Here is a 144,179-nt window from a genome sequence, read left to right as displayed (position 1 = left end):
ATACTATTTGTAAACGTACTCTTGTGGTTATAGATTACTGGGGTTTAGAATTTTGTGTTTAAATCCTCATTCTGTCACTTGTCAATCATGTGATGTTGGGCAAATCACTTAATTTCTCTGACTCAATATACTTGTCTGTGATTGGGAGAATATGGTGTCTATTTACTGGATTGTGATGAGGATTTTTTTTTAGCTTTTGTTTTTTTGTGGTAAGAACATTTAACATGAGATTGACTCTCAACAAATTTTTAAGTGTACAATACCTTATTGTTGACTATAGGTACAATAACGCACAGCAGGTCTAGAGAGTTTATTGGAAATGGGGAGTTACTAATCAAAGGGCATAAAGTTTCAGCTAAGTATGATGAAGGTTTAATGAGATAATGTATTATATTATATCATTAAACCTTCATTTATTATATCATGTTTTGACATCTTAAAAAACAATTCTGGCTGAGGAGCAACTGCCCCTCCCTGGGCCAATGCTTAGAAATGGCAAAAGACTTAGCCAGGAGCATGTTTCTGATGGGCAAACTCACCAATCAACAGCCATACCTCCTCTATCTGACCCGTACATTTCAGGAGGCAATATTCCTCTGCCTTAATCATCTCAGGACCAGGTACCAGACAACTAGGGACCATCCCTAAGGCTTAAAGCCTGCTAAAATTATTCAAACTAGCCAATCCTAACTATTTATCCTGCCCTTTCTTGCCTTTCCTGTGGAAACTCCGATAAAGGCTCTTCCCTAAACCTATCACTTGCTCTTACTTCTGCTTCTTGATCAAAACCTGCTGTTCCTCCTGTGGCCCTGCATGGTGAGCCATGCCTCTTGTTTCTAGGAAAACTGTGAATGACACTGAATTTTTCTTTCAGTGGCATTGATCTCTCCATATCATCACCAGGTCATCTTTATAAATTAAGACCCGGGAACAAAAGATACATGTAAGATACTTAACACAGTACTCAATATATTAATAACGATTAGGGATGTAATATATGAAATAACTTTAGAAAATTCCAGGGCCGGCCCTGTGGCTTAGTGGTTAAGTGTGCGCGCTCCGCTGCTGGCAGCCCGGGTTCGGATCCCGGGCGCGCACCGATGCACCGCTTCTCTGGCCATGCTGAGGCCGTGTCCCACATGCAGCAAGTAGAAGGATGTGCAGCTATGACATACAACTATCTACCGGGGCTTTGGGGGAAAAAATAAATAAATAAGATTATTTAAAAAAAAGAAAATTCCAAAGACTCTAACTCGAAATTTACCTGTTTTCAAAATAATAGCTGAACTTATATTGAAATCATTTTATATTTTTCCCATGATAAATTTTCTTTAGCTGCTTTTCAGGTAGAATTATAAACTGTGAATTGATATCCTGACCCCTAAAAACCTAACATTGAGTATTTAAATGTTCCTTATGCTCATATATTGCTGTACAGTTTTAAAATATTCCCAATTACATTAGCTCAGTTTGACCTCATAACACTCTGGTGAAATGTCAGGGCAGTATTACTCACCCAATTTATAGACGACAAAACTCGGCTGAAAAGTACCTATGGCTAGAAAGTGGGAGAGAGAGAATTAGAAGCTATGTTCCCATTCTGTTTTCTTCACTATTACTCATTAGAGGGATAATGAGAACTTTCTTTCCTACTCTACCTATAAAAATTCTAACTATTCCTATAAAATTTTCTATTCAGAGCTTAGATTGGTGATTACCAGAGGGGAAGGTGAGAGGGTGGAGGGCAAAAAAGGTGACAGGGCACATGTGTACGGTGATGGATGGTAATTAGTCTTTGGGTGCTGAACATGATGTAATCTACACAGAAATCGAAACATAATGATGTACACCTGAAATTTATATAATGTTATAAACCAGTGTTACCTCGATTAAAAAAAAATTCTATCTATTCCAGGTCAACTTCAAATGTTATCTCATTATCAGATTCTCCTTCGAGGTCCCCAATTCAGCAGAGACGTCTCTCCTGAACTCCTATACTTGTTGGTTATGTATGTTTATACCCCTTACGACGTTGGGTGGTTGATATATATGAATCTCTGTGTTGACAAGTGCTTGGGGGAAGTGCTGGAGGGAAAGAAGCAAGACTCCTCTCCCATCAGGCCTCTATGTGCTGTTCACCCAGCACCTAGCACAGTGTAGGTATCCAGTGAGTACGTATTGAATGATTAAATGAGGGAGTGCATGTGCAATGGAGTATGGCACTTCAATTCTAAGCATAACAGTGTAAAAAGTAAGTTCCAAGAAAGAAGTAGCCCAGAAATGTGTATATGAAAATCTGGGAGATCTCTTAATATGAGTCAATGGCCTGTGGTAAGGAATGAAAGCTGGCCCAGGATGGGACCAAGCCAGCAAGAGGGCCAGTCAAGGTGGGGGCATCTCTGGGAGCTGTCAAATATGAAGACTGCTGCAATCAATAAGTGGGCAAAGGCTTTGGTGGTAAAAACAGGATGCCCAACACAGTGCAGGCAGAGAAGTATCCAGAACCAACACCATGCTGAGGATTTAGTTCCGAGGCTAGAGTGACATTCAAAGGAGCAAACCCACCTTCACAAGAACCCTCCCAGAGACCAATGTTATCATCATGTTCTAATCATATAATTCATATGAGGTTGAGGTTGGAGAGTGCCTAAATTCCTCTTTATTTTCAACAATGTCTTGCTCTAATTAGAATCTCATTTGAATAAATAAATGAATGAATGATGGGAAAACTATTTGGCGACAACTACCATTGTTTAAGAAAAGGAACTTTAATAGAATTAATTGGAGGCTGGGTGTTATGAAGCCTTAACAGTAGGAAAAAGAGTTCATGAACCACATGTCTGCAATGCTAGCTACAGTGAATTAACATCTCCACAGATGACTTGTTAGAAGTAGAAAAAGAAACAAGTCTCTAATGGAAAAATTAGACATGAGGCTCCATATGAAAATTTATGATGAATTTTAAGTGTGTCTGGATTCAGGCAATAATCCTACACATAGGAATTCAAACTAAGGAAATCATTTTATAAAGATGGATATTAACAGTAGCATTTTTATAATAACAAAAGTAATTGAATAATCTAAATACTCAAAAATAGGGATTTGTTACCTACATTATAATATATGCAAATAACTAAATATGATGCAGCAAAATAATTCTATTTTAGAAGTATATTTTACTGAGGGAGATGATCAACATTTATTTTAGGGTGACAGAAAGATTATAATATTATATAACACATATGTATAAATATGAATAAAAACTGTCTCAAAGAATCTACACTAATGTAATCAGTGGTTATCTCTGATTTGTAGATTTATGAATAATTTTTTTTCTTTTTTTAATCTGTATTTTCTAATCCTTCTACAATGAACACACCGTACTTACATATTAAAAAAATGACAAAGTTAAAAAAAAACAACAGTGTGCTTAGATTGGGTTATGTTGTAGGATTCAAGATGAGATACACTTTTTGTTTCCAGGATTCATAAAGCAAAGCAATATTAAAAATCAACCTTTAAAGATAATGTAAAAACATAGACTAATTTGGGTTAAATATTTAGTGACTCAAATGCAATACTCATTAGCATTACAGTGTTAGGACTTGAATTAGAAATGAAATTTTATTTAATGAATCTGACTTTTCTTCTCTACTCATACATATTTAGATACAATAAAGGGTTATATCCGAAACAAATGCATGGGGTGGAGGGAAGCAATGTAAAAAGGAATAGAGAATACTTAAATCCTTATGGGAAAATAAAAAACATATTTCTGTTCAGGGTTCAGGAATGCTATCAGTCAAAATATGAAGGGATTGGAATTGACATTTTCTCAACGTGTGCACCACGAGCTCAATATTTTATAAACATTGCCTTATTTAATTCTTATAACAACTTTGCGAGGTGGATATTTTTCTTCCTTTGTTACAGAGGAGAATGAAGCTCAGAGAGGTCAATTAACCTGAGAAAGATCACATAGATGATGAATGGCAAAACCAACAAACAGACCTGTATCTAATTCCAAGCCTCCTGATCGTTTTGCTATGCCTCCACGTGTAACCGATTTTCTCATTGGAACCCTATTAAAATTGGATTTTACGTTTCTGAACAAGAGATATAAATTGATATAAATAACCCAAAATATCACTAATTAACTATAAATTAGATATCAGTATATCGTATCATATAAAGCTCTCTTATTTACATAGAACCCACTGTTAATTTGAATATAATTTTACTTGAATTATATATGACCCAGGTCACATCTTTTCTTAATATGTTCAAATTTATAGTATTATATCCCATTATACAAAGTCTTTATTTGTGCTTTACTCAAAGGCTATACTAACAAAGATGTAACATTAGAAATTAAGAACACAAGAAAGGCAGCAATTCAGGTATTATTTCTATGTTTCTGGCAAAATTATTTTTAACATAAAGCCTCAGGCACACACATGATATTAGCAAATGACTTTTTTCTCCTGAGGTATTTGCATTTCCTCTGAAACAACAAAAATGTTTGGTTTGGTTACAACATAAATTAGGAAAAATATATCCTACTTTGTATTCAGAAACTAAAATGACATAGGTGTGTGCTGTGTTACTTGTAATATACTTATAGTTAAAAAGATCTCTCTTAAATTAAAGGTAAGGCCTCTGGTCAGTGAGAGATAATAAAATCCAGTAAATAAACTTGGGGTACATGGTCGTGTTTGTGGCATTTATAGAAGCTGAACTTCAGCCTTGGCAGGTAGGATTTTGTCCCAGAGGTACAGGAGCAACACAAGAAGGGGGATCTACCTGTACCTAGGATTCAGTCAAAAGGAATCAGTGTTCCCATGTTTCTCACTGGGTGAGTGAATGACCACCTAGACCACTATTGCCAGCACTGCTGGTTAAAGTGACTAGTAAGAACCATAGCCCAGAACTAACAGAATCTCTGAAGCCCATAAATATGCAATTTTCAAAAGCTAAAAACTCCCCAGGTTATCCTTAGGTCTCTAAAGTTTGATAACACTGCTCTGATCCTCTGAGAATAGCATTCTTTCTGAAGAAGCGAAGGAAAATGTTCTGTCCAAGATTGCAGCAAACTTAATAATCAAAATTCCCAAGAAAATTCTGTTTCAATGTTTTGGACTTTGGGGAAAGGGCTCTGACACGTTTATCTGGATATATGCTGTATTTGCTATCCTCTGATGCGTTCAAGAGCCTTAGAGCCCTGTCTGGCCTAGGAGCCAAACAGATCTCAAAACCACAACCTCAAAAATTCCTCTGTCTCAATTTCAGGTCCCACAAGTCCCTATTTAAAATTACAATCCTAAGTAGAACATCATGTTTTGCTTTTATAATTCTCAAAGATTTTTATGGACTGGATGAATGGTACAAGTTGTGATGATCAAGTTAAAATCCTGTTTCCATACCCACATCCACCTACCCACCGCTGGGGGAAAAGATAAGTTAAATAGAACTTTTTGTATCATTGATGACTTTTAAGCTGATGGCTCTTGCTCAAATCATTCTGGGAACTTGTTTCAGAATGGATTTAGAGTCAATTTATCAGATGCAGGTGAAAAAAATCTCATCATTGTATAGATATGGGGCATGTAAATTTATACAACTGCTTTTTTTTTTTCTTTCTTCCCTTTTTTGGCTTACTCATTCAAAAAATATTTATTGGACAACTCCTGTGTGCCTGTCACTGGGTAATCCCTTCCTCTTTGCCCTTTCAGGCTTCCTAAGCCTTACTGTGAGGGCCAGGACTTAGAAGCCCCAGAGAGAGAACCTTCTGGGTAGCCTGGGTTGGGCTGCTGGGAGAAAGTCTGTCAGTGAGCAGGTGACTGAGGCTAATTCCTCTGAGTGTTGCTTGCATCCCAGCTGCACGCTGATGCAGATCACAGAGCACCACACGGAGAAATCATCTGAAGTTTTTATCCTGCAGTGAGCTCTCCTAGGCACCCCACATATGAACCTGTGATTGCAGACTATATCGACTGGGAGATAAGATGTACATTACAAGGTCGTTATTTGCTTTAGAAGGATTCATCACGAGGGCTTTACAATTTTTTTTTAATCTATTTACTTTTTGGATTGGTGAGGTATGCACATGGCACAAAAATCAAAAGACACAAGGGAGGTTTATAGTGAAGACGGAGTTTTTTGTCCTTGTTCTCCAGCTATCCAGAGCTCCTCCCAGAAAGCAACCACAGGTATCATTTTCTTGTGTATCCTTCAGAGATATTCTATGAGTATGTATGCAAGTTTTCTATTTGGATTTCCTTTTCTTCCTTCCTTTCTTCCTTCTTTCTTTTCGGAAATGGTACCATTCTGCACTTCCTAATATATCTTGGAGAGCTTTCCTTCCTACTACATAGAGAGCTGCTTTGTTCATTCTGACTGTTGAAAAGACTAGCGTTAAGTGTGGAGACTAAGGACCAAACCCCCTGGAATCAAATCCCAATTCCATCACTTATTAGCTCTGAAACTTTGGGCAAACTACATAACTTCTCTATTCTTCAGTTTCTTCTCAGGCATGTTATAATAATCAAGCAATCTAATGTATAAACAAAGCATTAGAGTCATCCCTGGCACCCAATAAGTGCTCAAAAAGATATTTATTGTCATTATTTATTAGTATGCATTCCTATGTATAGAAGTACCACAATTTATTTAATCAATTCCCCCTTGATAGATATTTTGGTTATTTGTAATCTTTAAATATTACATACAGTGTTTAAGAACTATATTTACAAGGCTCTTCAAATAAGTACCTCGGGACACAAATTACATGAGCAGACAGGGATAGGGAATGAGAAACAAAATACTAATAATTTACATTTGTGTAGCACATCTTGACATAATGTTTACTTGCATTATCTCTTTTGAAACTTAAAACAACACAGCGAGTCCCTTTACTTCTCTCCATCTTCCCCACCACCACCCTTCTCAAATACTAACAGTACATACCCAACCCATAACACTGAAGATAGCACATCGTAGATGTAAAATAAAGTGTATCGAATGACTGAAAAAATGAATGAAGATGAGATAATATATATAAATAAGGAAGCAGAGAGCAGAAAGAGGTAAACTTAATTACTCAGCTCTCATGGTTGGGAAGTGCTGAAGCCAGCTGTCAAGTCTGTACCTTCTAACACCAACTGGTGTTCTCCCAGCAATACTTGACTGCCTGTCTAAACGACTGGTGTGCAGAGCCACTAGCAGTGGAAGATCAACAGAAGAGAAGGTAACCCTTTCCTCTTACCCCGTTATTGTCGAGACCAATGAGACAATAATATTCCCTTTACACAATTTCCTTCAAAAGAAACTTTTCCATGAATAAGTCTATATTTGTGTGTCTATTACAAGGAGAACTCTTTTATAATTCAGAAAACTGCTTCAAATTTAAACAACTTGATTATGTTTTCTTCAGCATCTTTGGAAGGGAAATTCTAATATGTGACACTATATTGAGGGAAGAACAGTTAATGAAAAGAAATTTCTATTTAAAATATGAAACATGGTTGTCAAGGTAATTTCTGAATAGTTGGATTTGCAGAACTTGTTATTCACATTTTTTTAAAAAAAACTTACAGAACTCAAGGACCAGCAAGTGTATCTTCCAACAGTTACTTAAGATATCATCAGAGGAGCCTGTGGAATTGCCAAAGCATAAACAACAGCACAGCCTGAATAACTATGGTGGGAAGGCAGTATTGCTGATGATTTACTGCCTCATCTCCAGGTTCAAATGGGATTGCCTACACCCGCTCACTGCCTGGCAGCTCTGCACTGTTCTACACACAGCGGTGATGGGCGACGTGGAAATTCTTCATGGTTTAGCCTCTCCAGGGAAACCTGTTAAATACTCCTCTCAAAAGATTTCACTGAGGTCAACTTACTCTGTACTCCAGCATTTCTCAGAGTGCGACCTATGGACCACCTATATTAGAATCACCTAGAGTAGTTCTTTAAAAGAGAGAGCCCTGGTCCCTACCCCAGACCTACTGAAATCAAAATATCAGAAGGTGGAACCTGGGAATTTGGGTTTTAATTAGTAGCCTGAGTGGTTGCTATCCACGCAAAAATTTGAGAACCACAGCTCACTGATTTAGCCAAATTACTCCCCAAGTGTTATAAGTTATAAATGGATCCACTTTTCCAGGAAAAGCTTTGAACTTCATCAACACTACAACGTGATCTCTAAATCTCAGAAAATTACAGGAAGTTGCTATTGCCTAGCAGACTTCTGTGTTCTTCATTAAAGTAATTTGTGGTCTAATTTTAGTTCCCAGAAGACCAGAGCATAAAAGCCAGAACCAGTCTTAAAAGAGAAATTAATTGGTTGCATTGTTATCTTTCTCAACAGAGGGCAAAGTGCATATTAAGTGGAATAGAACACTAATGGCCACGCAGAGGCAAAGTAGCAATCAAGGTTAGTGTTTATAATAGATATAGGAATTGTGTTGATAGATATTTAAAATATACGTTATGCAAATTCTGAATTTATTTGCAAGGCAGTAGATAAGGGGAACAAGATATAATGGGTCATAAAAGATAAACACCTATGAGCTTCCTGCATGCCTCTCCATAATCACCTGCTCTCCTTGTATTTCTCTCCAGGGCCTTTAGTATCAGCTGTCTGGTAAACTAAGAATAATAAATATTTTTAATTAACTAACACAAATATCCACAATGCTTTAGAACAAGAAAGATATAAATGTACTAAGTAGAGCTCATTTCTGGACTGCTGGGAGATTACAGTAAAGTGGGTATAGATGACAGGAACACTTTCAGGCATACACAAAGCCGAGACTTGAAAACTTGTCTTCTTCAAGCCAGGTCAGTACTCAGCCACTGTTTTCACACACCAAAAATCAGGTTTCTCCTCTACTTTTAGGCACCTTGAGTCAGCTAGAGACTGATGATTGAACTGCGTCTGTGCTTGTTTAGGAGCAGAAGTTTTCAAATGTATTTTATCAGCAGAATTTATTTTTCAAATAAAAATGTAGGCATAATTCCAATTTAGTAAACGTTTAAAGGAGGAGTTGCAGAGGGTGAAGAAGGGCAGGCTCTGGGCTCCCCGACCGGCCCCACCTCTCATCTGCAGTAGTCCACGAGACACAGCTCAGGAGCCCAGCAGTTCTGAGAACACACTCACGAAAACCAGGACTGTAGAGCCTTCACAGAAGCGCACAACTTCCAGCCACGTGGGTAGTTTAACTGTGAACCCGTGCACTGCCAGCACCAGCTTTTGGCGCCACACCCTGGTGCAACAGCAAGAGACACTTCTGTGGCTAGGATATAGACTCGATTTTAACTTTGATGTATTCCATTTCAAACTTCATAGAAAGTGATTCCCATTTATAAGATACATCCATGGAAGTAAGACTAGGAGGAAGATAAACAATATGTTAACAGAGATAGAACATTTTAAAATGAAAAATGAAATAATCGTTTTCAATGAGATACTATCTCAAACATTTTGGGTTGTTGTAGGATAAATTTCAAACTTCTTAGCTGGGCATTTGAGCTAGCCACCACCAGTGCAACAAATGTTTCTGCAAACACGTCTCTAGACGAGCACTGTCCCTGAAACCTGCCCCAGTGACGGTGGTCTCCTCATTGTTGTCTAAACACATGTGCGTTCCTGCCTCTCAACTTGGTTCATACCCTTCCCCTCCTTTTCTCCCTATTTAAATTCTATTCATGTTTCAATGTCCAGTCCAAGCTTCCTTCCTCCATGAAGCATTTTCCTTGCTCTTTGGGACACAGCAAATTCTTCCCCTTTGAAATTGTAGCAGTGACTTTCTGTACCAATTATCTGGCAAATTGGCCTTGCAATATCTCCAGTGTTGTTATTTACCTTTAACTGTCTCCTCAAGAGCCAAGAGTGTATATTACCTTCGACCCATCATCCATAACTTAGTTCTACGTTCATAATGTGTGTATAGAACGTGTTTGTCCAAAGATATGCAGTAAGAAGATCAGGCCCTGATGTCAGACTGATCTGGATGGAGTTTAGTCCTAACTCTGTAATTCAGTTTTCTTATTTGTAAAATGGTGACAACAATACATTCTTCCTAGGATTAAATGAAATGTGAAATACTATGTGCAAATTTATAGTGCAATCCCTGGCACAAAGAAGGAATTCAATAAATCATAACTATTATTTATCATCATCATCATCATCATTGTGTCATTACAAGGTCCTTCAGATCAGAGATGATCTGCATCTATGATGTACCCTCATTATTTATTCAACAAATATTTATTATGGTGCCTGTTGCATGCCAGGCACTGGAGACACTGTGGTAAACATGGCAAGTTAGTTCTTGCCCTCATTGTACTTACAGTCTAGTGAGAATTGGGTGTCATCACAGGAACCAAATCTTAAACCCTCAGGGCAAGAAAGCATCTATAATAACTTTTAAGTAAAATACATTATATTGTCTCATAAATTCATTTGTCTACATAGAAGTAAAAAAAAAAATCCCATCTTAACATATCCACTAATCATAGTTGAATTCTCTATTTTACATCTGATATGATTTGATGTTTTTGCTGTACATCTGATGTTCATTGCCTAAGATACAAATGCTCTGCTGGAATAGCAGGAAGGAAGATGATTGAGGAACCTGAATCCTCTCTTTACACACACACAACTCCACTTTTGGGTTTATGGACTATGCACAATATTGTAATGGTGCCTGGGGTATCAGATCAGCTGACCCCACCATGAAACTAGATGGCTTCCTTCCCTCTCATTTCTAGAAACTCTACTTCACCACTTCTTTCTCCAAAGCAGGCTCTTGGACTCTGTTAACAGCTGTTGCTGAAGTATCTTCTTCCCATCAGCTGAGTAAACATTTAAAATAATACTAATTGAAAAAAAGGCTGGCATGTGCACACATCATCTCTTAGTTTAACTAGTTCTTAGAACTCTGACCTATAAATTTAGCAGGTCATTTTTCCACAGCACCTGTTAAAAATGCTTCTTTGGTAAATGACTCAGCTGGTGGCTTAATATTTTCCATATTAAAAAAATGTTGCCGATGGACTGGTATATGACCTTCTGCACATCCATGAAGGGTCAATCATGAGAGTGAAATGACTATCACTAGGAAAGAAATAGCAGTTATAGCATAGGAATAGGATAAAGAAGAGGAATGCTTTATGTTGCCCCTTGCATTTGAAAAAGAACCTTGCTTTCAGCTAGTTTATTATTTATATATTATATGATGTGATAAATTGATCTTCCTTAATGACATGCTTAGAGGGATAATAGATGGCTGTGGATTTGGCTTGGTGCTGTTTTGTTTTGGTTTTGTCTAGCTAATTATGGTATTCAAGCACATTTGGAACCTGGAACAGGAAAGTAGGGGAAGAGAGTGGCAGGCATTTTACTGGCAAAGCTGAAAAGATTTTGCTGGAAGAGAGAAGAGATATATGATAGCTTCTATCAAGAGTGGAATCCTGGAGAAAGAAAGAGATATTAAAAGAGGATTTTAAAGAAGTTTTGCTGTGTGCTGCTGTGTGATTGAACTCGTCTCTCTGTCAGTGTTCTCCACGGATAATTTTAGAGTTGTATTTGTGTGTGTGAGAGAAGCAGACTACAAGATGAGTGCTGAGTGAGAAAGAGCCTTACTAAGCAGTTTGAGAATGAAATTGCTGGAAAAAGGGATCATATCATTCCTCCAGTTAATTTTTCTTCAGTGTAAAGAACACCTGAGAACCTAATAAAAAATCATACAGAACACCTTATGGTGTTCAAGCCAATTCCTTAAATAGTTGTTTAATATTTATATAGCTCAGATAAGCCACCTTAATTTAAGGACATATTATCAAGCAACAGCTCAGTATTCATGATTTTATTGGATTTAAATTTTTTTCTATATAATGCATGTCTATTGTCAAAATTTCAAAATTTCGTAAATATATACAGTTAAAAGTCCCCCAAGGGTAACCGGTAACCTATGTTAGAAATTTAGTGTTAGGTTACCTACATTTTTTCTACATATTTATCATTAATCTCTTTAGTCAATGCTACCTCCGTACTTGCTACAATGACTTTACCATTATCACCTAATACTGCACACTTTTTACCTTGGTCATTTTACATCTTTTGTGCCTAATTTTCTAGAAATTTTCTAGAACCAGGGTTTGTCGGTTCAGATCCTGGCTGCAGACCCACTCACCAGTCATCAAGCCATGCTGAGGTGGTGTCCCACATAAAGAACTAGAAGGACCTACAACTAGGATATACAACTATGTACTGGGGCTTTGGGGAGAAAAAAGAAAAAGGAAGATTGGCAACAGATGTCAGCTCAGCACCAATCTTCCTCATAAAAAAAAGTAACTATTAATAGGATAGGGTTCCTAAATAATTTAAAAAATTATTTTACATTTATATTATTATTAGGTGCTTAATTCTTAGGGTTATTTTTCAGAGAAAATTTTAAATTTCCATTTGGTTTTCCCCCAAAAACCCAATATTTCTGAAACCCCTCCTCAGACTATTTCTTCATTGCCAGTTTTGTGTTTTGTAAGAATGTAAACCCACTTCACTATTAATCTTAGCAAAATGAAATTAGAATTATTTGCCCTTTTGTACTCCAAATTGCAGATTGAATGCAATAAGTTATAAAAGCATAGTTTTAGTCCTTCTGTGTTACTGTTCCCTATATGACATAAATAATTGAGACAACAATATTCACGTTTAAAATATTTTAGGCCTCATACTTATTGGGAAAAAATTAATACCAAATTCTGACTTATAATGAAAGGAAGAAAAGTAAAATAAAAAGGAGAATCTTAGAAGTCAGGAGGAGAGAGGAATTATGTTATTATCCTTTTCATTTTCAAAATGACCTTCTAAGAGGAGGATATCTTCTCTCCCTGGAACAGCTCCTCAAACGCTTCCTTCTGCATCACGTCTGTGGTCAATCATTTATCCAGGCTGTGGATGAATGAAGCCTCCTCTGTTCCCTGCTTCCCACCTTTGGTCTCTCCCTATATCCTGATCAGTACAAAAGCCTGCAGCCAAATAATAAAAAGATTCGACTATGACGACATCGTGCCCTCTCACTGAGTTTAGGCGATTCCTTATTGCTGTTTGCACACATTCAGATAACCTACCCAGACAACAGGGATTCAATCTCTTTCCATTCCCATGTGTTACTTTCAATTCAATCAAAGGAATGTTTGGCTCTCTTTTTCTTTCTCTCTCTTTATTTCCTTCACTATGATTTTTCATGTTATTCTTTATATACAGAATCATTTCCTCCTTTATATCATTTGTCAGTCTTTCTATTCCATTCAAACTCAAAATTGCACAAACATATCTATATTTCTTCAGGAAGTCTATCATGAATAACTTAGCTAAGTTAAAGATGAGCATATACTGTATAGTTCCTAAGCTCCACTCATGTAAGACATGCCCCACTTACCACCTGGGTAATGCTTTATTCATTCACTCACTGATTTATGAAATATTTATTGATCTTACTTTACCTCAAAAACTAGGGACACAAGTTTATAGCAACATGATTAAAACCATGGGCTTGGGTTTGAATCCTAACTCTGCCATTCATTAAATATGTGACTGACTCTGGCAAGTTATTTAACCTTCTATGTCTCAGTTTCCTCATCTGTAAAATGGGCATAATAATAGTAGTTCCCAAGGGTTGCTGTGAGGATTAAATAAAATAATCTATGTAAAACATGATCTATGTGAAATCCATGGTAAAATGCTTTATCTCAGTGACTGGCCCATGTCAGCCATTTTTCATGATCTAGAGATCACATTGCATTGGTCACCATGAACTGGACATAATATTATTTCAATTTTTATGCTCAGGATTAACTTTATCTTTCAGAGAAGGGCAACCAACTGGGCCCCGCTTGCTTCTCTGACTGAGTCTGAGAAGTCATCAAGCCAGGGGAAATAGGCCCACACTTCTGATGTAACAGAAGCATGTCCTTCGAAGAAGCAGGCCCCATTCTGATGCAAAGAACCCCATGCCTAGGGACTGGGGTCAGGCTGGGATAGGGAGCTCTACAGCAGCTGAGAGGGTCCCACCACAGTCACCAGAAGGCTCTCATGTACGCAGAGCTTGCTTTCACCAGTGATATGTTCAGAACCAACTCAACTCCTCAGGCACGCAGTGGAAACTCAAGGGGCCTACCAGCATTTAAAAGCCATCGTTATCATGGCTCTCAATGCCCCTCATAGTGTCCCAACAGAAAATGCCTGTCTGTTGCAATGCCCTGGCTTGGGACCAGTGGAAGAAGAGTGAGAGTGAAGAATTGGGCAGACCTTTCCTCTTTTCTTTTTTATCCATAAGACCCCTGCCTACATATATCTGTGTGATGAGTTAGAAAGGATTTTTGATAAGCTCTTTTCCCCTATGTCTTCTAGGCTAGTTCAGAGCACCCATTTGTACAGTATGAATTGATTTTTAAAAATCAATTTTTCATACAATTAAAATACCTATTGTACAAAGCAAGTTGTGACAATGTTTCAAACAAACCCTCTAAAAGGAAGGAAACATGAATAAAGTATGAACTTTAGTTAATAACAATGTATCGTCATTGGTTCACTAGTTGTGACTGTCATAATGCTAACATAAGATGTTAACAATAGGGGAAACTAGATGTAGGGTATGTGAGAATTCTCTTACTATTTTCACAACTTTTCTATAAATTTAAAAGTATTCTAAAATTAGACATTTGTTTAAAAAACAACAAAAAATACATTGGTGCAGCCCTATTCTCAAATTCTGTTCTTTTTTGTTTAATTATTGGCTACAGAGAATTCTGTTGTTGCCCAAAGTGAGACTCAAAGTTTTATTTTCATTTTAAAAAGTCAACTATTCTTTCATAGTCAACTGAATGCGGGGAAGGGAAGCAAGCCAACCACCTGCAGGCCCAGCCAGTCCAAGTTCAAAGAAAAATAAACTTACGGGAAATAATTAAATAGAAGCAAAAGATTACATAGTTCAACACTGGATTCCCGTCCACTCAGTAAAAAAGAAAAATAATATGAATATCTGTCATTAAGTGATGTTTCTAATAAATTATGGTACATAAACATAGTAGGATATAATGTGCCCTTTTGAAATAAAAGGAGGACTATAGGAATTCTGACAATTCCTAATGATGTAGTGGTTGGTGGAAATAGCAAAATATAGGAGAGTTTATATTCAAAAAACACAAAAATATAAAGAAAAGTGTGTACACATTGCAGGCATCCTGGAAGAGTGAGATATGTTATTTACATGTTCATTGAAATATCAGGGAAGATCAATTGTATTTAATAAAAACAAATGATATCACTAAGAGAACAGATTCTCTCAGTGAATCTGTTAAGTTAAAAAAGAAACAAATGAGCATGTCCTTCTTTCCATACCTTCTAAACCCAAATGTGTTGATCTAACAGCCCGATTCCTGGACTGGCAAGACCTCAGCCTCTCTTCCCCTTTCCGAGGTTCCTGTTGGTCTGGTACAGATGACTTGGAAGGGGCTTTTAGGGGAGACAGGGAGGGAGTTGTCTGTGCCTCGGAAGGGCATCTCCCATGTCATTTAGCTCCAGAATTACTTTTGTTTTCCACTCCATTTATTTTGCGTTAGTTAGTTTTGGGATCACTGTCCTCCACTAAACTAAGTGGCCTCAAGTGGAGGGGGCCGCAATACTGCTCCACGCTGTTCTTGCCTTTATAATTTTGATCTGTGCAGGTCAAAATTTAGTCACCCGCACTGTTGTGCAGAAATGTAACTTTTTTTTTTGGTCTATAACTGAACTTTACTCAAGAGCTTCCATTTCTGCACGGTTGTGAACTTACAATCTTACAGTCAATCTACTTTCATTAAAGACACACACACAGAGAAAATTTCATGTTCTAAATCCAAAAATGTAAGTGATTGGGTCTTGCAATCGAAAATCAGGCTTTCAAAACCACTGTTTATACTGAGTTATTTTAAAATCCATTTAAAAGTCAATTGATTCCTTTGCCTCTCCATGTCCCTTTGTCTCCTTTCTTTGGAGTAATAAGTCATGGATATTCTGCCTAAGTTTTAATGGCAAGAGGGCTTCAGTTTAAAAGATATTACAAAAGGAAAAATGCATTAAATGATATTTCAAAATATTAGAACCAACTCAACTCCTCAGGCATGCAGTGGAAATACACCTCAATACACCCCCATAATCTTCCTTCCAAGTTTCAGTTCTCTTCTCTTCATTTCTGGGATGAAAGGGCTTAAAGAAGAACATGTAAACCTTTCTACCAAGAACAAGTTTCTCCCCACTCCCCCAGGACAGTACAGCCTATGTCAACACTACGAAAAACAATTATTTTCTTCAAGACAATATAATTTGCATAATTTCAATTCTACCCTCCATAAAAGCAAGTTTTAACTTTTGCAGAGTAATTTATACAGTGAAGTACTCAGATCTCAAACTTTTCTATTCTAGAAAGGTGTTTTTACCATATATTCATGTAACTAAAAGTGTTAGGGTAAGGGGTAGATTCTGAGCACAGAACGATGGTCTATAAAGTCAAGTCAAGTCTCCCACCTTTATTATTAGACAACTTTTTGGTTTAATGATCTGAAATTATGTGGGATTTTGGGGGGTTTGGTGGGTTTGGTTTGTTTGTTTGTGCATTCTCCATCACAAGGCTATTTTTTCTAAATGGTTGGAATATTCCAGAATGTTCTTCACCAAGAGTGCAACATAAAAGGTGACATAAAGAAGAACAAAAAAAGCCCTGGAAATAATAACAGGGGGAAAAAAATGTGAAACAACATTACAGAAAAGGCACTGAGTGTGACTGGAGGCTTGGCTTACATTCAGAATTGCTGAGTACACTTTGAAAGAAAGTAGAAGTGTAAGTTCTTAGATAACACTGGCTAGATGTCTATCAGAGAAGAAATTCTTAAAACTATTTAGAGTACAATGACTTCCAGTTTATCCCTTTTGCTACATATTTGAGTTATGGAATCCTATAACAAGATATTCCCCTAAAAGTACAAACAGGATTTGTTGAGATTACTATGTCCAAACATTCAGCGTTCTTCTAAAATTTTATTTTAATTTGACCAAGATCCCTTTCTTCCTTTTTAACAAAATCAGAAACCAAAAAAAAAAAAAAAAAAAAAATTGTGATTATTTCCATCCTCAAAAAAGTCTGAGCCTCAATTTTTAATTTTTTCCACTTTACCAACTCAACCCCACACTACATTATCCATTTAAAAATATTCAACATAAACATGTTCCTATTTGAATGATACTTTACTAGTAGAGAACTGAGTACATGACTGAGATATGTCAAGCGAAAGAAGAGCTTTTGAGTAAAATAAGTGATAATTACCCAACTTCTCAACTGTGTTCTGTAACACAAGATATAACAGACTCAGATAAAGGAATGTGAGCTGTTCTTTAGGCCTCAGAGGAAGTAAATGTATTTTAACTGATGTTCTCTCCACAGTATCATTCTTATTTAAATATATTATTATTTAAAAGATAAATGCTGGGCTGGCCCCGTGGCTTAGTGGTTAAGTGTGCGCGCCCCGCTGCTGGCGGCCTGGGTTCGGATCCCGGGCGGGCACCGATGCACCGCTTCTCCGGCCATGCTGAGGCCGCGTCCCACATGCAGCAACTAGAAGGATGTGCAACTATGACATACAACTATCTACTGGGACTTTGGGGAAAAAAAGGAGGAGGATTGGCAATAGATGTTAGCTCAGAGAAGGTCTTCCTCAGCAAAAAGAGGAGGATTAGCATGGATGTTAGCTCAGGGCTGATCTTCCTCACAAAAAAAAGATAAATGCTGAAATACAAGTATAGGAGATGTCCATTTTGAGGTTGGCAAAGAGCTTTTTCATTCTTGCTTTTCCTTCTATTTAAAGCTCCCTTCCTCCCTCTCACTTTATCTCCTCTATTTAGGGACGCCATGCCACCTCAGAGCTCCTACTTCCATCACACGGTGGTAATATGGATAAAGACAAAACCTGGCTCATCACCCAAATTGTACAGGTGAGAAAGACATTTGGAATCCATCCGACATAGGTGACCCACAACTTAAGAATGAAAGAGACTCAGTTGCTAACTGCCTCTCTTCTGTCTTCCCTCTATTATTCATGGGAAAGATCCCACAGCCTCCCATGGCATTCTAGTCTCTGATCACTTCCGTAGGCAAGAAATACTTAGCATCTACCCTAAATTTCTCCCCTTGTCATGCATGATTATGTCCTCTAAATATGCCTTTAGTGGATATAGGTAACTGCTCAGTTCTTCCTTTGAGAATTTGTTGCAGTATACCACAGCAGACTGCTTACTAACCATGAGAAGAAATGATTCTTCAAATTACATGGAGACTACTATTTGTTATCCCATCAATACTCTTCTTCTCTTATCAAACTTAGAACATCATTTTTAAGTTTTATTTTAATGTCTGTTTGTCAATAAGATATACTTCTTTGGCTCTTCCTGAATAATTACTCAAAATTTCATAACTCAATTGTGAAGTCTAGAGTTATATAGAGTATTCTAATAAATTTACATGCAACATTCTAATAAAGTTTTTTCCTGATGAATATACAGTATTTAATATGATGATGGTAACACTAATTCATAATTTATGTTGTGTCAGGGTGTGGGCTATGTGCCGCCTGACACATTAAAGGTGCTTAACACAAGGTTGTTAAGAAAAAAAATGAATCAACTAATGTGATTCACATATTATTCCCAAGTTCATAAATTATCAATGAATGATTCCATGTTCGATAATAATTTTTAAGCCACATCATTTTTGTTAACAATGTTCAATAGTGCCATCTATGATAAGATGGTAGTTTTGTGTAGTAGTTAAGCACGGAGGAGAAGGGTTCTGCCAGTGTTCTGCCCAGGTAAGAATCCCAGTGCTATCACTCAGTGTATGTGTGACTGTGCAAGGTCTGAAAAGTCCCATTCACAAAACCTGCACCATTGATTTGCTGTCAAAAGCAAATGAGGGCACACTTGTAAATCCCTCTTAGCATGGTCACTGTCAAACGGTAAGCTTTCAGTAAATGTTGGCATGGTGGTATGGACTGAATGTTTGTGTCCCCCCAAAATTCATATGTTAAAATCATAGCTCCAATATGATGGTATTAGAAGGTAGGGCCTTTGTGAGGTAATTAGGTCATAAGGATGGAGCCCTCACGAATGGGATTAGTGCTCCTACGAAAGGGACTTCAGAGAGTCCTCTAGTCCCTCTTCCACTACATGAGGACACAGTAAGTGGGCTCTCACCAGACACCACATCTGCCAGCATCTTGATCTTGGACTTCCTAGCCTTGAGAACTATGAGAAATAAATTTCTGTCGTTTATAAGCCAGCCAATCTACTGTATTCTGTTCTTGCAGCCTGAACTGACTAAGACACATATGGTGGTGGTGGCAGGATATCAATTTTCTGATTATTCAACTAACCAAGAGGAGAAGAACCACCCTTTCAGAGGTTAGACTCTAGACAATGTTGCCTGAGTGAATGAGAATGCATCCTCACCAAGGGGCTACTGTTATTCTTCTGACCTCCCTCCCCCTTGTTCTCACTTGCTCTTGGCTTCTAGGAACTCCACGAGAGAAATCGCTTTATACCTGCTGTTCCCTGATTTCCTTTCCATTCCTGTTCAGCTGAGGCTGCCTTCTCCATTACTCCAAACACATGGTCACCCTGAACTCTGGTCTTTCTGTCCCACTATCCTGGAAAACCTCCACCCACGCTCTCTACATCTGCTTTCTCTTCCTTTATTGCAAGACTGCAGGGTGCTATTGGAAAAAAACACGCAATAGCATAGATTCTGCCTCTAGATTTTTGTGTCTTCTCATCTTACCTGGGCCCGCTGGGCCTCCCAGCAATTCTTTCACGTGCCTCAGTCAGCATTCTCTCCAATTCTTCACAGCAGCTTTTCCAACCACCTACTATTCTTTTCCATGTCCCTGACGTTTCTCTAACACTCTCCTTCTCAACAGATAACTTTGGTTTTACTCACACATACACACACATTGGGACCACCAAATTGAAATTCTTGGTTAAAGCAGATGCACACAGTTTGTCATTTGAGAGAATGTCTGCCTGAACACAGATATAAAACAGTTTTTCCATGCACTGGGGCGCTCTGGGTTGCTTTAGTGGTGGTGGGCAGTATCTATTTCAGAATTATGGGGGGACGGCCTCCAGTTCGCTCCTTGCTCTTCCTGTGCTGCTGCCGGAGCATCCACCAAGATGGATCCTCCATCCAGGGAGGGCTCCTGGACCTAGAGAGTCAGTACACCTTGCAGCAGATGTAACCATTAGACAGGGAGGCCTAGCTCTAAAAGGAAAAAGAAACAATCCGCTATCCATTTTAGAATGCCTTTTTTGGTCATATTCATCTGCTCCAATTCCCTGTACCTCATCTCTGTGCCAATCAGAAAGCACCTACCTCTTGCCAATTTTGTTATTTTGTTTCTTCCAGCACACTGGATCAGCTAATATCGCAAGCTCTCCCGTCTGCGAGCCGTCTATAGCTTCACCATTAGAGGCCTGCCCAGGGCCAAGCAGCTGCAGGAGCCTCTTTAACAGCTCACAATATTGACTGGCCTGGGCAGCAGCTTACTTTGGAAGCACTAACCCAAAAGCGCTAGCTGGTGTTTCATCTGGTTCCCTGACATCTGGACTTCTGTCTTGCTGACCGTGTTCCCAGAGGCAAGCAGCTGCTGGGCAGGGCCCATGGTCGTGGTTGCTGAGCTGGGCCAAGACCTTCACCCCCTGACAACAAAGGCCTCTCGGGAGCAGCCAGCAGCAGTACTGGAGCTGGGGAGGGAAGGAATGTTCTGCTAATGAATGCCAGGCAAATGAAAATCTTTGATAATCATTTTATTGAGTTTCTTAGTTTCAACTAACACATTTATTTCTTTGCTGCTGATAAGGGGGGGGTTGTTTTGCTCAAAATCCCCAAATCGTCTGAAAGATTTGAACCATTGTTCAGTGGTCACTTGCCTGGACTACTGCGATATCTCCTACCCAGATTCCCTGCTACTTTCCTTGCATCCACTTTCTACAGACTGGTATGTTCAAAAGGCAGATCTATTGAAGCCATTCAGCTGCTTAAAGTTTTCTAATGGCTTCCATCATGCCTAAATTAAAATTCAAATTTCTTATCCTGATTTACAAGGACCTACCAATCTGTCCAAGCTCATTTCCTACCATTCCTCTTCACCCACTGTGTGCCAGGCACACTGCTCTCCCTGATCCTGAGCATGCCGCGTTCATTCCTGGCTTAGGACTTTTAAGCTTGGTGTCCTGTCTGTCTGGAATGCCCAGAAGAATTTTCCCAGTTAAACTTTCCTAACGTTATTGAAAACTAATTGGTGGATGTAAATAGAATTAGAGAAAGCAAATGTTTATTTAGCCACCTTTCTGGTAGATATACACAAGCACAGAGCTTCCTGTCTCTCTTAGAACATATTAATAATATACCCACGGTTGCCATTCATCTCTCTAAGAAACAATAGTACCTATACCCCAGATATCTAGTTTGGTAGGTCAAATCCCATCCACCTCTCTAGATCTTATAAGATGGATTATTTAACACCCAAAGAACTTGATCCTAGCCTTTAAGGTAAAGGCTAAGTCGCTGTAAGAATGAGCCCCAAATACACAATGGCTTAAATAAGTGTTTATTTCTCTGTTCTGTAATAGTCCAGGGCAGCCTAGTGAGCAAAGTCTGCTCTACAAGGACATTCCTCAACTTAGATTCCCTCCATATTGATGCTCTGCTGATCCCTCAGGCTCATTCCTCCCTCCTCTACATAGTCAGACTAGCTCATAGCCACATCTAAAGTCTAGTTCACAGACAGAAGAAGGAGGGAAAGTAACTTCCTTTTAAATAAGTGAGGTGGAAGTTACACTCATCACTTCTGATCACTTTCCACAGTGGTATTAACTTTATGGCCACACCTAGCTACAAGGGGGCTGGGAAACATAGTCTCTAACTGGGCATCCATGTCCAATTAAGAATGGAAGATCAGATTACAGGGGTGGCTAGCAGTCACCCATACTCATGTAGTCAATGCTCCACATGATGAGTAAATGATTCATTGGCACACACGATAACACTCTTCTCTCTCACTCAATACTGATCTAATTGAGAAACGCAAGAAAGGAATAACAGAGACCAAAATACCTTTATTACTTATAGAGGTCAGGTTGGAGGATACGGCTTTATGTCTGTGAGCCCTGGGAGCTTGTTAATGCTGAATCTCAGAATGCGGAAGACATAACAAAGTTCAAGGCAGTGTGGACCAGGGCAAGTCTTCCTGTGTGGTGGGGAAGAGTGTGCCATTGCAGGAACAGGAGAATGTATGCTCTCTGCAGCAGACTGCTCCTAAAAGGAAGGCTATCTACAGTTCAGCCAAGGATTCTAATGCTAAGTTATTGGAACAAAATTTACTAAATATAGCATTAGTTCCACCTCTGCTGCGGTGGAGTGAGTGGAGTGGAGACAGCCTGGCACGCATTTCCTCCCGAGAGCAAGAAGGAGGAAATCACACATCTGACTGCAATCAACCAAACTTGATATCAGTACGTTTCTAAAATCCCCAATTCTTCACCTGCCCCCCATTCAGTCTAAAGCAAATCCCTCCACCAATCCTTCATGCTGTATCTCCACTCGTACTAATTTCTGTGACATCAATTTTGCCCTCTTGCTTATCTTTAAGATTTTTTTCTCTGTTGATCTTCCCTCTACAAAATCATGTACTCATATCTTTCCCATCTTCAAGAAAAACTTTTGGCCCTGAACTCTCCTTTAGCTAGAGTATAATCTCTGCTCTTACCTTCATAAACAAGTCTCTTGAAAGAATCAGCTGAATTTACTTAATTCTCTGTTTATTCCTGAATCCATTGAAATATGATTTCTGTCACTACCACTAACTGAAACTGTGCTTACTAATTTCCAAATTCAGTGGATGTTAGTCAGTTTATCTCACTTGACCCTTCACAGTGATGAATATTCTTGATCACTGTGTATATACATATATATATATACATATATATATATATATATATATATATATATATATATATATATAGTGGTAACATTGCTTTATAACATTATATAAATTTCAGGTGTACATCATTATATTTCAATTCCTGCATAGATTACACCATGTTCACCACCCAAAGACTAATTACAATCCATCACCACACATATGTGCCTAATCATCCCTTTCACCCTCCTCCCTTCCCCTGTCCCCTTTGGTAACCACCAATCCAATCTCTGTCTCTATGTGATTGTTTGTTGTTGTTCTTATCTTCTACTTATGAATGAGATCATACTGTATTTGACCTCCTCCCTCTGACTTATTTCACTTAGCATAATACCCTCCAGGTCCACCCATGTTATCACAGATGGCTGGATTTCATTGTTTCTTATGGCTGAGTAGTATTCCATTGTTTATATATACCACATCTTCTTTATCAGTTCATCCCTTGATGGGCACTCAGGTTGCTTCCAAGTCTTGGCCATTGTGAATAAGGCTGCAATGAACATAGGGGTGCATGTGTCTTTACACATTCATGTTTCCATATTCTTTGGATAAATACCCAGCAATGGAATAGCTGGATTGTATGGTAGTTCTAGTCTTTATTTTGGAGAAATCTCCATACTGTTTTCCATAGTGGCTGCACCAGTTTGCACTCCCACCAGCAGTGTATGAGAGTTCCCTTCTCTCTAATACTTGTTGTTTCCTGTCTTGTTAATTATAGCCATTCTGACGGGAGTGAGGTGACATCTCATTGTAGTTTTGATTTGCATTTCCCTGATAGTTAATGATGTTGAACAGCTTTTCATGTGTCTGGTGGCCATCTGTAGATCTTCTTTGGAGAAATGTCTGTTCAGGTCTTTTGCCCATTTTTTAATTGGGTTGTTAGTTTTTTTGTTGTTGAGATGTATGAGTTCTTTATATATTTTAGAGATTAAACCCTTATCAGATATATGGTTTGCAAATATCTTCTCCCAATTGGTAGGTGGTCTTTTCATTTTGATGATGGTTTCCTTTGCTGTGGGGAAGGTTTTTAGTTTGATGTAGTCCCATTTGTTTATTTTTTCTATTGTTTCCCTTGCCTGGTCAGACACGGTACTTGAAAATCGTTGCTAAGATCAATGTCGACGAGAGTACTGCCTATGTTTTCTTCTAGAATTTTCATGGTTTTAGGTCTTACATTCAGGTCTTTAAGCCATTTTGAGTTAATTTTTGTGTATGGTGTAAGATAACGGTCTACTTTCATTCTTTTGCATGTGGCTGTCCAGTTTTCCCAACACCATTTGTTGAAGAGACTTTCCTTTCTTCATTGTATGTTCTTGGCTCCCTTGTGGAAAATTAGCTGTCCATAGATGTGTGGGTTTATTTCTAGGGTCTCAATTCTCTTCCATTGATCTGCGTGTCTGTTTTTGTGCCAGTACCATGTTTTTTTGGTTACTATAGCTTTGTAGTATATTTTGAAATCAGGGAGGGTGATACCTCCAACTTTGTTCTTTTTTCTCAGCATTCCTTTGACTATTCAGGGTCTTCTGCCATTCTATATAAATTTTAGGATTCTTTGTTCTATTTCTATGAAAAATGTTGTTGAAACTTTGATAGGAATGGCATTGAATCTATAGATTGCTTTAGGAAGTACGGACATTTTAACTATGTTAATTCTTCAATTCCAAGAGCACGGAATATCTTTCCATTTCTTTGTGTCTTCTTCATTTTCTTTCAACAATATTTTATAGTTTTCAGTGTACAGATCTTTCACCTCTTTGGTTAAGTTTATTCCTGGGTATTTTATTCTTTTTGTTGCAATTGTAAATGGGATTGTATTCTTAATTTCTCTTTCTGCTATCTTGTTGTTAGTGTATAGAAATGCAACTGATTTTTGTACGTTGACTTTGCATCCTGCAACTTTACCGTATTCATTTATTACTTCTAAAAGTTTTTTGGTGGATTCTTTAGGGTTTTCTATATATAAAATCATGTCATCTGCAAATAGTGCGAGTTTCACTTCTTCCTTTCCAATTTGGATCCCTTTTATTTCTTTTTCTTGCCTGATTGCTCTGGCTAGGACTTCCAATACTATGTTAAATAGGAGTGGTGAGAGTGGGCATCCTTATCTTGTTCCTCTTCTTAGAGGGATAGCCTCCAGCTTTTCACCATTGAAGATGATATTAGCTGTGGGTTTGTCATATATGGACTTTATTATGTTGAGGTACTTTCCTTCTATACCCATTTTATTCAGAGTCTTTATCATAAATGGATGCTGTATCTTGTCAAATGCTTTCTCTGCATCTATTGAGATGATCACATGATTTTTACTGTTCATTTTGTTAATGTGGTCTATCACATTTATTGATTTGCAGAGGTTGAACTATCCCTGCATCCCTGGAATAAATCCCACTTGATCACGGTGCATGATCTTTTTAACGTATTGTTGTATTTGATTTGCTAGTATTTTGTTGAGGACTTTTGCATCGACATTCATCAGTGATATTGGCCTGTAATTTTCTGTTTTTTTGTTGTCCTGGTCTGGTTTTGGTATCAGGGTAATGTCAGCTTCATAGAATGAGTTAGGAAGCTTCCCTTCCTCTTCAGTTTTTTGGAAGAGTTTGAGAAGGATAGGTATTAAGTCTTCTTTGAATGTTTGGTAGAATTCACCAGAGAAGCTGTCTGGTCCTGGACTTTTATTTTGGGGAAGGTTTTTGATTACTGTTTTGATCTCCTTACTGGTGATTGGTCTATTCAGATTCTCTACTTCTTCTTGATTCAGATTTGGAATGTTGTATGATTCTAAGAATTTACCCATTTCTTCTAGATTATCCAATTTGTTGGCATATAGCTTTTCATAGTATTCTTTTATTATCTTTTGTATTTCTGAGGAGTCTGTTATAATTTCTCCTCTTTCATTTCTGATTTTATTTATTTGAGCCTTCTCTCTTTTTTTCTTGGTGAGTCTATCTAAAAGTTTGTCAATTTTGTTTACCTTTTCAAAGAACCAGCTCTTGGTTTCATTGATTTTTTTTCTATTGTTTTTTCAATCTCTATTTCATTTATTTCTGCTCTGATTTTTATTATTTCCCTCCTTCTAGTGATTTTGGGCTTTGCTTGTTCTTCTTCCCCCAGTTCCTTTAGGTACAAAGTTAGATTGTTTATTTGAGATTTTCCTTGTTTTTTGAGATAGGCCTGTATTGCTATAAAATTCCCTCTTAGAACTGCTTTTGCTGTATCCCATAAATTCTGGCATGTCATAGTTTCATTTTCATTTGTCTGCAGGTATTTTTTGATTTCTCCTTTGATTTCTTCATTGACCCAATTGTTGTTCAATAGCATTTTGTTTAATCTCCACATATTTGTGGCTTTTCTGATTTTCCTCCTACAGTTGATTTCCAGTTTCAAACCTTCGGACTACAGTATATTTTTTGAAAGTCTATCCTCCGTGAGGTTTCCATGACAACCCTCTCTGTTTCTTTTTATTTCCTTAAAAATTGTCTTTGTCTTCTCTACTCTATAAATATTGGTATTCCTCTGGAATTCATCCTTGATCCTCTCTTTCCCCATTATACACACTCTTCTTGGATAAACATCTAAATCTAAATCACCAACATACTAAATTACAAATATCAATTACCATGATTCCCAAATTATGTAGATCTTTCTCCTGAGCACCATACCTATATATCCAACTACCTACTAGATATCGTCACATGGATGACCCCAAATTCAGCACGTTCAAAGCTGAATTCATCAACTCCCACCTCAAACCTGAACATTAACATCCCCCAGCCACCCTGGTCAAGAACTTGGGAACCATTTCCCTTTTTTTTAGGTGGGGAAGATCAGCCCTGAGCTAACATCCACGCTAATCTTCCTCTTTTTTTTTGCTGAGGAAGACCGGCTCTGAGCTAACATGTATTGCCAATCCTCCTCCTTTTTTTTTTTTTCCCCAAGGCCCCAGTAGATAATTGTGTGTCATAGTTGCACATCTTTCTAGTTGCTGTATGTGGGATGTGGCTTCAGCATGGCCGGAGAAGCAGTGCGTCGGTGCACATCTGGGATCTGAACCCGGGCTGCCAGTAGCGGAGCATGTGCACTTAACTGCTAAGCCACGGGGCCAGCCCCCATCTCCCATTTTTTACACTTCTTCAAATCTCTTATTCAATTCTATTTAAAATTTACACTCAAACCAATCCCTTCTTCATCTTTGCCATCGCTACCTTGTAGGTCCAGACCTCTTACATGTCCACCTCTACTACTGCTTTGGCCTCTAGTCTTTCTATTCCGGCAGGCATAAGGATCTTTCACACCACTTCCAGAGTGATTGCTCTAAAATATGACTTAAATCCTAAATATTAGTCAAAAATCATAAATCAATTGCTGTTTCCAATAATTTTTGTCTCTAGTACCTCTAGCTGCATTTTGTAGCAAAATCCAACATTTTGAGAATTTGCCTTCTCTGCTCCTGTGTTGATGAGGACTCCTGGAGAAAAATCATGCAATGTGTGGAGTGACTTCCTTAGTCACTGGTATTCCTCATATTGTTATTTCTTAGTATGGACTGACTCAGCTTAGTCTTTATTCTCTGCTCCCTCCTCACCTTTTACCCACAACATCCACTGGGAATCTTTAACACTTTCTTTAGAATCCTGACACAATCACCTCTCACCTCACCCTTGGCAGGTAACATGGCCTCCTTCAGAGGAAGAGAGAGGATGTCTGCCCAAACGGAGATTTTTATTTTAGAATAGTTAATGCTAACATATACTTGATGAGATAAATTAGGCAGCAAGACCTCTGTCTAAATCTCTATGAGATCGTGAAATATCATCAGTACAGAGAACACTTTATCTTCACAATAAAGTCTAAACTCCTTCACATGACATAGAAGGTCCTTCACAATTTTGTTCCTGCCTCTGTTTCTGGCTATCCCTGAGTATTCTCCATCTGCAACCTACCAAACTGCATCCTTCACATGAAATACTTGGAGGAGCCTTTGCATAGACTCCTTGCTTAGTCAAATTTAGATAATGGAGTGACACTTTTGAAGTATACAGAACTTTACTTAATTTTAGATCAATGTGATTATCATGGTCTATCATATAAACAAAGGTGCCAAAATGGTATTCAGTGCTACATATTATTCCCTTCAGCAACAATGCTCCATTCCCCATAGAACTACATACATACCCAATATCCCAGACTCAGAAAAAGCTGGGGAAAACTTCAAAGGAGTTACTATTTAACTATAGTCTAACTATAACTATATTCTAAAGCAAGGCATTAAATACTAAATTCATTGCTTCCCAGTTTTCTTCTGCATTTACTCTGAGATGTCAAACATGAAGAAGGCTGGTCCCATGCTCCACGTTAGTTCTAGAAGAAGAAAAAAGTTGTACACTGACTTGAAATGAAATCTGACTAAAACAGTATTAATTGCATTATATGGGGAGATATAAAAATAATATTAAGTATCATTGCTATAGAATGCATATTTTATTATAAGCACAACTAGCACAAGTTAAAAAAATGGCTCTGGGGCCGGTCCCGTACCATAGTGGTTAAGTTCGGCATGCTCCACTTCAGCAGCCTGGGTTCGTGGGTTCGGATCCCAGGCATGGACCTACACTACTCATCAGCCATGCTGTGGTGGAGACCCACATACAAAGTAGAGAAAGACTGGCACAGATGTTAGCTCAGGGCTAATCTTCCTCAAGCAAAAAAAGAGGAAGATTGGCAACAGATGTTTACTCAGGGCAAATCTTCCTCAGGAAAAAAAAAAGGCTCTGAAATGACACTTAGGATCTTACATATAAAAATCTGAGAAAGAGCTTTTGGACCATTTTCCTAGCATGTTTTTGCCACACACACAAAAAAATAGCATTTCCAGTGTTACGATACATATAAAACTTATTAGCATCCCCTCATTACTTGTCTGTCTCCTCTAACTGACTGCACATCCCTTGAAGGCAAAGAGTTATCTCTGTATTTCTAGGGTAGAACAGTCTAAGCCCCACTAATGAATAATAATGAAAGCTCATAGAGCTTCCAGGGTCAAGGTTATGAGTACTTAATCATGTAATTAGTACTTCAAAAGGCATGGGAAACTGTGTCACATGTTGAATCTTACAGTCTAAGTGATTAATAAAATGTGACAAGAATACTTTATACTCATATCTCAGTTATGAGATATGCTCAGTTATGAGCAAAGTTCCTTTGCTTCTGTGTGAAATTTACTATTTTTTGCTTTGTATTTTCCTTTTCCTCCCTTTCTGCTTGTCATTCTTCCTCCACATAGCTGTTCCTATTAAGAAAATAAATTACAGCTATGTTTAAATGTTTATTGAATAAAGTTGAGTTTTCCTGGACTAAATATTAATAGTGTATTTACATTAACAACTTTTTCACAGAACAAAAATCTTTCTGGATTGCTTTCACTTCTGAGGGCTTTATTAATTTGACAATGTTAATTAAAAGGCATTTAACATAAAATATAGTAAGTAAATTTTTTTCAAAAAGCATATAGTTTATACATAAGATACTACCACTGTCTTCTGCTCTCTCCATTTTTCACCTTAAAGAAATAGAAAATTTTGTGTGAGGCAGCAACTGGCTTTATAATTGAATTCCCAAGTTCTATTTATCTTTTTTGGTTAAATATAAGGTATAATCTGCTGGAAATTCAGTAATTCAAGAAATTAAGAGTCATTTTTGGTATTTATGTTTAGATTAAATAGTAAAACGTACTTTATGTACGTTTATGTACCTTAAATAAGTAAAACTGTGAGGGTTATCTACAATGGAAATATCATTGTGAACCAAGAGTTGCTGTTGCCACATGTACACACAAAATTGGATTTTACCTATTGTTAAAAAATTTAGTTATATATAAATGTACATACAAATTTTTATGCAAAAAATCTATATTCTATTGCCAGATTTATACAGATCTGTGCACTACTTTATAATGTCAAGAATTAGAGGTATGTGTTTTAGAGTTTCAGATGTATTCTAAAATTTATTTCAGGTATAGTAACATAACATTTCTTTTCCTTTTGTCTTGCTAATGAAATATAAGAATTGCTAAGCATCATCATAAGCCTACCTTGAACATGAGTGGCTGCAGCAACTCCAGTAGGTAGTATGCACATTAGTCTTCTAATGGTCTTTCACTGAAAACATGGAGGTGATCAGATAAGCAAAGTGACTTTCTACTTAATGATCAGTGTCACCAGAAAGAAATTACTGAATCATTCATTCATTTAACAAATGCTTATTAAATATCTAACATACACTAGGCTGGGTGACGAGAGCTAGGAATCCAGCAGTGGGTGAACCATACAGTCTCTTGCACTCCTGAAGTTTACAATCTAGCTGATATGAAGACTTTTATGAAGAAATTATAAGCGAGTGTATGAAAGAAGGATGTCCATGGGGCTATGGACACATAAAACCTAGTCTGATAGGTTAACAATTAAAAATTCGTTTATGTTTGAGGTTTAATTTTCCCAACATCATATTATTCAAATGATAATACTTCTAGAGTGAATGTTGGCTAAACACTCTATGCTTTGCGGGAAGTGAAGAAGCCCTCCCCCAAATACCCTCCCTGATGGTGTTCTGAATAAAGGCTATAGTCAGGGGCACAACTAAATGTCATTCAACAGGAAAAAATCTATTGAGTGCCTACTGAGTGCTAGAGAATAAGACAAACACGTCTTGGCCGTTGGAAAGCTTCCAGCCTAGGAAGAAGATGGCTGTTGAAGAATAACAAAACATGATGAGTGTTTCAAGAGGGGAAGCTGAGGAAAGATATAAAAAAGCTAAGCCAGTCAGCCATTGGCTGAAGGTTTCCAAGAGATTTGCAGATAAGTCAACAGCTCTGACTTTGGCATCTTTAGGGTTCTGTGAGGATCTCAATTTCGCTGCTCTTTGTCTCATATAGAGTGTGTCCTTTCCTGTGATTTTTGTATTAAAATGCCCCTCAACACATGCACACACATCTCAGTGTTGAGTGTAATGCCTATGACTTGGTAACTCAGGTAAGATCAGTTCTAAGAATAAAGGAAAAAGACTGTTTTACCCTTGGTGCTATTTTTCTTAAACTTGTCTTTTCTCCCTTCTTACTATTGAAGTAACAAAACTCTGAAAGCAAAAATTAGGATGTAGGCCTAGGGCAGAGGAGTCAAAGAAGCCTCTTTGCTTTCTTTTCATCTAGGCTTTAGGCCAACAGCACAAAAGGAGTCCTTGTAGAATTCCATGACTCAGCCTTGCTCACTAGGGCTCTGGTTTAGTGCCAGAGACCTATTGTAAAGAATGTGTGTGTTTGCTTAGACTTTTCCACTGATCCCCGAGGAATCAGAAGATGGCTGATTTATTTTTCAGGGACTTGAGGGGTCTCAACAAAGCCTCTTTATCAGAGGTCTATCTAACGGAAAAAAAGAAGACAACAATATATTGCTTTCTCTAGGAAATGTACTCAAATACTTGAAATATTTTTGTTGCTCTTTAAGTGTAGAACTCCACATTCACATCCTTTATACCACTTTAGGGAGGAGAATGCACTGGTAAAGATCATAGGATATTGATTAAGCTGCTTTTTTTCTAGGGTCAAAGTTTTCCAAGGGGATGCAGGTCACCACAGGCCTCTCTCCTCTCTCTTGCTTCCAACCAGCTCACCAGCAGGACAGGGCAAGGCAGTGTTGGGGGCACAGAGGCACTGCCTTCTCCCCCTTCTCCCTCTTCCTAAGTTTGGAGCAGAGCCTAGGCCACGTGTTTGGCTCTCTCCATTTCCGTTAGTGCCCACTGGAGTCTTAGGGATGCCTTCGGAGCATTAAAAATGAGAGAGCAATCCCAGGAGCCTGTTTTAGCCTGAGGCTATTTAGGTCTAACAAGCTCAAGAAAAAGAAGCCTTTCGCGTGTTCAGCCCAGTTTACTAGAGCTCAGTACTGTGGCTTGAAGCCAAATTCCCAAGTAATAAAATTTTTTACTGTTGTTGTTTGGTTATTTTTGCCCTTGAATTTTGCTATATGAGAATATACCTCTCAGAAGTATCAGGGAGGAGATAATTAGTAGAGGCAAGTTCAGGGATATCATTGGTACTCTTTGGCAAAACACCATTAAATAGTACCCCAATCCTACTCCAATTTAACAATGTAAGCATGAAAGATTGATTTAAAGGTAAAAATGCTATTTCTGTTTGCAGAATATATTTTACTGATAAAATATGTCAGTAAAGGCCTTGACAGCTGAGTATACAGAGCAATAAGGTATTTATAAACCAGCCCATGGAGTTCAACAAAATCTTGACAGTGAACTCAAGACCGCCCAAGCTGAACAAAGGATACCCACGCTACTTCTACACCTGTTCATGAGCCACTCCATCTGTCTTGCTAGGTTTGGAATTAAAGAACTATTAAACATTGAGATGCAAATGATTTGAATACTGGTAATAAAATCTCTCTACTCTGAGTCACATTGCAGCCATGTGGTTGAAATTGTGCAATGAATAGAACTACTAATTGCAGTCATATACCATGCTAGAGTTTCCAAAAGTAAATGCTAAAGATCTCCCGTTGCACACGTTTAGAAATAGATCTCTGTTTCTAGCAAGAGCGTCGTGTAAATTCTGGCTTTTGTGTACTGAGTCTCAAGGATCTCCACCTATACGGTTCCATCTGGTGCTCCAGCACCCCTGCGGGAGGGCGGGAAGCCATGGCTGCTCCCTTAGTTGAGTCACTATGCTCATCTTGCTGCTCTTCTGCATCAGGCAGTTTGCACACATCATCTGGAAATGCATATTAAATTTTATAGTAATTTGAAAATGAAGCAAACATATTAGTTTTATAATATAGACCATAAAAAATAAAGATGGAACAATGTGGAACTTGAGGCTATGATTCTCAATGAGGATAAGGGGGAAGTTGTTGTGTTTATTCCAAAAGGGTATGGATTTGAGACAGCTGATAAAAATTGCTCCGCTCCTTTTTCCTAGATGATCCCATCCACTGCCGTGGCTTTACCAACCATTAAAATACTGGTGCCTTCTAAATGTTACTTCTCTAGGCTGGATTTCTCTCCCATCTTCTGACTGCTATGTTCATTTGCTTGCTGAATAACTCTTTGGGAATAAATGCCAGCTTGATTCATATTGTCTTAAGGCATGAATGGGGCTGGTCTTGCAAGCCGAGCTGCTTCTGCAGCATCTGCAGACAAGCAGGCTAAAGAAGGCGATTTACACAGGCAGCCAAAGCAGAGGGCCTTATCAAACCTGAGGTGCTAAAACCGCTTTACTCTATTCTTTATAACACGTTTTCTCGATTTGTGACAAGTAACATTATTTGTTCAAATTACTTTTGTTCTTTAACAGTCCCCCAAAATCAGTTAGACAAACAAACCACAGGCTAAAAACAAAAGACTTCAAATAAGCATAATTTACTAGTGAGTTGATCCACACCAGATGTCTATCTAGATATTACCAAAACATGACATGAGGTTATCTGGTGTTATGCTAACATGTAAATGCTCAAAAAATAATTTTAAAGCAATTTTCCAAAGCAAATAGGGTAACTGATAGTTTACAACTGAAATAATGATCATCCCTTCATTTTTAGGAAATTGGTGTTTCAAAAAATTAATCAGCAGAAAAGCTGAACGTGGAAACAGGGACTCCTGCTTAAAATAAATAAGACAAGAAATCATATACATCTTTCTACGAGGCTTTAGCAATCATTAAAATCCTTATTCTAGCCAGAAATGTATGAATGCATAACTCCTGCTGACTTCAATAGACAATACCTTTGTGTAAACTCAGCTGAAACATTTACACTCGGGAGGTATGTTTTCCAAGGTTATTTCAGAGAATATTTGCACAATGAAGTTTTTCTTTAGTATTTGTCTAAGCTTGCCTTTAGTTCTCATTTGATTTAACTATATATCCTATAATAGCAAACATTACTTCACCAGGGGGAACATTTTTCTATTTGTCTGAGAATATGAGTGTTTTATAAGTGAATGTTTTAAGTCTTAAAAACACAGGGAAACTTTATTCTTTGTCTCATTTGATTTTTTCTTTTTTGTGTTTTGAGGTTAAAACTGAACACCTGGAAAGCAATATTACTGGTTTCATATTTTTCCACTTATATATTTTATTTGAAAACACCCATATGAAAACTTGGCTGAAAAAATATGAAAGAAGATTCACTCTAAGAAGCAAAATGGCTTTGAGCCCAACAAAAATCTTATTCAGACAGAGTGAGAAAACAGCAACACCAGCACAAAACTGACGTTGTTTCCCATTAAATGGATAGTGTTTAAAACAAAAAAGTGCTCCTGGCTGCTTTAATTTCATAGAACAATGGATTTCACGTTACCCTTTCCAAAGAGGTTATCAATTCATCAAACATTATATCACCAAAAACCAATGCTACTGAGATAAGCTATATATAGAATTTAGTTACGAAAAGAGAAAATTCATTAAAATGCCTTGCATCCTCAAATGTATACAAATACATTCCAAGTATCTATCTAATAAATTAGTAACCACCACGTGGTATCCTAAGATCATAGTAAATACCCAGGCACTTAAATAAAAATGTAATTTCATCACCTTTTTTAAAACTTATGCTAAAATTGAGTATGTCAGTGATTCCACTTGATTTTGTTTTTCCATTAGGACCATAGTTTCTCCATATCATTGTAAATATTTGTTGCTTAAAATTTATTTCGATTGAGTAAATTGTTTAGAATGCTGGTTTCTTTTCACCTGCCTGCCTCGTGGATTGGTAAGAAGAACGAGAGCTCTTCAGCACTCCTGCCCTGTCAGCACCTCTAGGCAGAGATTCCTTAGAAGAGACACTCCAGCCTCTCCATCTGATCCTGGGGAGACACCTGCGGGCCCAGCTGTCTTCACTTGAGGCTGAGCAATGGAGACCCCAGGTAATCTCCTCCCACCTATTTACATTTGTAGAATAAAGTTGACACCTTAAATTGCAAATACACAAACATCAAAACCAATTACATTTTTATTTTATAAAGTTGAAAAAGATAGAAAGCACTAAGGAGATTTTTTTAAATCACTCATAAATCCAACACCCAAAAGAAAGCATTTTGGTGTATTTTTATGCAGACTTATCTTCAGTATATATTTCTTACACAGTAGGTCTTCATTTTTTGTCACGATAAGAATGCCTAGCACAAAGAGAATATCATATAAGTTCAGTATTAAGTGAAAAATTAGAAGTGAGCCAAAATAAAAAATAATATGAAACAGACTAAAATACTGGGGGAGGGTAGAGGGGATGGAATCAGAAGATTTTCACATGACCTATATCATGCTGAAGGCAGTGGGAGTAATTAAGGAAGATGCTCCTCCCAATAAAAGAACCTCGTAATTGTTTAGTAGTTTACCTGTAATACCAGGAAGGAAATCACTCTTTAGGGCAGTCTGTAGCCTGTTGCGCTAACATGAAACTAACATAAGGAAGAATCTTGGATTACTCATACCAAAGTGTAATGCAGCCCAAGGAATAATGCTCAATGCATTCTTTCTGTGTGATCACAGGACCAATTTTGTTGTTGTTTTAACCTGAGGAATGGCTCATGTAATTTTGTAAATGTAATTGTAAATAGACGTAATTTTGAAATAGATCCCTTATTTATGGGTTGGCGAATATAAAAAAGTTAAATTTATAAACTGGGGATGTGAGGAGGAATTATGAACAACTGTCTTTACTCTAGAAAAATTCTCTTTATTAAATAGATTTTAAAAACTTATTCTAAATTGGAGATTCTTACTGGTTAGAAGGGAATGCTATTTCTTCAATTTACTTATAAGGTAATAAAGATACCAAAACAGGAGTCTAGATCCATAATAAACCTAACTTCCATTCACATACATAAAATGTGAAAAGGAGATTGGTCAGATTTTTTTGTGCAAACCAAGAAAAAATATTTAACCGTAGTATTTCTTTTTAAATGTTAGTTTTGTTATACATAGCAGTATTAGTTCCTGTAATTATTGATTCTTACCTAATTCAAGCCATATTTCCCTTTATTTTACCAATTTTTTATAGGACTGTTTTTCCAAAGAACACAGAGGAATTAACGAGTATCACAGTAAATGTGTTCATATGATTTCTTGGTACTTAACTCTTAATATAATAGATATTACTAAAATGTACGTAAAATGCCCCTTTAAGTCATTTTCTTCAACATATTAAAATATTGTCCCATTTTAATTGATCATTAAGTGGTAACGTTTCCTAAGAATAAAGCTTTCAAATTATTTTCTTTCTAGCATATTTCTTATAAATTCTTAACAAATATCTAACTAAATCAGTCAATATTTTATTTAAAGAAACTCTTTGAAAAAGTAAATTGCTTTATAAATACAAGGAACCTTTTTTTATAACAGTTTTTATCACATTCCCCAGCCAGAATAATCACTATGGGACAAACTGTATATCTGATTTTCTTAGATGCTCAAACTCATTTGTCCAACACCTTAATGGATGGTTTTCTCAGTGCCAAGTAGCCTATAATTCTGATGTGAAGTTTCTTTCCTATTAGTTTCTTTTTTAAATAAATCAAACACTGTTGTTTATGTACATATACCCTCTCCAGGGAGACTACAACCCTCTTGAATGTCGGGACTGTGTCTCTCATGTTTACAGGCTCTGCACCTTTCAGTGGCTGACACAGTTCAGGCACTCAGAAAATGTCTTACAAATGAACGAATGAGCCAGTTTTATGTAAGTGCTCCATGCTCCTGTTAGTGTTTCAGGACAAAACAAGAAATGATTCTTTTTATTTCTCTATGTCCAATTTCTTCATCTTCATTATCAAATTTTATTGGGGAGCTGTATTAGATTCCTAGGGCTGCCATAACAAATTACCACAAACTGGGTGGCTTAAAAACAACAGAAATTTATTCTCTCACAGTTTTAGAGGCCAGAAGTCTGAGCTCAAGGTGTAGGCTGGGCCATGCTCCTTCTGAAAACTGTAGGAGACAATCCTTCCCTGCCTCTTCCAGCTTCTGGTGGCTCTGGAGTTCCTTGGCTTACAGATACAGCACTTGAATCTCTGCCTCTGACTTCACATGCCCTCCTTCTCCTCTCTCGCTGTATTTCCCTCTTCTAAGGACATGTGTCATTTGATTTAGGGCTCATCCAGTTAATCTAGGATGATCTCATCTCAAGATCCTTAACTTAATTACATCTTCAAAGATCTTTTTCTCCAAATAAGCGCACAGTGACAGGTTTGGGGCAGATAGATCTTTTGGGGCCTCTATTCAACTCACTGCAATAGCTAATTGTATGGATTTCTGTCTATTGAATATTTTATCAAATATCCTTAAAGATAGGCACAAATATTTGTACTAGTTAGTATAAATATTAAGCTGATATAAAAAAGACACCCAAAAACATAGTGGCTTAAATAAGGTAGAGATTTATTTCTCTCTCATCTAACAGGCTGGCCAGTCTAGGCTGGTAGAACAGCCCTGCTCCATTAGGTCATTAAGGGTGCCTGGCACCACTGTTCTCTGCCACGTCAGCATCTCAGTCCAGGAAGGGAAAAGAAAGTGGAGAAAAGAAAGTGAGAAAACTGGATAGCCACATGCAAAAAAATGAAAGTAGACCCTTACCTTACACCATGCACAAAAATTAACTCCAAATGGATTAAAGACTTGAATGTAAGACCTGAAACTATGAAACTTCTAGAAGAAAACATAGGCAGTACGCTCTTCCACATCGGTCTTAGCAACATCTTTTCAAACACCACATCTGACAGGGCAAGAGAAACAATAGAAAAAATAAACAAATGGGACTACATCAAACTAAAAAGCTTCTGCACAGCAAAGGAAACCATCAACAAAACGAAAAGACAACCTAACATTTGGGAGAAGATATTTGCAAACCATATATCTGATAAGGGCTTAATCTCCAAAATATATAAAGAACTCATGCATCTCAACAACAAAAAAACTACCAACCCAATTAAAAAATGGGCAAAAGACCTGAACAGACATTTCTCCAAAGAAGATATACAGATGGCCAACAGACACATGAAAAGATGTTCAAAATCACTAACTATCAGGGAAATGCAAATTAAAACTACAATGAGATATCACCTCACGCCCGTCAGAATGGCTATAATTAACAAGACAGGAAACAATATGTGTTGGAGAGGATGTGGAGAAAAGGGAACTCTCATACACTGCTGGTGGGAGTGCAAACTGGTGCAGCCACTATGGAAAACAGTATGGAGATTCCTCAAAAAATCAAGGATAGAACTACCATATGATCCAGCTATTCCACTGTTGGGTATTTATCCAAAGAACTTGAAAACACCAATTTGCAAAGGTACATGCACCCCTGTGTTCATTGCAGCGTTATTCACAATAGCCAAGACTTGGAAGCAACCTAAGTGCCCATCAAGGGACGAATGGATAAAGAAGATGTGGTATATATACACAATGGAATACTACTCAGCCATAAGAAACGATGAAATCCAGGCATTTGTGACAACATGGATGGACATTGAGGGTATAATGCAAAGTGAAATAAGTCAGAGGGAGAAGGTCAAATACCGTATGATTTCCTTCATTAAGTAGTAGATAATAACAACAATAAACAAACACATAGGGACAGAGATTGGATTGGTGGTTACCAGAGGGGAAGGGGGGAGGGAGGAGGGTGAAAGGGATAATTTGGTACATGTGTGTGGTGATGGGTTGTAATTAGTATTTTGGTGGTGAACATGATGTAGTCCATGCAGAAATAGAAGTACAATGATGTACACCTGAAATTTTTACAATGTTATAAACCAATAAAAAAAAAAAAAAAGAGTAGTTAATAGAATGGAAATCAGTACACAGTATGTAGTTAACTCAAATTAGCAAGGTATTAAAAAAGTTATGAAATAAAATAACTAATTTTTATAAAAAATATTGTTTGGATAATTATAGCAGAGAAATTAGAAAAATAAAGTTTAAAATGTTAAAAAAAAAAAAAAGGGTGCCTGGCACCACTGTTCTCTGCCATGTCAGCATCTCAGTCCAGGAAGGGAAAAGAAAGTGGAGAGCAAGGCACTTCTTTTTAAGCAAGTGAGGTTGGAGTTGCACACATCACTTTTACACTGCTATTCCACTGGTGAGAACTTATTTATGTGGCTACCTCTAGTTACAAGTGAGACCAGGCAATAGCTTCTCCAGATGGGTAGCCGTGTAACAAGCTATAACTCTACTACTATGGAAGATGGAGGAATGGAGTGAGGGAGAACTAATAGTATATGACAACTTTTTAAAACTTTAACACTCCTAATTACACATTTTTTAAATTAAATAGATCATTGGTGGTATCAACACAAGTTATGCATCTAATTACAGCATTCGTCATCTTCATTCATAGCCTGGAAAATAAATAATAACTTTACTGATATTTTAAATTCCTAATTGTGTTTGGCATTAATTACCTTAAGAAATTATTTTTCTACAGTTCAGAAGTCATTGTTAGACACTGTTATGATTAGTCATCGTTATTTTCTTATAACTATTTTTAAAACTCTATTATAAAACATAAAACATATCTGTCTTCAGTAATTCATCCTTTGATTTCTATGAAGAAGTGTTTATCTTGACTTCTTGCCCTCCACCACTTTACTCCTCCACATGGTGGTGGAATGAATTACTTGGGAGGTGAGTGACAGCCAACGGCTTAGGTAAATGTGTCTGCCCTACAGATTCAAACGTTCCCTCAGGTGGGCTGTTCAAAGGACTAGACTGACAACAGGTTGTTATTACCTGACTCTTACTCTCAGAGACATTCTCCATCAACTCGATCAGTAATAGAGTTGAAGATTTGATCTTCGTTTTCCTGACTCCTGTGCATCTCTCAATGAGTGCAGAACTTAGGTGGTAAGGAGGAGTAATTTATTAACCCCCTATAACCCCAATAGTGACTAAATGTATTATGAAGCTTTTGTTTCCCAGATGATTTGTGAGCATAAAAGAGTGAATCAGAAAAGTTCCTGAAAGACTGCAGCTAAAGACTATGTTTAATGTTGTCAAAAAAAAGGAGGGTAACAAGGGAGAGATTTGTTTTCATTTTAGACCCAATCTGAAAGTTACTCTTCTAGTCAAAAGGAGCAAAATATAAGACCTACCTTACCTCCACCCCACTCCATAATTTCCTCCCACTCCACCTCCACCCTCTCACACCAAGGGGCAGACATAGAGCCTGTAGTCCAGTGCAAGAGACACAGAGGTTAATGGGCTGCAAAAACAAAGAGAAGCTGATAAGTTATAAGTATTTAGCAAGAAGGATTGAAGACAGCACCTCCTTAGAAATGCTATTGGCAGAGACTATATTGATGGAAAAATTCAAAAATTGCAAAAAGATTAAAAAAAGGTTTGTACAAGATGCTGACCATTTCAACAGCCCTGCAAGAGGAAAGAACACAAAACACATGAAGAGAGTCAGCAGAACCTAGATATCTAAAGAAAAAAAACACTGGAAGAGAGAGAGAACAGAACAGACACGGTTCCTTAGTCATACTTGGCTAAGGGCTCAGTTGTTAGAAGGAGAAACTGGAAGTTAAAATCAAAACTTCACGGGGCCGGCCCGGTGGCGCAGGCGGTTAAGTGCGCGCGCTCCACTGCGGCGGCCTGAGGTTCGCTGGTTCGGATCCCGGGCGCGCACCGAAGTACTGCTTGGTAAGCCATGCTGTGGCGGCGTCCCATATAAAGTGGAGGAAGATAGGCACCGATGTTAGCCCAGGGCCGTCTTCCTCAGCAAAAAAAAAAAAAAAAAGAGGAGGATTGGCGGATGTTAGCTCAGGGCTGATCTCCTCACAAAAAAAAAAAAAAAATCAAAACTTCACTGTATGTTATTATGGGTTCAATATAATTAGGATCAAGTTACTCATATATACTTTTCTTTCCATTTTGTGGCTTCGGTCAGTCTCAATTTATCCTTCAAGTTCTAACTATAAAGTCCTATGTATTGAGGGATCTCCTACAGTTATTAAGAGTACACTGAGCCTGGAAAGACCACAAATGATATTTGCGGCCAAGGTTCCGATACTCAGAGTGGGCACAGTGGGTTAACAGCACCCCTAGATGGTGCTTCCTTAGGAAACCTTGATCCTACCTGAGTGGGCTTCGTGTCACACATTTTTGAGGTGTGACTGCTGAAAGACCACGGCTGCGTCATCTCTCTTTCTTTAGCTGCAAAAGCCTGACCCACAACACCGGCAAGAAAGCGAACTGAAACTTTGTGTGATTTGTTGGAACCTATTTTTGATTTTGGTAGCATAAAATTCTTTGAATACATAAATATTATAGTATTTCATTTATATTATGGAACATAATTTTAACATCCTGAGATTCCTTCTGTTTCCCTTATTCCCTGTATTCAATCATTCCAAGTAATCTTGATTATGCCTCTAGACATTCTCAAGTCTATCTCATCTTTCCATAAATGGATTTGAGGCCCATTTACTTTGTCTCTTGGACATGTGAAATAATCTACCAAGTGGTTTCCCCCGTCCCCGATTCTCCTCATAGCTCACAGTAAACTTTCTAAATCCAGATCTGATTTTTTCTTTCTCAAGCTATAAAAATTCCAGGTACTCTCAATCGACCACAGGATAAAATCTAGCTCTAAAGAAGTGGTTCTGAAAGTGTGGTCCCAAGACCAGCTGCATCAGCATCACTAGGGAATTTATTAGAAATGCAAATTCTTGCATGGGCCCAGCCATCTGTGCTTTTAAAAGACCTCCAGGGGATTCTGATGCATGCTCAAGTTTGAAAGCCACTGCTAGAGAATGGCACTTGGCTACGCTACCTGCCTCACTTCCCCCAGGCTCACGTGTGTACTCTGTGCATCTGCCCTCAGGTCTTGTCACCACTTCCCAAGCATATCTTGCCCTTTCACACTTCTGTGCTTTGGCACTTCCTGTTTCCAAAATGCTGTTCTACACATCCACTGTCTTGTCATCTCCTACGAAGCACCTTAAATCCTTTTGGAATGAGCAGGATATAAATAAGTGTGTACTCATCCTTTAACACAAAGCTCAAATATCACCTTTGCTGCAAAACTTTCTCTGACTCCCAGACAAATTTAGTTGTTCCTTCCTGTGCTGTCATTGTGTATAACATGCCATGCTACAGTTGTGCATGCCTCTCACACTGGAAGATGGATCCTTGAAGGCAGAGTCTCACTCTCAATGTGTCCTTTAAAATGCTGGGATCATAGATGTTCCCAAGAAGTAATTATTGAGTAAGATCTCATTTGGTGGTTTACCAAACAAGCCGGTCTACTCCCACTGTGCTTTTTTTCTTTTTTTAAACTCTTTTCTTTTAACTGAAGATGAATTCTCTTCCTGGGAAGAGTCTCCTCTTCCTCTTCTTCAACTGAGAGCACAAATTTGAGAGGAAAAGACATGAAGAGATGAGGTTAAAGAGTATCGGCCAGTCACTTTATGCTTGGAGATAGCAGAATATGCAGTTCCTCCCTGACTTATACCTAATAAAAGAAACAAATACTCTTGATATCAATCCAAATTCAACTTTTTTAAATGTTCCCTAATCACATATTTTCTTTCAGTCAATTTATGAGAATTGTTGAAAAGCCATACGTACTGAATAAGTGTTGGGAAACATACACTTCTGTGTATGTATAGCTAAAAAAGAATGGATGTGTTCTGTGGAAATAATCAATATCAGTCTCTGATCATATTTTCTATACTGTGAAATAGGGCTCACTGGCAGTAGGATAGTCTGAATTTTCCTTCTTCTCACTTTCTAAACAAAAATTTAAAGGGGATTTTTGATTCTCATTTTTCTCCCTGGTATCTTACATGGTGGTAATTGATGCAGTGGCTAGACTGAGCACCGCCTTGTGCGTGTCAACTTGTATAGTAACAGAATTATAATACCTGCAAGGTTTGGCACTTTCATCCACTATCATGAATGAACAAGAGTTTTCTAACTGAACCCTGAGATACTATTTTCCACAGAATTAAAACTACTTGAAATTAGAAACACAAATCTTCTGACTATCCTGAACTGGAAGTTATACCTCTAGAGTCAGCCTGTAATTTTCCATTTTTTTTACTGTGAGTACTAATTAACTAAACAATTACTTAGTTGATATGGGTAGGTGCTTCCCCTTTTCCACTAATCCTTACCTGCCATCTCCGTTAAGACCCACTTCCGGGCCAGATATGTAGAGAAGAGCAGTGAAAGAGGAGAGGGCAGCTGGAGAGATTCCTCAGGAAGATGTGTACTTGGTAAAGGATGGACAGGTGTGTAAGCTTAATGATGGCAGATCAAGGCTGGATGAGATTACAGCATTTCCCGCCACAACAGTAATGCTGGACAGAGAGAGTTGTAGAAGACTGGTTATAGTCACAATTAGCTCAGGGTATTAAGGAAGCCTTCAGTTCAAAGTGTCTAGTTAAATACAACCCAGGAACAGAACTAAGAGCACTATTTGGAAATGGCCACCCCATTAGGAATCATTTCCTTTGCCCTTGCCATCCCAAACCTCTTGGCACTACTCTGATGCACCCACCACACATGCTTTCTAATAGAGTTATTGTTCTTTTTTCACAATTACACTATATTTCCTGAAGTCAGGAAATGCCTTTAATTCATCTTTATATTCTCAAGGGAGTCTAGCAAAGTATATATCCTCAATAGGCTTTTGTTGAACAAATAAATTAAATATACATATTCAGAAAGAATTAGTTGCTAACACTAAAATAGCAACTTCATTCAGGGTCCTGATATACTTATTTAAGTTGTGTACTTTAAGCAAGTCTGAAAAGAGAAGGTCCTTGTCTTCTGTAAAGGGCTCCAAAAGGTTGTTCAAAGTATTGGCCACGCTTGCTGGAGGGCCAACTGAAGAACAGCCCTGCTGCCCTGATACCACCATTCGACGCAGTACTTACACCTGCATGTCCTTCGGCTGCAGGAGGCGTCGTTGAAGGATGCCCAGCATGTGTGTTTATTTGGCCCAGAATTTCAGGAAGAATTCAAGGCTTCTAGAACCCTATTATAGAAAAAGTCAGATTCTAATTTTGATCCCAGAACCCTAAAATCTCCCCTCAAATATACCAATCAAAGATGTAAATAGGAGGCAAAGAAAAGCAGACATCAAAGGCCACCAAACCCAGAAGAAAAAGAGACTCCTGATTGTGCATGAGAAACAATTTACATGAATCACAATAAATCACAGCAAACTAATTTTAACTGTTAGCTTCAATATCCACATACAAAAATGTATTTATCATTATGAATGTACTTAAATTTAAGTGAAGATAATATTGTACAGTACATGGAAATCCATAGTTACAAAATAATCTAGAGTTTGCAGAGTAATTTACCATTGAATTCATTTTTAATAGCATATTCCTATTTTGCACTTAAATGTGATTAGTTAACAATGTTTGAAGGGATTCCCTCTTCTACCCCATTCCCAGTCCTCACAGATACTAAAGTAAGGTATCCAAATGACAGGCACACTGGAAAGTTTATAACAAGAAGCCTGGGAAAATGTACCCATTGTATGAGGGACACCTGAGAGCTGAGAAGATAAATCAGTCCTTTTTTTTGTGATCAGGGAAGTTCATGGAAATCATGCCCCAGGCTATCAGAGAAAAAAACTATCTGTATCTCCCCAAACACATTCAAATAAACCCTCAAATGACAGACTCCACTACAATTAGAAATAAGCACTGGCAAATTTGCATTCATTTCCACATCTTTCCTTTGAACTTCAGAGGAAGCACTGTCTCCTCTGCATCTAATCCTTTCCCTAGATCTTAATCCCATGCCCTCTCATCTCCTCCAGAACCTGGCTTCAATTTATTTTCTTCCTTCTGTTCTGTAACTCTTTTCACTCCCCAGGCTTATTATCTCAATTTATAAACACATGGTGACATCGCAGTATCCCCATCTTCCTCACTCTGCATTACCTTCTAGCTGTCACCCTTTCTTTCCCTCCTTTCTGTTCAGGATCATCAAAAAAGCTACTAAAACTCATTCTTTTATACTCACCGTTCGTTCGCTCTCAACTTCTGCAATTTTGCTTTTCACTGAAAGTACTTTTCCTAAGGCCCTAGTGGCTACTTTTAAAACAGATTTTGAAGGGACACTTATTGGTCCTTCTCTCACCTTGAACCCTTTGCTACATTGGGCACTGTTGACCAACCCTTCTTTCTTAACATTCTCTCTTCCTTCAACTTCTAGTATAAGTTTCTCTTGATCTCCTCATAATCCCTGAACTTACTTTGAATTTGAAATCTGGTTGCATCACTTTCTCTGTGTGGCCCTGGGTAAGTTATGTGAACTTAGGTGTTAATTGTACTCAACTCATCAGCCTCTGACCTGTCCAGCTGTGTTGGTCAGGGTACCAGCAGGCAACAGAAGCCATAGTAAAGATAGCCTAGTCAAGGGAGTATCACAAGGGATGATGAAACATCAGGGAACCATTACCAGAGCCTGGAAAGAGCTAAAAACTTGGTGAAGGGGCCACTCAACAGGAAATTTGGTCATGGAGGAATTCAGTCACTGACAAAAACAGTGAAGCTGAGTTGGGAAGAGACAAATACCCTGACCACCTCTCACTCCTACTATCCTCTAGTCTTCTGGTGCATCTCATTGGTCAAACCTAACAGGAAACCCAGAGCACAATTGAGGCTGGGTGATGCAAACTCTAGAGGTCAACCTCCTGAGATGCACAGCAAGGCAGGGAAGACTAGATAATGAACCCTGAGGGAGGACCAGCAGAGAATAGGCAGCACATGAGCACACTACCTACAATCTCCTTCAGTCACTTAAAAAATACTTAGTGTGCCAGGGACTATTCTAGGGAATACAGGGGATCACAAGACAGAAAAGACCATTTTCATGGTGCTTTCATTCTCCCTAGAGAAGACACATAGTAAAGCAGTACCCATAGAAGACAACTTCAGATGGTGGTTGCAAGAAAGAAAAGGAGCACATGACTCTAACACAGAAAGGGCAGTCCTTTAGATGAGCACAATCAGAGCAGTCCTCTCTGACGTGATAGTAGAGCTTAAAGTGAATAATAAAAAGAAATAATAAGAAAGCTTTCTAAGGGCTTTGTTAGTGCTGTTGAGTCGATTCCTATTCCTGGCCACCCTGTGTACAGCAGAGCAGAACCCTGCCTGGTCTTTTTGCGCCACCCTCTCCCCTTCCAGTGCTACGTAAGATAAGGCTCCCCTCCCTGCTGTTCATAGGGTTTTCATGGCCAATTTTTTCAGAAGTGAGTGGCCAGGTCCTTCTTCCTAGTCTGTCTAGTCTGGAAGCTCCACTGAAACCTGTCCACCATGGGTGACCCTGCTGGTATTTGAAATACCAGTGGCATAGCTCTCAGCATTATAGCAACATGCAGCTGCCATAGCATCACAACCGACAGACCTGTGGTGTGGTTGCCTGACAGGGAAATGAACCCATGATGGTGAGAGCACCGAATCTTAAGCACTAGGCCACCAGGGCTGGTGTTCTAAGGACTAGGGGAAGAGTGTTTAAACAAGTGAGATCAGCTAGGGCAGAGTGCAAACATCCTGAGGTGGAAACCAGTTTGGCTTATCCAAGGGAGAGACAGGAGGCCAGTGCGGCTGGAGGGAGGGTGGCAGGAGATGAGGTAGGAATAGTAGGCAGAGGCTAGATCATAAAGGGCTTTGCAGGCCAGACAATGAGTTGGGTGTTTTTGCTAAGGCAACGGAAAGATTTTAGGCTGGGGGTTGGAGGTTGGAGTGTTTGTAGGTTAAGACATAACTAAAATATACCTTTCACAATTCTGTGAAAAATAAATTGTAGTGGGACAAGAATGGAAATGTCCCAGTATAGTTTGCTTTGCCCCTCCCAAAGCTCCGTGCTCAAGAGAGCTGGTGGTGTTTTGCATAGGGGTGGCACTGTTGGGATCACGATGGGCACCTGACACAAGAATCGCTCAACCAAAGGCTGGCTGGAAGCCCATAAAGTGGTTTACAGCTAAAGGCTCTTGCAACTGGATTGTACTCCTCTGAAATGTGGATTAGAAGATAAGAAGAGGATTAATTAGCAGTCAGTACTACGAGAACACAACAAAGAGGTAGAGAGAACAGAGATACAATGGAAAAGAAAGAAATGAATAGCTTCTTTTTAGAGGTGACTTGGTTCCTAACAGCTACTGATACAGCCATATAAATAATCCTGCTTTCAGTCTTTTATATTAGGAGGTCTCTGGGTCTCTCTTTCTTGGGTGCAAAATACTCTAATGAGCACACTGGTGTTCCCAAGTTCTCATTCTTCTTCTCTTCTCATTCACATCAGTCAGAAGTGACAAAGATCTGCTCTGGTAACAAATCAAACCCTCAAATCTCAGCTACTTAAAACAACCAAGGTTTACTTCTCACTTTAAATATCCATGATGAGGTGGATGGGACTCTATTCTGAATCATCTTTCCTCCAAGACCAAGACTAACAGAGCACATACTCTCTGGAACATTGTTGATTGCCATAGCAAAGAGAAAAAGCGTTCTGGAAGGTCTTGCATCAGCAATTAAACGCTATGCTCACAATCCATGGGCAGAATGTGTCACGTAGCTCATCCCAACCACAAGGAGGCCGGGAAATGCAAGCCTACCATGTACCTGAAAGAGAACAGGGAGTATTTGGCACACCCACCACAACTCACTCACCCATAACCATGGCTTTAACAGGTGCCTATATACCAGTTAAATGTCAAAATATCTAGGAGAGATGCTCCATTTTCACTCCTTAACTGTATTTCCAACCACCTGCTGGAATGTCACAAGAGGATCTTATAGGCATTTCAAGTCTCACGCACCAAGACTGAACCCTTCATCTTTCCCACAAACTTTCTGTATTCGTTTTCTTGGCCAGTGGCCCCATTATCTATCCAGTACTTCAAATAAGAAACCCAGGGGTTATCTTTGCCTCCTTCTCCCTCGCTTCCAACACCCAATCAGTCACCAAGCCTATAGATGCCTCCCTCTAATCTAGCCTCCCCCCCCACCCACTAACTCCAGGACTGTTATCCTACTTTAGCTCCTCACAGATTCTTGCCCAGACAATTCTGTTAGCCTCCTGTCTGGTTTTCCTGCCTCATATCTTCCCCTATAAATTGTGATCATTTATTCATTAAACATTTAAAGAGTGCTTACTGTTTCTTAGATTAAATAACTAATAGGCCCACCTTGAAGAAACTCCGTCTAAAGAGGGAGATAGTGATGTAAACAAAAAATTTCAACAGAATGGACAAATGTGATAACAGCTATGTAGAAAGTAGAGCAAGAACGGAAAGGAAACATCAAATTGGGTGTGGTAGGTCCTATCAAATTGGATAGGAAGGTAGTGTTGGAAGCTTCTAGAGAGGAAGTAAAACTTCACCTAATTGAGGGGTAGTAGGAGCTGCTCCTCCTTGTGAACCACAGGAATTAGAAAAGGAGCTGAAGGAAGCAGCAAGCGCCTGACGCCTTTGAGTGTCTTGACCTGACTCAGCCAAACCACGGTGGGTGGAGAGGAATGGCGGGAAGCAGCAAGCGAGCACCTGATCAGTAAGGCCCCAAGTGGCCCCGTCAGTCATTTGGCAGGTAAGCAGGTGAGCGGGTGAAGGTCACCCGCTGACGTAAGACACTCACAAGGAAGAGCAAGTCTATGGGGAACGATGCTCTTAATTACGGTTACCTTCACGTAGTTGACCACTGACTCCAGCATCTTACTTTATTATTTTATTTAATCCTCGCAACAATTTTATGAGGTAAAGCTGTACTATGATCTTCGCTTTGCAATTTAAAAGCAAACACTGAGATTCAGGGATTAATGACATGAGCACAGTTACTAAATCTGTTTTGCACCAGAGCTCAAGTTGGTATCTATCCACCACGCTATGCTAAGTTTGAGGTGCCACAGGAACTCCACCGGGATGTGTCCACAGGCCGGAGCGCAAGGAAAGAGAGGCAAAGAGACACAGACTTGGGGGTCATCAGCATATGGGGGACACGGTAGGGTCAAATCTATGGGCTTGGATGAGATAGCTCAGCGAACTCTAAAAAGGAAGAAGAAAAGAGGACCTGGGGAACACTAACCTTATAGTAGCAAAAAGAGGAAAAGAAACTAGCAAGTTTGAAAAGTAGCCATCTCATAGTGCGAATCCTTAAGAAACGTCCTTTTGCGAATCTTTTCGGTAAGTCCCTGGTCCAAGTGTCTAGCACTCTACAAAGGGCCCCTGGGGTCAGACGGGGCGTTCTATCAAGGGTGGGCCTTTGTACTTAAGTTCTGCAGCTCCTTATGGACCAAGTGATAACCTGAAACCCGCATGGAGACGCCACTACCAGGAGAGGTAAACAATTAGCAAATCCTCCTCAAAGCAGATCAAGAACTCTTCTTCCTTGAGCGTCGCCGAAGGAGCCGTGGATGTGGGCGCCCCGAGAGGCTCCCGCTCTGGTCAGAGCTTACCACAGAAACGACAACGGGTATTCGGCGAGGATCCAGGCAGCTTGCGCACTGGGACTGAGCCCGAGGGCTGCAGCGCGCGCCCTGACACGCAGGCAGACGCGCGCCCGCTTGGGGAGGCAGGGAGCACGCGGGCGCCCCGCCCGTCACCCGACTCTCCACCTCGCCGCAGCCCCCGCCCTCTCCGGCGGCCGCCTGCCCGCGGCGCCTTCTCCCCTCCCCGCCGCTCCCTCCGGCAGCCCCCGAGCCCGGCCTGCTGCAGCGGCGGCCGGCTGCCGGCTCTCCACCCCCGCGGCCCCGCGGCGCCGTGCGTCACGGGGGGCGGGGCCAGGATGCAGCTCGCGGCGGGCCCCGCCCCCGGCCGAAAAGGGGCGGGCTCGGCCGGTGCGGGGTCCGGAGTTTTCTCACTCTCCGCCGGGCCGTCCGTCCGCCGCCGAGTCCTCGCCCTTTCTCCCGGGCCCCCTCCTGCCCCTGAGCGGACGCGGGGAGTCGAGGCCGGGCGTGCGGGGCGCCATGCAGGGCCGCCGCCTGCCGGGCGCCGCGGCGGAGGGGCTGGCCGGCTGAGGCCCGCGCCGGCCGCGGCATGTGGAGCCCCGGCGGGAGCCTGCTCCAGGCGCTCCCGCGGCTCCTGCAGCTCGCCGCCCTCCCGGGCCGCGCCGAGCCGCCGGCCCGCTGGGCCCTGCCGAGGGCGGCGGGCGGGGACGACCGGGCGGGCCGCCTCCCCCGCGGGGGCGGGGCGGGCGCGGCGGCGGCGGCGGCGGCGGCGGCGGCCTCGGGCGCGCTGCTCGGCGCCTATCTGGAGCGCCAGGGTCCGCCCGCGGCCTCGGAGCTGCCGGCGCCGGGCGGGGCCTCGGCGGGCGGCCCCGGGAGCGGCGGCGGCGGGGCGGTGGTCGGCGTGGCGGAGGGGAGAAGCTGGCGCTGCTGCTGCCTCGGCAGCACCTGTTGGTGCCGGAGCCTCGTGCTGGTGTGCGTGCTGGCCGCGCTGTGCTTCGCCTCCCTGGCCCTGGTCCGCCGCTACCTGCAGCACCTCCTGCTCTGGGTGGAGAGCCTCGACTCGCTGCTCGGGGTCCTGCTCTTCATAGTGGGCTTCATCGTGGTCTCGTTCCCCTGCGGCTGGGGCTACATCGTGCTCAACGTGGCCGCCGGCTACCTGTACGGCTTCGTGCTGGGCATGGGACTGATGGTGGTGGGCGTCCTCATCGGCACCTTCATCGCCCATGTGGTCTGCAAGCGGCTGCTCACGGCCTGGGTGGCCGCCAGGATCCAGGGCAGCGAGAAGCTGAGCGCCGTGATTCGCGTCGTGGAGGGAGGAAGCGGCCTGAAAGTGGTGGCGCTGGCCAGACTGACCCCCATCCCTTTCGGGCTTCAGAATGCAGTGTTCTCGGTAAGTGGTGTCCCGCCGGCCCAGCCCGCTCCAAGTCTGTTTTTGAGCGATCTTGTGACGGCCCTGAGAGGGCGCTCCGTCAGATCAGCGCCCCCAGAGAAGTGACATTGACAACAGCAGTTACAGCTGCTTTCCGTCGTCCCCTGCGAAATCGCACACAAATAAAGCAAATCTAAGTCGGGCCCCCATAGGAGATCTGGTAGAGAGAGAACTATTCGTTTTTGACATGTGAGTTTGATTAAAAATGAAGAGTTCTTTTAACTCTGAGGAGAGATGAATGGAAAGGTCCATTTTAAACATTTGTTATCTGATTTCTGTAGCAGCTTTGCCAACAGTCGGGGAGTAACGGCTTCACGTTTCTGGCTTTTTCTCTCGCCTGCCTAAATGCAGCCAGGGTTTTGACTTAAGTTTTTAACGCCATGGGGCTATAGGAAGTGTTTGGGTGAACAGCGGAGGGAGTAGCTGTAGACTACTTTGGAGTTTCCTAAAATTTGTAGTAGACCTTTTCTTCTTCAAGTAATTTGCTTTAATGCATTGTAAAGGGGGAAATCCTTTAGGATTTCCCTTTAGGGGGAATTTATCTGTCTTTGGAGGAACTTCATTTTGAAATTATTAGGTAGTGAATAAAACAAAATATGACAGATAACCTTTTGCCCAGTGAGCATATATCTTTCTTCTTTCTACACACCTCTAGACTTTTCTGCCTTTGTATCCTTATGTTCTGGTCATCCAACTTAGGTTTCTCTAGCTAGTGTGCGTCTTTGTGAAACACTGCTGGCAGGGACACCATCCTGTTTGAAGAAAGGAATGGGTCTTTAGAAACTTAGTGACTTTGGAACACGTTATTAACTTTCTCTGGCCTTGCTGTCCTTTTTTCTAAGGTGAAGGGGTTGTACTAGATTACTGGGTTCCCCAAATTCAACAATTCTACAAAGAGGTCATATAGAGATTCCCAGGAACTCAACTCTTCAGCTAGATTTCAAGAAAACGGTGTTTAGAAGTAAAGGAATATAGCATTCACAACCATAGGAATTAATGCATTTTAGATTTTATCTATTTATTTTTTCCCTGAAAGCCCCAGTAGATAGTTGTATGTCATAGCTGCACATCCTTCTAGTTGCTTTATGTGGGACGGGGCCTCAGCATTGCTGGAGAATTGATGCGTTTTAAATTGTTAGTGATTCTGACATACTGTTTTGTTTAAAAAGTAAATTATTGGTAGTCTCTAGAAACTTTCTCGTTTTGTATTAAGAATAATTCTAACCACCTTACCTCTTTGTGATGAAATTAAGATACTTTTGTTTTTTCATCTTTTCTTTTTAAATGCCTTTTGCAATCTCATGTTAATTCTAACCGACAGCAGCAGTGACTGTAGAATGGTGTTTGGTGGAGGCATGGAAGTAGATAAGAGGATTTCTGTAGAGATCAAGTTGGGTGTTTACAGTAGTTGGGTATAGTCACAGCCTTAAATTTTTCCCTTTTCACAACCTCCTATAGTATGAGACATAAATGTGAGCTTTGACCCAACCTTGGGTAATAATCGATCAAGTGTCCTAAGATTTGAAAGAGTTGGCACTAAGAACCTGAATAGTTTCATTTTGTTAGTTTGCTTTCTCATCTAGCATAGCTTGTATTCTTGTGCCTTTTCTTGTATACCTACTATGTGCCTACTATCCTAGGCTCTTTCCACCTTCTGTTTCTAATCTTTCAACCAGCTCTGCAGAACGTGATTGTACATACGCTGTAGACTGTTGTCTAATAGTTAGCAGCACAGGGCTGGTGCTCTGGAGCCCTGCTGTCTGCTTAGAATCTGTTAACCTTGGTCAAATTGCTTATCCTCTCTGTGGTTCAGCTTCTGACTTGTAAAATGGGGAAGGTAGTGGTACCTACATCATAGGATTATTGAGAAGATTAGATAAGAAAATATATGCAATAGAGCCTGGTTTAACAGACACTCACATGTTGGCTTTTGTTGCCATTACTGTTGTTACCTAAGGTCACCTGGGTAGTAAATAAATGGTGGAGTTAGACTTTGCGTTAGGGTCTGACAGTAGGGTCTCAATCCATGGCTCTATTTCTTCAGTGTAGATTTATTACCCAATGTAGTCCTGGGTGTATAATAAAGACTCATTGTATATTTATTAATTAAAAGTAAGATTTTTCTGGGCCAGCCCGGTGGCGTAGTGGTTAAGTTCACGTGCTCCGCTGCGACGGCCTGGGGTTCGCAGGTTTGGATACCAGACGCAGACAGATGCACTGCCTTCAAGCCATGCTGTGGCGGCGTCCCATATAACACAGAGGAACATGGATACGGATGTTAGCGCAGGGCCAGTCTTCCTCAGCAAAAAGAGGAGGATTGGCATCGGATGTTAGCTCAGGGCTGATGTTCCTCCCTCCCAAAAAAAGTAAGGTTTTTCTTTTGATAATGTCTCTTTAACATATTAAATATGTGAATAAGAAGTTATATTTTGTACTTGGAAATAATTTAAGGTAATTATGTAGTTGAAGCTTGACAAGGGGCAGCTCTCAGTTTGGCATTGTGCGGTCAAGAGAAAAGAAGGAAAAAAAGAAAAAGGGCCTCTTGAAATAAGTATTATTGGCACAAGTTTACTGAGGGAGAAATGGCGGCTCACCTGTCCAGGAACTCGTTTCAGGGTCACCCACCTAGCAAGTGGCAGAGCTGAGGTTTGAACCCAGGCTTGGCGGATCTGGTGTATCATACTGTAAAATTCTTACTCAAAGCCATAAGCAGGGTGGGTTGAGAAGCCGTTGAATATAGTCTATTATTAGATCTAGTTCATTTCTATTGTTCTGAATTATTTGCTCACAGAAGTAACCTTTTCAACCAAAGCAGTTTACTGAATTTACCCAGGCTATGTGATTGCACAGGAAGCTCAGTTTAGGTTGATGTTGGTTTTGTTCTGACTTGCCCTTCTGCCTTCTGAACTTCATTCTGCCTCCTCTCTCACCCCCGCCCCTCTGGCTGCCCACGGCTGCACCCCTTTCCAGGCATATTTCTCTTGTTTTCCTCTTCTCTTCCTATCTTTTAAATTATGTTGTTTTCTTCCCGCCTACTGCAGTTAAAAGTAACTTTCTCAATGCCTGTGATTAAAGAAATTTATGTGGGCTTACCTCAGAGAGGAAGTGAGAGGTACGAGTTATGAGACGCATGGGCTTTGGAAGTGGACAGTCCTTGACTAGCGCGTGCCATATGGCCTTCTCCAGGTTTCCTCATCCACAAAGTGGAGTCGAGTTATGAGGGTTAAATAAGCTAATGCAGTGAGGGCATTAAATATTGTGCCTGGCACATAGTTGTCAATAATTGTTAGTTATTATTATTATCAGTGGTGGAGGTAGTAGTATTTACATTTTAAGGCAGGAGCTGATGGTAAAAGGTGAATATATGGAAGAAGGAAAGGGCCTTTCTCTTGCTTCTTATCTGTTCTTGGGATACGCACGCTGACCCTCCGCTTTTGGAACTCTTGAAATAGAAAATAAGTATGTAACACTGTATAGTATCAATTCTTAGATCACAAGAAATATAATTTCTCAAGTACATATTTAAATTTTTTCCTCTTTTAAAAATGCACCCGTTGTTTCTGCTGGCACATAGTTAAAGCTTTTATTTATTTATTTTTCAATGTTTTTAATGTAATCTTGTATCTGTAGGTATTACTGCCCTCTAAGACAGATTTCTAAACATGTAATTTGTGTGTGTTTCTAAGTACTGTTCTTATTTGGACACATATCCAGGATGACCATTGTTGCTTTCTTGCATCAGTCAGGATAGACTAAACTATGCTGCAGTAACAACCCCCAGATCTCAGTGGGTTAAAAAGCAAAGACTTGTTTGTCCAGTTGACTCAGGTCCTGGTTCAGCTTGGTTTGAGAAAGGGGCAGGGAGTCTCTACTTTGTGTCCTTTTTCTTTGGGATCCAGGCTGACAGAGCCACCCTCTTGCACTTGGTTACTGTGACACGGTGAATTACAAACTGGCTTTTTTTTTTTTTAAAGATTTTTATTTATTTATTTTTTCCCCTCAAAGCCTCAGTAGATAGTTGTATGTCATAGCTGCACATCCTTCTAGTTGCTGTATGTGGGACGCGGCCTCAGCATGGCCGGAGAAGCGGTGCGTCGGTGCGCGCCCGGGATCCGAACCCCGGGCCGCCAGCAGCGGATCGCGCGCACTTAACCGCTAAGCCACGGGGCCGGCCCCAAACTGGCTTTTAATGATTCCACGTAGAAGTAATCTCACTTTGTATTGGCCTGAACAAGTTACACGGCCACAGCTGCCTTCAGAGGGGCGATGCGTGCCAGGAAGGGAAGAGAAATGGAGTGTTTGGTAGTGGTCTCCATGACTCTGGCTCTTGACCTCCTCTCTCTCAGCCCCCACGTCTAATCACTGCCGTAAATCCTATGGATTCTGCCTCCTGAATGTTTCAGTCCCGCCTACTTCCACTACCCTGGTTCAGGCGTCTCAGCCTCCTACCTGGTCTCCTTGTCTCTGGGCCAAGGCTTTCCAATCTTTTCTCTGTCCAGCAAGATCTTTCTAAAATGCAGATCTGATCTTGGTACTGCCCTGCAGGAAACGCTCAAGCGGGTTTTCTTTTCCCCTTAGGATAAATTCCACAACCTCAGAGCTTACCTCTATAGCCTCCCCCTTGCCATTCCAGAATTCCTAAGTGCTCTTTGATGTGTTGATTTAGTTAATCTTCAGCACTCTAAGAGGTAGACATGATATTTCTGATTCAAACATAGCAGTAAATCTTGTCTGTAGCCTTAAAACTTCAGACTTAACTTTTTATCGATTGCTGGAAAACAAAACTGGTTCTTTAAGAAAGGACTGTTGATACAGGTGTAGAAGAGGATGGAATCCTAAAATAGTAAAGCTATCTGGAAGAAACTTGTTGATAAAGTTGAAAACTGCCATTCGCAAGAATAACATCCTATTCTGTATTTAGTAATCATTAAAATATGCTTATAAGGTCTGCTCTAAGATGCCCCCTTGAACACATCTGGACTTATACAGTTTGAAGTTACTTTCCATGAAATCAACTTTAATCCAAAAAATATTACATGATAATCAGATAACAGTATTCATCCCGGTGCTTGCAACTTCCAAAGGGGTTTGATTCTGTTGTTCTTCTACAGGCGATCCTGAAAATCATTCTCTTTTCATTTTGGTCATAGAAAAACTTAAAAAGTCAAAGACTCTGGTAGGTTTCTTCTCTTAAACAATTCCACATGGGAAATTTTGTTTCCATCATTGTTAAATCTTTGAAACCTAAAATAAAAACATAAAGCATAGCATGAAAGATCCTCTTATTCATATGTTGTATACCACTTGACAGTCTGCAGAGCAAATTTACATACATGACGTCCTTAATCATCACAGTCCTTTGAGGAGGTATCAGTGGCTAAGAGGCCGAGTTTATAGAGGACAAACCTCACACACTTGAAATCAGACTCAGTTCTAACGTTTTCTGTGACATCTTGAGCTAGTGTGAGCCATACTTTCTGTTGTAAAATGTGTTTAATGATACCTGCTGCGTAGCTATGATAAAATAGTTTGCTTGTTATTTACTATTTCCTTCTGTTCATCCTCTGCATTCTAAAATGAGGATGGTGAAACGCAGATTTTTTTTTTGTAATTTAACAAATATTTATATTGCACTTAGTAAGTGCCAGGCACTGTTCTAACCTGCACACATTGCTTATTTAATGCCCTAATCCTGATCCTCCTCTTACAGCTAAGGCAGTTGAGGCAGAGAGTGGTGACGTAACTAGCCTAGGAGCACACAGTGGTAAATGGTCGAGTCGTGAACTTCCTCCGGGTTCTGTTGTTGGTCGGAGAAGGGCTGGGCTTCTCAGAGCTCTCCTAGTTCCAGTGTCAGAGCACTTGCCCTACAGCAAGTGCATCGCATGGCAGACCTCGTGGATGGTCTCCCGTGTGTCAGGCACTGAGCAGGGTTCTCCAGGGCTGAAGTAGGCATCATCCCAGGACATTAGAGCAGGATCAGCAGACCATGGCCTTTGGGCCGGGCCCACTGTCTGATTTGTATGGCACATAAACTAAAAATTGTTTTTCCTTTTTTTTTTTTTTTTTGTGAGGAAAATCAGCCCTGAGCTAACATCCATGCCCATCTTCCTCCACTTTATATGGGACGCCGCCACAGCATGGCTTGCCAAATGGTGCATCAGTGCGCGCCCGGGATCTGAACCTGCGAACCCCGGGCCACCACAGCGGAGTGCGTGCACTTAACTGCTTGTGTCACTGGGCTGGCCCCTGTTTTTGCATTTTTAAATGATTGGAAAAAATACCAAAACAAGAATATTTCATGCATGTGAGAATTACCTGAAATTCAAATTTCAGTGTCTGTAAATGGTGTTATATGCTCATTCATGCGTGTACTGTTGTGCTTTCTTTTAAGCTAAATCAGCAGAATTGACTAGTTGTGATAGAGACCCTACCGCCTGCAAAGCCTAAAATATTTCTTACCTGGTACTTTAGAGAAAAAGTTTGCATTAGAGCTACAGCAGTCAGTGTAATAAAATTGCCACCAAGCCAGAGCCCCTGCGACTAGAGGAAGAGGCCCTTAAGTTCTCACATGTATCTTATTTACCTTTGTATTTTAACAAAATTCTTTTTTTTCCTAAACAAAAGCAATATATGGGTACTGTGATAAAATGCAAATAAAATAGAAATAAATAAATTGAAAAGTGCAAGGCCTTACCTATCACCCTGGCTCACTTCTCAGTGGAACCACTTTAAAGAATTACATGTTACCAAACTGTTAATTACTTTGGCTATTTTTATGAACCCACAGTAGGTTAGAAACAGTAACAAAAAGACTTTTTGTTTGTTTTGGGAGGGGCAGGGACCTTTGAAACTGGTTTACTGATTAAAATAATGACAGCAAAAGATGATTAAAGATGAACTAGAAGCAAATATAACTGTAATGACTTTTCCTAGTTTGCATTGAGTAATCAAGATAAGTTACTTTCAGTAATTTAGTTCACAATCAAACTGAAATTTATTAAATAAAAGTTTTTGGGTGGGACTGGCCACAGATAAGGTAAAGTCTTAGCCTCCTGTTCTCTGTGGGGACTTTTAGTTCTGTCTCAGCTCCTGCGTGACTTTGGTGAAGTTATTTAATGATCTGGCCACCAATTTTCTTATTTGTAAAATGAGAGGTTAGACGAGGTCTTGGAGTTTGCTCTTAAGAAGACAAATGTTCTAAGCAACAGTGTAACATTACCTTTTATTTTTTAACAGTTTAGTGAGAGTATGTTTTATTAAAAATATTTGTTTTCTCATCTTCTTAAATTGTTATTCTGTGTTATAGATACAGCGAGAAACTCAGATATAGATGATGGGTGGTAATACTTGTCACTGTGCCAGTGTGTCTAATGATTATTTCTTCTTAAAGTCAAGTATGCTGGTTTGCCATCGGTGGTCCAGTTCAGATGGAATAAAGATGAAGATGCAGTGTGTGTTTTGAAGGAGCTTCAAGTCTGATTCTGAAGGGTCAGATACAATGACCAAGTTGACAAATGTGATGCCACCTCAGCCGTATCCTTAGATCTCACAGTACCACTGAGGACAGCTGGCTTTTACTCCTAGAAACTGTTTCCCGTTTGTGCGTCTTCAATTATCTCATCAGCCTCCGTGATTTTTGTGTGTCATATATGGGCTTACAATTCACAAATCTGTATCTCTAGCCTATTGTGTCGTAATAACACATGCAGTATGCAGTATGTCTTATTACCCCTTCCTAGATAAAAAACAACTTCTTTAAAATCAGAGAGGTCTTATTAAAACTTACTTTAACAGTACTTTTTCTGTCTACAAAATAAGTTTATTGTAAAAACTTTGAAAAGTATAGCAAATAAAAGAAGAAAACAATTAACATTTTAGTGTTTATTTTTCTAGTCTTTGCATTTATTAATGCATGTGCTTTTCTTATATAACTTGTGAGTAAATGTTATAAATTATTTTTGTGACCTTTTACTGAATGTAATGAACATCTTTGTCATTAAATATACTGAAAAATGACTTAAAATGACCACATGGTCATCTTTATCCTTGTGTAGAGCTAGGCCTCATGTACAGAAGCATTTGATAAATTTTTGCTGAGTGAATAAAAATATAAACCCATAGTTTGTCATAACTGTAAAGAAGATCTTTTTAACTTATGTTCCGGAAATTATATGCAATAAGGTGTTTTTTTTTTTTTTCTGGGGAGAAGGTTCAGTGAGTATGTATATTAATCAGATTCTCAATGGATCAGTGACACCCAAAATATTTAGGAACCATTAAAAGCAGTTCCTCGTTTAGGGACATGGAACAAATGAAAAAGTCTGTATATATGAAGATGGCTTCTGCATTGTGGGCAAACTTATTGATCTAACTGTCTCTGTCAGTAGAAGTCTTTACACTGAAGCCCTCTCCAGCCGTTAGAGTGAGGTCTCGCAGAGCCCCTGCCTTGCTTTTTTTTGCAGTAGCAAGACTTTTCCCAGTACTTTCAGGGTTGCTGCCAAACCAGAGGGTCTTAGCTTTGACTCAGGTTGACTTCAGAAGTTACTAGAAGTGCTTTTAGTATTCATTTAATATTCACTCAACAAGTAACTAATAGGTACCTACTCTGTGCCCACTGCTGTTCTAGATGCCAACGATATAGCAGTGAATAAAGCCAAGTCCGTCCCAGATCCCTCCAGGTCCTTGCAGTCCAGTGGAGGAAGAGCATTCTAGATACGTCAGGGTATATATTTTAGTGATCGTAAAGTCATTTCTACTTATAATGTTATTTCTCTGTGTGGGAGGGGGAGAGGGAAGGTGTTCTCCATTTCTGAGCAGTGGATTACAAATGAATTTTGCATCCTAGCCTGTTTATAAACTGGTGACTATTATAAGTCTCCACATTTATAAACAAAACAATTTTAATGTTGATGCATTCAGTATCCAATCAACATTTATTTAGCACCTAATATATAGTAGGCGTTGTGCCAAAGACTAGAGACACAATGAAGAACAAGACGGATAGGTCCCTTCCTTCACAGAATTTATAGTCTGGGGAAGGGGTGAAGGGCAAACAGATTGGTGAAATCTTCAGTTACTCTCTAGCATGAAGGGAACAGGTGGGTGTAGTGCTCTGTCAGAGAACTTGAAAGCAGTTGTTAATGCAAAGTTGGGAGATGGGGCAAGGTCTCCTAGAGAAATTGATGACTAGTAGAGAAAGACAGTTTAGGACTTTTGCTCAAGTAAGAGGAGTAGGAGGAAGGGTGTGAGTGTCCTTGCCAGAAGGAACAATGTACAAAGGCCCAGGTGGAAAAGAGAGCGAGGAGTTCTAAGAATAAGAGAATTCTGATGTGGCTGGGACATAGTGTGATGTGAAGCATGAGTTGGTCATGCCAGGTCGTGAAGCACTTTGCATGCTGAAGAACGTAAACCTCATTCTGATGACGGTAGGAAAGAGATTAAGCAGGATTAAATTTGCGTTTTCAAAAGATTTCTGCAGATTTTAGCATAGGTGGTGAGTGGGGGTAGGGCTGGGTGTCTGGACTAGACGGGGGAGACTGATTAGGAATAGGAACAGACGGTGGGTAGATTTCTTAGAATCGACAAGACAGGGTGGATGATTGGATGTGGGAATGAGGGAGGGTTGAGCTATGTGGCTGACTGCTGAGATGTCTAGCTAGCGCAACTGAGATTGGGAACACAGAAGGGTATTTGGGGGAGGGAAGGGAGGGGAATAGGCTGTTAAAGTTTTTCCTAAACCAGTTTTAGAAATTTCATATTTCTGGAAGTGAAAACTAGTTGCCATCTGTTAACTTCTTCTCCCTTCTATCCAGCTCTTTCTGAAATATTGATAGTATTTTGAGGATATACGTAATAAAATACATAATTTATCAATAAATAGTAATTAGATGAAAAGATTAAACTGTTCATTTTAATTTCTTGTGACCATTCCTTTCTTAAAAACTACTGTAGAGGTTCATGATTTTTTTCTATATAATATTACTTAAATACATTTTTAATTGGAATTTACTTTAGTAGTAACTTTGTCAATAAACAGCATCCCTATTATATAAACCAAGAAACACACCTACACAGGAAGGTATAATTTGCCAAGACTAATATTAGATTCACAGAGCTATGGATGCAATTTGAGTTCTTCTGAACACGGATAGGTCACTTTTATGTTCTTCATTCGAACCATGTCAAGATATTCTACGTAAAAACAAAGTTTCTCAGGGGCTTACGTTAAAGCTGGTAACGCTGTTGTGTCAACAGCTGTAACTGAGAAAGTGGAGGAGCTGGAGGCCGGGTTACTGGGGAGCTGTGCTCGGTTCTGTCTGAGAGGACGGCGGGCCCCAGGTTCAGTGAGCATCTGAATGATCTGTCTAAAGAGAGGTTCTCCTGTTGTCAGCTCCCAAAATGCCGTGTTCAGAGGTGAATCAGCTCTTGCTTTTCAGAATTATGGTTTTTCTTGTTTTTGTTTTTTTCAGGTGGGCACTTCTTTGTTTTCAGGATCTGTTTGGTATATGGTAAAGTAATGCTCTACATTAATCCCTCCTGGCCCAGGCAAGTGAATTACATCTCCAAGTAAATCACAGTACCTTTGGGAATAAGAATGTATATGCTTTCATGGTGCTTCTAGAGTTTTGAAAGCATGAGAGGATGGTAATCAGGTAGCATTCACCATCCCCGAAACTCTCATTGAAAAATCGCAGTGTTTCTGATCCTAGAAATTAACCAGCAGGATAACATTGACAAGCTAGGTTGAGATTTCTAGGAGTTCTGTGGAGTAGGAGAGCAATCCTGAGCCAAGACCCCAGGGTATTGTAGGCAGGAATTCCAGTGGGAATATTCTGGGCTCACACATAATGTCTTTTTAGAAAGTAGGACAAGAAGACAGATTATTTTTAAATGGGTGGGTAAAGGCTTATTGGAAAGAGAAGTTTGGATGGGTCTCTTTGTAGGAACAAGTATTCTGAGTTAATTATGTTTGTCAAATACTGGAGCTAGATGCAGATTCTGAGTAGGATCTTAGAATAATTTGGAACCTGTTTGTTTTGAATCAACTTAATAATAGTTGAAAAACTGTGTGTTTGTGTATGTTACTATGTTGCTTAATTGGTCAAATTATTTGACACTCCAGCAAAATTGTTTATAGTCGTTAGCTGAACTGAGTTTTTTGCTTTCTTTAGATACACAGCTTTTCAGACAGAACTATATATAAAGAATAATACTTGCTTTTTCCATAGGATGAGATTTGGTTATGAAAGATTTGATAAACTTTGATTTATGCTTTGGACAAAGGTCTTGTTAAAGAGTTGAGTGGCAGAGTTGTTTCAGGTTTATGAGTTGTGGTCTTAATATGGCCCTGTGGATATTATCAGTATCATCTGTGAGTGTCAATTATGTGTTCTGTTTACAGAAACTTCATTACATTTAAAGACTATGGACTGAAGCTGTGCATTCAGACATTTTGGAACTTAAACATTTATTTAAAAGATAACTTCCATAATATGTAATGTTTTATTATTAACTGCAATATAATAATTTTTATGATTCATTTTTGTTGTATTTACTTATTTTATACCTTTGACATACTTATTCCAAAAAAAGTTCTCCATTTCTGTTAAGTGCTCCAGGCTGACGTAGGAACCTTCCTAAAACTTAGCCCTATTCATATCTTTCCTTGGCTAGAGTCCCCAGTGCTCTTCTTCTGCTAAGTACAGACTCGTTCCCTTTCCCTCAAGGCCCCTAACAAGTATCACCCCCAACTACTTGTCCTGTCGTTATTTTACAGGATTCTCCTGCTGTGCTCTATAAACAACGCGAACAGGACTGCCAGCCTCACTAATACATCCTGTACTTGCCCTGCCCCATTGTCTTTGTGCTCTTCCTAGCATGCCTGACCTTCCTCATCCCACCTCTCTCTGCCTGCCAAACCCATATGTAGCTTTCAGAGTCCATTTCAAATCCTCTTTTGAAGGCCCAAGGTTGCCCTTTGGCCCCCATCTCTGCAGCTGTTTTAATCCCTATTTACTCTTCAGTGCTCTGCACGTAGTCCTTCTCAGGGCTCCCTTTCTGCCTGTTTCTGAGGTGGTTGGTGTGTACTTGTCAGTGTATAAATCCTTTGAGGTAGGAGTTGTGTCTTACTTTCTCTCTCTTGCAGGCACCTACGGAGCATCTTGCATGGGGCAGTCGTTGAGTCAGTAATTGTTGAGGTGAATTGTTAATAGCCAGCACTGCAGTATTCTTTCCAAACCAGCAGTGGTGCATCTCCAATTAATCATCTATGAGTAGAGATGAATATAGCTTTATTGAAAGTATGATTTACATGACTATTAGATTAGATCATAGTTAAAGAGTAACTGTATGTTACTCTATTAAAATACCAGATCTTAAAATTAGTTAAAAACAGTTTAGTAAAGTGGCCAATGGCTTTCTTACATGCTAGTAATTCCTTGATGGAGCTATAGAAAAGTTATTCTCAAAATTAATAGCAGTGGCAACAATAACAATAACACAGAATGCCTAGAAATAAATGAATAACAAATGCATGATATAGATGAATAAAACTACCAAACTTTAGTAAGAGATGTCAAAGATTTTGAGTAATTATAGAAACATTTCTAGATGACAATTGTGACTATTGTGCACATTTCACCTCTATCTAGATTAATTTATAAATTTACCTTAATCTCAATATAAAATCTAATGTAAGATTTTTTTTTTCTTTTTGAATAACAGATCCTAAAATTTATCTGTAAGAATGAATAAGTAAGAGTACTTATGGCAGTTTTAAAAAGAAGAGTAATGAGGTTTGAAGGATGGGAAATTCTTTATCAGATACTAACTGATAGTCTTTACAACAGTTTGGTTTCAATACAAGATTTCAGATATTGATGGACAGTATTAGAGCCCCAAATGGACCCTTTTATATACAATTACTTTATCTATAATAAAGTAAGCATCACAAGTCACTGGAGAAGTTATTGATTATTCAATAAGTAACACTAGGAAAATTGTCTACTGGGGAAGGGGAGGAGTAAGGCTATATCCTCACCCTCAATCCTAATAAATTCCAGAAGGAATAAGTGCTAAATGTTAAAAAGGAAAATATAATCAGAAAAGAAATATAGGTGAAAACTAATAATGGGATCTAAAAAGACTTTCTAAAGCTAAACGAAATAGAAAAATCAAGGAAAAGATCGATAATATTTCATTATATAAAAATTTAGGAACATTTGTATGTCAAAACATAAAATTAAAAGATAAGGGACACTTTAGAGAAAAATATTTTCCAAATATAATAGACAAAAGGTTACCCTTACTATATAAAGAGCTCTTCTGAATAAATAAAAACTTAACATTCCAATAAATTAATGGGCAAATCTGAACAAATAAAGCCATAAAGAAATACAAATAGAAAAGTAAATGTTTAAAACTAATATCAATATAAATTAAAATAGTATAGGTTAAACTGATGAAACATCATTTTAACCTTTATCAAACTAAGATTGAAATTTGATAATTAAAGTTGGTAAGAGTATGATGAAATGGATACACTTATGCATTACTTAATGATAGGTGTGTAAATCAGTGTGAGCTTTTTGGGAAAACAAACAGTTTTTACTGTTTGGTTCAGTAATTCCACTCCTAGTGATCTATTCTAAAATAATGGAGATACATAATACATAATAGTCATTTCTTGCTGTGCAACAGATCACTCCAGAAGGGAGTGACTTAACCAGTAAAGATTTATTATCCCTCAGTTTCTGTGGGTCGGGAATTCCAGTGTAGCATAGCTGGGTGCCTCTGACTCGGCTTCTCTCACAGCCCTGCAGTCCAGATGTTGGCCAGGGCTGCAGTGCTCTGAAGGCTTGACTGGGAGAGAATGTGCTCCTGTGCGCACTCAGCGTGGCTGTTGGCGGCCTCGGCTCTTCGCCAGCTGTGGGGTGAAGACATCAGTTCCTCGCCGCATGACCCTCTCCGTAGAGCTGCTTACAACTTGACAGCTTGCCTGTTTGCGAGAGACATGGAGCGCTATTCTTTCTGTAACCTAATCTTGCAAGTAACATCTCCTCACTTTTGTTGTAGTCTGTTTGCCAGACGTAAGCACTAGATCCCCTTTTCTCTAGGGGAAAGGATCACACAAGGGCATGAGGATCAGCAGATGAGTTTTTTTGGAATATTTTAGACACTGCCTCCCACACAGATTAATATACAGAGGTTCTCATCATAGTTTTTATTTTTTAATTTATAATAGAAAAAAATACATAATCACATATATACAAAGAAACAAATAAGGAAGCAATTTAAATGTTCCACAGCAGAAGAAGGGTTAAATTGTGCTACATCCACATAGTGGTAGTATAATTGTATAATAATGGTAATTTCTACCTTTTTTGAGTGTCAGTCATGTGCTAGGCATTTGCTAGATGTTGTATAAATATTTGTGATCCCAAAAACCATGTAAGGTGGTGGTTATTATCCTCATTTTACAGATGAAAAAAGAGATGCTCAGAGACGAAGTAGCTCATTGAATTCTGAGCACCGGAATGTCGTTATAGGGTTATCCAGCTTCAAAGCCCAGTGACCACACTGCCATTTAAGTATGCTTATGAAGAATATTTAGTGACACGAGGAAGACCTACAAAAAGATCACTTTTTACAAAGTGATCCACATGTGCACATTTTATTTACATCGAAGGAAAAAAGTCACAAATGATGTCTTTCATTGGTAGAATAATAGAATATTAAAAATTTTAAAAACTTTTATTTCATTCTAAATCTTTTACATTTTCCATGTGTTCTCTTTATAATCATTTTTAAAAATCAGTATGCTTTGTAAAATATTTCAGCTCCCTGTACTCCCAAGGAAAAACACACAGTACACACAGTTTTATGTGAAATTGAAATTTTACTTGGTAATGAATCATTCCCTTTAATCTGCTCTTCTAGATCACTGATCTCTCCTTACCCAACTATCTGATGGCATCTTCAGTTGGACTGCTTCCTACCCAGCTCCTGAATTCTTACTTGGGTACCACCCTGCGGACAATGGAAGATGTCATTGCAGAACAGAGTGTTAGTGGATATTTTGTTTTTTGTTTACAGGTGAGTTTTAGGCCAAAGGTTGTCTTTTTGTATGGCATTACTCATTTAAACCTAACAAGTGTCACTGAAAATAATTTAAGAGTATTTTTCCTTTGTATGTCTTTTCTTATTATTTCAATTATACTTCATATTTTGACAACATTTACATTTTTAATTGTGTGGATATATTGAAGTGTATAGAACTGAATTGGCACTTATGAAAATTCTCTTAAACAAAAAAGGGAATGACAAAAATAGAGTTCTTTTTGCAGTGATTATTTTCAAAGTCATCACTAAATCAAATACTCTGAGTTAAGGTGAAGTGTTGGTAATACTACGTTTCTGAAGATAATTTTAGTGAGATTTGGTGGGCTTGAGTTTTTATCTTAGTTACTTTATCTTCAAATTATTGAACTCTTCTATTGGTATCTTTTAAGGGTATTATACTGGCAATGTAAATTGTTTTCTATTACCATTTGATTTAGAACAAAATACTTTTTCAGAAAGTGTTGTTTCACAAAAAGTATCTAAAGTATTCCATTACAAATCCAAATAAGATTTGTGCAATGGATTACTATTACCATGCAAATTGTAATCTAGTTTGGGGTACATACAATTCCATATAAGAGGTTGATAAAAGAGGAAAATCCTGCCACGTAGGCAAATTTATTTACTGCATGCAGGAAGAGTTAAAAATTCATTTCTTTAATTGTGATACATTTCATTCCTGAGATTTACCAAAATATAAAATCACTGTAATTTTTGACGATTTAGTAAGATGACGATGATGATAGCTAACCTTTATTGAGTGCTTTATGTGTGATATTAAGCTCATTTAATCAGTACCGAAACCCTAGGAGGTACATACTTTTATTATCTCAAGCCAATTGGGTACATATCTTTCCAACTCTGTGTCCAGGGACTTCAACACTGGTAGCTTGAAATTGATCGTGGTGTGGTGAGTATTTGTGCCATGGAAAACGGCAAGTGCTCCAAATCAGGGCTCCCACCTCTCATCTCCAAGAACTACTTGATCACCACACCAGTGGATAGTAATTTGTCTAAAGTCACAGCTGCAAGGTGTAGAACCAGGATTTGAACCAAGGCAGTTGGCTCTAGAGACCATGCTCATAACCACTAGACTGTAGTCTACTGAGCAGACTTTAACTTACTGATCCCTTGCTAGTTTTAATTTATACTGTTTTTGAATGTATGGTATCATATTTCTTTTTCTTTTTTTTTTAATTTTTTGTTTATTGCAGTAACACTGGTTTATAACATTGTAAAAATTTCAGGTGTACATCATTGTACTTCTATTTCTGCATAGATTACATCATCTTCACCACCCAAATACTAATTACAACCCATCACCACACACATGTACCGAATTATCCCTTTCACATATTTCAAATTTATTGTTAGTGGCATTATTCTCAAGTTTTTGCAGTACTGTATTGTATTAAGAATACTATGATAAGTATAGCCAGAGTTAATTTTCTTTGTGCTTATGCAGTACAAGTTTAGTAAAGTAAACCCAGGAATATTTACTTGAACTATAAATAAAACTTGTCAATAAAAGGGCTCACTTTAAGAAAAATTTTTTAATACTTTTGATATTTGGGAGTCAATTTTTATTTTTCTTGACTATTTTATCTTCAGAACTCTATTTTTTTAGATAACCTGAATCTAGGTTTAGAGTTTTTATTATAGTTGGCTTATTGTTATTAATGTAGTATGCTAATCACATATTAAACTTTCTATGTATTGTATCTGCATAATAATTTATGTTTATAATTATCCCTAAGTATTATAAGATTGTGACATACACTGCATTTGTCAGATAGTTTTTTTAGTATAAATTTAAGCATATTTTATGTTTTTCTAGTTTCCTGAAAATGAGTAATCCATTTGAAACATCTTTTTTTCATACATTGTGTTTGAGTAATTAGAATTCATCATATTAGTAGCTTTCATAAGATTTTCAGTATTTGATATATTTCTATGCATCTTATTAATTACTCAACTATAATCGAGAGTTACAATAGAACAAAATAGTTCATGGATTAGTCAGTGTTGCTTCTAGAAAGGTAGGGTCTTCTTTTTTTCCAATGATTTGTTACCCTTTTGTTTGAGCTGACAAATTTAAGCTTAGGATACAAGACAAGGGAAAAAAGGCAAATATTTCTCAGCCCAGGCATTTATGAAAACAACAACCACAACAAAAAAAAGCAAAGGCATATTTATGCCTCAGTTTGATTGATGGATGTTATTTATAGCTCAGTTTATTTCAGAAAGTATTTAATTCAGTTTACAAAAGATATATGGGAGAATAAAAAGAGGGGAAAGAAGGTATCTTAAAGGGGAAAATTAGCATAGGAAAAAGGATGAAGCTTAGGTTAAAGTTAGTAGAGTAAGCGTGTTGATGACGTTCCTCACATTTACTAGAAATGAGCCACAGATTTGCCTCTGAGCGTTATAGCCACCGACAAAGAACCCATAGTGTCCGTAAAATTAAAACAATACAAAACAGATGTGCAGAGGAAGGCACAACTATTTCTTGTATAGAAATCCAACTTAGATGCTGTGGTCTGTCAATTCAGTTACTCTCTTCCATGCCCTGTATTTTTCTGTGTACCCACCAGCCAAAACCCCTGTCCTGGGTAAGTCCAACTTTTGATCTGCTCTGCACTTGTTCTTTTGGGATAGTCATACACTCAAATATTTAATTCATGGTTACAAACCTCCAGCTGGCTTCTCAACACTGCCCCATATTCTAACTGTTTCCTTTGTCTTCTACTCCCCCATTTTCCTCAATGACTCCTTCAAACTTACCTTTACTCGCCTTGCAATTTTGACTCCTTCCTCTCCTTCCCTCTTCATTCTCAACAGAATGCTTAACAGAAAACTCAGAACCCTTCACATTGGAAACCCCTCAATTTCCATCTAAGAAATCTGCTAACCCTCTTGTGTTCCGCTCATACTCTCATCCTGCTTTCCCGTTGATAGTGGAAGAGGTGCCTTTTTGTATAAGGCTCGTCCTTCTACTTGTGTTTGATTCTTTCGTTTTAATAAGGAAACTTTTAAAACAGTTGTCTTTTTCTTTTCTTTTACGCTTCACTGGGCTGAGAGAGAGGGCATGTTGGGAAGAGTTAGTAAAAATTGCCAGGCCCTGGGTTCCAGAAAGTGCTTCTAAAAGCCCATGTAAAGGTGTAGCCAGTTCACGCTTGCTGGGAACCAGAAAAAGTTTTTCACTGGGTCTAAACTCACCTTCTGTGGCCTTGCCACATCCTTCCCTCAAACTCTCATCACTAACGTTGTCTAAAATCAGATGCGCTTTCCATTTCTTGTCTAATTTGACCTCTTAGCAACCTAAGACTCTGTGACCATGCCTTTTTAAAACACGTTCTTCCCTTAGCTTCTTTGATGCCACTATCTTGAATTTTTTTTCCCCCTGCCTGGCTCATTTTATCAGCACTTCCTCCTCTTTTCACCCCTAAATTGGTGGTGTTCCTCAAGATTCTAGCCTAAGCTTTCTACTCTCGCTGTCTCCTTGGCAAATGCAGTTGCTGTGGTGGCTGCTCTTGTGCCCGTGTCAGGGCCCCAGTACACATCTTCAGCTCAGCCTGTTTCCATAGCGTTAGACACAGTCACTGAACAGCTTTGGATACCTAACAGGCCCCTCAAATTCAGCATGTCTTAAACAGAACTTAGCATCTCATCCACGCCCTCCCCCAGTTAGTTCTCTAACATTTTTCCCATCTCCTTACATGGTATCACCATCCACTGATAAGTATCAAACTTAGAGTTTTCAATAAGTTAATTTTGTTTTTTTAAGAGCTCACGTGTTAGAGAACAAACACAAGATTTAAAGGCCCACCTTTAAAATACCTAATTTGCTTAGAATTGTATTGAGTAAGGGGTACTCACTTAATGGTGCTCGCGTGCACAAGTTCTGAGTTCCCCCATCTGCCCCACCTACCTCACCCTTAGGATGCTCTGCCTCTATCCTTCCCCCACCACCCTCAATACATGCATTCAGAATACTCTTCCCACAAAGCTGTTAAAATTATGAATAGGCTAATTAAAATAGTGTTATATTTTAGGGTCACTATGGTTAGAGCAGCCTTTGGAAACTTGCTGGGACATTAAACACCTGCTCTAACCTTGTTTCACTGAGAATATTTGCTCCCGACTCTGAAGAACTGATTTACAAATGCACCTTGGAATGAATACCATTCAGCAGATGTGGACTGCTAGACATTCTTTTGAATTGTATGTAGAATATTAAAGCACAGAGGACAACAGCTTCCTGTTGGACAGTGGGAGAAGCCCACGTGGGTTAAGGGACTGACCTGAGCTCACGTCACTAGTGAGGAGCTAAACCAAGACGGGAACCTGACTTTCAGTTTGGTGCTTTTTCTGATATTCCTTTGACTGGCGTTTTTTCCCTCACCATCCTATTTTCCTCTGTTTCTCCCTAAGTACGGACAATTTCATGTTCACAATCTTGTTAATTTCTTTTGAAGTTTATTGGCATGTCATTTTGTTAAAGTGGTTCTTTGACCGCATCAGGTAGTTCATTTGCAAATGGTAGTGCTTTTCCCTAAGTGGTCTTAGAAATACCTGTGGACATTTATAGTTGTGCAGAGATAAAATACTACATTAATTAATTAATGGTTAATTGCATTAATTGTGGTAAAGTTTAGCTAGCTGTTACCTCTATTGTAGACATTTTTTTATTCCTTGAAGGAAGCTTCTTGGTACAAAGAGACAAGTTTGACTTGTATCAAACAAACATCATTTATATGGACTAAAAGGGATATATGTTTGCCTTTTGTGTTAATCTGTTATCACATAATGGTTACCTATAGATTTTGGCCCTCCACTCCCTGTAGAAACAGCCAAGGAAAGAATAAATGACAACTGTGTGTAAACTATTTAAAAATTTTACCTGACCGTATTTGAGAAGCATCCTATTTGAACCATTTCTAAGCCAAATATTTATTGGATTTATTTCTCCCTTTTCTCTTTGTGAAATATTGTTAACTGTAATGTTTTATTTTTATTCACAGATTATTATAAGTATAGGCCTCATGTTTTATGTAGTTCATCGAGCTCAAGTGGAATTGAATGCAGCTATTGTAGCTTGCGAAATGGAACTGAAAACCTCTCTGGTTAAAGGCAATCAACCAAATACCAGTGGCTCTTCATTCTACCACAAGAGGACCCTAACGTTTTCTGGAGGTGGAATCAATATTGTATAATTCTAACAAAATGTGTGATTCTCAAGAGACAAGTGTTCTGTCTGAGGTCTAGCAGTCACCTCACTAGTGGACAGAGACAAGTTCTAATTGTATTACGGCACAAACAAAACTGACTAGTTTTTCAATTGCACAGTTTTTTTAAGGCAAGAATCATTTTCTGGACATGTAAGTGCAAATGTAGATGCAATTTTGGCTGCACCTATTTATCCTTTATTATGCCCGTAATGGCCTATAGGTTTGCACTTTAGTGTTTTTTAATTGTTTTCTCTCTGGGTACTTATGAACAGAGAAATAACCCAAATATTTTTCTGCCTAATGTCTTTATTTATAAAGTCCATGGATAGTTGCATTTTTCCTACTTATAAAGATGAGTAAAAGTATGCAATTTTAAATATATAATATTATTGGATGTTCTTTGCTTTGGTGGTCTTTCCAGAAGGGATAAATAGTGTTTTTTGTTTTGTTTTATTTTTTTAAGTGGGACCACTTTGCTTCCCTTTTCCTTGCTAATTAGAAAATAGACATTAACTTTTGGTTGAATGTATTTTTGCAAGTGTCTCATTGTTGCAGGACCCTTGACACCTATTCACACAAGCTTAAATCCTACATTGTGGGACTGAAGTGCTCTTAAGATACCTTTTTATTTTCACTGTGTAATGTGCAAAGCAAAAGGGAATTATTTAATGAGTAGTGGCTCAAATTAGAACTTGCGTTCTAATTCCATTACACTAGCTTGACCCTTGTTAGATCTTTCATCAAAGGGCTGTCCCATTGCAATCTTACTAAAACATTTTATTAAACTTTTTTTTCTTTTTATATTCATAATTAGGCTTTTAAATAAAAATGTTATTCCTTTAAAATGGTGGGCTTACCATCATTGAAGATGTCACTCAGGTGGCCTTGTCTGATCAAAACGCCTTTTTAAAAAACCAAGCTTTAAAATCATGTTTATAATTCCATTGAAGTGCATATATAGTTGTCCCCATAGTCTTCAGCTTTAAAACTATAAATATAATGTTAACTTAATGCACAAATTTGTATATTTACCCTACTATACAGTAGGCTTATTTTGTTTGTTTTTCGGTACTTGTTTTTCTCTGATAAGACTCAGGAATTCTGAAATGTGAAATTAAGTCTCTCAGCGCTTTCTCTTATAGCATGAATTGAGTGTATTTATCAATAGCACTTATGAGTATAGCATACAATAATTTTACATATGATTCATATGGTATATGTATTATTCATTATCACCTTATAATTTTAAAATAGTTTAATTGTAAACTTGATAAGTTTTTTTACAACCAAGATAATAGATAGGAATGCAGATTTTCTGGTAGGTATCTCTTTTTTGACTATGAAGATTCCACCTTATCAGAGACCTTCCATTTGCCTTTTCATTAGGGTAAGACCTTAGCCCTGATTTACTAGACTGCATAAGAATTCTTTGGAAGCAGATTATTCTAATCTTATGCTAGAGATGCATTTGATCATTTTAATGCATACTTTTTTGCCTTATTATAGGTATGATTGTTTTCCTTTCCTTCATAATACGTAAGTTTTCTTACCTTTGAGTAACAGTAAAGTTCATTTGTATGTCCATAGCAAGAAGACCTCAGTGCAAATGATCTGAGAGGCACCTGGGTCTACAGCACTTAATTGGCCTCCAAATCCTTCCTTCTTTTATTGGTAGAAAAAAATACATAGTATTGGAATATTCTTATTCTTTTTTGAATCCTGATTACTTGTTGTTTTTGATTTTTTAAAAGAGATTTTAGTTTAATAATCCCAATGAATAATACATTTGATTTATTCTTTTCTGTCTACATTGACAATATTTTTCTTTTGCTTCTTGTTTGTTGGTTAGTTTTTGTTAAAGGAGTCATTAAGGTCATTACTTTCGTACTTGTGTTATACTTCATGTATTTTGAAGTGCATTTATTTTACTTAGCGTTTTGTAACTTAATAATTTCACCAAGTGAGTACCTTGTGGTAGTTTGTAATGAGTTCTTCCAGTTGTTGCATTTTGCTTGGTACCTAAAATAAATATGTAAAGGTCAAAGAGAAATAATTTTTCTGTATTCTGCCAATCATAATTTTATATAATAAAATCATCCATTTTTACTTAAAACAGTATGGATTTACTATTTCTAAAATACTGAAGCTGCAGTTTTCCTTCTCTTCATCATTTCCAGCCTCCAAGTAAACAACAATCCGTGGTAGTTGTGCGATTTGATAGCTGAATTGGATTGCTGGGTCTTTAGATGTGTTTGCTACAGATTGTGTCAAGCATTGCCATGCCTTGTTCACTGCATCTTTAACCCTGCATCCCAGATTTATGGCAGCAACACATTTCTACAGGATCCTTTTATGTCGCCCAAATATTGCCTCCAGTCTTAAAAGTGTATATTTATAAAGTAAAATGTTTTGGATTTCTGAAACTGTTTTAAGTGTAGTATAAAGTAGCTTTATGCACAGTTTAAAAAGCATACAATATACCTAATTTCCAAATTTTATGAAAAATATATTCTATTCTTGTTGTTTTTATTTTTGTGAGGAAGGTCGGCCCTGAGCTAACATCTGCCAATCCTCCTCTTTTTGCTGAGGAAGACTGGCCGTGGGCTAACATCCATGCCCATCTTCCTCCACTTTATATGGGACACCGCCACAGCATGGCTTGACAAGCGGTGCATCGGTGCGTGTCTGGGATCCGAACCGGCGAACCCCAGGCCACCGCAGCGGAGCGTGCACACTTAATTACTTGCGCCACCGGCCGGCCCAATGTGTTCTATTTTTAATTCTTTGGGTGTTTCCCTGTTTTCTGTATTTTCTGGTTTATTGTTATTGATTTTGTTTACTCTGCCAAATTTTGTCATGTAAATTATTTTTAAACCACACCTCATTTTTCAAAACATGTACATAATAATTTACTAAGTGTTTTCATCTCCGTTTTTATTTGATCATCTGATTTGTGAAATAACTTGAAATCTTTACTCTTTGGTTTGTGAAAACAACAGAACCAAATCTCTGTCATTAGAATGTGTAGTTTGAGATGATGTTCAGAGTTGAATGTGTGGGTTTGTTCAGAGCCAGCCGTACACTCCTGTTATCATTTTGTGACCAGCTGCAAACCTTTCTAAGATGGCTTCCCCTGACAGGGTCAAGTATATGACTAGGAAAAATTTTCCTCCTTGTGAGGCTATTATTAAGTTCAGTAGTTACTCTTATTTACTCTTGCTGTAACTGAGCTAAGTGGTGTAGCAATAAGCATATCCCAGCATTTCTGTGTTTTTAATGTGCAATACTGATTTGGACTATTCTTGGGAAAGGTGCTATGGCTCACATATGTCAGTGTTTGTTAGCCAGGGGACTGTCTTTAGTGTGCTTGAGAAAGTCACTGGGTGTGTCAGGTTGACACAAGTAGATCCTTAGATGCATGGTAAATCCATGCCATTCAAAACCAAATGACCTTTGCAGAGAAAGAGAGGTTTATGTGGACCTCAGGAACAACAATGCTGACCTAGGTTGATGACCTTAGGGGTGGAATTTTGTTTCAGACAGAGGCCACTCACAGTACCAGAATGATGGTCAGAATGACACTATCTGGTTTAGAGTGGACATTGCTGATTTCTGTTATAAACAACCATTTAAGATATAATTCTTTTAAAGGTCATCTCTTTAAACTGAAAAGCCTTTAAAGAAGGGACAGGAATCACCACAGGATATTTAAAACTCAGGAGTCCCAGTAACCTCACATTGAACATAAACTGTTAACTTATTCCACAACTAAATTACAACTTGGTACTTCTGAATTGCAAAGTGATTGCTGCAAACTATCTTCAAGGTAGCTGCAGATTGAAAATAGATCATTCTAAAGGTAAGTCAGTAAAATCTCTTGATAATGGATATCCTAGATCACTTGTGTGCCTGAGAAAATAAAAGGTGATGTTTTATTTCCCTTCTCTCTTCTCTTTCTTTCCCTCTATAATTTACTGGATAGAGAGGCATATTGCATGGGAGGAAGTGATTCAGGAGGAAGGGAGGACATGCTCCTAAAAGTGGGAATGCTGATAATCGACCCCAGAAGAGGGTGGTTGTGGTTATAGCAGAGGCCCTGTGGAAAAACGATTCTGATGTCGTACGTTGCAGTTACTCTTCAGTTTTTGGGGTTTTTTCCCCCTAATACGGTGAGTCGTGAATTGCCAGTCAAACAATTGTTAGTTGTTTGTCCTGGGCTGCAGAAATGTGTATGATGCCTTTCAGAATGTCAAAAGACTTACCAATCTAATTTCCTGTTGATCTCTACCTTGTTTCCATGATTGTTTCCTTGAAAGCACATTCCAGCTGCCATGAGATTTTCATTTTAGCACCTAGAATAACAGCAGTCCTTGTTTATTTTTAGTGGATCCAGTGCTGTCATACATACACGTTTTGTAGCCATTTGGGGTCAAAATTGTTTGCTAGAACACAAAATAGGCCAAACAGGGCAACCGCATGTTGCAGACTGCTTTTGCCTGGGGTGGTGCAGAGGGACGCTCACTGTATAGTGTATGTAGCGTATGTATGTAGCGTATGTGTGTGTTGGCATTGTGTGTAGTGTGCTCATTACCCAGGATTGCATAGTACTTTCCGCCGTGCTTGCCCTCCTTGGTTGAGGGTGCCTGTCAGCACTGAGTATGTGGGGGAAAACATATATTAATAGTATACTGTATTAGAGTTAAATATTGAACATGTTTAGGAATAGCATTATATGCGTGTGTTAAAACAGGGTATGTGTATGTGGCAAATTGAATCATTCTGCCATGTTGCAACAAAGTTGATTATCCAAATGGAGTAATTACTGATATTACTGTCTTAAAAGAGACTGATATTCTGTAGGGAGACCTGCTGGATGAAAGGCTTAATTAAAAGTCACAAAATATGCATAGAAGTTGAAAAGAGAGTAGAATATGTATTGAATCAAAAAAGAATAATTTGAAAATTACAAAATTCTTGGAGTAGATGTACAATTAGAGTGGTATGTTTTAATGTAAGTATATGTATCCTAGGGTACATAAAATTCATGACCACTATAAAGTAGTAGAAGCCCAGAGGGAATTCTTTGATTCTGTCTTTGTTAGTTAAAAGCCGTTTCAGTAGAAATGTTTTGAAGCATGGCCTGTCGCATACTCATCATCTCTTACAGTCCTGCACTAAGTTGACCTTAGCAGGCAGGACAGGGAACTGAGGAGTTTTCCACTAAGTTTTTTCAGTTCATTACTCTGATTTTAAGTTAGTTAACTGTTTTTGTGTCACCACATTTCTACTTTAAATATTCAATAGAACAGCTTTGCTTGGAATCAGCGTTCTAGGCAGGTTTCGTAGCAGTGCATTAAATTATTAGATGGACTTGGAAGAAAGTCTGGGAATGTTGAACCTGAAAGCACCTTCTTCCCTCCACTTGGCTGCTGGGATCTGCAGACTGCTGGGTGCAGATGAGGTCTTGCTGCCTGGCGGGGGTCTTGGCAGAGAATACCAGAGCGTGGGTCTCTCCTACATGGGCTGGCAAGTGCTGGGAGGAAAGACTGGAGAGCTGCAGATCTTGGGGAGACTTCAGCTTTGAAATCTGTGGGCCTCTGAACACAAGTTTGATATTGGCTCCACCAAAATGTGTCATTTCTCTCTGACCTCCAAGAGGCTGAGAAGGACCTGAATGGTCTGAGTGTCCCCTGCTGCCTGAGGAGGAAGAGAATTCAGGAAGACCATATCCAGAGAAGCTTCCTGCAAACTTCCTCCAAGGAATTCACAGCCTGTCTACTTCACATTCCACCATTGGCATTTCTGATGTCTCCTGTTGACTGTAGCATTGTTCTTAGTGTCAAACAACTGGAAACAATGTGAACACAGTTCACAGGAGTGGCTGAATAAATTATGGTACATCTGTACCATGGGAGGTTGAGCAGCCGTTAGAAAGGAAGAACTAGATGTATCCAGTAAATTAGAGGAATTTCCAGGAAGTGTTATTTTGTGAAAGAAACAAGACACAGAAAACTAAGTACAAATACTGCATTTTTGTGAAAATGTCCTATCTCCTTTTTCTTTGCATGCGTTTATGTGAGTTTGTGTGCATGTGAATATGTGCATCCTCCCGTATAGGATTAAATAAGTAGAAAAATATAGAAGGAAACCCTACTAGTTTAAGATGGATTACTTTGGTGGTGGTGGGGAGCGGTGGGGGGGACTAGTGGAGATGGAATGAAGAGGAGAGAGAATGAAGGTAATAAAGCCAAACAGGAAAGAAAGAAATGCGCTCATGTTTTTTAAAAAGGTGAAATGGACCTATATTCCTTTCTTTGGCATGGTAGAAGTCATCCTCTTATTAAAACATCCCAACTGATAGTCATTCTGCTCAAGACTTGAGGTAATGTAGACCAGTGTTGAAGAGTGCCCTCTCTTAAGGCCGAGTGCCAGTGTTCAAATCCCAGCACCACCGTTTCTGGAACACGTGATCTCAAGAAGTGCAGTTACTTTACTTCTTTCTGTGCTTTGGTTTCCTCACCTGGATAATAGCCTGCCTCGTGGGGTAATTGTGAAAATTAAAGAGGTTAATACATGTTAAGTGCTGAGAGTAATACCTGGTGGTAGGTAGTAAGTACACAATAAACATTAGCTATTATTACCAGAGACCAACCTGTTAGGAGTTGAGAAACACTTTCAGTATTTGAGTGGGCATTTGGCAGACTACGTTGAATTGGTCATTTATGGGCCAGGGTAGGGCAGAGTATTAAAATTCTTACCCATCTCCTATCTTTACAGAGTAGAGTGAAGTTGGAAAGACAACATGTATACAAAATGACAGCTACAAATATGTGCAGGGTAAGATCTCTCAGTGTAAAAGTTAGTGTGGCACAAGCTGAGTAGTGAAAGGAATACTTAGATCCTTGAATGTGGGTAGAGGTCAGGGAAGCTTTCTGAAGAAGGTATATGTTTTTAGTTTGTGTTTGCAGGTAGGGACTGTAAAGTGCATGGTACGCAAAGGAGTATCTGACCAAAAAAGACTAAGAAACACTGAGGTAAAAAGTGAAAGCTGTGTGAAAAGATAGGAAGCTTATCCCTTTCTTTACGTCGTTTGAATTGGTGCATTGGTATATTTGTGCCTCTGCTCTTTACATTTCATATACTCTGTTCATATCTATGAACCTTGTGGTTTTCTAAATGCTAGAAAAACAGATTTAGCCAAGGAATGCTGTAATTTCTCCTACTTCATACTATTGGAAGGATTTTGTTTTGTTGTGTTTTTTTTTTTTGAAACATAAAGGATGTTTTAGTCTAGTAAGTTTTTCCCCAGTTGACTACTTCGTGCACTAGTGGCTCTTTTAATTTTTTAAGCCAACACATAACTTGGACTTGTTATATGAATTCATATCTTATGAATTATCCAAGTTATTTCCTTCATAAACAATTGATTTTAAGTTGATTGCATTATTGTGGTTTGTGATGTCAAAATTTTCCTTTTATCAGTATAGTTCATCCCTTATATTATTAGTGAGAAAGTAAGAGAATTTTATGAATTTCCATTCAGTCATTTTTTGAGTAAATGTTTAAAGAAAACTAGCTAGATATCAGACTCTGCTAGGCTTTGGAGTTACAGAGACAGGAATAAAACTAGAGGAAGTATCTTCTAATGGGAAGGGTAGAAAAGTGAAGGAACAATTGCAATAAAATGTGACCAGGTCCATGATAAAGGTTATAGAAGTAGGGGGATAAGTTAGCCAGTAGTTGGGGCAGGGACATAGAGGACTTGGGGGTGGGAGGGATGAACCAGGGTGGGAAAGTATTCCAATTACCAACTGAACTGAGTTTGGAAGGAGAAATGCCAGTTGTCCAAGGGAATAGGAGAAGGAAGGGCCTTCTAAAGACAAAAGCACAAGAGAGCATGACAAATAGTTCAGTGCAGCTAGAACATAAAGGGCAAGTGGGGAATATTGACTTAAGGCTGGAGAATTACATTTAGATCTGTGTGTGTGATATATACACACATATATATCACATGAATAGATTTATGTAGAATATTAAGAATAAATTTGGATTTTATATTTATGAATGAGGAGATATTGAAGTGGCAGTTGTGTCTGCATTTTAAATCACGTTCATAGCAATTCAGAGGAATTAAAGAGTCAAGACTGCCAGTCTGAAGACTGATCTGGGGAGAAATAATGAAGGGCACAAATAAGACATAAAAATAAAATTGGGAAAGTGTTATGTTTGAGAGATATAGAGAACAAATTTGTTGAGTAAAGGATGAGGGCGTCAAAAAGAGGGAAGAAGCTGCGATGGCTCCTCAGGTTCTGGTGCAGATGGTGACATAAGTGTGAGGGGTTTGGAGGCAGAGGAGATGATAGTGAGTTTGAAATGTCTAAGAGACGTGGAAATCAAGAGACACTGCTTAAGTGGTATATGGATCTGAAACTCAGTAAGAGATGGCTGGGGATAGAGGTTTGGAAATTATCAACCTACGTAGGTGGTATTTGAAGCTTTTACTGAGGATTTGGTACCAAGTGAGTAGAGATAGTGACTAAATATAGGACAGGCACGAGAAGAGGGTCCTTCAAAGGAGACTGTTAAAGAGCAGTCAGAGAGAGGAGCATGTAGGAGGAGGAGAGTCATAAGCAGTGGAAGGGGAAAGTTATGAGAAATAGGAGACTTAAACACTGCGGAGAGGCCAACTGGGTTAAAGAAAAGTGTTCATTGAATTTGACAATTAAGCAGTCATTGGTAGCTTGGTGGCAGTAATACAAGCGAGCAGGGGCCAGGCAAGCCATGTGGGAGTGTGGTGAGACATGAGTGAGAGGCTAGGAAATGGAGACTGAACTGGAGAGCACCCTCGATAAACTTGGCAGTGGGCTTACAGAAGATTACAATAACCATTGAAAGTAGTTAGAAAAGGACCTGCTGTTCAAAGGGATTTGCATTTCTTTAGCCTTTACTCTAAATTTTGCGTCACTTTTATAGTTTTTTACATTAATTAATTGTCATTTACCATTTTTAAAAAGTTGGGCTGTGAATGAAAGAGGAGAAAGCAGTAGGGGGGGCGGGAAGAAGTAAGGGAGGCGGCAGGACTGCGGTGCTCTCACATTAAAGTCACTTGGGCCACTTGCAAAAAATGCTCACGTCTGGCCCTTACCACCGAATTATAATCTCTGCGGGTAGGGCCTGGGTATTGACATTTATTTAAGAGCTCCAGGGATTCTGATGCCCAGTGAGGGTTGAAAACCACTGAGGAAAAGTGTTTCTCTTAAGGTGCAAGTGACTGAAGCCTGTATGAATACTGGGGAGAATGAGCCATCTATAATTTATATTAGGATAACATTGATATGAGGTAGGCTTAGCTTGTATCAGAAGATACTGATATGATAGAAGTAAATAAATCACTGGCCTGGGAGTTAAGAGACATAATGCATTTTATTTCTGACTGTTGCCAATTAGCTGTACAATTTTGTGCAAGTCAAAAAACTTCCACATGTATCTGGAGCCGGGCCGGTGGCATAGTGGTTAAGTTCATGCACTCCACTTCAGCGGCCTGGGTTTGCAGGTTCAGATCCCAGGTGCAGACCTACACACCACTCATCAAGTCATGCTGTGGCAGCATCCTGCATACAAAATAGAGGAAGATTGGCACAGATGTTAGCTCAGGGACAATCTTCCTCCAGCAAAAGAAAAAGAGGAAGATTGGCAATGAATGTTAGTTCAGGGACAATCTTCCTCACCAAAAAAAGAATAAAAAAAAAAATTTCCACGTTTATCAGTATGGAGACTCGGATCCTTAACCTAAGGACCATTTCAGTCTCAATTTCATGTGAGTGTTCGTCTGCTTCTTGAGCAGAATCATGGCTTTCTAGAATAAATATCTAATTTGTACCTGCAGTTAAATATAATTTCAACCCTAATTAATCTTAGGATGATTCCTTAACTATTTTTTTGGAAAGATTTGCCCTGAGCTAACATCTGTTGCCAATCTTCCTTTTTTTTTTTTCCCTCCCCAAGCCCCAGTACATGGTTGTATATCCCAGCTGTAAGTGGCTGTAGTTCTCCTATGTGAGTCACCCCCACAGCATGGCAACTGACAGACAGGTGGTGTGGTTCTGCCACTGTGAAGTGAACCCGGGCCGCCGAAGCACCGAACTTGAACTACTAGGCCATCAGGGCTGGCTCATTCCTTAAGTTTTTTTTTCTTCCATCTCTGAAATAAGAATATCAAAAGTTTCCCAGGATGAAGCACATCCTTAGAGAACTGCAAGTCTTAGAGAAAATTCATACTGTGTTCTCCTCTACCCTCAACATTTATACTCCAGGGAAATTTATTTTAAAATTAGTTCAGTTTTGGAAAAACATGTTTTAAAGCTAAAAGGAATGAAGATCCGTCTAATTCAGCCTTATCATGTTGAAAGAGGAAGACATTTCCTTAGAATCAGAGAAAGTTAGCAGCAGAGCATCTTATTCCCCCATCCTGTGCCTTCTATACTAGTCAACTCTATGGCAGATGGGAGGCCTACATAAGCTGTAATATGAAAGCATCCAGCTTGCCTTGGTGATACAGAAGGCTCCAAAGCACAAGGCCCAGGGACCATCACCCTGATTCAGTGAAAGTTTTACTCCACATCCAATAAAACTTGACAGAATTTGACTGAATTTTTTTGTGTGTGTGTGGGGAAGATCAGCCCTGAGCTAACATCCATGCCAATCCTCCGCTTTTTGCTGAGGAAGATGGCCCTGGGCTAACATCGGTGCCCATCTTCCTCCACTTTATGTGGAACGCTGCCACAGCGTGGCTTGACAAACGGTGTGTCAGTGCGGGCCCGGGATCTGAACCCGGGCCGCCAGCAGCGGAGCGCGCGCACTTAACTGCTATGCCGCAGGGCCGGCCCCTGATTGACTGAATTTTAAACTCACTTTGAAAATATCAAGGCATAGAAAATTGTATATGTAATGGTAACAAATAAATAGATAGTTTGAGACTTAGGGAAAATATGTATTTCCAATCCCTTAATTTTAAATCTTGGCCATGGAGATCAAGAAAAATGAGTTTTAGGGTATTTAGTTTAGATAGTGACACTCAGAAAAACGTTTGTTACACGTTAAAGTAGATATAATTTCCACCCAGTAAAAGAAGCAAAATCTTCTTAAGAAATGCAGAGACATGTGTGAAAAGCAGTGGAGAGGAAAAGGAAAATTATTCCTAGGTAGCAGTTGCAAGCATTGCCGTATCCCCGCTCTGTATCAGTAGGGCGTTAGGTCAGGTATAAGATAATTTCTGCTCCAGCATTAGTCTCAAGCTTAAGAAATGATGATTCAAGTCTAGAGATGCATGTGGTCATCAAATGCTTCCAGGGTTAAATGTGTGCACTGACCCTCAGGAGCAGATGTTACCAGCTGAACTTTTCGGACTTAGCTTATGGACCTTTTGTACATACTGATTTGATAGGCAAAATTAGAGCCAAATAGGATTTATTCCAATGGAACAATTTTAGTTGTAATATAAAAAATTTGAAATGTTTATAGAAACTACTTTTACAAATCATTTAACCTGAAATTCTGAATTATGTGTTTAATGACTTAAGTCTGAAGGGAGGAACGTGAAACTTAGTTGGCTTCTGATTCAATTTTTGTACTGTATCCCCCGAAAAAGTTATGTTAAATGGTGGTAACATATACAAAGCACCTAACCCATTATAGACGCTTAAGAAATGTGAATTCCTTCCCTCACTGTTCCCCTTTCTTTCAGTGACAGACTTGATTACCATTTCTGTGGGACACACTGTATGGAGGTTCCGGGGGCAAAAGGGAGGCCCAGGTATCCTCACTGAGGTGTAGGAGGCCAAATGATTTAGAATTACAGTATGTCTCTGTTGGGTGTCAGTTACTCTTGGCACATAAGTTAAGAATGAGCCTGTGTAGGCACTGCTGTTACTGTTTAGTACCGTATGAGTCCACTGAATTTCTTGGCTCGCTACTTCAGACAGACGAGCTGAAAACTGTCCATGTTGATTTAACTTGAAGTCAAAGTTTAACCTCAGGATTGATAAAACATTTTTTAGTTTTATAATCAAATGAGAAACGCCTTTCTCTTTATAACTTACTCTGTTTCATATTACTGTTCAAAAAAAAAATGTTCTTCTGTTTTTCTTACAGAGATCATAATATATTTAAACTTTTAGCTGTTCTAACTTGAGCTCGGGCGGAGTGAGCAGGACTGTACCCTTCCTGTAAGGTGGCAGAGGCAGTTCATCCCGTTGTCAAATCACACAGGGAATTCTCTCAGATTATCCTATCAGTTTAATCTCCTTACAATAATCATTCCAAAGTCTTGTTCTTGTTTTTCAATTTAACAAAATGATGCAAAGATCATCTGCAATAGTAAATATGTGGAAGTGTTCAGGAAAGTTTTGAAAAAAAAATTAATAAAGGAGGACTTTTTTACCAAAATTTGATACATAAAGTCATTGAGATCAGAAAAAAGAGATGAATGGAACAGAAGAGAAAGTGTAGAATCAGACCCACATGTGCATAAGAATATATTATGTAAAGAAAGTGATATCAATAAATAGCATTGGGAAAACAGGCTATCTTTTGAAAAGTTACAGGTGAATTAAAGATGTCAACTGGAAAAATTTGAAGTACAAGGTGCTACCCCAAGAATGAAGGACAAATTTTAAATTTTTAATTGGAAAAATAACCCAAGCCTTAAATCCAGCTCCCTAAAATGCTTAATTTTTTTCTCAACTATTATCCTTGTACATATTGTTTAATGCAGAAGTGTGTGTTCATTGTATTATGTTCCATTTTATTTCATATTTTTACAATCTTCTTTCTTAGGCCTATGTAGTATTTTTAGTTCTAATTTTAATGGTTATTTTAACACATCTTTTTTGCAGGTATACGTAATTTACAGCTAACAGTTTAGTGTAAAGCTTTTTGGAGTTTTTTCCCTTTATATACAAATATGTATGTAAATATGTGTTTGTATGCATTTATGTACAAATATGTATGTAAATATGTGTTTGTTGGCGTTTGCCTCACTGACAGAAATGCAGACATACTATATATACTATTATTATTCTTATTTTTTTTCTGTACACAATATATTTTGGAAACAAGATCACCTTTAGAATCACATTGTCTCACTGTGAAATTCAAACAAAAGGCCTGCTATGATTTTATTAGGAAGTAGAATTGTAAAGAAATCTTTTTTTTTGTAAAATAATTTCTAGGCTGCATTTAAAAACCCTTCTACTTTATTTTTTAAAGAATATACTGTTGCATATTATTTTTATTTTTTCCTGAAATTCTACTTATTTTGATTGATTAATTTATGCCATTTGCATGTATTGTGATAATTTTACTTTGTAATTTAAAAATTTATACTTCTCCCCTTTTTCCATTATGGTGTCACTTGTATGATGTGCATTCTGTTTGCATTAATATTTTAATAAAGTTTGAAGGTAAATATCCTATTTTTAACATTTTTATAAGTGAGTTAAAGCAATTCACAAACACTCAGAATATTGCAATTATCAGTTTATGACCACCTAATCAAGCATCCTGTAATTTTGTTTCCTATTAAGAAGAGAAAAATAATTTTATGCTCTTTGGTAGTGTTTTCTGTTCCCTCATTTCATCATTAGTTAAATTGGGAAGCTTTTTTGGTCATTGTTTGTTTTATTTTATTTTAATTGTTTCAGTACTCATAGTAATTAGTAATAATATCCCTTGTCTTTCTAGAGTATTCATAATTACTACTGTTCCATCAGTAATTATATAAATTTCTAGTTATGAACTTTTTACTCATCGCTCAGCTTCACTACGCTTATGCTAAATACTGAACTGCCCCTATTTATCCCTGTCCACAGAGTTCTTTTGAGTCTTCTAGAGATCTTTACAGAAAGTGTATACTTCGGAACTAAATATTGCAGGTCTAAAAATGTTTTTCTGTACCTTTATGCACACCTGATTGCTACATTAAACCGAGTAATCTTTGACTACATACTTTTTTAATTCAACTTTTTACTTTGAGATAATTGAAAGTTCACATGCAGTTGTAAGAAATAATACAGAGAGATCTCATGTACTCTTGACCAGTTTCCCCCAATGGTAACAACTTGTAAAACTAAAGCACAATATCACAGCCAGGCTGTAGACACTGACACAGTTGAGACACAATGTTTCCATACCTCAAGGAAGGACCCCTCATGGTGTCCTTTTATAGCCACACTCACTTCCCTCCTACTCCCACCTCCTCCTTTATCCCTGGTAACCACTAATCTGTTCTTCATTTCTACGATTTTGTCATTTCGAGAATGTCGTGAAAATGGAATCATACAGGATGTAACCTTTGGGGATTGGCTTTCTTCACTCAGTATAATTCTCTGGAGACATATCTAGAATGTTGGATGTATCAGTAGTTTCTTCTATGTTTTTTTCTAAAAGTTGTGTAGTTTTATGGTCAAAGTCAGTGATTCATCCTTGACATTTAATTATTTCCCAAGACATGTTTTGATCTTGGTTTTTGCTTGTTGATTTTCTTCTTTATTTTCTCCCTGACAGGATGAGTTCTTTCAACTCAATCATATTCCTTAATATATTGAAAGGCATCTGCAGTTGAACCCCTCATTAGTGATTCTGTCTTTTATGAATTCTTTATTTAGGACTTCTATTATTCATAGGTTTGTGTCTATATCTTTTCATTGCTGCATATCCTGCTCTTAGAACAACACCTGGCACATGGTAGGCGCTATATAATTATTTGCTAAATGATTAAATAAATTAATATCTTCATATCTCTCAGCTTATCTGCCATTTTCCTTCTCTGTTATTTTCCCCTGTGTTTTATATTTCTTCCTTACTATTTTACTAAATTCAACTTTTATAGATTGATTGGAATATTTATTCCAATGATGCTAATAGCTTGTTTCAAAGACCTTGGTGTTTCTAAAGTATTTTGAGATGGAGTGCAACAGTGTCCCAGAGGAAGGCCAGAGGTTGCTCAAGGAAGGAGCAGAAAGTCTAGTTGTGACCTAATGAAGTCATGATATTGGTTTTATACATGGGGACTAGAAATAAACAAACACAACATTGTGTATAATGGAAGCCATGTTTCTCACTGTAATAGAAAGGAGTTGCAAATATGGAAAGCAGGAAAGTTAGAATGAATCTTTTGGCATTGGATTAGAATTTTGGTTTCTTGATTTTTCTAGGTAGAGGTAGAGATATGGAAATATATATACACACGTGTGTGTACACACATATGTTGTATATGCATATAGATTTTTTTCTATCTCTGTTCACTGAGAGGGTCTGGGAGCAATGACACTCAATAATAATGAGAATATCTAGTACTCAGATCCTGGTTTCAAAATGCCATTCTCTGCTAAAAGGAACCAGTGCTCTTTGGAGAAATGGCTAATCCTAAAGCTGGGGCAAGGAAAATACAAGCTGAGCCTGGAGCTGTTTTTTGTGCTAAAGGAAAGAAAGTGCTCAAAGACTGATAGAACACCTCAAAAAAACAAAACAAAACAGGAGCCAGCTTGAAGGGACTCCTGCTGGCCAAATCTGGGACAATTTGAACACCAACATAAGTAATGATAATAATAAGTCATAATCCGTTGATAAAATAGGAATATATGAGTCCATACTGAAAAAAAAATAGTAAATAAATGGAAAAAGAGAAAGCTCTACTTTATAGCTGAATGCCAACTAATAAATCTAGAAGGCATGATGGAAATAGAAAATCACCATTCAGCAACTACCGTACTTATAGTGGAGAAACCCGGCTGGCACCACCTTTAATCAAGTGCACATCACCAGAAATGGTATCATCAAAATTGTATTCCACCTGTGTGGTGGCCATGGAGGTGCCCTGCTGAGATTTCCTTGAAGAGGACATGCTGTGGAGACCATGGCTGGCTGACACTTGCAGATGCTGTCTCCATGAATGCTGAGGTCACACTTCTTCTAGGCTGCTCCCAGCCGATCACTGAGCATGGTGAGGGGTACTTGTGCCTGTTCATTCCTGCTCGATGTGGGATTCCTCTACAGGAAACGTTTTCTTGGGGACACCCCATCAGTCTGAGGTTTTCTCAGACAACACTGCAGTCTGAGGTCCTTCCTTCCTTCCTTCTCTCCTTTTACAGGTGTTAGTCCCATATCTTGGTTTAAAGGCTCTCGCTGCCAACTCCTGCTTCTTCCCCTTTATTCTTCACAGGTATTTCTCAATACCTCTCTCTTCTCAATAAGTCTCTCCCAATAAGTCTCTTTTGTGTTTAATCCAACTTGGCATCTATATCTTGGAAGACCTGAACTGACACAATCTGATATGATGCAACGAGGGGGAAAACAAAAAAAAAGCATCACTTCTGTGATATTTCTGCCAAAAATGTGTGACCTGAATCTCTTCATGAGGAAGCACCAGACAAACCCAAACTGAGGCACCTTGTATAAGACAAGTGGCCTGTGGTTCTCAAAAGTATGAAGATCATGATAATGAAAACTGTTCCAGGTTGAAGGAGTCTAAAGAGACAACTAAATGCAATGTGTGATCCTGGATTGAATGTTTTGGTCACAAAGGACATTATTAAGATAACTGGAGAACTTGAACTGGTTCTTTGTATTAGCTGGTAACAACAATCTTGATGGCAGGAAAGAAAATACTCATTGAAGAATTCAGGGATAATGAATGAATCATCATGTCCGAGACTGGATTCCGAAAGATAAAGTTCTTTGCCCTATTCCTGCAATTTTCCTGTAAATTTGAAATTCTCATTTTTCGTTCTTTTTTTTTTTTTTTGGTGAGGCAGATTGGCCCTTAGCTGACATCTGTTGCCAATCTTCCTCTTTTTGCTGAGGAAGATTGGCTCTGAGCTAACATCCATGCCCATCTTCCTCTATTTTGTATGTGGGACGCTGCCACAGCATGGCTTGACGAATGGTGCATTGGTGAGTGCCCGGGATTCGAACCTGTGAACCCCAGGCTACCGAGGCAGAGCACGCGAACTTAACCACTACACCACTGGACCGGCCCCGTGAAATTCTCATTTTTCAAACAATAAATCTGATGGAATATGGAGAATGGATTGGAAGAGGCCAAGAAGAAAAGTCTGTAGACAAGTTGGAAGGCTATTGCAGGTGTCCAGATAAGAAAGAGTGGGCCAGCAGGTTTGGCAAGCAAAGTTAGATTCAAGGTAGATTTAAGTAATAGAATTAACAAGATTCATTAATGAATTGGATATGGGGGATAAAAAAAGGGATTATTAAAGATTTTTTTTTGTTTCTGGCTTTAGCAACTGGAGTGGAGGCTGACCATTCAATGTAGCAAGGAAGATTGAGGGGATAATAAGTTTGGAAAGAAATTCAAGAGTTCTGTTTTAGATGTGTTGTAATTGAGAAGCCTAGTAGTATTAGTAGGCAGTTGGTGATGTGGGTCTAGAACTTAGAGTAGAAGTCTGGGACAGAGCTGTAAATTTAGGAGTTATTAGCATATAGAGCCGTTGAGATGGATGACATCACCTGCAGATAAAGAGTAGAAATTAAAGAAAGTTCGTAATTAAACCCTGAGGACCTCCAACATTTACAGATCAGTTAGAAGAGGAAGAGCAGCTAAGGAGACCAATTATGATGGAGCAAATTTAAATAATCACTCATCGGTCCCAGACTTCTAAAATGGAGTATCGGTAGGATTCTGCATGTTTCTCCAAGAAAAGGCAAGCCAGAGGGCTAGGTTTGTCATCTCTCTCAGGTAGTGTTTATATCGTAATTTTCCCTCAGGCTGCACGAGCCGACTCTTCCTCCCTTCCAGCATCATCCTCCATAGTAATAGTGGCTCAGAAAAGTTAGGATGAGCTCTAAATCTAGTTTTAAATGTGCACATGCAATAGGCTCACTCCTTATAAAAACTTTGGGAATTACTGTTTCTCCTGGGGCGCATTAGAAGCTTCCTAGGGTTAACAAACAGGTAAGTAACCATCTCCATTGCATACATAAGAGGGAGAAGACTACTCTCATTTTCAATTCACTATCAGTGTGATCATCAAAGGGAATTGTAAATGAGAGTTTTCTTAAGAAATACAATTAGCTTGAGGCTACTTAAGTATTCTTTCACAAAACATTTTTATTTTAAAATTTTTAACTTGGATCTGTCTCTGAAAGGTACAAAATGTTATGTGAATTGGTTTTATACATTTTACGTGTTTGCTGTTACACAAGTTCAATAAAAATAGCCAACATTCTGTAGATAAAGAGAGGGAGTAGACCTGTTTGTGTACCCCAGTAACAGGTGAGTCAGACAGCAAAAACAAGGCTAAGTGGACATGAAAACAGTTCTTCATAGGAGCAGAAAAAATGGATGATCTTGATGACATTTCTGTGGGGGATTTCTAGATGTCACACATATTCATAGTGACTCCAAGGAATCTATTCCAGTGTCCCGTAGATTATGTACTTCATATACCCCTACTCAAGATTGTCTTGAGAGAGCTCTTAAGGGAGCTGATGTCGAAAGACCTGAAGAATCTTACTTGACGTCCGTTTAACAGAAAGAGTTGCATCTCAGCTCTGCCATTCACTGGGAGAGGCTGCACTGAATGGACTGCGGCCTTGACTTTTCCCTCAGTTCTCATTCTCTATCCTCACATTTATGAGCATAGCTAGAGTTCTTGGCTCCTAACCCTCCAAAATGTTAATAGTGAAATCAGTAGTAGAAGCGTATTGAGTTACTTGAATGGTATTCATCACTGCCTACAGCAAAAGAAGGGGCCAACTGGAGGAAGTCTTAGTCTTTGTCTCCAGCCTCTGCACAATTGCTTTCCTTCTCTTTCCTAGAGTATACCAGGGACACTGATTAGGGCTCAGCTGAAACAGATATATGGAAAGAAGATTTTTCGTGGAGTCTTAGAGATTCCTACTAACGTACGCTCAATTCTCTTACTTCAACACCCTTGCTCTCTCAGACGCATTTATCTTGTTCTCTGTCTTGTTCATCACTGTATTGCCAGCACCTAGAACAGTGCCTGGCACCTAGTAGATACATTATAAATATTTGTTGACTTACTGAATATTAAATTAATATCACCTTGTGTAGATGGAATGCGACTGGCTTACTATACTGGATTTAGTAAATAATGAAAAATGTTGACTCTAAATCATTTTTCACTTTTTATATGTGATACAAACGCCAGGGATTATAATTTAACACAATTATGCTCTACCAAAGGATCTGTCTGTTTCTGGATCACTGAAAACAAGAACATTTGATTTCTTGTGAATTTATTAGAAACTTCCTGAATATTTTTATAAGTTCATTAAGAGATATCAGAGAGCTCAGTATAATGAATATGGTTATTAAAGTTTAGAAATTAGTTTTATTACTTTACTTTCAGTAGTTCAAATGTTTATATTTTTAAAATCTACTTTTATGTTACAAATTTTCATATTTCATAAAAATGGGGTAATTTATTGATTAATTGTGTGTGGGTGTGGGTGTGTGAGAAAGAGAAAATGAATGAATTCACCATTTGTGTCCTTTGCTCAGGTTTCTAATATGGTCCTTATCTTTTTGTCATTGATATGCAATTGCAATATCCTAACCTTTTGATATTTGAATAAGAAGTATTTTTCCCAATTTGTTTTAATTTTATTTTTCTTAGAGTTTTATAAATATCTAAAAGATTTTAATTAAGCTTTTTATTTTGACGTAATTGTAGATTCTCTTGTAGCTGTGAGAAATAACAGAGGTTCCACATACCCTTTACCCAGTTTCTCCCAGTGGTAGCATCTTGCATAACTATAGTACAGTATTACAACCAGGGCACTAATATTGATACAGTCAGTACATAGACTAGTTCTGTCACCACAAGGATCCCTCATTCTGCCCTTTATAGCAACACCCACTTCTCTCCTGCCCCCAACCCCTACTTAACCCTGACAACCATTAATCTGGTCTCCATTACTATAATTTTGTCATTTCAAAAATGTTATACAAATGGAATCACACAACATGTAATCTTTTGGGAATGGCTTTTTTCACTCAGCATAATTCTCTGGAGATTCATCCAGATTGTAAGTAATTTGAAAAGAATTCAATATTACTAACTATAAAGGAAAGGTAAATGAAGATGATGTTGATACTATTTTGTTAAACTACCAAAGCTTAAAAAACAAACATGCAAAAAGGATCACATCCGACATATGCAACACTGCAGGGAAACATACACTTTCCTAAAAACAGCAGTAATAGCTAACATTGATTGAGTGTCTATTACATGCCAGGCAAGGTTCTAAGCATTTTACATATATTAACTTATCTAATCCTCACAACAACCTTATGAGGTAAGTGCTACTATTATCTCCATTTTATAGATGAGCAAACCAAGCATGGAGACGTTCAAGTAATTTGCCCAAGGTCACAGAACTAGTAAATGGCAGAGCCAAGACTCAAACATTTACTTCCTAGTTATTTTTTTTGATAACATATATACGTTATTTGTAACATCAAAAATTCATTAGTTCACAATTAAAATTATGCACTCTTAAGGTAGCAAACAAATATTCTGGCATCATAATTATTTCAAGGCTCCACATCATCTCCTATCTCCTGCAGTGCCATACCAACCAATGAAAATTGGTATTATTATCACTACTACAAATTGTAAACAAGTAATTTGTGTATTATCTATAATTTAAAAAATATTTTTCCTTTTTGTTCATTTCCAAAAGCTCTGAAATCATGACTATCAATATTTAATTAAATAAAATGTATTATAAAGTAAAATGTATTAATACACTAATTAGAATACACTAATTCTTAGTGTATTTCCCAAATTCTAAAATATATGAGGTATCTACAATAAAACCAAGTTTATATGGCTTATTTTTTAAAAGGAGGGATTATTATTGTTGTATAGACACATATTTTTAGAAACGAGGAGAAAATAAGTCAACCACCCTGAAAATGTCATCCCCCAAAGTGTTTTAAAACTGCAAGCATTTTTTTATGGAACTAGAAATCCATATTAACTAAATGGGTTCCAAACAATCAAAAGTACTTTGTTTATGATTTCTGAGTATGTGTAAATGACACCTAGTAATAATTTATATAGATTATGTTAATGATTTAAATATTATCTGTCTACTTTTGTAATAAAATAAAAGCTATTTTATTTGCTATTTTTTCCTCTGATAATAGAAATAATTTAGCAAAAGACAAACAATATCTGGTTTTCATTGAGTTATTGTCATTATAGTTTATTTGCTCCATTCTAAAAGTGTTCCAATTTTAAAACTTTGTAATATATATTAATCAGGAGAGGAAGAAAATTATGTGATTGGCTTAACATTACTCAGTTAAAAATAAATTCTTTGTTCCTAAACTTAAAAATAGTATTTTATGATTACTATGACTTGTTGTCTTTAAGTTGTGATAAAAATTACAATAAAGCATTTGTTTCCAGGTAAAAAATGTTGAGTATATGAACTGAATATTATTGTCATCATTATACATACAACGAGGAAAGTATATTGACAATCTAGCCAATATTAACATACACATCCGCCAAAAAAGTCACTGAAATGTGGACAAATCCTATTTAACATGTCATGTGATATCTCTTGCTTCAGATAAATGAACTTATTTATATGGGTCCCTCAGCCCTTGGAGATGCTGGGCAGGACCTGGAGCCAGCACCCCCAGGCTGTTCCTACTGCTGTGAACAGCTTTCCCCCAGTGTGGTACACAAAGATATTTGTTTTCTACATGTGCCATGATGTGAAATAGTTTGACAAGCACACTGCCCTAAAACAAAGAAAACATTTAGAGATAAATATATTAATTGTGTTTTCCAATTTGTAACTGACAAAATAAATTTTTAGATTCAGCAATCCTTTGACAAGGGATAATTTTTATACCTTATTTAATTCCACTTTATGTTGCTTCTTGTCCAACTATTACATATGAAGAAAGGTTTGAGAGCAAAGGATAATAATTTCTTATTGATATTTTGTTACAAGTCATATTAATGTCCATAACTTTACATTAGGCAACATTTACCCTAGCTGGTTACCATGAAGTCTTGACATCATTAAAACTGAATTTTTTAAATTATTCTTGATAAATCATTTTTTACTGTTTATATAAACTGCCTTCTTCCTAATTAATAAGAATTGGCAAATGTTTAGGCTTGAATGCTGAGGTACTACAAAGCACAAATGGGTACATAAGGTTAATAAGGGAATGCTTTCTGAAGAAGTAATGCTTGCAAGTTTAAAAAAATATGATAGAGAGAATAGGTATGCTGTCTTGATGAGGAAAGCCGCGGGTTGTTGAGGAGGGCTTGCATAGCACCGAAACGACTTTGGAGACTTCACATCAATTCAGTGAAGGATGAAACAAAGAGAAAATAGTTTAGAATCACTGGGCACCTCAGAAACAGCTCAGGGGAGTCCAACTGATGATCTCAACTGGCTTAAATAAAAGGGTAGTGACGCATAAATGCTTGTACTCAAATGTTTTCATTGTGTTTAAAATGATTTGTTCACAATACATTAATCATGGAAGCTCATCTGGAAGTGTGGTTTGTGGTTTTCCAGATTTTACCTCAATAGAAGTTTTCAGGTAGAGAAAAACACGTTACGGATAAGTCAGAGAGGAAGAAATTCATTTCCTCTTGATTGCAACAGTGAGAGAATGATTGCCCACTTCTTCGATCTGTTTTGGTACCTTGGTCGGGCCAACTTTGGAGCTTCAACTCTTGGTTGTCTGGTCTGAATATATGTGAAATACCAGGGAGGGGAAAGTCAAGGTGACTCTGATGTTGTAAGCCTCACTGACTCAGTAATAATGGGCCATTGTCAAGCAAAGTATTACCACAAAGAGGAGCTGGTTGGTGTGTTTGGGGTGGAGAGGATGATGAATTCTTTGGGGAACATGTAGATCTAAAGGAAAGAAAGGAGATCTAAGTGGAGATTTCATGAAAGCATTTGAAAATGCTTGCCTGGAGTCATGTGGAGAGATCAGGACTGGAGGTTTTAAATTGGGAGTCATCCACTCATAGCCATAGGAGTGAAAGAGACCATCTCTCCAAGGAAGAAAGGATAAAGCTAAATTAGAAAGCCTCATCACATTACCTGGAAACCACTTTCACAGGTAGAGAAAGGTGGGCAATAAAGGAGACAGCCTCCCTGGCTTCCTTGATGTTCCTGAACCCACCAAACATAGCCCCCTCAAGGACTTGTATCTTCTTCCATCCTCAGTCCGGAATGCTCTTCCCACAGAGTTAGAGGTGCTTCCTTTGTGCTCCCATAATACTCTGTCTATGTTTCTGATGCTACATTCACCATAGAGCATGACACTTACCTGTTTAGGTTCTTGTCTGACCTGCTACGCAACAAATATTCATTGAATGAATGAGCGGCAGAGGTGGAATGAGAGGAGATTGTGCTCAGTGCCACGTTTCAGAAATCAAGATCTTGGAGTTCTCATAAATTGGTCAGATGACATGTTATTTCAAGGATGCCCGTTGCGTGTCAGGCCTTCCTGGAACAAAGGCCAGACATTTTTAAACAATGTCAATGGGACTTTCTCCATTTTTTGGCTCTGGTTTTCTAGGTACTGACCTCATCTTCAGGCAGGCTTTCCCTAAAGGGCAGCAAAGTCAACATTCACTCCTCCAAAATGATTCTGTCTCTGCTTGAGGTCACTTGCATACCTCTGTGAAACTAGGGAAGGAGGGGCCCCTGATGGACTACCCAGGGAGAGGCGAGGGCCGTTTTGAAAGCAGAGTATAATACGGGGGCAAAACCAAAAAGTAACAAGTCCATTCTAGAAATCGTAAAAGAAGCCATCAAGTGGCATAGCGATCTGAAACAACAGCAGGGGGCAGAAGAAGAAAGGAGTAAATTCACTCTCCCCCACCTCCATCTTACCGTCAAAATTACAGTCTGCTGTCTGGGAGAAGGAGGCTGGGTCCCATTGCCTCTGTTATCTGTTTGAGGTTCCGTAGATGAAGGCAAGTTGAAAAAGCATCAGCTGACAGTAAAGCCACTTGTCAGGGTTAGAACATTTAGCCTCAGTGTTTTCATTCATTCAAACCTTGCCTTTGGTTTGATATGAAAATAAATATCAAATATGAAGGTTTTATGTAAACTTTATAAATTCTCTAAAGTCATATATATATATATACATAAAATGATATAGGTACAGCATAGGCTTTGTAAATAGACCCAGGTTCAAAGCCTGCTCTACCATTTGTAATCTGTGTGAAGCTGAGACAGATGACTTAGCTTTTCCGTCTCATTCTCTTCAGTACTTACCTTAGTGGTTGAATGAAAGGCATTTAGCACGTTGTCCAGTGCAACAGTCAATACTGGTAAGTATTATCGGCATTATTGTTATGGCTTAAGAATTTTTTTACTGCGATAAAATATACATGATGTGAAACTTACCATTTTAACTGTTGTAAGTGTGCAGTTGTGACAGTAATTACATTCACATTGTTGTGCAACCAACAGCACCATCCATCTCCATAACTTGTTCATCTTCCCAAACTGAAACTCTGTACCCATTAAACATTAACTTTCCATTTGTCTCTCCCCCCGAGACCCTGATAACCACCATCCTACTTTCTGTCTCCATGAGTTTGTCTATTCTAAGTACCTCATGTAAATGGGATCATACACTTGTCCTTTTGTGTCTGCCTTATTAAGAAATTTTTTTTTTTTTGTGAGGAAGATCGGCCCTGAGCTAACATCCACGCCAATCCTCCTCTTTTTGCTGAGGAAGACCGACTCTGACCTAACATCCATGCCCATCTTCCTCCACTTTATATGGGACGCCGCCACAGCATGGCCTGACAAGTGGTGCGTCGGTGCGTGCCAGGGATCCAAACCTGGGCTGCCAGCAGCGGAGCGTGCACTTAACCACTACGCCACAGGGCCCTGGCCCCAAGAAATTTTTTTTAATAGAAAAAGCTAAATCCAGATGTTTAGTCATTGACTCCTTTTCAGTCATTTGGTTCCTGTGTTACATGGGCCCTAATCAATATGCTTAAATTCCACCATCTTCTTCCTACTATCTACTAATTACAGGCACAATCTCAGTAGGAGAAAAACAGTCTCCGCAGTGCATGCTGTAGATGCCCAATCTATGTCCACGAGCATCACAGAAGCAGAATTTTTTTTAGGGGCTATAAAATCTGAAAATATTTCTGAAAGTTAGCCCTTACAGGTTTTGTGCTCTCTTTGTGGTTGAAGATCACGTTTTCAGCCTGAGTATGCAGTTCTTCGGTGGTCAGCCTCACAACTCCTCTCCTAAAGTGACTGTAAGTTGTGCCGTCAGCAAAATAGATGGCAAAGGGGCATAGGTATTATTATTAAAAAACAACGAAGGCCTAAATCAAGAGATAAGATTAATTATTCAGAAAAGGCTCTATTTTTTCAAACTTCTCTCACAGATGTGTCGCAATTACACAACCTTTTTCTTTTTCTCATGTACGGGAACTCAATGAGCTGCTTCCACACCAAGCAAGTTGTTTCTGTAGCAACAAATCACCCACATGGAATCTCTTAGGGTTTTTACCTCTTTACTCCAATGCAACTCTTTTCAATGCAAATATGTCTGTATCAGTCAAGTGGAACGTCCTAAAACTACTGCTTGAAAATCTGGGGGCAGATTGTTTCTCTTTAGCTCAGCTCCTTTGCGCCTGATCTTTCTGCAGTCCATGACCCAGATGACAATGATCACTACTAGGACACCAAACGCCACCTCTGCTGCTTTCTTTCTGCAATCTTGGGCAAGCAAGTATCTCTGAACCTTTGCTGTTGCATCTGTAAAACAGGCAGATCAAGGCAGCTTGTGAAAGCGCCTAGCATGGTGTGTGGCATGTAGGCCTACAGGTACATGTGAGATTTAGGAAAGTGCATGGGACTGTATGTTGTACTTTTCCAGCCCTCTTTCTCCTCGGGACTATTTTTCATTTATCTTCCAACAACCATCTCATAGAGTCTCGCTCCAGTATTTGGGAACCGAAATTTCCACCTCATTTGCCCTTCCGCTAGCAAGGCCTGTGCACACTCAGGCACCCTGCCTAGCAAAAGCTAGGACTGCAGGCTGGAGATCACTGCTCATGTGATTTAATTACCTTCATCTCATGCGTACCCTTGGCCCTCAGGGCTCTGCCTGCTGCTCTGCAGAGCAAGTTTGATAGCCTCCTATCTCTGGCTTTTAAGCTAAACAAAATGGCCTTGATTCAGACAGACATTTGAAAGGACACTGTGATAACCAAGAGACAAAGATTCTGTAAAAACAAAAGCAAAACAAGTGTTAATATTTTACGTTAACCCTGGGCTCTTTGTCAGAAAAGGTGATGTTATGTTCAGTGTATACTTCTAGTTCTTTGAACAATTACACTAGTATTTATTGAGTGCTTACTACAGCCCAGGCCCTGTGCTAAGCATCTCACATATATTATTTAAATTAATCCACTCAGCAATTCTAGGAGGTAGGTGCCACTCATACCCATTTTATGGATAAGGAAACCAAGGCCTAGAAAGGGAAAGTAATTTGCCTAACTTCACCCAGTATGTGGCAGAGCTGGATCAAAAATAGACTGGCCTGAGAACCCGCGGCCTGCCACCACGCCAGGGTGTTCAGTGGTGTGTTCAAATGCAGTTCCTCAAGACAGAAAAGAGTATTCCCCTAAATCAGGAAGCCTCTGGAGGGCTTTAAATGTTGGTCTTTTTTACTGCACTTTCTCCCCCCTCTTATCCTCTTTATTTTCTTTTATTGAGGTCCTCAGGTTTAATTTTTGTTTTAACATTTGTCAATTTTGTTGTTGTTGTTTTCTTGATGTCATAATAGTTTATAACGTTGTGAGATTTTAGTTGTACATTATTGTTTGTCAGTTACCATATAAATGTGTCCCTTCAACCGTTGTGCCCACCTCTCAACCCCTTTCCCCTTGGTAACCACCAAACTGTTCTCTCTGTCCATGTATTAGTTTATCTTCCACGCATGAGTGAAATCACATGGTGTTTGTCTTTCTCTGTCTGACTTATTTCACTTAACATAATACCCTCCAGGTCCATCCATGTTGTTGCGAATGGGACAATTTTGTCTTTTTTTATGGCTGAGTAGTATTCCATTGTATATATATACCACATCTTCTTTATCCAATCATCAGTTGAGGGACACTTGGGTTGCTTCCACTTCTTGGCTATAGTGAATAATGCTGCAGTGAATGTAGGGGTGCATAAGTCTCTTTGGATTGTTGATTTCAGGTTCTTTGGAAAAATACCCAGTAGTGGGATGCCTGGATCATACGGCATTTCTATTTTTAATTTTTTGAGGAATCTCCATGCTGTTTTCCATAGACACTGCACCAGTTTGCATTCCCACCAGCAGTGCGTGAGGGTTCCTGTTTCTCTGCAACCTGTCCAACATTTGTTATTTTTTGTCTTGGTGATTATAGACATTCTAACAGGTGTAAGGTGATATCTTAGTGTAGTTCTGATTTGCGTTTCCTTGATGATTAGTGATGTTGAACATCTTTTCATGTGCCTATTGGCCATCTGTATATCTTCCTTGGAAAAATGTCTGTTCATATCCTCTGCCCATTTTTTGATCGGCATGTTTGTATTTTTGTTGTTCAGTTGTGTGAGTTCTTTATAGATTATGGAGATTAACCCCTTGTCGGATATATGATTTGAAAATATTTTCTCCCAGCTGATGGGTTGTCTTTTCATTTTGATCCTGTTTTCATTTGCCTTGTAGAAGCTCTTTAGTCTGATGAAGTCCCACTTGTTTATTTTTTCTTTTGTTTTCCTTGTCCGAGTAGACATGGATTGGAAAACATCCCGATGTCAAAGAGTGTACTGCCTATATTTTCTTCTAGGAGTTTTATAGTTTCAGGTCTTACCTTCAAGTCTTTGATCCATTTTGAGTTAATTTTTGTGTATGGCAAAAGTAAATGGTGTACTTTCATTCTTTTGCATGTGGCTGTCCAGTTTTCCCAGCACCATTTATTGAAGAGACTTTCCTTTCTCCATTGTATGTTCTTAGCTCCTTGGTTGAAGATTAGCTGTCCGTAGATGTGTGGTTTTATTTTTGGGCTTTCAATTCTGTTCCATTGATCTATGTGTCTGTTTTTGTACCAGTAGCATGCTGTTTTAATTATTACAGCTTTGTAGTATATTTTGAAGTCAGGGATTTTGATGCCTCCAGCTTTGTTCTTTTTTCTCAGGACTGCATTAGCTATTCGAGGTCTTCTGTTGCCCCATATGAATTTTAGTATTCTTTGTTCTATTTCCATGAATAATGTCATTGGGATTCTGATTGGGATCGCACTGAACCTGTAGATTGCTTTAGGTAGTATGGACATTTTAACTATGTTTATTCTTCCAATCCATGTGCATGGGATGTCTTTCCATTTCTTTGTGTCATCATCGATTTCTTTCAATAATGTCTTATAGCTTTCATTGTATAGGTCTTTCACCTCCTTGGTTAAATTTACTCCTAGATATTTCATTCTTTTTGTTGCAATTGTAAATGGGATTGCCTTCTTGAGTTTTCTTTCTGTTGGTTTGTTAGTAGAGTATAGAAATGCAACTGATTTTTGTAAGTTGATTTTGTACGCTGCAACTTTGCTGTAGTTGTTGATTATTTCTAATAGTTTTCCAATGGATTCTTTAGGGTTTTCTATATAAAAAATCATGTCTGCAAACAGCGAGAGTTTCACTTCTTCATTGCTTATTTGGATTCCTTTTATTCCTTTTTTTTGCCTAATTGCTCTGGCCAAAACCTCCAGTACTATGTTGAATAAGAGTGACGACAGTAGGCACACTTGTCTTGTTCCTGTTCTCAGAGGGATGGCTTTCAGTTTTTCCCTGTTGGGTATGATGTTGGCTGTGGGTTTGTCATATATGGCCTTCATTATCTTTTTTTTTAAATTAATTAATTAATTTATTTAGTGTGTTTGTGTGTGTCTGAGGAAGGACAGCCCTGAGCTAACATCCATGCCAATCCTCCTCTTTTTGCTGAGGAAGACGGCCCCGAGCTAACATCCGTGCCCATCCTCCTCCACCCTATGTGGGATGCAGCCCCAGCATGGCCCGACAAGCGGTGCAACAGTGCCTGCCTGGGATCCAAACCCAGGCCGCCAGCAGCGGAGCTCGCGCACTTAACCGCTACGCCACAGGGCCGGCCCCCGGCCTTTATTACCTTGAGGTACTTCCTTCTCTAACAATTTTATTGAGAGTTTTTATCATAAATGGATGTTGGATCTTGTCAAATGCCTTCTCTGCATCTATTGAGTTGATCATGCGGTTTTTATTCCTCGTTTTGTTAATGTGGTGTATCACATTGATTGATTTGTGGATGTTGAACCATCCCTGAGTCCCTGGTATAAATCCCACTTGATCATGGTGTATGATCTTTTTAATGTATTGCTGTATTCGGTTTGCCAATATCTTGTTGAGAATTTTTGCATGTATGTTCATCAGCGATATTGGCCTGTAATTTTCCTTCTTTGTGTTGTCCTTGTCTGGCTTTGGTATCAGGGTGATGTTGGCCTCATAGAATTTGTTAGGAAGTGTTCCATCTTCCTCTATTTTTTGGAGTAGTTTGAGAAGGATAAGTATTAAATCTTCTTTGAATATTTGGTAAAATTTTCCAGAGAAACCATCGGGTCCTGGACATTCGTTTTTTGGGAGGTTTTTTGATTACTGTTTCAATCTCTTCACTTGTGATTGGTCTATTCAGATTCTCTATTTCTTCTTGATTCAGTTTTGGGAGGTTGTATGAGTCCAAGAGTTTATCTATTTCTTCTAGATTGTCTAACTTGTTGGCATATAGTTTTTCATTGTATTCTCTTATAATCCTTTGTATTTCTGTGGTGTCCCTTGTAATTTCTCCTCTTTCAATTCTAATTTTATTGATTTGAGCCTTCCGTCTTTTTTTCTTAGTGAGTCTGGCTAAGGGTTTATCAATTTTGTTTATCTTCTCAAAGAACCAACTCTGTTTCATTGATCCTTTCTACTGTGTTTTGGGTTTCAATTTCATTTATTTCTGCTCTAATTTTTGTTATTTCCCTCCTTCTGTTGACTTTGGGCTTTGTTTGTTCCTCTTTTTCTAATTCTGTTAGGTGTAGTTTAAGGTTGCTTATTTGGGATTGTTCTTGTTTGTTAAGGTGCACCTGTGTTGCTATGAGTTTCCCTCTCAGGACCACTGTTCCTGCATCCCATATGAGTTGGTATGGTATGAGTTCATTTTCATTTGTCTCCAGATGTTTTCTGATTTCTCCTTTAACTTCTTCAATGATCCACTGGTTGTTCAGTAGCATGTTGTTTAGTCTCCATATCTTTGTCTCTTTCGCAGTTTTCTGGTGGTTGATTTCTAGTTTCATAGCATTATGGTCAGAAAAGATGCTGGTTATGATTTCAATCTTCTTGAATTTATAGAGACATGCTTTGTTTCCCAGCATATGGTCTATACTTGAGAATGTTCCATCCACTCTTAAAAAGAATGTGTAATCTGCTGTATTTGGATGGAGTGCTCTATATATATCTATGAAGTCCATCTCATCTAGTTTTTCATTTAAGTCCACTATTTCCTTATTGACTTTCTGTCTGGATGATCTACCCATTGATGTAAGTGGGGTGTTAAGATCCCCTACTATTATTGTGTTGTTGCTAATATCTCCTTTTAGGTTTGTTAATACTTGCTTTATGTACCTTGTTGCTCCTGTGTTAGGTGTATATATGTTTATAAGTGATATGTCTTCTTGGTGGAATGTCCTTTTTATCACTATATATTGCCCCTCTTTGTCTCTCATTACTTGTTTTATCTTAAAGTCTACTTTGTCTGATATAAGTATGGCAACACCTGCTTTCTTTTGTTTGCCACTAGCTTGCAGTATTGTCTTCCATCCTTTCACTCTGAGCCTGTGTTAGTCTTTAGATCTGAGATGTGTTTCCTGGAGGCAGCATATTGTTGGATCTTGTTTAAAAAATCCATCCTGCCACTCTGTGTCTTTTGATTTGAGAATTCAATCTATTTATATTTACAGTGATTATTGATGTATGAGGGCTTAATGTTGCTATTTTATTGCTCATTTTCAGGTTCTTTTGTATTTCCTTTGTTTCTCATCCCATGTGTTTTGGACTACCAATTCAGTTTGATAGTTCCGCATGATGGTTTTAGTTTTCTCTTTGTTTATTGTATGTCTCTATTCCGATTATTTGTTTAGTGGTTACCGTGAGGTTTGTATAAAAAATCTCATAGGTGAGATGGTCCATTTTCTGATGGCCTCTTATTTCTTTGGACTAAGTCTATTCCAGCCCTCTCCTCTTCCACTTCTAAGTTATTATTGTCACAACTTATTCCATCTTGTCTTGTGAGTTTGTGTTTAAAGTGATGAGGTTGTATTTATTTTTGGTGTTTTCCTTCCCTTAATCTTTGATGTAATAATTAAGTGTTTGCTAACCTATTCTAATAAAGAGCTGCAATTTTTCTGATTTTGTCTACCTGTTTTTCTCCTTGCTCAAACATTTGTATCCCTTTTCTCTTCTTTTTTTTTTTTTTTTTTTTCCAGGTGTGAGGGCCTTCTTGAGCATGTCTTGTGGGGGTCTTGTGGCAATGAACTCCCTTAGATTTTGTTTATCTGGGATAGTTATTATTTCTCCATCATGTCTGAAGAATATTGTCACTGGATAGAGTATTCTTGGCTGAAAGATTTTATCTTTCAGAATTTTGAATATATCATTCCACTCTCTCTTAGCTTGTAAAGTTTCTGCCGAGAAATCGGCTGAGAGCCTGATAGGACTTCCTTTGTAAATTATTTTTTTCTGCCTTGCTGCCCTTAATATTTTTTCTTTGTTATTGACTGTTGCCAGCTTTACTACCAAATGCCTTGGAGAAGGTCTTTTTACATTGATATAATTCAGAGTTCTATTAGCTTCTTTTATTTCCAGCTCCTTCAGGTTTGGGAAGTTCTCAGCTATTATTTCTTTGAACAAGCTCTCTGCTCCTTTCTCCCTCACTTCTCCCTCTGGAATACCTATAATCTTTATGTTGCATTTCCTAATTGAATCGAATATTTCTTAGAGAATTTCTTTATTTCTTTTTAGTCTTAGTTCTCTCTTCTCCTCTATCTGGAGCATTTCTGATTCCTATCCTCCATATTGATAATTCTTTCCTCCATATTGTCCACTCTGTTCTTTAAAGATTGTAGATTTTTCTTTATCGCCTCCATTGTGTTTTTCATCTCCAACATTTCTGATTGGTTTTTCTTTATAGTTTCAATCTCTTTTGTAAAGATGTTCCAGATTTCATTGAATTGTCTACCTATATTTTTTTGTAATTCATTGAGCTTTTTTTATGATAACTATTTTCTTTTCTCTGTCATTTAGGTTGTAAATTTCTGTGTCTTCAGGATTGATTTCTGGTGCTTGTCATTTTCCTTCTGGTCTTGAGATTTAATATATTTTTGCATACTGCTTGAGGGCATGGGCTTATTCTTCCTCATGCTGAAAATATCTGGTCACAGCTTCCACCTGCCACCACTGGGTGGGGGTCAACAGCTGTGTATTCTGAGCCCGCTGCCATCAGCAGATGCTCTGGCCAACCAGTTGTGCTGGGCTGCCAGGCGGGGCAGGAGGCTCTTTCTTTCGCCTGCTTGATCCCCGGGGTTTCTCACTCTTCCCTCACTATCTGCTCTCCTAGGGTGCTAGCTTGATGAAGACACCCCCGCAACAGTTCATCCCCCTCTGTATGGGAATTTCCCATAGGCTATGAGGGAACTTGGAGAGTGACAGTTTTCCTGTGGAGGGCCGTCCCTTCCCCCTCTCCTCTGAGAGCCCTGCGGTCTCGGTCTCAGGGTTGCTGTCGTTGGGGAAAGAGAGGAGTTCCCCTTACCTCCTTCCACTTCCTCCGGGGGTTCCAGCACCTCCACCTTCAGGTTTAAGGCTGCGTGGGTCTCTCAGACATCTTTTGTGTTGTGTGAATGTCCTCTGTTGGTATCTGAATGTCTTTTTTGTTGTATCTTAGGGGGAAATGTCTAAGGGGGAAAGCTCACTCCACCATGAAGCTGATGTCACCTCCTTTATGGTAACTTCATGTATGCCCTTGGGCACAGTGGGCTCCCCAGCATCCAATCTGAGAAACCACAAAACGTCTACTGGGACCTGCTCAGAGCCAAACGTAGGCAAGTCTTTTCTTCCTGAATGCAAGATGTAGAGAATCTAGAAAATACAGATAAACAAAAAGGATATAATCACCCATAATCCAACTATCCAGAGACAATATTTAATATTAATCCTTTTTGTCATTTTTATTTTAATCTAAAATTATTTGTGTGTATAAAATTAAGTGAAAATAATAGTTTACAAATAGTATACATAGAATACCTATTTGTGGAAAATGATATAAAAAGACAGGCAAACTAAAGAACAGGCTTTTTAGTTCATGGTGGTTGTTTTTGTTTTTTGATAGAACACTTCCTGATTTTTAATACAGAAATCTGATAGAAAAAAATACATAATTCAACACTTTATGGTCAATTTTTTTGTGTGTGAAGAAGATCAGCCCTGAGCCAACATCCAATGCCAATCCTCCTCTTTTTTTTGCTGAGGAAGATTGGCCCTGGTCTAACATCCGTGCGCATCTTCCTCTACTTTGTGTGGGAGGCTGCCACAGCATGGCTTGACAAGCAGTGTGTCGGTGTGCACCCAGGAACTGAACCTGCGAACCCCTGGCCACCAAAGTGGAGTGCATGCACTTAACCGCTGCGCCACTGGGCCAGCCCTTTCATGGTCAATTTTTAATACAGAAAAAATACATATTTACACCCAGCAAACTTAATACAACAATTTTTACAAAACAATGCTTGGAAAGCCTCACGTTATAGTGTGGGCACACCTGACAGGTTAAGAATCAAACATACACGTGTGGGAAGCTCATGTGTCAACAAAGGTCGTATACTTCCTTGAGGCCGGTGCCTGACAATGCCCTCTTCATTTATAAAAAGCAAAAGTTTGTTAATAATTCTATTAATTGATGATTAGGAAGCAATATTTTAAGCAATTTATATCCATATATGATAGTTTGCTACATATGTAGGCATTCTACGGTGGTTTATATGTGATTCAGGAAAGTGGGGAACTGGGGGTTGACATGACACATTATAACTTATGCATTAGAATCATGAAACATAAGCACCTGCTTAGCATTCTCCTGCAGATTTTCAGGACTGTATTATTGATGTTAATAAAACATTACAGACATTAACGTTAATTATACAGGCATGTGAGACACCTGTAAATGTAACTGTTTGTGTGTGCACAAATGATTTTTGGAAGCATATACAAGAAATTGGTATCACTGGTTGCTCTGTGGCTGAGAACAGGAATGCCAGTTTTGAACCATGTGCATATGTTAGCTATTAAGAATGGAATTATAAAAATACAGTCAAATATAATGTGAAAAATACACTTACAAGCCTTTGAAAATGACTAGTTTTATCTATTTAAATAAAAAGCAAACATGATTTATCCTTAGTGATTCAAGATTTCTATCAGTACTAATTGTGCAATGATTTACTAAGGGGCTAATGAGATATAAGGAGATGTTTATTTACATCCATAGTGGACTCTGACTGGTGGTCCTCAAGTTCTAGTTAGGTATCTAGTGGTCCCTTTAAGGAGCAATTGGGCAAGAGCTGGCATGCACTGGAATGTCTCATTAAGGAGGACTTTGAGGAGAGAGAGAGAAAGAGAGGAGAGGGAGAAGAAAGAGAGACAGAGAGAGAGCAGAAGAGAAGACAGAGAGAGAGAGAGGAGGGAGAAGAGAGCCAGAGGAGGAAGAAGAGAGAGAGGAGAGGGAGAGAGAGAGCGGGAGGGAGAGGGATGGGAAGAAGAAGAAGGAAGTGGCGGAGGGAGGAGGGGAGGGAGGAGGAGAAGTGAAAGTATGGAAAGGAGGAAGAGGAAGAGGAGGAGGAGAAGGAGGAGGAGAGGATAAGAAGAAGGAGAAGGAAAGAGAAGAGAAGAGAAGGGAAGGGAAGGGAAAAGAAAGGAAAGGGAAGGGAAGGGAAGGGAAGGGAAGGAAAGAAAAGAAAAGAAAAGAAAATTGCCCTGAGAGCTTCCTACATTTCTGCTTCTTTTTGCTGGCTGTTTATCTGATGCACAATCCACTGCTCTCAACTACAACTTTTGTTACCTCTGCTGATCAGCTCCAGGCATTTCTTAATGACCTCCCAGATACAGCTTGAGCTGCCAAATGAAATTCTGCCTCTAGAAGCAAAGATTGAACTTCTTTCCCGTTCAATGTTTTTTGGAACCGCCCTATGGAACCCTCATCCTGGATGTGTCTAGCTCCAGCTCAGTGTAGAAGCAGGATACTACTTCGTTAGGTCATGACGGAAACTCTCAGAGGCCTTATCCGTCCGCAGAGTTTTGGAGGCATATATTCTAATTGCTCTGACTTACATCAGAGAATTCCAAAGCCAAGATTTATTCCCATGTGCATTAATCTCAAGATACAGGTTTTTCCCATGTGGGAAAAGAGTAATGAATGAAGTGATTCCTGGCTGTCTTTCAGCCTGTTCATCCTTCTTCTGCCAACCATTCATCCTTCAAACTTTTCCACTGATGCCTATTGGAATATTTTTTTTTTGCTTTTAATTACCCTTCTTAGCTTTGGTAATCAGGCACCCATTCTTTGCCGCATGCCATGTGTACTGGCTTATTATGAAAATCTAGTCCTGGCTGACATACACTGCATGGTTGGTGGCCTCAGTGGGTGGGTTTGACCTAGTTTCATATTAGAACTTTAGCTGCCTGATTTACATGGCATCTATCACAGCCATAAAAAATTCTGATGACTATTCAGGTTTATCAAGGCTTGGTGTCACTTCCTCTTGAGGACTCATGACAGTAAAGGATGATTACTTTAACATGATTCATTTCCAAACCACCAACAGCTATTCGAATGACAGAAAACCATCAGAAGTCCTCCAACAGCCAGTCTGACACTCTATCCTAGACACTTTATCTGATTTTCCTAGGAAGAGTGTTCCTTAAGCAATTCTCCACTTTAGAATTTTGAAGCCCCCAACACAGGCTGTACCAAACCAGAGTGTCCCAAATCCTCAGTTGACATCAGCTGAAACCCCTGTTTTATTGAGAGGTTCCGTTATTGTCATCTTGTCCAGGAAGCGCCAGGTGTGAGTGCCACACTCCTGCAGTGACACACTCCGCTCACCACCCACACAAGTACCCTGAGCAGCCCGGGCTCCTGTGAGACGTCTTCTCCAGGTCTTCTTTGTTATCTGCCCCATAACACTTCCGTCTGCTTCCTCGTTTCTTCCTAATATCAGTGTGGATGTCTCACGATTTTTCAAATGGAATTTTTGGAGTTTAGCAATACGCAAAGCTCTACGCTTGCAGACAATGATCCTTGTCTGCAATGAACTTAATGAACTTATATTTAGGAAAAAAAAGACATATAACTAAATTACCATGATGCAAATCAGTTGATGGTGTGCTGTACAGGAGTCCAAGCAAACTGCAATAGACGTTCAGAAGAAAAGATCCCTGACTGGAGCAGTAGAAGTCTTCATGGAGGCGGTGGCCACCATGGAGGTGGCCGCGAAGATTGGAAGGCTGGCTGGGTTTTTGAATCACAACTAGGAGAGGGAGGGTTGGCATTTCAGGCAGAGGAAATATTCAAGTAAATGCAAGAAGATATGAAATTATATTGTCCAGAAAACAAGCAGCAGTCCAGTTTTGAGTAAAATAGAGTATGTGAAAAATAGTGTATGTTGGTTAAGGCTGAAAAGACATTTTGGTGTCAAATTGTGGCATGCTTTGCTTTCCTGAATTAAGGAATTGAATTAATCTGTAATAAAAGAGAAATGTCAGGATTGAAGCAATGCTTTATTTTTATTTTATTTATTTTTTAATTTTTTGTTTATTGCAGTAACATTGGTATATAACATTGTATAAATTTCAGATGTACATCATTATACTTCTATTTCTGCATGGTTACATCATGTTCACCACCCAAATACTAATTACAACCCATCAACACACACGTGTGCCGAATTATCCCTTTCGCCCTCCTCCCTCCCCCCTTCCCCTCTGGTAACCACCAATCCAATCTCTGTCCCTATGTGTTTGTTTATTGTTGTTGTTATCTACTACTTAATGAAGGAAATCATACGGTATTTGACCTTCTCCCTCTGACCTATTTCACCCCACATAACACCCTCAATGTCCATCCATGTTATCACAAATGGCTGGATTTCATTGTTTCTTATGGCTGAGTAGTATTCCATGGTGTATATATACCACAGCTTCTTTATCCATTCATCCCTTGATGGGCACTTAGGTTGCTTCCAAGTCTTGGCTATTGTGAATAACGCTGCAGTGAACACAGGGGTGCATGTATCTTTATGCATTGGTGTTTTCAAGTTCTTTGGATAAATACCCAGCAGTGGAATAGCTGGATCATATGGTAGTTCTATCCTTGATTTTTTGAGGAATCTCTATACTGTTTTCCATAGTGGCTGCACCAGTTTGCACTCCCACCAGCAGTGTATGAGAGTTCCCTTCTCTCCACATCCTCTCCAACACATGTTGTTTCCTGTCTTGTTAATTATAGCCATTCTGACGGGCGTGAGGTGATATCTCATTGTACTTTTGATTTGCGTTTCCCTGATAGTTAATGATTTTGAACATCTTTTCATGTGTCTGTTGGCCATCTGTATATCTTCTTTGGAGAAATGTCTGTTCAGGTCTTTTGCCCATTTTTTAATTGGGTTGGTAGTTTTTTTGTTGTTGAGATGCATCAGTTTTTTGTACATTTTGGAGATTAAGCCCTTATCAGATGTATGGTTTGCAAATATCTTCTCCCAATTGTTAGATTGTCTTTTCGTTTTGTTGATGGTTTCCTTTGCTGTGCAGAAGCTTTTTAGTTTGATGTAGTCCCATTTGTTTATTTTTTCTATTGTTTCTCTTGCCTGCTCAGACATAGTGCTTGAAAATATGTTGCTAAAACCGATGTCGAAGAGCGTACTGCCTATGTTTTCTTCTAGAAGTTTCATAGTTTCAGGTCTTACATTCAAGTCTTTAATGCATTTGGAGTTAATTTTTGTGTATAGTGTAACGTAAGGGTCTACTTTCATTTTTTTTGCATGTGGCTATCCAGTTTTCCCAACACCATTTGTTGAAGAGACTTTCTTTTCCCCATTGTATGTTCTTGGCTCCTTTGTCAATGATTAGCTGTCCACGGATGTGTGGGTTTATTTCTGGGCTTTTGATTCTATTCCATTGATCTGTGTGTCTGTTTTTGTGCCAGTACCATGCTGTTTTGGTTACTATAGCTTTGTAGTATATTTTGAAATCAGGGAGTGTGATACCTCCAGCTTTGTTCTTTTTTCTCAGGATTCCTTTACTTATTCGGGGTCTTTCGTTGTTCCAAATAAATTTTAGTATTCTTTGTTCTATTTCTGTGGAAAATGTTGTTGGAACTTTGATAGGGATTGCATTGAATCTATAGATTGCTTTAGGAAGTATGGACATCTTAACTATGTTAATTCTTCCAGTCTCTTGGGAGCATGGAATATCTTTCCATTTCTTTGTGTCTTCTTCAATTTCTTTCAGAAATGTTTTATAGTTTTCCGTGTACAGCTCTTTCACCTCTTTGGTTAAGTTTATTCCTAGGTATTTTATTCTTTTTGTTGCAATTGTAAATGGGACGGTATTCTTAATTTCTCTGTCTGCTACTTCGTTGTTAGTGTACAGAAATGCAACTGATTTTTGTATGTTGATTTTGTATCCTGCAACTTTACCATATTAGTTTATTACTTCTAAAAGTTTTCTGGGGGATTCTTTAGGGTTTTCTGTATATAAAATCATGTCATCTGCAAATAGTGACAGTTTCACTTCTTCCTTTCCAATTTGGATCCCTTTTATTTCTTTCTCTTGCCTGATTGCTCTGGCTAGGACTTCCAGTACTACGTTAAATAGGAGTGGTGACAGTGGGCATCCTTGTCTGGTTCCTGTTGTTAGAGGGATAGCTTTCAGTTTTTCACCATTGAGGATGATATTAGCTGTGGGTTTCTCATATATGGTCTTTATTATGTTGAGGTACTTTCCTTCTATAGCGATTTTCTTCAGAGTCTTTATCATAAATGGATGCTATATCTTGTCAAATGCTTTCTCTGCATCTATTGAGATGATCATGTGATTTTTATTCTTCATTTTATTAATGTGGTGTATCATGTTGATTGATCTGCAAATGTTAAACCATCCCTGCATACCTGGAATAAATCCCACTTGATCATGGTGTATAATCTTTTTAACGTATTGTTGTATGCGATTTGCTAGTATTTGGTTGAGGATTTTTGCATCGATGTTCATCGGTGATTTTGGCCTGTAATTTTCTTTTTTTGTGTTGTCCTTGTCTGGTTTTGGTATCAGGGTAATGTCGGCTTCATAGAATGAGTTAGGGAGCTTCCCTCTTCCTCAATTTTTTGGAAGAGTTTGAGAAGGATAGGTATTAAGTCTTCTTTGAATGTTTGGTAGAATTCAGCAGGGAAGCCGTCTGGTCCTGGACTTTTATTTTTGGGGAGGTTTTTTGATTACTGTTTCAATCTCCTTACTGGTGATTGGTCTATTCAAATTCTCTACTTCTTCTTGATCCAGTTTTGGAAGGTTGTATGATTCTAAGAATTTACCCATTTCTTCCAGATTGTCGAATTGGTTGGCATATAGCTTTTCATAGTATTCTCTTATAATCTTTTGTATTTCTGAGGTGTCTGTTGTAATTTCTCCTCTTTCATTTCTGATTTTACTTATTTGTGCCTTCTCTATTTTTTTCTTGGTGAGTCTAGCTAAAGATTTGTCAATTTTGTTTATCTTTTCAAAGAACCAGCTCTTGGTTTTATTAATTTTTTCTATTGTTTTTTGGTCTCTATTTCATTTATTTCTGCTCTGATTTTTATTATTTCCCTTCTCCTACTGATTTTGGGCTTGGTTTGTTCTTCTTTTTCCAGTTCCTTTAGGTGCATTGTTAGATTGTTTATCTGAGATTTTTCTTGTTTATTGAGATAGGCCTGTATTGCTATAAACTTCCCTCTTAGAACCGCTTTTGCTGTATCCCATAAATTCTGGCATGTCGTATTTTCATTTTCATTTGTCTCCAGGTATTTTTTGATTTCTTCTTTGATTTCTTCATTAACCCAATCGTTGTTCAGTAGCATTTTGTTTAATCTCCAGGTATTTGTGGCTTTTCTGATTTTCTTCCTATAGTTGATTTCTAGTTTCATACCGTTGTGGTAGGAAAGATGCTTGGTATTATTTCAATCTTCTTTAATTTATGGAGACTTGTTTTGTGGCCTAATATGTGATCAATCCTGGAGAATGTTCCATGTGCATTTGAAAAGAGCATGTATTCTTCGGTTTTTGGATGGAATGCTCTGTATATATCTACTAGGTCCATCTGTTCTAGTGTATCATTTAAGACCAATGTTTCCTTATTGATCTTCTGTTTGCATGATCTATCCGTTGGTGTAAGTGGAGTGTTAAAGTCCCCTACTATTATTGTGTTACTGTCTCTTTCTGTTTTTATGTCTGTTAATAATTGCTTTATATATTTAGGTGCACCTACATTGGGTGCGTAGATATTTACAAGTGTTATATCCTCTTGTTGGATTGTTCCCTTGATCATTATGTAATGCACTTCTTTGTCTCTTTTTACAGTTTTTGTTTTAAAGTCTGTTTTGTCTGATATGAGTACTGCTACTCCAGCTTTCTTTTCATTGCCATTTGCATGGAGTATCTTTTTCCATCCCTTCACTTTCAGTTTGTGAGTGTCTTTAGGTCTGAAGTGTGTCTCTTGTATGCAACATATATATGGGTCTTGTTTTTTTATCCAATCAGCCACCTTATGCCTTTTAACTGGAGCATTTCATCCATTGACGTTTAAAGTAGCTATTGATAAGTATGTACTTACTGCCATTTTTTTAACTTTGTTTTCCTCAGTGTTTTAGTAGTCCTTCTCTGTCCCTTCCTTCTTCTATACAGAATTGATGGTCTCTTTAGTTTGACCTCTGTCTGAAAGCTCTACTCTTTAACTCCCCTCCTCCCTCCTTTGATGTTTTTGATATCATATCTAACCTCTTTTTTGTGCATTTGTATCCATTACCTCTTATCATGGAAATAGATAATTTTTCCTATTTGTGGTCTTCTCTTTTCCTCTTAAATCAGTCCTTTTAACATTTCTTGTAGCACTGGTTTCTTGGTGTAAACTCCTTTAATTTTTGCTTGTCTGGGAAATTTTTGATCTCTCCTTCCATTTTGAATGATAACCTTGCTGGGTAGAGTATTCTTGGCTGTAAGTTTTTTCCTTTTAGCACTTTAAATATATCATCACCATTCTCTTCTAGCCTGTAAGGTTTCTGCTGAGAAGTCAGCTGATAGTCTTTTTTTTTTTTTAATTTTATTTATTTATTTTTCCCCCAAAGCCCCAGTAGATAGTTGTATGTCATAGCTGCACATCCTTCTAGTTGCTGTATGTGGGACGTGGCCTCAGCATGGTCGGAGAAGCGGTGCGTCAGTGCGCACCCGGGATCTGAACTTGGGCCACCAGTAGCGGAGCACGCGCGCTTAACCGCTAAGCCACGGGGCCAGCCCCTCAGCTGATGGTCTTATCGGGTTTCCTTTGTATGTAACTTGACTTTCTCTTGTGGCTTTTAGGGTTCTCTCTTTATCTTTAATTCTGGACATTTTGATTATGATGTGTCTTGGTGTGGGCCTCTTTGGGTTTATCTTGTTTGGGACTCTCTGTGCTTCCTGTACCTGGATGTCTGTTTCCTTCCTTAGGTTAGGGAAGTTTTCATCTATTATTTCTTGAAATAGATTCTCTGCCCCCTTGTCTCGCTCTTCTCCTTTCGGGACACCTATAACACGGATGTTAGTGCACTTGATGTTGTCCCAGATGTCCTTAGACTGTCCTCACTCTTTTTAATTCTTTTCTCTTTTACCTGTTCAGCTTGGGTAATTTCTTCTAGTCTTTCATCCAGCTCACAGATCCGTTCTTCTGTATCCTCTATTCTGCTTTTGAGTCCCTCTAGTGAATTTTTCATTTCCAGTATTGTATTCTTCATTTCTGATTGGTTCTTTTTTATATCTTCCATTTCTTTGTTGACATTCTCACTGAGTTCATCTATTCTTCTCCCCAGATCAGTGAGCATCCTTAACACTCTTTGTTTGAACTCTCTGTCAGGTAGGTTGCTCATTTCTGTTTCACTTAGTTCCTTTTCTGGGGTTTTGTCCTGTTCCCTTGCTTGGAATGTATTCCTTTGCCTCCTCATTTTGGCTCTTTCCCTGTGCTTGTGACTACATATTAGGTAGGTCAGCTACGTCTCCTGCTCTTGGATAGGTGACCTTATGTAAGTGACGGCTTAGGAGACCTGCTGTGTGCTTTCCTCAGTTCTCAATGTTCCAGGGGTGACCCCTATGTGGGCTATGTGTGTCCTTCTGTTGTGGCCTGTTTGCTCTCCCAGTAGGCGCCCAGGGAGGCCGAGTTATGCTCCTGGCCAGCTGTTGTAATGCTCAGCTGCTTGTAGTTGTTGTGGGCCCTTCAGTCTCTTTATGAGGTGTGGGGAGCCCCAGCACAGTTGGCTGCAAGTTCTAATACCACATTTGTGTTGCAGTATTTCTTTTAAGTTAGTAGGCCCCCACAGTGGCAGGTTGTTAGGCTCAGGGCCTCCAGCCTTTAGGTCTCTTGTCAGCTCTCTGAGGATTGCAGCTGGGTGGGGCTGGCCTCAGGCACGGGAGCACCCAATTGTTTCAGGCTTTGGAAGGTGGGGCAAACCCCCATGTGGGTCTTTGAGAAGCATAAGTCTTCTGCAGCTGACAAGCCCTGCCGCCCACAGGTCCACACCCACAGTCAACACAGTCCTGCCCCGTGTGCGCGCCCCCACCTCCAGAAGCCGACCCAGTCTCTCCACAGCGGGAGCCCCACACACTCCACCACCGCCCCACACTCTCCACCCACTTCTTGTGCATGCCCTAGCCCACTGAAGTCGTCTCAGTTGCCAGGCTGCAGAGAATCCAGTCACCAATCTCTGCAGGCCCACAAGTTGCCTGAGGGCTTGTTTTGGGTGGGGCCAGTCCCTAGGGCGGGCTGCCCGCCCTGGCTGAGCTGGATTAAATCAGTGCTCTAGTGGGTGGGGCAGCCCTGGGCTAGCAGGCCCCAGGAAGAACTCCAATGGCGTCTGTGTCAGCACGCCCACACCAGGCCACAACAATGGCCACCCCCAATGTCCCAGTCCCTGGAGAGGTCTCCCCTCTCACCAACATGCACTCAGGGCCTATTAGATGAGTCTCTTTTCACCAAAGCCCTGCGCACCTTTCTTTCTGGTGATTTTAGGTTGCTTTCTGAAATAGGTGAGTTTGTGCACGGGCCCTTTAAGAGCCGGTTTTAATTTCTTTGTGAGCCAGCTTTTCTGGGGGTACTCCCCAGTGTTTTAGTAGCAGGCAAAGGCAGATATTATGCCACTCATCTCGTTTGTGCTGGGTCCACAAAATGCCCACAGCGGGGGTGCTCTCGGCTCAGGGCCCTGCTCCTCCAGGGAGGGCTGCGGACCTGTGGGCTGCTCTAGGGCGGCCGTGAGGCACTGCAGCTTGTGCAGGCGGCATTTTTCCTCTCCAGAAGGTAGTCTCTGCCTCTTCTACCTCAGTTAGGATTGTCCTTTGTTGCAGAAGTTCCTCTTATCCAGTTTTCAGTTCTGTCTCAGGGGTAATTTTCCACGAATAGTTGTAAATTGGCTGTGTCCGCGGGAGGAGGTGAGTTCAGAGTCTGCCTACACCGCCATCCTGACTTCTCTCTCCGAAGCAATGCTTTAGAGATTAATTTGATTGTGGAATGCAGAGTCGATTGGTCAGGAAGGATGGGAAAATAGTAAAAAGATTATTGAAATAGTAGTAAAGCTCTGTTACAGTGTTATAAGCAGGAATGTAAAATAAGTGAGTGTCATAATAAGCCAGTGGAAAATAAGTTATGTGGGGAAAACTGCGAAAAAATAGCATCAGTGTATGGCAGCAGCTAGATATTGATCAACCTGATAGATGACTCAGAAAGAAAAGGAATGAGGTCTTCTTTTTGGTATCCTATGCAGCATCTATCATTTTGCTTTACACATAGTAGGTGTTCTATAACTATGCATTCAAGAGGCTCTAAATGATAGGCCAAGAGCTGTACACTGAAGAAAGTGCGTGGGCCTTAGTGCCTACACTTTTTAATATCTGATTTCACTATTCAAAATGTTTCTGGGTAAGCTGGACCCAACTTTGTTACAGCTAGTTGAAGATATTGGATTTATAACTGCTGGAAATTGAACTGTATTACAATACTATTGATATGTTGTCATTGAGATTCTTTTGTAATTTATTCAAAATTTTACAGTGTATGCCATTATTAATTTTAATCCTTACTTTTTATTTACAAAAGTAATATGTACTTGTAAGAAATTCACAGAATATAAAAGCATATGGAATAAGGGAAGCAAATTCCAATGCCCCTGGGAACCTGGTGGCTAATATCATGTGTCAGGTTTGACACTGAGAGGGGCATGTACCTCTTAAAGGGACTCATTTCCCGGGTCCAGCCAGTCATGGCCAAGCAAGAACACAGGCCCTGGGTTTCTAAATCTTCTCATTGTTTTTAAGAGACCAGGAAATCCAGGTTTTCTCAGGAATTCTTTTGATTTTTAAAACATTAATTCTCTCTCTCATGCTCTCTCTGGTGTGTATGAAACATATCTGCTGGTTGAATCTGGCCTATAGGTCACCAGTTTGTAGTTTCTGATATGAAGCAAAAAGACGAAAGTCTTTCTGTCTGCCCTCTAGCCTCATTTCCTGAAGAAGTGCATGACTAACAATTTGATGTATATCTCCAGGAACATGTCACGTCTATTATTCTATAAATTGCCTTTTTTTGTTTTTTTGCTGAGGAAGATTTGCCTCGAGCTAACATCCTTTATTAATCTTCCTCTTTTTTGTATGTGAGCCACCACAGCATGGCCACTGAAAGACGAGTGGTGTAGGTCTGCGCCGGGGAACCGAACCTGGGCCGCAAAAGCAGAGAGTGCCAGACTTAACCACTAGCCTACCAGGGCTGGTCCTAACTTGCTTTTTGAAGTTAACTATAGGTTGAGGGCATTTTATATGCCAGCATACGTAGATGCTGTCTACTCCATCTCTTCCCTCTTCTTCCTTTTCTTCAGGCTCTGGGTTTTTCATTGTTAGGCTTACATAGTTAAATTACCTATTCATCTCCTCTTAGGAAAATCTTATATTATTTCCCTTTTTTCATTACAATTGCCAATAAATGGACATCCTTACAGACATATCTTTGCTCTCTTCTGCTAACATAGATTCCATGATATGATGTTGCCGAATGGGTCAAAAGGCACATGCATTTGAAATTTTAATAGATATTTCCAAATAGTACTCCAAAAGGATATGTAGATTGTTAGAGAGTGCTAGCTTTCTCATCTCTTATAAATACCAGGTATAATCTTAAACATTTTTCTCAGTCTGAGTAGAAATTTGTACTTGCATTTGATTATTATTATTATTATTTTCCAAGGAAGATTTGCCCTGAGCTAACATCTTTGCCAATCTTCCTTTTTTTTTTTTTGCTTGAGGAAAATTAGCCCTCAGCTAACTAACATTTGTGCCAATCTTCCTCTATTTTGTATGTGGGTTGCTGCCACAGCATGGCTGATGACTGGTGTAGGTTTGCACCTGGGATCTGGGCCCGTAAACCTGGGCTGCCAAAGTGGAGTGCACCAAACTAAACCACTAGGCCTTGGGGCTGGCCCCAGTATTTGATTATTTTTCATTGGTGAGGTTGAGCATCTTTCCCTATGTTAATTGGCCATTTGTATTCTTCAATAAATTATTTGCTCATGGCTTTTGCACATTTGCCCACTAGGTTGTTTGTCTTGGTGATTGATTTGTAGGAGCTTAATATTTTCTTCCATCCTGTTTGCTTTTGGCTATAGTTCATGTAGTTTACCTTTGGGCTGTCTTTCACTGTATGGAAATTTTAATTTTTTATATAATCAAATCAGCAAATCACCAAATATTTCCTATGTGGCTTCTGAGTCTAGGTCATACTTGGAAAGGCCAATTTCTCTTCAAGATTATAAAATTATTCATGTGTATTTTTTCTGGCACAGCTATATACATATACGTTTATATGCACATATATATTATATACTACTATATTGAATTTAGGTATTTAATCCATATGAAATTAACTTTTCTAAATGATTGGGATGGGGATCTAACTGTTTTCCCTCAAATGGTCAAAAAGCATTTATTTGGACAACTGGACCACTTTTTTGGAGCGTCGCCTTTGTTATATACCATTTACCATACATATCTGAGTTTATTTTGGCCTCCCTATTCTGTGCCATTGATATATTTATCTATTCTAGTTACCAGTACCAGATTGTTAAATGTCTGCAGCATTATACTACATTTTTCTATCCAGTAGGAACCTCCTTTTTTTATTATTCTTTTAGAAAACATCTTGACTATGCTGGAGTATTTACTCTCTAGCTAAACTTTTAAATCAATTTGATATCATTTGACATAGTGAGTTTTCTGATTCAGTAATATTATGTATTACTGTTAATCCAAGATTTCTACAATGTTATTTGAAAAAGTTTTAGAGTTGATTCCTAGGTATTTTATAATTGGGGTTGCAGGTAAGTGAGATTTTTTTATAACTCATTTTATTACTTGGATACAGTTGTCATATAGGAAAGCTATTGTTATTTTTAGTGTCTTTTGGGGGACTATCTTATCTAACATAATTATTTCTAAGCAGATGATTTCAGTTCCTTGTCTTGTAGGATGTTGAGGAGAAAATATTCAGTGAATTGAGCTGCCACAGAAGGAGGCTGAGGTTTTGGCAGCCCTGTGTGTCTCTCTGAAAGTTTGCTCAGAGTAGGCTATGGTTTTATGTGACCTATTAATGCTCCACAAAAGGGAAATGAGGTGGGCTCCCAATACTCTGGAAACTCTCAGGACTAGGGAGTGTTGATAATATACATTATAAAGAAAATTAACTACTAATTAAAAATAAATTAGGATGTTGGCATACATTCTCAAAGGGACAGCAGCACTCAATTTAAAGTTCTGAAGAAAACTATTATGAATGACTGTTTTAAAAGGCATTGGTTTGAAATGTTTGCACAATGATTCAGTACTTTATTGAGGTGGAATTTTAAAAAATTAATTGACCACCAACTTGAATCAATAAACATATGTTTTATGCATAGCAATGGGATTACATTGAAAGGTGAAAAGTACCAAACTCTTTTATAAGTAAATTCTAACAAATATTCCTTGAGGCAGCAGTAACCATTAAAATTTTTTTTTTTAATAATTTTATTTATTTATTTTTCCCCCAAAGCCCCGGTAGATAGTTGTATGTCATAGTTGCACATCCTTCTAGTTGCTGTGTGTGGGACGTGGCCTCAGCATGGCTGGAGAAGAGGTGCGTCAGTGCGCGCCCGAGATCCGAACCAGGGCCGCCAGCAGCAGAGCGCACGCACTTAACCGCTAAGCCACGGGGCCGGCCCACCATTAAAATTTTACAGAGCTTTATAGTTTACATTGCTCTTTTATATATTCGAGGTCATTTAATCCTCATAAAAATCCTGTGAGATGGAAAATGAGGCACTATGTTCTCTTTGCTTTCCCAGTGAAGAAACTGAGGTTTAATGAGGTTAAACAAGTTGTTCAAATTCATATAACTCTTAAGTGGTAAACTCTTAGGTAGACGCAAGTCCCCTGAGGCTTATGCCACTGTAGATTGGAAGCCACACTGCTGCCTCCCAAAAGACTCAGCATATTATAAAATGAGATATAAAATCGCCTGACTGTCTTGTGTTTAATCCTTGATTGCATGATTGTGCACCCCTATCTGACATTAATATTGCATGGGCAAGCCAAAATGCTTCACGATGCAAGTCTGAATACTGCCTTTCTGCCATGGCCAGTGAAAGATTTCACTAAATTCCTCCAATGTGTTTGGTTTAGTTTTCATATCCATTGACTTTATGCCAAGCAATTGTGTCCTATATTATAATCAATTGCAACATAATTCCAAAAGAAAATTTTCAGTTTTTGCAATCCTAGTGAGGTCTCTGCCTTGCCATTGGTATGACTATTTGACGTTCATAAGGATTTGACATTTTTTGTGAGTTTCAGAATCTAGAATATTTTCAAAAGCACATCTGAACTTTCTATAACCATCATTTAAAAAAAAAATTGTGATGCTGTAGAACTCCTTGAATATTATTTTTCCTGTCCCAAATATCCTTTTCCGTGGTGGAGAGGGGCTAGGATAAAAGATGATGGGATATTAATGGATTAAGTGTATCTAAAATAGTCTATTTTTATTTTCAAGGAAACCCAATGGATGTCCTATTGATGGCTGGGGAGCATATTTCAAATAAACTAAGTCAAAGGAATCAATCTTTTCTTCCAAATTCTTAAGATTAATATCTTCTGAGTAGAACAGTACAGTCTTTTCCTGCATTTATTTATTTAGTTAGTTAGTTAATTATATACTGAGCCTTTCAAAAAAATTTCAAGATCTCGTTGTGATTCTTACTTCTAAAAGGTTCATTGCATCTCTTCTTTTCCACTTTTATCCTGCCCTGCTCTTGTCATATCACTTTTTCCCCCAAACTCTTCATCAGAGCCACAGAGCTAACGCATTTATTCTAAGTCATCTCTACACAGTGACGTGCTGGATAATAGGTGTAAAAAAAGTGTTCCAAATATTTCAAGTGGAGGAATAATGTAGATGATAAAAGAAGACCTCGTTAGGGATTAACTTCAGTTTTGTTTCCTGCTGGTTCCTGTCAAGCTTCAATAATTTGAACTTTGAATAAAGAGAACATATGACCTAAAAATTAGTGATCAAAGTGAAGGAAAAACATACCCTTTCTGAGAAACTCTCAGAAAGTTCTACTTAAATAAGGAAAAGTCAAAATACCATATACTGTGTTTATCACTTTTTTTAGGCTACATGCCAGGGTTTAACACAGCCAACTGTCAATCCAAATTATGGCTGGATGAGAAACCTCTGTCTATACTGGTGACTGCAGTAAAGACAGGAATGAATGTCACATTAAAATGTTTTCTTTTAAATAAAAAACTCTAAGCATAGAGTCTCCTAACCAAAGCCATCTTGGTTTCATGCTTACGTCTGTATAAAGTGGAGGGCATTACCTTGTCAGGGCGTTACATCCCTAGCACTTCAGGGAAAATACTATCTTAATGTAGTACACTTCCTATGAAGAAATACAAGAAACATTCACAAGTCTTCCATGTAATATTCTAGCATCTGTGTAATTTTCTCACTTATTTCTATGAGTTGTTACTGTTTACTTGGTTAAAAAGTAAGATATTACCATAATGAGTCAAAATGGCTATTCCCATGTTACCAATAGAGAATTCTCTAAAGGTTTGATTTCTTAGTATCACTTTTTGCCTGTAATTAGTGTTAACAAGAATGCTTCAGGTTGCTTGAGAGTGAGTGATGTTATAAATGTACCTTAAAAGGTTTTAAACATTAATTTTGATATGAACACATACTCCCTATATTTCTCCACAAATAAAATATGTCAAGCAGCCTCTGTATCAATTAGCATTGAATTACAGTGTTTTTCTTTATTTTAGAAAAGAGGAAGTTGCTCAAAACAATTATTCCTGAAATATATCGGCATTTACTATGTAGCAGGAACTATGCCAAAAATCTAATAGGATAGAAAAATCTTAGCATTTTTCAGCTAAGAAACCTGTAGTTGTGCAAGGTCACAAAACTGTAAGTGGTGGGGACAAGACTGGTCCAGGTCTATTTAAATTTAGAGCCTGAAGATTCAGCCAGACGTACAGCTACAGAGGAGCAGAGGGAACATTTGGCTTCCCCTGAACATAGTCTTCAAAAGAGGTATCTTTTTAACATGAAAATTAGAACAATATGTTGATATGATAGTTGTTATGACTAAGACAGCAGCAGCAGTGAGAAACTAATAATGTTAGAGTTTGGCAACAGCCCTGCTTTTAATTGCCACACTACAGTGCTTCCCAGGACTCTGAGGAATTCTCCACGAGAATCTTATTTTTCTTGTTTTATCTATCTACTCATTACTTGGTTATTTAGTTATTACCTGGTTATTTAATTATTTATTACCTGGTTACCTGTTTTCTAGTTTTAGAAGTGTCCCAGAATCAGACATCACTTTTTTTTCAACTTCTCACATTTGGAGAGGAAATATGTGGTCTTCTCCAAACCCTAGAAGCCCTGGAGGGGTGGGATATCTTTCTTCCCCCACAATAAAAATCCTGTCTTCTATATGAAGATCATGTCAGTAGGTCATGAAATGGAGTTACTTTTCCTGCTAGAGGTGATGACTGAGCTTAAATGTAGTCCTATTCTTTCACTCGCCCTAGCGACGTATATTCTTAAGACATCTGGTAAGATTCAGTAGGTTAGAGAAGCTTGCAAATGATCTTGGGGTATTGAGCTATAGCTTCAATGGAAAGAGTATGGATGTATCCACACAATCATCACTACTGCAAAAAGGCTTCAGAGTGTCCCTCATATTTAGAATCTCATTCATTACGTTTTCAACAGCAAAGACTTCCTGCACACAAGTAGATGATAGAAAGCTCGGTCAGGAATTAACTAAGATCTAGGACTCGGCAAAAGTTTGCTTAAGATGTTAGACAATGCTACAGTCTTTTCAACAAGACCCCAAGCCTGAGTCTGTGTCGGGACAGCTCGTTTGCAACTAAAATATTTATCTCACATCATCTCGGTCTATTATGGGTTGAATTGTGTCCCTACAAATTCATATGTTGAAGTTCTAACCTCCAATAACCTTAGAATATGAACTTATTTGGAAATAGAGTCATTGCAGATCTAAATAGTTAAGATGAGGTCATATTGAAGTAAGGCATAATCCAACATGTTTATAAAAAGTAGAACTTTGGACACAGAGACATGCACACTGGAAGAACATCAGCTGAGCATGAAGACAGAGGTGGAGGTGATGTGTCACCTTTAAAAGCAAGAACTCATATTTTGAACTTTAAATAGAATGGGCCCCGAATATTTGAAATGTTACGGTATTTTTTATCAAGAGCTTTTCAGAAAATAAGAACTTTCTTTAGAGCATTCCACTCAGTTTTACTAATAAGGGGCTGGAAGGCCACTAATGGAACTTAGAAAAATACGCAACCCTTGTTTTCAGGAAATGTGTTAGCTAACGTGGGTCACACACTTTGCCTTTTAATATTCTTTGTTCATTTGGCATAACATAGCTCCGTAAACCAGAGACATAAGAAGTCCAGAGATACAGAGCTTTGGTAATGACATCACAGAATACGTGTGCAGGGAGGATAGCATGGGATTCAACAATTCACCTGAACCTTAGTAACTCTTCAGCTGACCATTGTACCATACACGGCAGTGTACTGGGGTACATCAACCAATACACCTTGGCAGCTGGCAATGGAGGTGGAGGTTTGCGGTTACCACCTATAGCTGAATGTCCATAAACTGTGTCACAACTCTGTGTCATACTCCCTCTCCCTAAGCTGCCACTGCACCTGCACTCAGGGCTATATGGATAGCCATGAGTCCCAGGCACTCAGATAACACATAATCTCATGTAACTCTCACAATAACCCTATGATATGGATTTTATTTAATCTTGCCTTAAGGTGAGGAAACTGAGGCTGAGAAAAGTTAAGTAATGTCAGAGAGGAAAAAGTTTCTCCTCTACCCTTGTAGGTTCTTTAGCTGGCCTAATAATTAAATTGACATAAGGCAGATTAACAGGAGAAAAGCAAATTTAATTATGTATTTATGGGAGCTCATGGAAATATGAAAACTCAAAGAGGTGACGAAAGCAGGCAGCTTTTATACCTTTTAGACAAAGAAACAATAAATTTGTAAAGAACTGACAAGACAAAGAAACTTAGGTTTGGGTACTAATTAGTGAAGAAACTAAGAAGAGATGTCTTTATAAAAGGAGGCAGAAGGAGATTTGACTGCAGAGGAAAAGGTGATGTGATGGAAGCAGAGAGAGATTTGAAGATGCTATGCTGCTGGCTTTGAAGATGGAGGAAGGGACCATGAGCCATGGAATGCAAGGAATGCAGCTCTAGAACTGGAAACGGCAAGGAAAGAGATTCTCCCCCAGAGCCTCCAAGAGGGAGTGCAGCCCCGTCCACATCCTGACTCTAGCCCAGTGAAACCAACTTCAGACTTCCCATCCCTACAATTGTAAGAAAATAGATGTGTGTTGTTTTAAGCACCAAGTTTGTGTTAATTTGTTATAGCAGTCGTAGGAAACCAATGAACTCATATTTTGAACTTTAAATGAAATGGGTCCCAAATATTTGAAATGTTACCATCTTTTTTATCAAGAGTGTTTCAGGAAATAATAACTTCCTTTAGAGCATTCCACTCAGTTTTACTAATAAGGGGCTGGGAGCCCAGTAATGGAACTTAAAAAAATATGCAACCCTTGTTTTCAGGAAATGTGTTAGTTAATGTGGGTCACAGACTTTGCCTTTTAATATTCTTTGTTCATTTGGCACAACATAGCTCAGTGTCCTACGTTTGCAAGAATAGTAGGAAGAGTTCTCGAGTGTCCTTGACTATATCCCCCCACTGACCTCTCAGTGCTGAGGGTCAGCCTGAAGAATGCAAATGTATTTGTTTTGTGGATTTCATCTTATTCTCTTCTGTACACCAGGTCTGTACTAGCTGCTCATTTCTAGTATCTGGGTGAAACTGTAGGTCTGGAAAAACGCCAAATAGCCCTATACAAAGGTGAAACAGGTAAAATATTATCAAAGAATGCCATATAAATATGCATGCTTACCACAGTCCTTTTTGTGTTTACCGTGTAAAACAGAATATTACTGCTGTTTCCCCTGCATCTTCCTTTGGCTTACAGGAATTTATATTCAAAACCTCTGATTCCAATTAGACATCACAAAAGAGCTTTGAATTGAGCTACTTTCCTTTTCAAACCACTCATAAGAGAGTGGAGCTAATGATGGTGAATTGGCTTGGTGAATATTTTAGAGAGGTTCTTAGGCTCATGACCTAGTTCTGCTGCTGCTCAGATTTCTGAATCCTGCTTGGAGCTTGGCCAAAAGCACCTCAAAGCCACTCTCTTCTTAGCCGTGGTGATTTCAGGGCCCACAGTGCTGGTTCATCTCAGTAAGGCTACTAACTCACTGAAGAACATACTCAGAAAAAGGAAATGTAAAGATGTTCTGGCTTTATTTAAAATGACTTATAGGGGCTGGTCTGGTGGCCCAAGCAGTTAAGTGCACAAGCTCCACTTGGCGGCCCGGGGTTTGCAGGTTCAGATCCTGGGCGCGCGCCAATGCACCACTTGTGAAGCCATGCTGTGGTGGCGTCCCATGTAAAGTAGAAGAAGATGGGCACGGATGTTAGCCCAGGGCCAGTCTTCCTCAGCAAAAAAAAAACGGAGGAGGATTGGCAACGGATGTTAGCTCAGGGCTGATCTTCCTCACAAAAAAAAAAAAATGACTTAGAGCAAGATGCCACTTTGTTCTTTGTGGCAATTGTTCCTGGCTTAAAAACACAGTACTCTAGGCAGTCTTCTCATTTTGACCAGGCACTGCTTATTGTAATTCAGAAATTAATGATTGACAATCCTTTAAAGCTTCTTTCTTAATAATGATTAGGTGAAGATTTGCTGTTATCTAAAACTTCCTAATAGGAACATATGAATCAGATGCAATTTTGGTCATATTTGAAACTACCAGTTAAAGATTGCTGCTTTATAGTTCTTATATCTTTGGGTGCTGTTTTTATTGTGCAAGTTGAGAAACAATTACTGACTTTAGAGAGGAAGTTGCATGCCCTGGGTGGGTGGTGCGTCCTTTTCGTAATTCACTGTATGCACTTCAAATCTCAATGGAAATCTAGAAATGGTGCAGAGTAAAAAGAAGACAAGAGGCTTGGCTAGTGGGCAGAGCTTTTGGGCAAACTTAGGTTACAGGGGGCAAATGCTTGCGGGCTAGAAGGAGGGGTGCAATTCAGAGAAGACACTGAAAATATAAAGGAAAGAAGGGGCACAGAAGCAGAAGGTCAGAAGAGGCAAGAGGGCTCAAGAGACGCTAAACTCGTGATAGAGGAGGGCGTTTTCATGGAGCGAGCAGAGAAAGGGGAGAGGTGGGAAGCGGTATTGATTGGTTCAGTTCTGAGAGGGAAGCTGAGGGATGTCAGATGCCATCTGTTGTTTCAGTAGGGTACCAGTGAGACGAGAGTTTGAAGAGGGCAAATGTTTAGGGTGATGTGTGTGAATAACGTGACAGAAAGTCAATTAAAGATGAATGAAAAAACTGTTGAGGAGAACAAGGGCTGGGGTGAGATTGCACATCACAAGTCTGTTACAGAACAGTCGGCTAGGCTGTGCTTTCCAAATCGGGGGTCTGCGCCCTTGGGTCTATCAGCAGTGTGCCTAGGGTACACAAAGGCTTAGGAATGTCGCACGTTTTCCTCTAGGGTCAATTTACTTGAGATGTGGAATGAAATTCCAATTTTCTAACTGAATTTTTAAAAACTATGTAAATATAGATAGAATAAAATCAGGGAAAATTTGTAAAGGTAACTGAGAAACTTCAGATAAATTAACGCTTGTGGTAAGTTGCTCTTGATTATGACCCCCAGCACTCCTGGGGCTACTGCAGGTGTCTGTTCATTTTCTCCTGCCTGTAGAGGAATGTCGGTGGAAAAGTTTGAGATGCTAGGTGCTGATCTACCCAAGAGTGTAGACAACGGAGCAGGAACAGAGAAAGCAGAGGGGGGTTTCTTCCCCAGACTGTCCGGGCTGTTGGCCAACGAGGTTCGAAGGCACCTGTGCGAGGCACTGCAAGTGGCATTTCACTCCACAGGTAAGTGATTCTCACAGCCCCCCGACTTAGATGTTATATTATCCCTGGTTTAGAGATTTGGAGCCTGAACCTCGGAGTGGTAAACAATTCACCTAAGAAACACAAGTGGTCAGTTTAACAAGTGACCTGACCGTGGTCAGAAAGGCTCAGCAGCTTCTAAGACCAAGAGGCAGTGGAGGGACTGGGGCCTTGATGAAGGCAAAGACAGGGTCATCGGGGGCAGGGCCTACACAATGTGGAAAGATGGCAAAGGGAGGCATTGTTATTTATTGATTGTTTGATACCAAAACCATGGCTTAGATTTAACGAAATTCTTTAAGCCCCATTCAAAAATGTCAAATCAGTCTTATACCACCGAGTAACTGGAGAAACTACATTGGTTTAATTCTAAGTAGCTCAGTTTTTCTCCATGTCATCTATTTGGGGGAAAAGAACAAACTCTAGCAAATTGTATCTTTCTGCTTTTCCTTAGTAACATAGATATAGCATGCCAAAGATTTGGGGACCTATGAGAGTTTCTGTCCCCCCCAGTTTCACATCATTGAGTTCTATGTTGTCTGTGTTCAGGCTCTTTTATTACTTTAAAAGACTTTTTCCGTGTTAACATTAAGAGCAAGCTTTTCAATCAGCAGAGCTGGAAGATCACAGTAAAATTCTCGCAACTTAGGGAAGTCAAAGATGCACTTGCTGTCCTGTAAAATGCATTCATGAGCTGTGTGCCAGAAGGTGGGAATCAGCCAGGGCAGCTCCTCCTTACCAGATTCCTCTCCTCCAACCCAACAGGAGCAGCAACTGCAGATTAAAAACAGCCGCTGTAGCTCTGGTGAGCTAATCCCACTCCATCCCCACCCCAGACAGGCCGCTGTGTCTATGTGTTGAATGATTTTGTCAAAAAGTGTCCCTCCGACATGGCATAAGCCCAGCAAAGAAAGAGGTGAATGCTGGTTAGAAGGCCTTGTCTTTCGTGAGCTCAATAGATTTCTTTGTGAAGAACAAGGAGCAATCTTGGTTCTTTGGGAACCAATATTTCCAGATTCTTTTGAGGTATTTTGTCCAAACAGTAGAGGCTGATTGAAGAAATGTTACTGATTTTCAGATGAGACAAGTTAATTGTTAACCTCATGCAGAATCAACTCACCTGACAAGCGTGCATCTGAGTTGACCAGGAGGATCTCACTCCATGCAAATCAGTTTCCTGATCAAAAGAATTTTTGAGATTGTATCATTTTGCTTAAGGCAAACAGACTAGCTTTTAATGGAAAATACTGAAAGCATAAGTAAGGCTAAGACATGTGAATGATTCATGATTGTATTTTGAATGTCAAGTAGGTAAAAGTCTGAAAATTATTTAGTCATTCAAAAGCAGTAATGCAGAGACGTCATGAGGAGCATAGATGTCAAATTCATAAAGTACCATCTGACAGACATTTCAGGAAGAGGGTAGCAGTGTGATTTCAGCAACAACAACAAAACAACAATAAAATCTGGGGGCCTTCCTGTCCTTTCCATTAGACACCTATATGGCAAGTCCGAGGATGTCTTAACAGGGAGTTTGGAGATTTTATCAGAATGACTTTCTCCTCATGAATTCTAAAGAATGAGACAGATAACCTGCATTCCATAAGTGCAATTATTGAGATTAATGTCCTCCACTGGAGTTTGCAGCATTCATTAAATATTTCGGTGCGAGAACTGTGTTCTAAGCATTGGGATAACTCTGAAAAAGCTCCTTATGCTATTTTTTAATCATTAAATGGAAAGAAGGGGTGTGGGGAGATAGGCAGTGTGATATTGTTACCACACCAGGTGCGTTTTTGCCTGCCGCCCAGAAATCCAATCACCAAGATGATGAGATTACAGAGAGAGAGGGTTTATTAATCACAAGGCAGCCAAGTGTGGAAATGAGAGACTGAAACTCAAATCCACTTCCCCGAAAATAGGTACTTGGATATTTATGGGGTAGGGGGCAAGGTAGTCTGAAACAATTGGAAGTGAGGAGAGATGAGGTAACTGACGACCTGCGCAAGTGTAGTCAGACTTCATGCCTCTTCATAGGAGGCATGTTCACAGAATGGTGGCGTTAGCATGCCCTGAGGGTAGAGTTTCAACCTCTTGCTGTCAAAACGTCGCTTTTCGGACATACGTCTGCTGCGTGGGCCCAGTTGATGGATTGGTGGTCTCAATCCGGCCTGAGGCGGAAAAGGGGTTCCGTTCCCAAAAAAAATAGTTCAACCATCCATTACCATGGTGACCCCAGCTTGAGGGGGATGTCATCTATAGGAACCTAGTGGGAGTCAGCATATTGCCTAAACAGCACAGTTAACAATGGGTAAGTTTATCATGCAGATTTAAGTCCTCATCTTCCATTCTGATAGGTTTCTAGGTAAGGTCATCACCCCCTTCTTCCTGGTACAGGGAAGAAGATACCTTTACAAATGGAGATTTTCGTTACAAATGGAGATTTTCTTATAAAGGGTAACCAGAACTAAGAATGGGCTTACCAAGGACCCACCCAGATGCCCGGAGATGTCTATGGTGATGGCCCATTCTGGGGGCAGGCCTCCCATCCCAAACTCCTTTGGTCAGTTAGTGGGGGTGGGGGCCAAATTGTCTTTCAGGCAGAGATATATTTTGAGGTGGCCAATTCCAATCCCCCATAGTTACTAGCTGCTTAATTATCAATGGCTAACTGTTTGCCGGTTTCAATGATAGTACTGAGAGGGATATGCTGAGAAATCCTGGAAAATCAAAAGGGTTCTCTAACACGTGGACAAATTCACGTATGCTTAGGAGAGGCAATTTGGAAATCACTAGGATGGCATGGCCTGGAAATTAGAAATCAGAACTCGCTTTTAAGGCTATTGACACACACATAAGTGGAATTTAATATTTAAACTCATGTTGATATTTCTTAATAAGCCAAGTCAAGACTATAATGTTTTTATTTTTCAAAAAAACCTGAGAATTATCTTCACTAATTGAGAGAGCCTTGTTGTGAGCAATTACTGTTCCTTTCCTTTATTCCTAAACTCTGTTCACTTGAACCTTGGCTGAGTAGCAAATGCTTTTTCAAAAGGTGAATTCAGGCGGCCCTCGATTGCCTCTGCTCCTTTTGGAGAGTCCCAGTAGGGGACTGTTTTAGGAAAAGCAAAGTTGATTGAAAGGCAATGGGTAACCTAAAGGCGTGAGGGACATGACACTCAGCTCTCTCAGATCCACCTCGCCCTGTCCTGCAGTCTGGTGTCATCAGTAAGTACCAAGAACTGTGGCCGCAGGATGCCTCTTAAATCAGTCCGTCTTCAGCTCATGCCCCACTTTAAGGCAAAAAGCAATATAACCCTTGTTCTCACTGAGGAATTGACTTTTAATGTAACAATTTACTCTAAATTTAGACTTTACCAACTTTACACTGGAGACCAGAGACTGGGTTATAATAGCAACTATTTAACTTTTGTTAATCTCTGGCCTTCAAAAAGAGAGGTCATCTCCCCGGAGCAATTTGCCACGTAACAGAGAAAAAGAAAATTTAAATGGGAAAGGCATTTCAACATTTATACTCAAAAAAGAAGATTTTTAAATGAATGACATTTGTTTATAATGATGATGATGATAGTAAAGACAATGAGAAGAAGGACTGGCTGCTTTCTTGCTAGAGCCAGATCCTATGAAAGGCTCTTACAGGGGTCATGACTTTTAATCTTTAGATTAACCTCATGAGATTTGTCCTATTGTTTTAATTTACAGATGAGGAACCTGAGATTTAGGATTAAATTCTTGCTCAAAATCACACAGCTGAACAGCAGAGCAAGGGTCAACCAGGCCCGTGTGCACTGGACCAGTACATTTCACCGTTTGTTCCTACTGTTCATTCTTTTCAGGTTAAAGGAAAAGGGAGGTAGGATATTGTGATAAATATAGAAAAGGTATCTAGAAACAGAGAAAGACAAGATGTGGCAGGAAGAAAGACTGACTGGGAAGGAGAAGAAAAGAGGTCACAGAGGGCCAAGAGGAGGGGTGTACAGGCAGAAAGGGAAACCGAGGCCGTAGCCTCTGGGCAGTGTGTGTACAGCATGGGAGTGCTGCTGGAACAACAGGGAGGTCTGGGTTCCAATCCTAGCCCCTCTCTTCCAAGTGTTTGCCTGGGGCACGTTATTTTGTCTCCTGAGTTTGTTTCCTTGTGGCCAGGAAGAGGGGTCCAATGTGAGAGCTGAGGGTGTCGGCTCTGGTGGGCAGCTGGGGCCTCACACCCCAGCTTTGCAGCAAGTTATTTCACCTTTCTCAGTGTCTCAGATTTCTCATTTGTAAAATGGGGATAAAATTAGTGCTTAGCTCACGGGGTCATTGTGAAGATTAAAAGGCCACGGGTAAAATGCCCAGAATGTCAATAAATATTCACGTTGTTATATGAAAATTGGAGTCTCGTTAACATTAAGCATCACTAGAAGGACTGAGGTTTAAATCTTTCTTTTCTTTCTCTCTCTCTCACTCTCTCTCTCTTCCCTGCCTCCTTCCCTCCCTTTTTCTCTTTCTTCTGTCTCTCCCTCCTTCCCTCCCTTTTTTCTTTCTATCTTTTCCTTCCTCCCTCCCTCCCTTCTTCCTTCCTACCTTCTTTCCTCCCTCCCTGCCTCCTTCCTTCCTTCTTTCCTTTCTTCTTTTGAGTCTTCTTTTTCCAACCCTTAAATCAATGTTTGCAGCCTTTCTGAGTTGAATACTTTAAAAATCTGGCTTTACCAGCATTGCTTCTAATCTCTAGATGTGATTCTTCCCAAGGCCCTTGCCCTCAGTAAACCAGCTTGACAATTTAGCTTCAAAAATTCAGATTGGTACAACCAGCGCATTCCTACCACAGAGCACATATTGAGGGAAACAGATTGAAGAGCTGAGCTGATCTCCGCCAACCTGTGGCACGTTGACCCATGCCTCACATTGGGGTGTCATTTGTATTCAGGATGTCCTAGAAGACATAGGTCAGGTGGGGATGGAGTTGAAGTGGACGATGCGCTAAGACACACTAGGAAGAAAGGCTCCAACCAAAAGCAGAAAGCCCAGCTAGAAATGAGGGAAGGCAACTCAAGAGAGCAGGAAAAGGAACACCAAAGCCTGGATGAGAGTAACTCTGCCCATAATGAAATCACAAAAGCAATCTTTATTCAAATCTGAAGTGAAGTATAATTTGATACAAATTTTAAGTAACCATTTATTTGCCAATTAAGTTCACCAGCTACTCCTATAAATGCACATATTGCATGCTATGGCTTGCTTAAAGCTGGGTGAGAGCAAACTAGAGTAGACTCTTGAGATATTCCCCAACAGCTGGTGTCTGATGGTTGTTGGAACAAGGTGCCGGGCTGTTTCCCTGAGTCGTTGCTTCTCTAACAGTGTAGGTGTGAGCACAAGGGTGGTCCTGGCTGCTCTGGGTTTTGTACTGTTACCTGCTTGGCGTTGAAGGTAGCTTGTTGCTACGCTTGGGGAAGGTGTGGGGAGTGAAGCAGTGCTAAATAAAACTTAGGATAACCATCTGATCCTTCATTCTTTCACAGACATTTTATTTGATAGGTCTAATGAAATGTGGGATCCTGGCTTGAAACTTGTATTACAAAAATAAAAACCTGTTAACTACCTTTAGACTAAGTTAGGCTGAGGCGGAGGCTGGTTCTATTTCCCCGTGAGCCCAAGAGCTGCTCCGAGTCTTCGAGATTCTTACTCACCTTTGCAGTTAGCAGTCAGTGCAATGCTTAGAATTTTAAAGTCAGATTTTTTTCTATTTGGTCTGACAAGACATTGTCTGTTTATTAAAATAGAAAATATTAAGCTAATTAAGATGTCACCTTGTCTTTCTTAGAATCTATTGACTGCAGACGTATTCATCAAATTTAAAATTAAAACACAGTGCATGTCTAAAGACAACATTGTGTTTCGGGGGATTAATTCAACGGAAAGTTTCTATTTTAGGATGAAATGAATTTGTAGAGCCTTTAGGTCGCTTCCCTGTGGTCTCAATTCTTTTTAAAGTTACTTCATTTTTTATCCTAACTGCATTCCTGACAGCCCTTTGGGATACGCATTTGGAAACGCCAAGTAAGATGCAGCGGTAGTTCTGCACATAACCACAGGATGGCAGGATGCTAACACTCTGAGTCCGAGTTTCACTAAACCTTGCTTATCTTTGGACGTTCTCTTCACAGTCTTTTTTTTGGAGGGTGGAGTAGGGTGGGGCAGTGTTTAAAAGACTAGCTTTCTCTCTCTATATATACACACATCTGTATATGCATAAACATAGATATAGGTACACATACATATATTCATATGATATATAGATGTTTGTATATATATCATTTTACTTCTACATATGTAAGTAGATAAGTATAATGTCAGTCAAATAGTTTATTTGCAGAAATACATTCTTAACAGTCAACACAACTAATAATTTTATAAAAAGATTTATGCATTTCTGGACTAAATAGACTCGTATCCTAAAACCCTAAAGGCTGACTTATTGTGAATTATTTGTGTGTCAGTTAATTAGTGGAGGATATAGCTCCATTTTTCAGGTAAGGTAGAAAAAGCAATAAACCTGTTTATTAATCCTAAATTTTAGTGCTTCCCTAAGGAAGAGAGTGAAATTTGACTATTTTCATTTCCAAAAGATGTACAGAAAAAAATACAACTGATTCTATGCTAGTGAATTGATTGAGAATCAGCAAGTGAGACATCCGGATTTCAGAAATAAGTGTCTCAGCTGGCTTTCTGAAGCTCAGGATGAAACAGCTCAGACAAGCTCAGGTTTAACTAGGACGCTGGAAAACCCTGCGTAAAACTAGCGTTAGGTGTGAATCAGTGTCTGTGACTTTCGCTTTCACATCGGGTTGGAGTTTTCTTAGTTTTTATACTTAGCACTAATTAAACCACCACTAATATGATTAAATACTTGAAAAAAGGAAGCTCAGTTTAGGAAAAAATTGGAATGAAACAGAGTGTGAAAACCTAAATTATGCGGACGTGGTAACGTTGTAAGACTTTCTTTCTATCATCAGATTTTTCTAAAGTGAATGTTGAAGTTTCATTTTGAATTTGCTTCCATTTAGTGATCTTTAAATAAATAAATAAATAAATGTCAATTTTTAACTATTTAAATAGTCTGTTTTCTCTCTGAAAGACACGTACACATAAACTAATATGAGTCTAATTTCTTTATTTGTAGCCTTTCAAGTAAGGAAAATTAAAATGTATTATCAGTTTTATAATATTTCCTGGAAGTAATTCCCAAAGCAACCAAGCAGAGACAAAGAAAAAAAAAAGAAACAAAAGAAGCTCGTTAAATTCATGTGAATAAATGAAATCTTGCTACAGTTAGTTAACAGGTTTTATATTTTTACATTTAGTGTACATTATTTATATTTATGTAATTATGCAGAGTAAATACATGATTTGATAGTGTCATATATGCATTATAATACATGTGTTGAGTGTTGGAAATTGTTACATTTGTGAATACAAATGTAACACGTTACATGTAGTGAATCTGAAGGTTTCTGGTTATGTCTTTTTATATAACCAAAGATAACATATATTTCACTCATCTATTCGTTTTAAAAAGAAGGATAGTGTCTAAAGGGGAAAACCAACTTCTGGAAATGGTTATTTAGCACTTTTAAGACAGTACTCTTTAAAAATGCAGTATTCTTCCTTATAATAACTGCCTTCAACTTTTGAACTATGGAGTAAATTCATTCTCTTACTCCATCGATGACATGGCTGACGCTATGTACGAGGTGCAAGAGTTGAAAATGTTAAAAGCCTTTATATTTCCTGATTCTTTCTCTTTAGTTTTGAGTATTTTCTGTGGCTGTCCTAGGATACAGAACTACTCTACAAAAGTGGGGAAGGGGTGAATGTATCCGCCTCTTATGTACTCTCAGAAGCCCTGCAACTGTCTCTTCAGTCACTTTCCATAAATAATATATTTAACTGCCTGTCCATCTGTCCCCTTGCTTAATTGTAAGCTCCGTGAGGCCAAGACCATTTCTGTTTTGTTCACCATTATATCCCTAGGGCCTAGTATAGTACCTGGAACTTAATAAATGTCCCGCAGATTTTTTTTAATACATGGTTTGCAACCAGTTGGTATTGCATGAGACTGATCACTTTACTTCCTTTTACTGATATGGCATTTTACTTCCAAGACCTAGAGAACTAGGCAGTCCCCATTGCCCATTCCCTACTCTGCCAACTCCATTCCAAAAATCTCTCCCAGGCACATCCCTCCATTAGAAGATTAAGGTGGGTCAGCCAACTTTTCACTGGGGAAACAAGTATTCTCTGGGAAATGAAAATCAGTTGATCACACTCACTGCCCATTGTTTTGATAATACCGCGAGGTGATCGACCTGCTCAGGGTCACTTTTCCCTGGAGGAGAAGTGAGGGACATGAGAAAAGAGGAAGGAGAGACAATAGAAGAAAGTCTGTGCTCTGCCTCCACCCTGTCCATTCTCTCTCTCTTCTCGGCGGACCCTCTGCACACCTTGCCTCTGCCAATGCCTGAGGACAGATAGGTGCACCCTTGACTCCTCTCTGTTTCACACTCCACACTCAGTCTGTCAGCAAATTCTGTTGACACCTCCGCTGCTCCAATCCTGGTTGGAACTCCCATCTCTCACTTAAATTACTGCAATAACCTGTTGATTGATCCTCCTGATTCTGGCTTTGGTCCTTTCACTCTGTTCTCAACACACCAGACAGAGTGATTCTTTGAGACCTAAACCAAATCATGTCAATTCTCTGCTCAAAAACTTCCATTGGCTTTCAATTTCAGATAAAAAGCCAAAATCCTTATAACTGCCTATAAGGCTTGGTCCCCTTTATTTCTCTGTCCTCATTTCCTCCTGCTCTTCCCCTCAGATAATTCACTCCAGCCATGCAGGCCTTCCTGTCATTTCTGAATCCACAAGACTCAGATCTGCCTCAGGCTCTTTGCACTACCTAGGCTTTCTGCCTGGAATAATTTTTCCCTGAGACATGCTCATTCCCTTACTCCTTTAAGCTCTTGCCCAGTGAGACCTTCCCTGAGCACTGTATTTTAAATCACCACTCTCCCCCACCCCAACAGTCACCATCTTCTTCCCATGCTTATTTTTACCCTAAAGCATGTATTACCATGTGATGACTTATTTACTTGTTCACTGTCTGCCCTGAAATCTCAACAAGTGAATCCACTCACCAGCGAAGTACTGGCGGTGCTTGCTAAGGTCCCCAGAGGGTGGAGATTTTGTTGCTCTTGTCACTGCTGAATCCTCAGCATCTCTTAGAGTGCCTGGCACATTTAGGTGCTCAGTAAGTGTTGTTGAATAAATTAAACTCTAGAGGACAAATTGAAATCCTCTGGTAAAGCTTCATGCATCACTGATTCTGCAGCAGCCTTGGTAGGAAGATTTTAATCTCTGCTGTGGTCAATATTTTCAAGATCAGAAAGATGCTTGCTGCATGAACTTTACCGCTCCCTTTGGCTCCAGGAGGACAGGCCCTGTCCTCCTAAAGCTCTGTAGGATGGGGCGCCTGCAAGTCATGAGAGTGGGGGCATCAGCAGGAAGCTGGAAATTTGCGCTAAGATTTCAGAAGGGAGATTGGGGAGTCGTGCTTTATACCAAATGAAAAGTAACAATATCAGACAGAATGAGCATACAGCTTGGGGATCGGAGGAGAGAGAACCTTTCTAGCTGGTGTGGGAACTTTGAGTCTGGAGGGAGGGGAGAATTTTGTTAGCAGAGAACAGAAAAAGAAAGTTCTCATGAGTGTGTGTGTTGGGAAAGAATAGTGTGGACCACAGGCTGAACGAGAAAAGTGCAGGGTATTTTGAGGGGTAGAGGGCCAACTTGTGTTGTCAAGTAACTCTGCAAACACAGGGTAGACAAGGGCCCTTCTAGTGTCGCTGGGTCTCCCGAGCAGCATGCTCAAGTTGCATAGAACTCTCAGAATTCTCGTCTGGGAATCAGGAGAGGCTTTGACCAGAATAAATAACAGCAAGAGTGCTTTCTAGTCCTTAGTGAGACACAGAAGATACCAGGGGCAGATCCTGGAGAATTTCTGCCTCTTTCAAACTACTCAGGCCTAAGTTGTTCTCCACATTAGCGTCACTTGGGATCTCAACAAAAGAACCCGCTTGCCAACCAAATACTATACGTGAAAATGATACAGACAGGAAATCTAAGTGAGAACGTTAAGTGAGTAATCAAGGAATTGACCCCAGGCCTAAACTGACCCTGCGGTCTTCTCTGACAGGCCCACGTGTCGGCAGCGGTTGACAGAGAGCTCACGATGCTGTGTCGCACTCTAAGTGAAAGGTTTACCTCCAGGAGAAACACACCTATGTTTCTTGTTAAGATGGGAAGGTGTAGCTAGTTCATCGCCAAGGAAATCAAAGAGGAGTTTGGGAGGAAGGAAAAGATGGCGATATCACCAACTAACCCTTCTAAAAACTACCTATAGTTACCTGTAGTTTATTGCTGAATCAACAGAAAATGGTAATTCTTTCTCATTTGGTTGAGGAGTGTGACCTTGAGAGCAAAGGAAAGCCCTGAACATCTAGGCGTGTGTGACACGTGTGGAGGGAAGGAAAATTGCCAGTGACCAGGAAAGAGAAGACAAACTTACACAACTTCCCAACTTAACCAAACTGGGTCCTACTGGTCCTTGACAGGGATTCAGTCACCAGGTTCATGCAGGCTTCATCTGGGGTGCCAATTCTAACTAATTTTCACGGCTTCCTGGTGCACAATATGAAAGAAATATGTGGGTGAGGACCACTTGCAGTGCCTGCCTGGAAAGAGGGGAGCGGGAGTGTTCATGCATTTGCCAGTCGTGGTTAGAAGAAGCTCGGTGGAACTTTTTGTCATGAATGAATTTGAAGCACAATTTGCAAAGTTTGCTTTATTTTTTTTATTTTTTGGTGAGGAAGATTGTCCCTGAGCTAACACCTGTGCCAATCTTCCTCTATTTTGTATGCGGGACGCCGCTGCAAGATGGCTTGCTGAGCAGTGTGTAAATCTGTGCCGGGATTTGAACCCGCAAACCCCCGGGCTGAAGTGGAGTGTGTGAACTTAACCACTACACCACCAGGCGGGCCCCCAAAGTTTGTTTTAAAAGCGTCTGTGGACAACTTATTTTTTTCCTCAGAGATCTTGCAACTCATTGTACATTAAATCCTGAAGTCTCAGCAAAGTAGATACAATTCGCCCCCCCCCCCCCTCAGTTGGTAAACTCAGGGAGATATGAAACCTTGTAACAACGTCCTGGGTACCAGAGGGGACTTTGTGTGTAACAAAGTTGAGGTAATGAATGCATTCTGTTTGGCACACAAGGGAAATTCCGGTCTTTGGTGGTAATTCCCCTGAGTGTTTGCCCTAGAAGCTGTGAAGCACTAATGGGTCAACGTAGGTCAGAACCCTCAGTAGCAGCAACCCACTTGCTGATCCTCTTGCTCCGCAAGCTCAGTGCTCTGAAGACCCCATCCTGCACCTTTTCCCAGTCCTTGACTCTAGTTGAAGTTTTCTTCAGGCCACCACTTTCCTTTCAGCATTGGCCTTTCACTTCTTCCCCTCTCCACGCTCCAAGTGCTGGGGCCCTCAGGGGGCCTCCAGGTTGTGTAAATGTACAGCTTTTCCTTGCACCCATCGCCTCACTCTTTACTCCCTCAACATGCCTTGTCCGATCTCCTCCCATTCTTGTCAGCACTCTGTTTTCGAGCTTCCCTTCAAAAGAGCCGTCTATCTGCTAAACATATTCACTCCAAAGCGTTAGTAACTGAAAACAACTAAAGGTGTCACCCCTTCATTCTAAAAGGTAAACCAGGAGTTAGTGCGCTACCCAAATATCAAGTGATGGAAAGAGGGATATTCGGGCTGAGGGCATGCTGGCACGGCCTCTGTTAATGCGTAAAACCTTCCAGCAGTGCATAGTGACAGGAATCATAAGTTCTTACAGTAAAACATTGGTGAGCAAAAATGTTCTCTTTTCTTCTTAGAACTATGTGTCAACATAAACTGGAAGCAGAAAAAAATCTCTTTAATGTTTCTTATTTTCCTTTTCAGTACAGCAGGAAGCTTTTGTATACTACTGGAACACAAGTTTTAAAGCTTTCCCTTATGTCTTGGTTCTCTTACCACAGAAAAATCTTCAAAACATTTTAGAAAAAAAGGCGAGCTGTCTGTGAGGAAAGAATTTTAAAAACTGAAGAACTATAAAGAAACCATGTTTGAAGGATGAGAAGAGACTAACAGTGGAAGAAATGTGAAGATTTAACTTGGAAAGCAAAGCAAAAAATAGATGTGAACAACTAGAAAAGATAAGAACAAAGAAGTTGAACATTAAGGTGCTTCCTTTTTAGATGTGGAATAAAGTGCAAATTACATTGTGAAAAGAAATGAAAGGAAGAAAAGAAAGACAAGGAAGTTAGAAAAGTCTTTAGGGAAAAAAGCCATGAAAATAATATTAAGCTATATAGATTCTGAATTTTTATTTTGTCTAAAATTTATTTTTTTCAAATACATGATGCCATACTGGAGATTTGACTGGACTTATTTTATTGCATCATTTTAAATTTCTGTTGATGGGCCGGCCCCGTGGCTTAGTGGTTAAGCGCGCACGCTCCGCTGCTGGCGGCCCGGGTTCGGATCCCGGGCGCCCACTGACACACCGCTTCTCCGGCCATGCTGAGGCCGCGTCCCACATACAGCAACTAGAAGGATGTGCAGCTATGACGTACAACTATCTGCTGGGGCTTTGGGGGAAAAAATAAATAAATAAAATTATAAATTTCTGTTGAAAATTTGAACCAGTACCTGATTAAAAAATTCTTCATGAATAGAAAGCAGCCCTAGGAGAGGAGATGACTAGAAGGAAGACAAACAGAAAACAGAGGGAATAAAAAAAGATCACCATACCCCAACACAAAGTTTCATTTGCAACATTTGGGAGGAAGCACTGGGTAGAGGCTGACGCGTTTGTAGTTAAATAGATCTGAATTTAAATTCAGACTCTGGAGCTGGGTGGCAGTGTGGACCGTGACCAATTTTCTTAATCTTGCCTATCTGGTGCAACTCCCTGTGCCTAGAACAGTACCTGGTACACAGAAGGAATGCAATTAGTTTTTGTTGAATGAGTGAATGAAAGACCCCTACAAAATGAATAAGAATTCTTACCTAATGTGGTTGTGGTGAGGATCAAATTTGACAATATTTAGTAGTTTATCATTATTAGAATATAGCCTGAGTTGAAAGTGGACTATATTCTGGGTAACGTGGAATTACACATGTAAGGGCTAACTTTTCACCAGCTCTTAACACATAATCTAAGACCCAAAGTTGTACTTTAGCATATGTGGCCCCAGAGCTTCTGCTGTGTCACCACCTTGTGGATGCGTCATCTGCATCCTACAACCTCTGACATCCGTGTGCTGTAGATTATTATATACCTCACCCCATAGCCCAGTATATAGATAAATAATACATCATCCCATATGCAGTGCATATATTAGGTGCACATATTGGGTGCTTGGTAAATGATTACTAAATGAATAAATGAGAGGAAGCTAGTAGAGAGGGTGAGAGAGGTGTTAGGCACTATTGCCAAGAATCTCCTTGCAACTCATGCATCCCTCACTGTCACATCATTCTCTTGACAGACCAGCACAGTGGAGGCATTGCAGGCTGCCAGTCATTGGATTCCTAAGTATGGCCCTCCACACTCAGATCATACTTCAATCAAGGTCCAAAGCCCTAGTTTCCTTGTATCCAGTCACTATGTCCTGAGGTAAAAGCAAATACTGGGAGAATGTAGGGTATGGGTAAGTAAAAATACATAAATTCAGGGAAGTTTGTGATTAAGGGAACAAAAACTGATATAGTACAAGATAATTCAGATACGGGGTAAAACCATTATGGTCGCAATGGACACGGAGTTAGCATGGCAACCACACCTTCTTCTCAACCTTTAAGTCTGCCTGATAATTATGGAGGCAACATGGCGGACTGAGAAGAGGTGGATATTGCCATCCCACTCCTCTGCCCTCCTCAGGTTTACACCTAAAGAAATACATAAAGAGACGCTGGATAAAATATTTATTAAAAATATTACATCTTAGATAAATTGAAAAGAAAGAACAGGAACTAATTAGAAGTCTGATACAAAGAGAAAACTCAAAACCAGTAGGATGAACAGAGAGTTGGAGCCATGTGGTGCTCGGTGCCCTGTGCCATCTGCTGTTCTTCCAACACTTACAAGGGGGCAGGAAGTTGGTGCTGGACTCCCTGAACTGTGAAGCCATGAAGAAACTGTCCAGCCCGTGAATTATGAGTAGATTCACTCTGTCCATCAGCGCAGTACTTGGGCACAGTTGGACGCCAGGGCACTGTACTGGCTATAGTAAATAGGCACCCACAAGAAACATGAACACCAAGCCTATAGGTGGTATGTGAATACACACCACCTTCACAGGGCAAAAACCTAGATGAGATGCTAATGTTAAAACTGGTATGGAATCAGTGAAACTCAAGACTTTGGTAGAGGCAAATGCAACCACTCTAGGCAGGAACCCCCCTCAACCCCCAAAATCCAAAGCGCAGGAAGCATTTCCACAACTTCCACCAGGAATGAGCTCAGTCAAACATTATAAAACACACGTGAAAACTTGCCAATAGAGGTTCAGAACACAAAACAACTGTGACAATTCACAGGCAGCATCTACACATTGTAGATTTATATGAAAGAGATTTTTCAAGTAAATATTTAAAATAATCAGAGATAAAAGAGTGAATGGAATCGATAAGATAAATTCAGGGCTTTGAGGAAAAGGACAATTGGATTTATTGTGAACAAAATAGTAATTCTCGAAATAGAAAATAGGAAAATTGAAATTTAAAATAATTAATAGATGAAACAGTAAGCAAGATCCAGCTGAAGGAAGTATTTGTGAATTAGAAACTAAATCTGAGGAAATCACTCAGAATGAAACATAGTAGAAAAAAGAAATGGAAAATATGAAAGTTATAAGACACAGAGAATATTATTAAAAGCTTCAACATAAGCATGAGTAGGATTTCCAAAGGTGAATATAAAAAGAAAGGGATATAGGCAATGTTCGAAGTGATAATGGCTAAGAGTATTCCAGAATTGAAGACAAATGGATAAGGGCAAAGCAAGGATTCACCTCAGGGCTTACTTATTTCAGAGAGGCTTGCCCGATTCCACAAACTGGGGTGGCTGGCCTTGATCTGTACTCTAATCTTACGTATTTTTATCTTTGCCCCTAATACACTGTGAACCTTTTGGGCTCAGAAACGATGCCTACAATTGCAACAAAAAGCATAAAATACCTAGGAATAAACTTAACAAAAGAGGTGAAAGATCTGTACACTGAAAACTATAAAACATTGTTGAAAGAAATTGAAGAAGACACAAAGAAATGGAAAGATATTCCGTGCTCTTGGATTGGAAGAATTCACATAATTAAAATGTCCATTCTTCCTAAAGCAATCTATAGATTCAATGCAATCTCTATCAAAGTTCCAACAATATTTTTCACAGAAATAGAGCAAAGAATCCTAAAATTTATATGGAATAATGAAAGAACCCGAATAGCTAAAGGAATCCTGAGAAAAAAGAACAAAGCTGGAGGTATCACACTCCCTGATTTCAAAATATACTACAAAGCTATAGTAACCAAAGCAGCATGATACTGGCACGAAAACAGATACTCAGATCAATGGTAGAGAATTGAGAGCCTAGAAATAAACCCACACATCTGTAGACAGCTAATTTTCAACAAGGGAGCCAAGAACATACAGTGGAGAAAGGAAAGTCTCTTCAATAAATGCTGTTGGGAAAACTGGACAGCCATATGCAAAAAAATGAAAGTAGACCCTTACCTTACACCATACACAAAAATTAACTCAAAATGGATTAAAAACTTGAATGTAAGACCTGAAACCGTAAAACTTCTAGAAGAAAACATAGGCAGTATGCTCTTCGATTTCGGTCTTAGCAACATATTTTCAAGTACCGTGTCTGACAGGGCAAGGCAAACAATAGAAAAAGTAAACAAATGAGACTACATCAAACTAAAAAGCTTCTGCACAGCAAAGGAAACCATCAACAAAACAAAAAGACAGCCTACCAATTGGGAGAAGATATTTGCAAACCATATAACTGATAAGATGTTAATATCCAAAATATATAAAGAACTCATACATCTCAACAACAAAAAAACTAACAACCCAATTAAAAAATGGGCAAAAAATCTGAACAGACATTTCTCCAAAGAAGATATACAGATGGCCAACAGGCACATGAAAAGATGTTCAACATCATTAACTATCAGGAAAATGCAAATCAAAACTACAATGAGATATCACCTCACTCCCATCAGAATGGCTGTAATGAACAAGACAAGAAACAAGTGTTGGAGAGAAGGCAACTCTCATACACTGCTGGTGGGAGTGCAAACTGGTGCAGCCACTATGGAAAACAGCATGGAGATTCCTCAAAAAATTAAGAATAGAACTACCATATGATCCGGCTATTCCACTGCTGAGTATTTATCCAAAGAACATGAAAACACAAATGCGTAAAGATACATGTACCCCTATACTCATTGCAGCATTATTCACAATAGCCAAGACTTGGAAGCAACCTAGGTGCCCATCAAGGGACAAATGGATAAAGAAGACGTAGTATATATACACAATGGAATACTACTCAGCCATAAGAAACGATGAAATCCAGCCATTTGTGACAACATGGATGGACCATGAGGGTATTATGCAAAGTGAAATAAGTCAGAGAGAGAAGGTCAAATACCATATGATCTCACTCATAGGTAGATGATAAAAACAACAACAAACACATAGAGATAGAGATTGGATTGGTGGTTACCAGAGGGGAAGGGGGAGGGAGGGGGGCGAAAGGGATGATTAGGCACATGTGTGTGGTGATGGATTGTAATTAGTATTTGGGTGGTGAACATGATGTAATCTATGCAGAAGTAGAAGTATAATGATGTACACCTGAAATTTAGACAATGTTACAAACCAATGTTATATACTCAATAAAAAATAAATAAAAGAAAATAACATAAAATAATATAAAAGAAGAAAGAAACATTGCCTTATTTACCATGTATACCTAGTGCCCATATAATATACCCTAGCACATAATAGGTGCTTGATAAATATTTGTGGAGGAAGCAAAGAAGAAAGAAAGCAAAGAAGAAAGGAGAGAAGGCAACAGAGAGCAGGAAAGAAGGAAGGAGGGAGGGAGGGGGAAAGAGAGAGAGACAAAATTTGTCAGCGTTAAATACTAAAGAACTCCTTGAAAGACATATATATGTGTGTGCAGATAAAATAAAACTGATTCATAGGCTTATATGTAATCAGTAATAAAATTGATTACATATAAGCCTATTAATTGTTACATAAAAGACTTCTTCCATTTCCAGAAATGTGGGAAAACAATTTCCAAAGTTGAAATGCTGTATATTCAACACCTTCTCAAGGTTTGTCCTTGATAAATAGCTATGAGTAACAAGTTGTAACAAACACAAGGACAAAAGTTAACAAGTATGTGAACATTTAGCGCTCACTTTGGCAACTGACATCCTGCCTGAATTGTGACTGTATCTTGTAGATTCAGGTGATTGATGTATTTCTACTTCCTACTCAAAGTTGAACTGAGCTGTATCTGTTTAAAATTTACATATTCTACCTCAGAGACTGTCTTTTCAGCAGTGTTTGACATGATAAATGCTGATGTTCAATTTAAAAAATAATTTTCCTT

At 39.1% G+C, this 144,179-nt stretch overlaps 1 protein-coding gene across 4 annotated transcripts; it reads left to right on the top strand.

The window, feature by feature from the left end:
- The first annotated feature begins 49,933 nt into the window (after window positions 1-49,933).
- TMEM64 (transmembrane protein 64) lies at window positions 49,934-138,995 on the top strand. 4 transcript variants are annotated; one of them, XM_058564560.1, is made up of 4 exons: window positions 49,934-50,930; window positions 65,907-66,062; window positions 104,364-104,516; window positions 138,517-138,987. In XM_058564560.1, the coding sequence occupies exons 1-4, from the start codon at window positions 50,130-50,132 to the stop codon at window positions 138,559-138,561; spliced, it is 1,155 nt and encodes a 384-aa protein (XP_058420543.1). In that variant the 5' UTR covers window positions 49,934-50,129; the 3' UTR covers window positions 138,562-138,987. The 4 variants fall into 4 exon arrangements, with proteins under 4 accessions (XP_058420543.1, XP_058420545.1, XP_058420547.1 ...); XM_058564562.1 differs by lacking the exon at window positions 138,517-138,987 and adding an exon at window positions 107,524-108,228; XM_058564564.1 differs by lacking the exon at window positions 65,907-66,062 and having other exon boundaries at window positions 138,517-138,995.
- The last annotated feature ends 5,184 nt before the right edge of the window (window positions 138,996-144,179 follow it).

The sequence above is a fragment of the Diceros bicornis genome, chromosome 21 (assembly GCF_020826845.1).
Source record: "Diceros bicornis minor isolate mBicDic1 chromosome 21, mDicBic1.mat.cur, whole genome shotgun sequence".
NCBI classification, from domain to species: Eukaryota; Metazoa; Chordata; class Mammalia; order Perissodactyla; family Rhinocerotidae; genus Diceros; species Diceros bicornis.
The sequence above is the reverse complement of the archived record's forward strand: the minus strand, read 5'-3'. Positions and strand labels throughout refer to the sequence as shown.

What these genes read in the sequence shown, in the direction of transcription:
- TMEM64 (XM_058564560.1), top strand. Translation starts at nt 50,130, where the DNA reads ATGTGGAGCCCCGGCGGGAGCCTGCTCCAGGCGCTCCCGCGGCTCCTG. An exon ending in TTCAGAATGCAGTGTTCTCG is followed by an intron (nt 50,931 to 65,906) that starts GTAAGTGGTGTC and finishes CTGCTCTTCTAG; the next exon opens with ATCACTGATCTCTCCTTACC. An exon ending in GGACCTGCTCAGAGCCAAAC is followed by an intron (nt 104,517 to 138,516) that starts GTAGGCAAGTCT and finishes CTCTTACCACAG; the next exon opens with AAAAATCTTCAAAACATTTT.